Source organism: Eublepharis macularius, chromosome 11 (assembly GCF_028583425.1).
Source record: "Eublepharis macularius isolate TG4126 chromosome 11, MPM_Emac_v1.0, whole genome shotgun sequence".
Classification (NCBI taxonomy): Eukaryota; Metazoa; Chordata; class Lepidosauria; order Squamata; family Eublepharidae; genus Eublepharis; species Eublepharis macularius.
This window is the reverse complement of record NC_072800.1, coordinates 61,454,588-61,598,766: the sequence shown is the minus strand read 5'-3', so window position 1 is coordinate 61,598,766 and position 144,179 is coordinate 61,454,588. Positions and strand designations below refer to the sequence as shown.

The window sequence follows — 144,179 nt, the reverse complement described above, 5'->3', positions numbered from 1 at the left end:
GTCCTGGGATCACCATGAGTTGGTAGCAGGTTTATGGCATGCAGTGATCATTAATTAGTTAGTCTGTTTATCACAGCTTGCATTAATTATGGTTTGAGGGCTCAATTCACAAACCACAGTTTATTGGGTACCACTGCCCTTCACAGCCACATGACTACAGAGTCAGCAGAGTGGGGACTCTGGAAGACAGCGGAGAAACCAGAGTTTATGCACAAACCATTCTTTGTCATCTATTTGGTAGCTTGTTGCAAATACAACCATACTTTACTTTGAAATCTTAATGTAGCCATGACTAGGGTCAAATCCACATTACCCGTTCTAAGTCGCATGTTTCCCGCATTCCCCACGCAATCTCTAGCGCCGGTCACATCACCTCATCCAACAGACGCATTGCATCCGGTTTTCTCCCGAATATGAGGTCACGGGTTTTTAATGGGAGTTTCACGTTGGCCGTGAACGGCCCAATGCGCAATTTACGCGGTTGTTTTAAAAACCAACCCCTTCCTATCTCTCTGGACGTTCCGTGAGTTCCTATTGGCTGATTCAGCCGGCAATTGCTCCGCAGTCTGCAAAAGACTTTTTTCACTTCATAGCATTGTACTTATTGAATAAGCAGGTTATGAATCAAACTTGTTACTTTGAAGAATGATTTTGGGGAGAATCCATCATCAGAAGGGACTCGCTCAAGTTCCGTTTAAAATTTTTTTTTTGTTTAATATCACTGAAATATCGAAATTATGGTGAATCATACTTCCGAAATAAAGAAAACACAGCGCAGAACCTCCACCACTCTTCCACGTTTCCCCCCATTTGTAACCGGTCTCCAATGACATTGTACACTCCCTTGAGAAATGTCTGGGAAAATGTTCCGCAACCTCAGACTAGAAAATGGGGGGCTAGATACATGCAGCCACACAGTTGGTTCTCCTACAATGCATCGGGAAGAAAAGATTTTTTTATCGAGACATCAATTTTTCGTTATGACAAACCTTCATGTGAAAAAAAAAAAATCCCTAGGCTGAACTGTGAGAATCGAGCACCCGTTATATGGCAATAACTTTTACTGAACATTTATTCTCTATCTTTGTGTGACAGAGATTTCTGGTTTCGACACAGGTAGGGATGAAGAATGCAGCCTAGCCTCATGAAATCCCAAACTCTGAACATATAGTAGTTTGCTATGGCACCACTGATCTATATCCGTAATCGCGTCGGAGAGACACGCCTCCGCAAGCAATATATCTTGATATCGTTATTCCAAACATTCAGGTTAAAAAAAAAATTAAAACTAGAGATTCTTTCACTGTCTGTGATGAAATTTTTTTCTTGGTATACGGCGGGAGGGAGTTGACTGTGGTGGCTTTGGAAACCGATTTCTCACTCCTGGTACACCCCCTTTTAAAAACATACTGAACCATTGGCGGTATAATGCTGTGGATGAAATAATTGAATTTTATAGAATACTGTATATAGACCAAAGCCAAACCAAACCCCAGTGGTTAATCTTCAGAATCCTCCCAATCAAAAAAAAAACCCTCTATTACGCTAAGGACTGCTGCTTGGGTTTATTTTTGCACAAGCAATAAGTTCTTGGTCAGTGGTGGGGGCCGCAGCAAGGAAAAAAAAAAGGCTCATAAATGTGTTCCCGGAGAGAAACAATTCATCAAAAGGCTTGTCCTTCCTTCCATATTGTTGCTAAGTGGGGACACTCTCGATCAGTCTTCGCAATATTTTCTTGGGGTTTGAATTAAATAAGCAATCTGTTAGGTGAAGATGCATGCGTATTCTTTGTGAAAAAAAAATTGCTTTCGAAATCTTCCTTGACAGCCTACTCACGGATGTCACAAAATACCCATTGACTTTATTTTAAAGAAATGTAAATAAACAGTGCTATTTTTAAAAAAAAACACAATACATTTTGGAAGGTGAACAGCGAAGTATTTCAATTTAATCTTTGATGCAACATAACTACATTTTAATTACTGTTTTTATGATAACTTTGTTGGGAAAACCTTATCTTAAACTATATACAGTGAGGAGTCCCAGAAATAGCTCAATCATGACGCTGTGGGACGGGCGTCTTGGCGTTCTCTCCTTTCGACAGCGGTCACCCTTCTACCCAACCTTCTGACACGGCCCTCCACCGCGGTCATTCTCTCCTGCAATTGGTTTACTGTGGAGAAGAGGAAACTTTTTAAATTCTGTTCTATTGACAAAGTTGGTTCGCTTTCAGACTTTTACTTACTGGAGGCGCCCAGTCTTTGTTCAAGCCCCTCCACAGCTGAGAGCACGTCATCAAGGGTTTTTCTCCTCTGTCTTGCTGGGGGTGCTGGTGTGCCACTTGTGGAGGGAAGACCCTCCTCATCAGCTTCTTGCCCTGTCTGTTCACCTGCGTTAGGAGACCAGACCAAGACTCAGACATGGATGAACGAGAACGGAGGGACCTCTCTCGTGTTGTCACAGTGATTCTCTGATGAGAACTACATGCAACCGAATCTTTTGCAACACTTTTCTTTATAAATATTCAATTTTCTGGCCATCATTTGGCCGGTTCTGTGCATGTCCATTATGTTGCCGGTCAATGACAGAGCAGCAACAGGCAAGGTAAACGTTTGAGATTCATTAAACAATAAATTTCAAAAAAGAAAGATATGTCACAGAAATGATGGAGACCACATCCTAAATGTCTTTGACTAGACTTGGTACAGGAAAAAAAAAGTTTAATAGTGGAGAGATGATAATATGAATTAAAGATGAAAGTGACAGGAGCTCACAACAGACACTATGCTGTCCTTGGTTTCTGGGGGCATCCCCTGTGGAGACTTTGCCTCTAAATGCTCACCAGATGGTGTGTCTGCAGTTGGAGGGAGGGGATCCTCGGTGGAGATGTTTCCTGGGGTGATGTCCAGGGCCTCCTGCTGTTCACCCTCCGCTGCACGTTGGGTGGCCTCTCTTCCACGGAGAACAGCTGAGATGCGAAAAAATCAATGCATTGAGCCATCCATGCACCATCGGACACATAAAAAAATGTTTTGAACAATGTCTCTTAAAGAAATAGATATGGGGGGGGGGACAAAATAATCGGAAGGAATAACGGGCCTGTATTGATTTTTTTTCTAGACACTGTTACATAATATCACTTGTCCTTAAAAGAAGATCAACTCTACCTACAAGTCATTCGACCACCCTCTCAAAAAATCCACTGAAGATAGTCGTGTTGTTTGCTTTTTCACTTTGACACAATAATAGAAGCTGCCTGTTCAGGAGCAGTCCACCTCTACAGGAGCTATTCAATGATGCTCCTCATTTCAACCTGCAGTGGTGGGTCGTCGAAAAATAAGTGCTTTTGGGTGAAATTCTCAAATGGTAACATTTAAGAACTTAATTTGTCACTTCAGGATCTGGATGGTCCAGATTCAAATGCCAACTGTGCATCCAATGCTCAGTTGCTGCCCCAGGTCATTCACAAATCAAGGATCATTCCCACCTCACAATAATTTTTCTGAATGTAAACGGGGGGGGGGGGAAGCTTCTCTGGTGACATTCTTTGAGTCCTCAATTGGGAGAACATCAGGGTAAAGGTTAATGGTGACTAAATTAAGGAATCTGGATTTCGGGAGACACAGTCCGGGTGCAGCTTCTCTGTGAAAAATAACTTTTCCATAGAAATGGAGTTCTATGAGTACGTCAATGCTTCTAAAGCAAACCAACGGCACCGTGCAAAATTATAGATGTCCTGACAATGAACCACTAGCTCGATTCGTCAACGTTACAGCGTTTATTTGAAAAAACTGAAATTCGATAATGGCGTGGGCAAACATTATACTGGGGCACAAGCCTAAGGTTATATCCTCAAACAGCAACTAGGTCCATAAAACATAAGCCACTTAGCATTCTGACTGTAAAAAAAGAATTTTCACCTACCGGCATGACGTCTGGTTTGCCAGCTCGGCCTCCCGGCAAGATCCCAGAGGTTCATCATGTTTGAAAAGTATGGGGGCTTGCCGCTTTGGCGAGGGATTCCTTGCCAAGCCTCAAGCGCCCCATAGAAATCCCCCTTGACCCTCTTAAATTTGGATCGGCACTGCTCGGGGGTCCGAGGGTATCCACGAGCACTCATTTGCCTTGCCAGTTTGTGAAAAATCACTTTGGTGGGCAAATGAGTGCTCTTCATAACACGCTCGGACTTTCCCGAGCGTGCGATCAGTTCGAGGAGGGTCTCAACCTCTTCATCCCGCCAGAAGACTCCTTTCCCATGGCTTGCCATGCTGATTCCAAGACGAAATTGCGAAAATAAGTCATTGCATTAAGAAACATGGCCCAATAACGGTCCTGGAAAGGCGCGAAAATCGAGACTCCTGATTGGTCAAAGCACAGTAGCCTGTCCAATGGTGTTCCAGCGTTATCTATGGGCGGGAAAAGCGAACTGTGCTGCAGCCCTTTTTTCCCGCCTAAAAATAAATAGTATTTTTATAAAACTTATATTGTTTCCTGCCCATTCAATCCTTAATGTGACAAAACCCGTCTAATTGTATGGAAATTTTTTCATTGTAATAACGGGTTGGGAAAACGAAAAAATAAAGTTAAATCACCAATATCAAAGATCACAACGTGTAACAACTTGATTAATTTTTTTTTATGACACACTTGTACCTCTCGATCTCTCTCAGGGTAAATTGGAAGGGTTTGTTAGATTATATTCCAATTGATTCCCGGCCTTTTTTTTAATAATGTTTCATCAAAATAACGGCGTAACGATAATTTGTTATCGAAAAAAAAATTAAAATACATGCAATGTAAGAGGTGGTGATCGGTTGACGCTAACCGCGCATGCTCCTAGCTGAGGTTGCCGCTTCCTGCAGAAGAGAACATGCAAGCGGTGTGATTGTGAGCCCGGCTTTGATTGAAGCACCGGGAGCAAACGGACCACGCTAGAATGGCCAGCAACGCTGCAGTTGTTCCGAGATCGGCCACATGGAGGGAAAGGGAAGTACTTGACTTACTATCATTTTGGGGTGAGGAAAAAATCCAAGAGGCCCTTCGCAGTTGCCATAGGAATTTGGATAACTTTGAGAAAATTTCAAGACAGATGGCATCCCGCGGTCACCATAGAACCGCTATTGAGTGCAGAAATAAAACGAAAAACATGCGTTTGGAGTATAAACGTGTCATTGCTCATAATGGCACATCAGGAAACGCACCCATGACATGTCCCTATTTCAGAGAACTTGACAGCATCCTTAGGGGGGACGCAAGTGTCAAGCCAAAAAGGATAGCCAGGAGCATTAGTCTTGACTTTGGCCGGCCACAGATCACTATTCCTGATCAGGTGATGGAGGGTTCAGAGGAACTTTTTTCTCACGAGTTTGTCACCATCGACGCGGCACATCTAAGGAGCTCATCACCCACAGCAATGGGAGAGCGTGAGTGTTCTTCATGTTCTGCTGAATCAACACTATAAAATTTTAATGCTTTGCATGCATTTGCTGTTCATGCTATGTGCTAATAGACCAAAAAAATTTTTTTTGACTTTTCTCCAGATCATAACTCTTCATCGTCCACGGATGTGAATGACGAAGACCTAGATCGCACAGTGGATGGTCTCGAAGACAAGGGTAATGCCCGTTCTCTACTTTCATGTGGTCTGCAACCACTGAGCACTGCTGCCCTTAGTCGGTATGTTCAGAACAGAGCTTAAGGAAAAGTAAATTTGGAATCAGTGGAAAATGTTTGCTAAACCCCACACACAACCAGCAAAGAGGAAGAGACCATGACCATGCCGAGACATCCCATTCATGCGAGGCCAAACACGGCCTACGGGCCACAATTTAAAAAATTATGTCCTTCTAGGAAAAAATTTAAAACTTTTTCTCCAATAATGGGTGATTTTTCCTTTGTAGAGAACGATGCAACGCACGCAAATACGAGGGAAGAGGATGACAGCGACAGTGATCTGCCCTTGGCACATAGATCCACACGCAATCCCGGTGAAAATTTTATATTAAGTGACTATACTTTTCAGTTCAATCTTTAGAAATTCAAAAGTAATGGTCCCAAAGGAAAACAGTTTTTTCTGTGAAATCTATTGGTAAAATCCATGCTGGTCAGCCAAAGCCTAACTTTGGATGTTAACCAAAAACTGTTATTTAATCTCGTTGACGAAACAGATATGCGTTTGGACCCGGCACACACCCTGTTTGCTCGCCTTTAACGCAACCCCACACATCGAAGCAAGTGGTGAACTGATGCTGGGAAGTGGGGGGGCAATGCCAATCATCCCCTAACACAAACATGAGATTTTCATTATTTTTCCTTTGCTCGGGCAACCACTGTGAAAACATGAACAAAATTAGTGTGGCATGCACTTCCATGAATGGTTTGGTCCTGTTTTTAATGATGCGACCGGTGCTGTTTGCTGCATTTGCCTTGGCTGTGGGCAGCGGGGCAATTTGAGAATCAAGGGTACACATGTGTAATTGATGAAAAAAATGATGCTTTTCTGTCCGTCTTTGCAAAGTGGTCCACCATGATCTGTTGGTGATGGTTTGTATCCATCCTCAAAATCGTGTGAGAAATGATGTGTCTCCACTCTTCTGTGTCCTGTGTTGAGTCCCCCGTGGGGGCGTGTACGGTCTTCTTCCGATAACAGCAAGCCAAATCATGCATTGAGGAAAAGGTGATAATCCATTGCAATGCTTGACTCCTGTGTCTTTCTACACTTACAGGGGGAAGAGGAAGCTGCTTGGCCGAACTATCACCGGGGACAAGATTAAGCAACATAAGGAATAGAAAACGCAGGAACGCGGCACTGTATGGTGTGGCGGATAAAATGATGCTCCGTGCAAGGGAGGAGCACGAGGCTCAACTTGCGCAATGGGGTAGGGATTATGAGGTTATGTGCAGATGGAAGGAGGATGAAAAGCTCCTTCAAAAGGAATTTTTGGAGGAAACCAAGATAGAGAGGGAAAATTTCACAGAGGTTTGGAAGCAAAATATTGCTGTAATGAGTGATGCGGTTAGTACCTTAAAGGCTCTGGGAGAAATGCTCTCGAGTCAGCGGCAACAAAGCGTGTCTGGGATGACATCTGAACAGTGTTCACAATCCCCACATAATCTTCCAACCAAGATGGGCAATAGTAAACGTTCCTGTGTTGGCAAGGCCAGAGATCGATTGACGCTGTAAGCACTGAGTGAAGACAAGTAATCATGACTGTTCCGTAGGTTGACGAATCTAACCATGCTTACCACTGTTCTCTCATCAATAAAACATGAGGTATCCAAACAAAGGTTGGTTTGTGATCAAATTTAAAATCCAATGTATGTCATCAATTCGCCACCCACGTGGGCCTTGGGAAAAAAACCTTTCATTTTCAGTCACCGGGAGATTTTTCCTTTAGACAACCATGTGGTCCACTATAGATTTTTATGATTTATGGAGGTTTAGGACGACACAAGCACGCCCTCCAACTACAATTAAGCGACCCCCACTATGGCGAGACGTGATATGTTGGATGGCAACTTGACAAACCATTGGATTTGAAATTTCAATCACAAAACCACCCATTTTTAATAATCTGGTCACACACGGTTCAATTTTTTTTTCACTCTTTATCACACTCAACTTCACTGTAGCTGTGTGTGAGCTTGCCGTTGTGTGCCATCTTCTTTGACGGGGAACAGTACCTTAGACACCGCCAAAGCAGTGTAAATTGTATACCTGATTATTTCGATGTCAAGAATATGCTGGTCAAGTTATGTAAACAACCTAATATGTTGATCCCAATGTCATCAACGTTCGCTTGGTTGCTCAATACTTGTTTTGAGCCGTCTTTTCCCTCCACCCATAAGACAAATAATTCAATAAACCTTGCACTGAGTTTTGTGGAAGAGTTGGTTGTTATCAACTTATTTTTATTACTTCAATTTGATATATTGTGATGTATCCAATACTGGAATGGGGAAAAAAAAGTTCCTTCTATTGACGTCCGGATTGCTGCCTGTGATGTGTTCTGATCTGTTTTATGCCAGCACACACATTCTTTTTTTTTTCAATGTACCACTTGTCTTCTCACAGACCTTGGGAAAAGGAAAAATATTTTTCTAAAACTGTGTTCTATAGCATGCAATGGTTTGATTATGTTCTCTCTTCTATTTGCCAAAGTTTTTTTAAAAACAGTCCATTACAACCTTTTCAAACAACAATTTTCATTGTTGCTTGAGGTTGACTCCTGAAAGCTCACGCTATTATCCAGAGGTTTATTCTTAGATCATTAATGAAGGTGGTGCCAATGTGCTCTTTTTGATTATTCCACCACACACTTACACGGCTAACTCCCCGTCATCTCTAAGAGTATATTTTGGGGAACATTTTCTTTTTGACAAAAGAGAAATCAGAAGTCCCAAGTGACATCGTGGGGCGATGCATTGTTCAATGTGATGTTTACACTGATGTGAAGATGTGCTACAATGTATCTTCTCAATTTTCCCTGGATGATAATGATGCGTGAATCTTTTTTTAATGTGCTCCTCACGAAGCGCCCATGAGGAGTGGGTGGAACACACAACCCTTTCAAGGGATTGAGTGATCAGTTAGGAATGCTCCTCATGGCCACAAACCAACAACAGATGCGAAGTGCTGTTACTGTCATGGATGACATTTCCAAACATCTTATCAAGTTTTCGAGTGTCACGATTTTTTTAAAAAGCATTTAATTTCGAAAGAAATCAAAAACAGTAATTTAAGCATTGGAAATTTAAACGATTTATTGTGGTTTTTATTTTAAAATGGAAAATGTAATGGTTCTTTTGTCCTTTTTTGCCAAGCAGAGACAGCCAATATGAATTTCAGCACCCAAAGTTCTCAATGAATTTCGCAAGGGCGTCGCGCACCTTCTTCCCCTCAGCGAGGTGCCTATTGTTGGAGGTGTCCTCTGTTTCCTCAAAACTTGAAACCAGAATAGGTGCCGGAGGTCTGCCCCCGCCAATAATTGGATGTCCCTTGCTCTCACACAGGTTGTGTAGAACAACACAGGCAGTCACTATGGCCACAACATTATGCTCCCTCACTTGCAAACGATGTGCAAGACACCTCCATCTTGCCTTCAGCCTACCGAAAGCACATTCCACCCGGTTTCTTGCCCTGGCCAGACGTCTATCAAAGTTTTGGTGTGCAGCGGTTGTTGCTGCCCGCCCATACGGTTTCATCAGCCACCGCCTCATTGGGTAAGCTCCATCTGCGATGACCACAGGCGGTATTCTCACCCCATCCACCACCAGGTATCCATGGCCCTGTAGCAGTGTTCCAGCGTCCATGGCTGCGCAGAAGGCTGAGTGGGCAAACACAAAAGCATCGTGGTTTTTCCCACTCCAGCCCACCTCGGCATCCACGAATCTGCCTAGGTGATCCACAGTTCCTTGGAGAAGAATGGATGAAAAGTTCTTTCTGTTCCCATATTGATCTGGGCGTCCACCTGGTGCACAGATAGGGATATGTGTCCCATCGATTGCTCCCACGCAGTGTGGAAATCCAAGTTTCCGGAATCCATCCATAATCTAATAGCAATAAATGGAACATATATTAAAAGAAAAAATTAGATCAGCAGTAAATTGTAGCAGTGGGCAAATCTCAAACATAAAAATTCATCAATTTTCAAATGTTCTCAATCATTTTAGATATCTTTTGAAGTTAAAATTCACATTAAAAAAACAAATGTTAGAAGATTGTTTGCTTGGTGTGTTATTGAGGCCCAGGTTTGAAAAAGCCATGTAGGTTCACGCACACACAACGAAGAGACATGTCCAGGCCGACATTTATGTGCAGTTTGGGAAGCTTATCAATCTTTGAACAGCAGCAAAGCAGGGTAAGTTGATTTTTTGCTGAGGAGTCAGGATCTTGAGACGCGCCCGTGTGTAAACATCTCAATATATTATTTTTGTGGCTTCTCTCAAAGTTTATGTTTAAGACAGTTGTAGATTGGAAAAGTAGGTATGAATAGTGGCCTTCTTATTCCACACATCATGGAACTTGTGTTGATTCTCAAAAATGGGCCAAGGAAAAAGGCATTGAGAGGACATTGCGTCTAAGACTTGTTTTGTTGAAACCAAACTGATGATTGCTGTAATGGGACGTTGTAAAGTTTGAGAGCCACGTAATTGAAGTGTAATCAACTTTCCTCGGGCCATGGAAATTAAGTTCCTGCTTCTCAACAAGAGACAACTTCTTGCCAGGACAGCACGTCTTTTGGCAGCAAGAGATTTCAGCAAACCATTAGTATGTTGAGTCTGACCCCACCACTTGACAGCCTATGTCACTGTCACCCAAGAAAGGAGTCTGGTCTTTGCTGCAACAGAGTGCTTTCTGACTCGCAACATGGTTCAAAGGAAATATTTTTTAGGAAAATCTCTCCATGGCCCAACTTTCATGCAGGGGAACAGTCAACACTGTTTTGTGGAGATGCACGCTTATCTGGCTAGTGTTTACAGCAGAATCTGTATGCAGCACCCTCCCCCATGACTCAAAACTGTTCATCCACAACACAACTCATGAGCCGCTAACTTGGGAATTTTATTAAAAAAACTACAAAGATAACCCAATTGATGTTGTTCTCTCGGCACAAAGAGAAGAACTTCATTGGTTGTGCAGGGACAGAGATCTCATGGGTTGGGGAAGGTTATTTCAAGGTGAGAATGCACACCCTCTTAAATTAAAAAAGGGGGGAAAAATTAATGCTTGGCCAAAGCAGCAGAGATATACAATCGAGCAAGTGGGCACACGATCACACTAGCACAGTTTCTTTTCCTGTGGTTACTTTTAATGAAACAATAAACAGCTCAATATGTTTGATTCTCTCATCTGAGTGTAGATTATACAATGAACATTGAGTTTGCACCAAAAATCATTTTGTGAAGACATGCCATTCTGCAAGGTACATATGGGTCCATGGACAAAAATGTAGAAATGCCAACTAAAATTTGCACTCATGTGTTCGAAGGGAAAATGCAAGCGTTGTTTGATAGGTTTAATGTCATATCGAAAAAATGATATTTCAAGGTTACAATTACCTGTCCTATCGCGGCACCGAAGACGACAGTCTTGGAGAGAAGCTCTAACTCGACGGCGAGACAGAACTCCACCACCGCCGAGGCTACCGTCGACTTTCCGATGCCAAAGAGGTCGCTTGCAACCTGGTAACTAGTGCCGCTTGCCAGCCACCACACAGAAACTGCGACTTTTCGTTCGACCGATATTGGCACACGAAGGGATGTGGTCTGCCGGTGAAGCCGTGGTCTCAGAGCCTCCACCAGTTCTATGAATGTGCTCTTCGACATCCTGAAGCGCCGCATCCATTGCCGGTCGTCCCAATGCACCATTACAATGTTCTCCCACCAATCTGAGCTACGTGGGAATACCCAGTGCTGCCTTGGCTCTTCCATCTCGGCGAGCACGAGCCACTGGCAAAAGCGCTGGCACCGACGACGTCTTCTTGAACGTGCCCAGGCAACAGTGGCACAAGAATTTTTGAAAAACATCCGTGCTGCGGCACGACGCCGTCGCATGGCGTACCTTCGGTATGCCAGCAGCATCTGTGTCTGGCATGCCATCATGACCCAGATGACCTGAGCAACCACAGCAATCACTGGATCCATCACTGTAACCAGAAGCAACCAACACCTCCCAAACCCACCATCCACCAACAAACACCCACAAAGAAATCTCCACCAAATGCTTGCCTTTTTATATCATTTTCAAATCCCCCCGCCAGAAAATGTCAACCAATAACTTTAAAGCTGTTGTGATAAATTGCTTAATTGAAGTTTCCTTATATGGCAAGATCGAAATAACGGAAACGAAATTTAAAAAAGAGAATGGCGGTAGAGGGGTTTTTTTCCTCCCACAAAATCGGAATATGCTGGTGTAGGGTGGATGTGGATTCATCCTGTGACCATGGGTGACAGAATTACACTCGAGGGTCATGAAACAGCGGTAAAATTCAAGCGCTGAACTGTCCCTCATAGTGAACTTCCACGAAAGTTTCCCACAGGCTTCCGAGTTGGCAAACAAGAAACGGGAGAGAGCCGTCAGTGCAGTCAGTGGGGGGAAGAGAGGCATCATTATATTCAATGATGTTTCTCTGTGAGGCAAAATCGAATTAACGGAAAAGTGCGCTCCAAAAATTTTTTTTAAAATGGGGCGGGAAAAAAAGTCCCGCCCCAAAAAACGGTTTTTGAGCGGTTGTGTGACCGGAGGGCCGCGCGAGAAAAACGGATTGGAAGAAGGAATGTGAATGAAGACGTAAAAATCGCGGATTGGAGCAAAACGGAAGATATCCGATACACATGCGGGCGAAGGGTGAGTGTGGCTTCGACCTAGATGAGTCTCTGTGACATCAGGAAGAGGAAATACAATAACAAATAAAACCCAAAGGTCCAGCATTTCAAAATCCAAGAAGGATCTGGGAGTAGTTACTCACTCACAGGGTTCCAACTGCCTGAAGTAAAAAATGGTCTAAGAGAGGTTAAATGGGTGGTGTTATTTACCACCTTATTTATGGGTGGCGTTATTTACCTCCATCCCATAAAAAGCTTTGTTTGATCCAATATGCCTGTGGCTTATTAAGATATTTTATTTATTTAGATATTTATACTCTGATATTTGTCTCCAGTGGGTACCCAAAGTAGCTTGCAATGTTCTTCCCTCCTCCATTTTACCTCACAACAACCACCCTGTAAAGTAGTCAGGCCACAAAAAATCCCCCTTCTTCTGTTTGTACCCACATATATACTTCTGCTGACTGAATGTAACCTTTAATGTATGTGACAAAAAGTAAGATGTCTAATGAAAACTCTAACAATAAATTTGTCAGTCTTTAAGTGCTATAGGACACTTTCCTGTGAATAAGTCCCATTCAATAGACCTGAGATTCTGAGTAGACCTGCTTAGGAGTGCTCTTGTTGTTTTTTACGTCTGAGATATGCAGTTAGAACTATTTTAATCTTTTGATTTCTGTCTGAACTGTATATTTACCACTAAAAATACTACTATTTTTGTTGAAGTGCTCTAACTGGTATAGTTCTGTACACTCAATAATAAGATGTTCTTAAGTAACTTTACCGATCTGAAATGGGATTGGTGAGGCTGGAAAGACCTTCCACACACAGAGTGCAGGCACAGCAAGGAAACAGAGTTGCGAGTGACAATCCCTCCATGCCCGGAGAACCCACAGCTGAAGTTAGTGAACGAATCCTGTCTAAGGTTGAAACTTTTCTCCCCAACAGTTGCCTTTAACATCTGATTGTAATACTGAGGGAAGTGAACGTGTCAAACTTCTGCTTCTTATATAACATATCCATCTGATAAAAGGAGACGACTCTACCCAACAGCATGGAGAAAGTCAGGAATACTTTGGTGCTGGATTTAGTCTGAAAAACAAACTGGTCAAAAATGTGTTTTCTGAAAAGTTACTAAGGTTTCCAACTCTGGGTTGAGAAATGCCTGGAGATTTGAGGGCAGAGCCTGAGGGGGGGGGGGGAGTTTGGTAGGGGACAGAGCTTTGCAGAGACGTGATACCCACAGAGTCCACCCTCTGAAGTTGCCATTTTCTCCAGGGAAACCAATTGCTGTAGTCTGGAGATCAGTTGAATTCAAGGCACCACCCAGATGTTGGTAACCCTAAAAGGAGGTTGGCACCAGCCTAAAATTTCTGCATATGCAAGGAGTGATTTCCGCCCCTGCCCCCCATGGCAGGTCTCCAGCTTCTCCCAAGCTATTCCTGGAGGTCCCCATGTCTCAGGAAAATCATTTCAGGAGCCATTTTGAGCTGCAGCAAGAGGGAGGAGGCAGAGAAGCTGAGCTTCTGTGCATGGAAATCTTTCTGTCCATAAAATTTTAGGTGGGATTCAAACCAGAGCTAGCTTTCCCTTGCTCACCCTTAATTCTTCATTGTGAGAATATCTTCCTTAGATTAGAAGAGCTTTGACTCTAAAGCTCATACTCTGGAAATCTAGTTGGTCTTTAAGGTGCTAGTAGATGCAAATCTTGCTCTCCCATTACAGACCAACATGGCTACTCAAAACTTCCTTGGACTAATGACCACTACTTCTTTACAGTCCTCAGGGAAGATGAACAATAGTATAAAGTCTCTATTGATTGAGAGCAGATCTACAAGTGACAAAAGGCACAGGTTGGACACTTGTCAGCTTCCCTCAAGTTTTGATGGGAAATGTAGGCAGCTTGGCGGAATGTTGGACAAGTGACAGTTGAAAAGTCCGTTGGACAGCAGTCAGAGAGCCAAGCTGCAAGACTAGGATGCCTACATTTCCCATCAAAACTTGAGGGAAGCTGACAAGTGTCCAACCTGTGCCTTTTGTCACTTGTAGTTCCACTTGTAGAGTCATATAATTGTATATTTCATGAATAGTCTTGCACCCTAATCCTTTGCATGGCTGAATCCACACTTACCCAGCACAGCAATAAGCAGGTGGAGTGAGAGCGTCTTTCTGGCGCGTTCTATGACGTCATCGCGCCACGAGAGCAGCATCATGGTGCGATGACGTCATAAATCGCGCCAGAAAGACGCTCTCACTCCGCCTGCTTATCGCTGTGCCAGGTAAGTGTGGATTCAGCCCATGTTTCCTTAGTAATATAAGACCGTCTGAATTCAATGGATCTTATTCCCAAATAAACATACATTTCTTTGCTGTAAGTGCAAAAGAAAACCTGGTTTCTGGACCTTCACAGATAGGCCAAATTTGCAGTTTAGAATGCAGAGTACACAAAATCTGCACCCACTGACAGTCTCTTCAACCAAGCTGTTTAAAAATACAGGCTTCTGCCCTTCTTTCTGGTCTCCCTAGCTGCTTACTCAAGTTCTACACGCTTCAGTAGAATTGAATGCACATTAGTGAATTTAGGCTTATAGCCTCAGTGAATAATTTGCTCAATATCAATTGACAGTTAACTGAAATCTAGCTAAATGTTTCCCATGATGCAAGTTATGTCCTCCCATTTGACATGATTATCAATCATGTCTCCTTCTCATTCCCGCCCCCCCCCCCCAACAACATCATTGTAGGCTGGGAGCCAAGAACTTGTGTAAGACCACTCTGTGAGTTTTGTGGCCGAGTGAAGATTGAAACAGCATCAACCCTGTCCCAGACACCAGGCCCAGTATAGAGGGTATTATGCATTTGGAGAGTTTGCATTCTCTTCTATGAAAGGCAATGATTTGCATGCCATTTCCCTGAGAATAAGGAAAAACCTTTCATGTACATCAGAGCTGCTACATCTGGCTTTACCAAGAGATTTAAAAGTAAAACAAATCTCCAAGCTGCCAGTTTGTCAGTCCTAGAGGGGCTTTATAAGAAACTCTCCATATTGCCCTTGCCAAACTTTCTGGCACATTTCCCCCAACTGATCTTTTGCAGAGTTATTGTATTCTTTTATTTTATTTTCTATTCTACTTTTTCTCCCCAAGTGAGACTCAAAGCAGCTTACAATACAATACCTGCCCCCACAAAAGAGGGGAGACTTCTGCATGAAGAAAAGGTTCCCATCACCCAAAAGACTGACACCCTTAACCTCAAGCCTTCTGGCCATGCCCAGACATTAAATACCTCTGAGGAGAGGAGAAAGAAACTCAGTCCGATCTTGTTCATGCACTGCTAGCCAGCTAGTAGGGTCTTTTCAATGTACTGTCTCATCCAGAATGAAGATAATTATTCTTATTTGTATAGGGGAATAAAAAACGGTCCCTCTCCTGAGGGAACTTGCGGTAATGGGGAGCCTGGTCTCTGCATAACTCATTGTTATGCTTCCCGGTGCAATAGACATATGTGAAGGAGATGTATGTGGTAACCCCTGCTCTGAGAGAGTTCTCTCTCCTTTCTGTTAACATGGATTACACCAAATGTATGTTACAAGGTTGCCCACAGTCTGGAGACAACAACAGTCCTGTCCTTTTAACAGAGGATTAATGTGTGGAAATGATGCTTTTTGTGGCATGCAGGTAAATAAATGAGATGTTAAACAGTGTCCAGTTAAGTCTCTATTTAAGAAGTATGGCATTTTCTCTCTCCAGGCAGTTGGCAACTCTAGGAGTAGTGCATGGTTCTCTAGGAGTTCATGCTGCACTGGTGGGGCTGATATTAAAAAGAAAACTGGTAAACTGAGCTTGTTTGAAATGCAGATTTGCAAGGTGCAAGGGCTTGGATGTTGTATTCCATGGAGGTGAGGTTATTTCCATTTATTTCCTAAGAATTATAAATCCTTCAGAAAGGACTCTAGATGCAATTGAACATTGTTTGTGTATCTTCAATTAGATTACAGTGTGTATACATGTGACTAGTTTCAATTCAGTAAAACAAAGCATCATTAAAATTATTTAGCAGTTGCCAAACCGAACACTTAAATCATCCCTGTGTGGATAATGTGGCACTGGCTCTAATGCTGTAGGATTTATTGCACTGTCTTGAATACAAAATGACCATTATTCTACTTTTCTGGATGTTTAAGGAAAATAAATTGACCATTAGCCTACTGCTGGTTACAGTTAGACAATTTGGCAGATGATGACTATGCACTCAAACCTTAGGGGGCAAGTAATTATGTGTATATCTTCACTCTGTACAAGACAGTTCCCATGCTGTAGGTCATACAGCCCGTTTCAATTCAGTTGCAGTCATAGTCCTGGATATGCACAAAACCTTGCATTAAAAAACTTATTTATCCAAGTATGCTGGGAAGAGACAACATTCAATGTGCCCAGTGATCTGAAGCTTTAGCAATGCAGTGCTCAGTAAAGTTACATTGCTATGCCAATTGACTTCAATGGACTTAGAAGGGTGTAACACTACTTAGCAGGATTGCCAGCTCCAGTTTGGGAAAATCTTGGAAACTTGGAGGGGGGGAGCCTGGAGAGGGAGGAGTTTGGTGAGGGGAGGGGCCTCAGCTGGTTATAATGCCAGAGATTCCACCCTTCAATGCATCCATTTTCTCCAGGGGAACTGATCTCTGGAGATCAGTGAACTTCCAGGGCAAAGCAGGGATTCAAACTAAGTCTTCTAGATTATAGACTCTAACTTGGGGGGGGGGGGTCCCTAATCCTTTTTGGCACGCTTGGAATTCTGGCACAGTGAGATGGGTGCAGCCACAAAATGACTACCACAGCTTAGCCTCAGTCACATAGTGAAGATACTTGTGCTGTGGTGGCAGCTGCTGCCAAAGCAACATTTTTAAAAATCTGCACAGCTGATCAAACCTCCAATGGCCAATCAGAAACCTTGCTGGGCAAAAGCCTACTGTCGTGAGTCAGTCTTGCCTGGTGCTCAGTGAAGAGTTATCAGACGAAAAGCTGCCTGCAGTTCACCCCCACAGGGACCCAGCTGCAGCTGACCTGGAGTCTGATGAACAGCAATTGCCGGCTAATCAATCAGCACAACCTTCAGCTGTAACAGACTCGGCTTCAGGGAACGCTGAAGTAGATAACAAGGCTGCAGAAGCCCACTCCTCCCCGACACCCTTGTAGCGCCAACGCTGTCAGAGATGGCTAGAGCTACAAGGACGCAGAAGGAGTGCAAGGCTCATGAGCCAGTGGCAGCTGTCAAACAATCAGGATGAATGAGTTAGTTCAGGATGTCTGCCTTGTAAGTGGCTGACAGATTAGCTCATTAAGACTTTGCCATAAAAACGGCTGGAAAGAGCAGCAGTTTGTGGAAGCGACTAGTACACGTCATGGCTGCGCCACTGTCCTGGCTATTGCTCAAACTCTGGAACTCTGACCCTTGGACTGGACCTGACTTGTGGCTTCTCTGGAACACTGACCCTTGGACTGGAGTCTGTTTATTCTTTGCTCCCTGGTCATGACTGGCCCCTGCACTCTGGCCCTTGGCCCCTGGGGGACTATGCCAATATACCTATTTGGTCTCGCCCACTTTCTGTAAACACCTGACAGGTGCCAGGAAAGGTATCAGCAGGTGCTACATTTCACTGAATCTAACTTCCAGTCTTCCTGTGGCTCTATGCTTGCAGAATCTCAAGGTTCAAGTTGATGTAGTAGCATATCAGTCTTTGAAAATTACAATATGACCAAATTGATCCCAAAAAGAAATATGCAATTAGGAGCAGTTCTTAATGAAGCAAGCCACCAGAAGTAGGGAACACAACTAGTTTCAATATTGTGTTCCCCTATATAGCTCTTTTCCTTGCCCCCATATAAATGACTCCCACAGTACGATCCTATGCAGAAATTACTACTGTTTAAAGTCAATTAGCTGTGGGTCACACTGCATGTTATGATGTGTAGCATATAAAGTCCATGTTCTCCCAACGTGACTTTGACTGAAATAGTCAGACATGAGGTGTGGACTAATTTCTCAAGCATGCTCAGCATAGCAAATAGCATTGGGAAATGGAGTGGTGGGGGGAAGGCTGAAGTGCCTTCCTCCACTAGTGTGGTCCTAATACAAATTGGGGCCCCACATACTTGGGAAATGAGTTCTCTTGCTCCTGATGTCTGACCATTATAGTCAAAAACAGGTCAGGGAAAACCAGACATAGCCAGTTACAAATTTTGACCCCCAGTCTTGAGTAAATCTGCATAGGGTCATTAATTTCTGTAGGGAAATAATGATGTATTTAAGGATTATATTATTGTGAAGGCAAAATTTGTATACTTTCAAGGACCATTTTAACGTCCAGTCAATACAGACTGGGATACTATAAGGGGGTGTACAAAATGTCCCTTGTACATTTTATAAAGTTAGCTATATTTGTAGAGAAGAAGGCAATGCCTTCCTCTAAATTACTGTCTCCACTCCATCAAAAAAGAACTCTGAAGATACATTTAGAAGCAGTTTTCATCACAGGTCAATGGGCCATGGAATAACAGGGAAATGGCTGAATATTGCACTTCCAATAACAATGATTTCAGCATAGCATTGCAGGAAGGTTGCGGCTGGGTAAAAGAAAACCTTCCACCCCACTGCTCATCAAATCCATTGGAGTGGGCTGGACAAGGTAGAGGTAGAATGGTTGTAAGAAAGTTTGGGAAACAGACTGTCAAAACTTGGTGGTCCTTTAGCTACCATTCCTTTTCTGAGTCCAGTCAGAAATCTTTACTGTCAAGTGTTTCTTGTTTCTGTGACATACTCTGTAGTAAATGCCTCACATGCCAGTCTGACTTGAGGCTGAATAAATATTTTTTTCCTGTAATTCTACAGAATTCTGTATCAGATTTCAGCCTGCTGCTGCTACTTCTTTTTTTGGAGTGGGGGGGACACAGAAAAACAATAAACCATGATGGCCATCTATGGAGAAAATTTATGAGCCATGTTTTCAGGTCACGCAATACAAACTTCTTTGTAGACTTTGCTATGGCTAATCAAACCAGTGGTCCATGGAGTTCTTCAGTGCTGCGAAACAGATCCATATCTGCAAACATGAAACATTCAACACATGCTAATGATGAACAAAAGAATAGGGTCTGATGTCAGAAAAATGGGAGGCGGCATGTAACAGCTAGCAGCCACTGGTAGATGCATCCTTTGGTTTTGATCTAATCATTTAAAAAGAGCAAATTTAAAAGACTGCGTCACAGTAGCTTATGGTTAGGGCTCCTATGGAAAGAAAGGGAGCTGCATGAAGAAACACCTCCTCTTGCTTGTTACAAAGCAGTTTTTCATTAAGCTCTCCACTGCTTGGCCCTCTTTCTTTTTGACCCACTTGTCACGGTTGCTCTGTTACATTCTCTTCCTCCTCCTAGGCTTAGACTTATGACTATATATTCAGTAAGCTGAGGTAGTAGACTATACTGTATCTTTTAAAAACTGTGTGGGGAAGTATTATATTTAAAAATCTACATGCTCCCATTTTCAAAAGAAAACTCTCCCCATTTGTAGAGAATCAGCATAGCAGAGAGTGGTCTTTCCTCCTGATTTGCTAGTTTCCCCATTTTTAGAGGTTTTTCTTTTACATGGGAAAATATTACATATTTCATGGTGGTGGTGGTGGAAAGTGCCCTCAAGTCAGAGTTGACTTATGGTAACCTCTTGTGGAGTTTCATGGCAAGAGACTAACAGAGGTGGTTTGCCATTGCCTGCCTCTGCAACCCTGGTCTTTGTTAGAGGTCTCCCATCCAATGTAACTATGGCCAACCCTGCTTAGCTTCTGAGATCTGACCTGGGCTATCCAGGTGAGGGCATTACATATTTCATAAATACATATATATTCCACATTTTGAGGTGGTACAGTACATTCTACCACCTCTTTCTGTTTGTATGAAGATTTGGGCTTGGTCAGTGCAGTTGGAGCACAGTATCTTAGCACTGTAATGACATCCCTGATACATTTCTGAATGTTCAAAGGTAGAGCATATAGTTGAGATGAAAAAGATTACAAGTTCAAATGTAAGACTTCCACTACTTCTGCAACCACTCTTGCCTTATTGCAGTGGTGGACTTAAACGCTGCATCTAGCACCAAACATTCCATTCTATCCCCCATCTCCATCAGTAATAGTTTCCATGGAAGCCCATTACAGGGACGTGGCCACCTATAATGCTTGGCCTCCCAAATTCCAATGCAGGCATATGGACCTCCTTGAAATTATAGCAGTCTGGAACATGCTCATCTCTTTCCAGAGATAATGCAAGTGGCAACAGACAATGTTAAATATCTGATTCCATATCAACCAACAAGATGGAACTGCATCAAATATACTAGCACAATAGCCCAAAATTGCTGGGCTGGTGCAACGCGCCATTCAGTTTCTAGGCTAACACAACACTCAACTTGATGTACAAAACAGAGCTCCATCAGTTATTATACTGGGCATTAAAACCACACTAACCTATACCAGGTTGGGGCCATCCTGGAATAGATCTGTTTGCCTTCATGCAGAACAGAAGGTACCCACATTACTGCAACAGAGTGAGCATAAAAGCCATACCTTTGTTGATGCGTTTCTTCTTCAGTGGGGCTGCATACTCATATACACATTCCCAATTCTTCCTCTAATGGCACACATCCTGCACAAAGTCTCATTCAAGAATGCCAGCTGCATTCAGATAGCTCCATGGTGACCACTCCAGGCATCATTTCCTCTTCTCTTCTCCTTGACCAATACTCACCTTTTCCACCTACCACTCATTGCAGACCTCCTGCAACAGAATAAAGGTGAGTTACTGCATCATAATATGACAACCTTCAAGCTAACTATATGAAGAATTCGGTCCTCCTTCCTCAGGAGGTCTTCTCCAACTACTAAAAACCCACTGAAGAAATCTTGTGAGGCAAAGGAGAAGTCTTCTACTTCTCCTGTGACCTCATTCCTTCCTTGGCAGCAATTCCAGGTATCCTTTTTATGCCTCCAAAAATCTGGACTCAGCTTGTCATTCCTGAAGATAAATGTCCATGAAGGTGATTATTTCAGCTTTCCACAACCATACCCATCACTTTCCCATGTTCTTGCATCACATGGTCAAACATTTCCTAAAATTCCTGAATAGTTAATAACTGGGAGACTTTTAATGTTGGTAAGGCATATCTTCTTAAGACAGTTGGAGATGAAAAACAGAAAGAACTTTTGAGGACATATCAGATATATGGCAAAGCACATAAGGCATCTAGGACACGTTCTGCATTTATTAAGTTGAAGGAAGCTAAAATAAAGCTCCAGCTATTAGAAATCAACAAAGCACAAAGAGCACTAGAGTATAAAAATCAGCTTTATTATGAACATGCTAATAATTCTAATAAACTTTTGGGAAGCAAGATGAAGCATAAACTGCAAATTCTACTGTTTGCATATGGAAAAAAATGAGGTTCCACTAATGGCAACTTGATACATCAGATGTCATGCTTTCTTTGTGTTCTTTGAGGTACTCTGTAAAAGAAGTTATTAAAAAATAGCTAGGCAAGATAAATGCCCTAAAGCTTTTTGTTACTGTTTTTGATACCAGAGAAATTTTGGGAGCCCTAATTTCTGATGGTAGGAGCCACAAAGAAATATCTTTGTTACTTACTCAAATATTTATTCCCCACTTTTCTCCTCAAAGGAACCCAATAATAGAAAAATATATTTAAATAAAACAAACAAGCACAATTAAGCAGCTATATCATGGGCTGGCCATGAATCCAGTGAGCCAGCTCATCCAATGCCATAGGCTTGTACCCTTTGGCTTGTACCAAAATTTTCACACCTCTCTGTGTGTGTTATGTGCCGTCAAGTTGCCTCTGACCTATGGCAGCCCTATGAATGAAAGACCTAAAAAACACCCTATGCTTGCTAAGATCTTGCAAACTGGAGGACATTGCTTCTTTTATTGAGTCAAGCCATCTCATTTTAGGCCTTCTTCTTTTCCTACTGCCTTCTAATTTCCCTAGCATTATTGACTTTTCCAGAGAATCTTGTCCAGGGCTTTTTTTCTGGGAAAAGAGGTGGTGGAACTCAGTGGTGGAACTCAGGACCACGCAATGACGTCACTTTGGGTCAGCTGGAACAAGGGGGGATTTTTTTAAAGTTTAAATCACCCTCGTCAAAAATGGTCACATGGCCAGTGGCCCCACCCCCTGATCTCCACACATAGTGGAGTTTAGATTGCCCTCTTTGCTGAGCAGTGCAGAAAGAAATCTAAACTCCCCTCTGTCTGGAGATCAGGAGGTGGGGCCACCAGCCATGTGACCATTTTCAAGAGGTGCTGAAACTCCATTCCCCCGTGCTCCCCCTGAAAAAAAGCCCTGATCTTGTCTTCTCATAATTTGACCAAAGTACGATAGCCTCAGTTTTATCATTTTAACTTCTGGGGAGAATTCAAGTTTGATTTGATCTATTACCCACTTATTTGTCTTTTTGGCTGTCCATGGTATCTGCAAAACTCTCCTCCAGTACCACATTTCAAAAGAATCAACCTTCTTCCTGTCAGCTTTCTTCACTGTCCACCTCTAGCCAGGCTCAAAGTTTATACCTGGAAACAGAAAGAGACAACAAACATGAAGATGTTAAAACTGGCAGCAATGTTCTTCCGAAGCTTCCTCTTTATTTCTTCCCTTTTAAGAATAACAAAACTCCAGGACTAGATGGGTTTATTTTGGGGTTGCCAGTCCAGCACTGACAGGCAATGGAAGATTTTGGAGGACCTACTTGATCAGTGTCACACTGATACCACAACATCATTTCCTACATGAACCAGAAGTGATGTCATCAAATGGCTGGGGCCCAAATTGACCTGGTGTGAAGGCTGGGGGTGTTCTCAGATTCTACGCGATGACATCACTCCTCGAAGTAATGTCATCACACTGAACTGGGAGCATATGCATGCTTTGTCTGTATGCAGGGGAATCAATAAGGTAAGAGCCAGGTCTTCCCCTCCTGCTGGGAGGGTAAGGGGACTTGGCATTGGCAACCATAGCTAGACAACTACATTATTCAAGCCTTGGTTTCTGTCAGGAAAAGGTATGGGGAGGGGCCCTTTCCAGGGCTATTTTGGCCTTTGAGGGAAAATTCTGGGGCAGTAGCCACTGAGCTACTACCTGACTTTCATGACTCACCTAGGCCTAGCTGCTTACTACTGTTCAACAGCAGCCACCTCATGAAACCCAGTGTAGTAGTTAGACTGTCAGACTAGGATCTGGAAGACCAGATTAGAATCCTCATTATGCATTGGAAGCTCACTAGCTGATTCTGGGCCACACACTTTTAGCCTAGTCTACCTCAGAGGGTTGTTGTGAGGATAAAATGGAGGAGAGGAAAATAATGTAAGCTGTTCTGTGTCTCCATTGTGGAAAATGGTGGGATATAAATTATGTAATTAAATAATAAATAAAGTTAAAGATTGGGGGCAGATTGGTTGATGGAGAGAAGGAATGAAGGAAAACGGAGTATATGGGGGTGTCAGAAGGAGGGAAAGAGGAAACAGTATAGAAAGGGGTGTGGCAGGACAGCCCCACTGACTCATGAGCCCTGCCCTTTCTTGCTCTCTGGAGGGCCTAGGGGTAACCAGTAACAGTCCAAGTCTCCATCTGGCACAAGCCAACCATGTGGTATCCCACCAACCCTCCAAGGTGCTTTCACTCCTCTCTTACATCCGCTGCCACCACTTGGCCTTTGAGAGAATTGTCTATGGAGAGGGTGAAGACTCCCCATTCTTCTGGGTAGGCTTCCACTCTGGGCCCTGCCTTCTGCCCAGTCATCTGCTACCCAGCAATTGGCTACTGCAGGGACTGTCTACCGTGCTTGTGCGCCACTGGGGGCTCAGTCAATTGCCACTAGACCACCTCCTTCTCATGGCATGTTTTAGGTAGTGTAGTTAAGCAATGGGAATCTATGTGGTACAGAGGACCATCACCAGCACTGAAAATTTTTTAAAGCATTTATTAAAGAAAAAGAGAATGTTCATCCTCATACTTTTAAGCACAGCACCAGAACAAGCAAGGAAACTCAAAAAGAAATGGGTAAAAATGCAGTTCCTCAGTCCTCCTGCTATACATGCCTAACTTAGATTTCTCTTTAGGCAGGTTCTCTGTCTTAGAAAGTTCCAGCTTATCGAGAAGTCCTCATACCTTTCCTGGTTCAGGCCTCCAGCTTCCGCATGGCCACTGGCTACCTGCAAGAGGCTGGCTCTCAGTTCCCTCAGCTTCCAGCTCAAGTCAAACAAAGAGACCCTCCTTCCTGTGCCAGGAGGTTTTATTCCCTCTCCCTTCCCACCCCCTCTGCAGGTCAAAGTTGCAGGTCCAAGAGGCTTTTCTTGGAGGTTCCAGGAAGAAACCTTTCTGGCATGTTAGTGCTCCAAGTCTCCCCATAGACACACACCTGAGAAGGCAGGCCTCTAGCAGAAAGCCTTCTGGCCACATCTGCATAACTAAAGCCAAAGGCTGGGTGTGGCTTGGAAAGCATCTGACTCCCCCACCCCCCACCCCCGCCACTTGTTCTCGGCTAAGAGACACTTCTTGAAACTGGACATGAAAGTTTTGACACACTACAAATGTATGAATAAAACACATTACTCCACAAAGGGATACAAGGGAAAGGGGAAAGAGAAGTACCCCCTACAAGTAGCTGGTACCAGCTTAACCAGCACTGCACAGCTTCTCCAGAGTGTCCCTAAGGAGAGGTTGCCAGGAAGAAGAAAGATGGGCATGCGTGCTAAAGACTGGGCGATAGATAAAGGTAAGTTGGCCGATGGAAGTTTTATGGCAGAGAGCAGTGACAGAGGTAATCCATTTGACTTGTCTCTGGGTGGAGCCCTTTCTAGGACCACTATAGCACATGAAAGGATTGCCATCTTTTCGGAACTCCTTGATGTAAGTAAAAGGCTTGATGGAATCCATCATTTTGTTGAAGGAAGAAAATGATTAGCACTAAAAGTTGGGGACCCTCAAGGACTTTGGGGGAGGCAACTAATTTTCCCTTCCCCCACTATTTCCTCTTTCCCTTCCCTGAAAGCCTCTATAGGCTATATAGCCTTTCCTCTTTTCCTGCTCTTTCCCTCTCCTTACCACACACAATTATGGGTCATTTAGTCATTTTATTCCCAATGAATAAAATGTGGAAATAACAGGTCTTCCAAGTAGACCCTTTGAGGATTTTTTACACCTTTACAGTCAACAGAAAGTAGAGACCAAAATGATGACCCTCCTTGTGGTTATAAATGTTCACGTAAACTTTTCCTTTCATATTATGCATCTGAAAAACCAAGGTCTGACTCACAAAAAAGTATGCTGCAATAAATGTGGTTAATTTGAAAGGTGCCACTTGATTTCTCTTTTACTTTGCTACAACAGACTAACGCAGCTACTTTTTTGAAAAAGAGTAGATTAAGGCAGTGTACTTTTTGGAATCTGCTTTTTATTAATTTTGAATGCTGAACTCCGCTATGATTTAACGGCGTGACACGGATCGTGCTCCTCAACTCCTCCTCTTTGAAAGTTCAACTCGTGTTGAACGAATACATTCAGACGACAAACGTCCCTATACAGGATACAGTGGAAACAGGAACAATTGTGGTAAGAAGAAAGACTGTAAGTGAGCCTTTCTGATTAATGTGACAGTTAGCTATTGGCATCTCTGCAATGATTTAACCCACTTATGAAGTTTATCCTCTTTACAAATATCCCCTGCACTACTAGAACTGGAATGCTAACTATATTCCCCCACCCAAGGCTACAGCCTTATGAGTACTTGCACTGGTCCCAGTGGCCCTAAATAAAAATATATAGGATTGAGCTTTTTAAAAGGTAGACAAAGAAAGAATGGGTGCTTGATCGATTCAGGGTATTTCACATGAATAGCATTGTTTTACAGCAAATAACCAAAGCAAAACCCAACCTCAGAAACTGTCATACCTTGTACTACAACCAACCAAAATGACACAAAACATTGTGCATGGGTTTGAATTCGTTGGAACTCTTCATCAGGCTGGTAGTGTTAAAGGGGGTGGGGTGTCTCCCCCCCCACACACACCTCATTGTTCTTCCCAGCTTCCTTTCTTTTAAACTGAAGCTTCTGTTCCAGAGAACTGAATCTGCTTCATGCTAGAGGGCCCATTGGGAAAAGTGAAGCAGCCCCTGCCCTGTTAAATACTTCAGTGTGCTTTCCTAGTCTATGGTTCCCTCCCTCTTGAAGTTTATTTTCCCCAACAAACTCTCAAACTTGCCTGAACTCATGGATCATACAAGCCGAGCTGCTCTTCTCTGTTTCAGGCAAAAGCCCGCTGGTGTACAAAGACCTAGAAATCCAAGACAGGGATGGTCTGATCTCTTGAAATGTCAAATAGAAGGAAGAAGCAGAGAGTTCTTCATCAGTGTTCCCCTTGGGCAGCTGGCAATGCGCCTGCCTAGCCGAACTCTGACATCCTACTGAGCTTGAGCCCAAGTGTACCTGAGAGAGGATCCTGAAGCATGTACTGCCTCAGTTTCCCTGATTGTAAATGGGCTCTTTAGTATGATTGTAAAGGGTGTTCTGAAGTCTTGCACAAACATTGTGGAAGGACAACACCTCTCCTTCTTGTATGTCTTGCCATTCTGTCTTTAAAGATGCCTGGGGAATCAAGGAGGGGAGGAGAATCGGCTACTCCGGGCAGAAGGAAAAGTGGGGATGACAAGAGTCAGTGGGGGAGGCAGCTGCAGTGGTGGGGGGCAGACTCAGTCAGCACCTCTTTGGAGCTGTCAACCTGAATTATCTGTGGGGATCAAATATTGATTTTCCAATCTCCTGCTTTTCTATCCAGTGGAGATCAAAAGTGGCTTACAACATCATCCTTCTTGCCTCTTTTTTATCCTTACAACAACCACCCTGTGAGGTAGGTTAGGCTGAGAGTGAAGCTGGCTGACGGGGATTTTCTGAGACTACTCTACTACAGCGACATTTGGAGTGGGTGGGGGGGCACACTCAGAGAGGCAAAGTGGGGGAGAAGCCATATTAACAGTCAAGTCTGATAGATCTGCCCCCACCCTTGGTAGAAAACAAATCCCAGGGTATGGACTTGGGCAGTTCCCCATTTAAAAAGCAAGATGTATATCAGGGATGACGGGCTGAGGAAAGCAGTAGCACCTGCACCTTCAGCCGCGCCCTGGCCAACAGCACCTGGTGCTGCACCTTCTCACCAACAAGTCTTCCCTCTCATGAGCCACACTGGCCTCCATGGCCAGGGTATGTTCTATGCTGTGAGGCTGGCTAGGGAGAGGAGTCTCTGGACCAGCCAGCTGCACCCCTGCTCAACCTCTCTCAGGCTCTTTACACCTCTGTCTGCCCAGCAGTGGCATCTTGGTCTACCTGGCTAGCCTTGCTGTGATGCCATGGCCAAGCTGGACTCCATAGCTGGGGACCAGCCTTTGCCTGGTGGGGATGGTGGCCCCCTTGCTTTCCCAGCTGCCCCCCCCCCCTGCTAGCATAGCAGGAATGCTGTGGTGTGGCTTGCCAGGCACTGTGACCCCCTTCTACCAGGTAGTGGCTTGGACTACATGCCCTCATTACCCCACTGGGCAGGGGGGCTAAGGAGACGTGGTCCCCCAAGGACTAGGATCTTTCCAGGTGGCCATAGTGGCTAATCCATCCTGGTCCCAGAGAGAAAAGGCGAAGGGACAGACAGAAGAATGAACTTGGTTGAGAATGGTTTTACTGACTCAGCTCTAGAGCCTCTGACAGCTCCCCCCTTTCCTTCTTTAACATCCTAAACAAAAACTGCAGGCACATTTCCCCTTCTATCTCCACAAGGAAAAATGGATAGAGGCCTCTTTTTTTAAATAAAATGAAAGCTGGAAATGCAAATGGTCAACATAAATTCAAAGGGACAACCTATTTCTGAGAGGGCATTGCCTACACACACCCTGTTGCTGCAGGCCTATATTTTACCTGGGGATGGGGAGTGGAAACTCTCCCTCTCTAGAGGACTTCAAGCAGAGGCTGGGCTGCTGTCTGTTGGAGATGCTCTAGCTTAAGATTGCCTGCACTGAGTGGGAGATGGGACTACATGGCCTAAAAGGCCCTTTCCTATTTTATAATTCTAGTATTGAAAAAGCATTACTTTTCTCAGGCAGGCAGTGGTCCATACAGGAAAATTTAGTGGGAAATCGATTTTCATTTCCTTTACATCCTCCATAATAGAATTTCTCGCACGTCATTGTATTTATGTTAAAGAAATATCTTCTATATAGAGTTCCACATTTTCCTTCATTAGGTTTCAGTCGGCATTCTTTGGGTATTTCTAAAGTAAAAAGAATTGACATGTAAATCAGAAGGCCGATCTAAGGTCAGCTTATGAGCCATGTTGCCTGGCCATGCAAAGCATCCATCCCTGTAGGTTTCTGTATGGCTGGTCAGACCAGTGGTCCATGGAGTTCTTCAGTCCTTCTGTCATGAATCTGCAAGCAGTCACACTGGCATGCTCACAGACGTCGAACACTGACCACATGCTAATGATTTACAAAAAGGTTATGATAAGTACATAGTCTTTTTTAAAGGGAAGGTGTGGTTTTCAGCAATCACAGGGCATTTATTCCAACATTTTTACCCCACTTTTCTCCACAATGTGGACACAAAATATCTTACAACAGTGTACTCCCGTCCTCCATTTTAACCTCACAACAACCCTGTGAGGTAGGTTAGGCTGAGAGAGAGTGTGACTGGCTCAAGGTCACCCAGCAAGCTTTCATGGTGGAGCAGGGATTCGAAGCTGGGTCTCCCAGATCTTAGTCTGGCACTCTAGTCACTACACCAAGGCTGGAACATTTCTCCTTAATATGCTAGTGGTCTACTTCCAGCAATTTTTTTGTTGTATACATGGTGGGAGAGGTATAAAAGTCACAAACCCTCTATGGATTGAAGAGGTACAGTACAGTCTACCACCTGCGGTGTGTGCCGATGCGACTTCAGTTAAGCAGGTGGGCAACCCTAGTGATGCATCTCAAGCATTATGACCATAACACCAAAACAGGGACTCATTTCTATCTTCAGCTCTCTCTAGAATATGGCATACCGTTGGGGTACCCTAAGTTTATAAAGTTCAAAGAAATTTTTAAGGGATCACAGAATATAGATATGGAAACATTCACATGAGCTGTTGCAACAGAATTGTATTTTATGGGGTTGAAATGAGATAGTATGAACACTTCACAAACAGTGAGTATGCATACTTTAAAAAAAGAAATAGGTTTCAAAATCTAGATTTATAAGTACAATTACTGCAGAAACCGGTGGCTATATTAAAGCACGCAATGGGAACAGCAGTCTGTAGTCACACGAGGGTAGTAATACAGGTCTGCAGTGAAAATTTATGCGGACAAGAACCTACCATTAGGGATCAAAATTAGATGATTTGTCCACTTACTGTTGATCATCTGACAAATCTGCTCACACTCTTCTTTAGTACGGAAGTTATTGGCATTCCCTTGACATCCACCATAAGAAAACTTCTTGCAAGTCTGTGTGTTTTTGTCATAATGCCACCTAGGAAGTTTAGCCTTGCATAATCCTTCATTTACTGGAAGCTGGCAGATCCTTCCATTGTCTATAAGAAAAAGTAAAAAAATAGCAGGTACTTCAGCACAATAAGACTACAGCATGTGTGGAACTGCACATTGTAAACAGACTTTAACTAAAGAAGCCTCAACAGCAGAGTACGGAAAGTTAACCCCAAAGCAAGAGATAATTGCCACATGGAAATTCTGCTCAGTGTTCCGCTTACCCATCAACAGCCAACGTAGTGTGACGGGCAGAGTATTCAACTAAGACTGGGCACTGGGGATTCCAGTCCCCACTCTGCCATAAAATTCACTGGGGGAGCTTGAGATAAATCTCCATCTACCTAACCTCCCTCATAGGGCTGTGGTGATGATGAAATGGATAAGAGGAAGGAAGAGATAAGCAAAGCCTATGATAGAAAGATTCTCCAGGAAACAGATGTGAACATTTCAAGGAGAAGTTTGGAGAGAAGCCATTGATTGGTGGCAAAGCAGAAGCTCCCAGATTCAGTCCCCTATCCCTTAGATCTGTAGCTTAACAGATCCCATGGTTGGTAACGTGAAAGTCCTCTGCCTGAGACCAGAAGAGCCACGGCCAGTGTGGGGAGAGAATACCGACCTTGGTAGACTAATGGTCTGATGCAGAATAAGGCAACTTCATGTGTTCAAGGCTGATGTTAAGAGGAACAGACTTGACCATTTGTAACAGGTTAAACTAAAGTGCGTTGAGTGGAGAAAGGCAAGGGCGTTTCATATTCTGATTAATTTGGGGAATGTGGGCAAAGAAAAACTGGCATGCCTCTTCTCTTCCTCTGTTGCAGTTCTGGAGGCGTCGAACAAGTATATGCACTTCTGCAAGTCAAATGTATCCCAAACACGAAAACACGTTTCGAGTGTGGAGGGGCAAGGAAAGGGCAGAGACGAGGTTTCGGGAAAGGCGCGTCACCCATGCGCACGCGCCCACCGGTCGCCCAAGGAACAAAGCAGCGGGCGGGCAGCTCCGGAGGGCGGCAGCCAAGCCTCTCTCGGCGCGATTACCGTTCCTGGCCTTCTTGGGACTGCCGAGCCCCAGAAGCAGCAAGAGGCAGCCGGCCAGCAACGCCGCCCGCGGCATCCCAGAGAGCAGCTGTGCGGAGAGATTCTCTGCCGCGTCCAGCCGCCTTTAAATAGGCCGGAGCGCTCCTCCCGCCCCTGCCCTGGAGGAAGGGCCGCTTGCTGGCGGGCGAGCATCCTGGCTGCTGCCTGCTGGCTCCGCGCCTCATCACCTTTCCCACTCCGCTAGGGGAGGTCGAGGGTGGGCAGAGGAGGAAGGTGTTCAGACCTTTTCCACGCTCCGGTTTCTTCTCCGTTTCCGCAGTTCAGAGTGAGGCGAAAGGGACTAATGGGGTCGCCAATCTCCGGGGCGGGCGGGGGGGGGGGCTGAGATCTCCCTGAAGAACAATCCAGATGAAAGAGATCAGTTCCCGTCGAGCACATGGCTGCTTTCGAGGGTGGGCTCCATGGCATACCCAGCTGAAGTCCTCCCCACTCCACACCCCCAGCCTCCGAGGTTCCATCCCCAAATCTCCAGGAATTTCCTAACCAGGAGTAGGCAGCCCGACTATTGAGAGACATAACTCTTAAACCCACCAGTTTCAAGATACTGAAAAACGTGTCATGCTTTCGTGACATTTTAAGGATTAGTCATTACAGATCCAGATTGTCAGACATCAGAAATGAATCCAGCAACCCCAGATCTTTTGGAAAGCTGGCGGGAATGGGACGTCTCTTTTGTCCAGCAGACTTGGAGGGGCGGGTTTACAAATGCAGCTTGTTGTACCAGAAATTGATTCAGTACCCCCAAACTCCTTTTGAAAAAACTATATTGGTCAGCTTTTACTGGAAATACACAAGCTTTGCTGCAGAAGCCCCTTTTCCAGATTTCTCACATAATGAATTCAATGACAGTACTGTGGCAGCTCCAGCACTTCTGAGCTAATCCATGTCTTGGATGCTCCATGCAAAATGAAAATAGCGGTGGGGTGAATCCTTGGGCAACTTCATCCCATGCTTCAAAATCTGACCTTTTCTCCCTAACCTACACCAAGCTAGAGAGGCCTCATAGCATTAACCTCCCCCCCCCCAGGTAATTTTTTTAAAAAAATCAAAAAGTCCTTCATAATTCAAGGTTCTATAGTTTACTTGTGTGTATAAATTCAGGCCAAGTTCAAAGCAGACTTCATGCTGGAGACTGTACAGTTTATCACAATCCAATCCAGTTTTGTATAAGAAAAACTTATTTTAGCCAAGGGTTCAGGGAGTTCATTCAACATATGTGGGTAGCCTGATAGGATCTGGCTTAACAGCAAGGGAGGGAAGCTGCAAACATCTGTTTGCCAAATGAACATGATTTGAACTGAACTTCTCCTCCTCTGTTACAGGTAGTTAAACCTGGGTGTAACAAGAGGCATGAGTCTTTGGCATGAACCAAGCTTGTGGCCTTGAATGAGCCAAACAACTGAAATCAGCACCAGTGACAGAACATTTTGTCAGCTCCTTTGAGTTCCCAGATGAGGAGAAAAGTACAGTAGGAATCTCTAAATAATTAAAGTAAAATTTGTGCCCAAGATACCATTGGAAATGTTCTACCCTTATGTGTGAGGTTTGTGCTTCTTCTGTGCTTAAAAAAAAATCAAAACCAAACTATTATAACAGATACTGTTGGAAGATACAAATGTGTCGCCTCATATCTGACAATAAGGACCCCATAGAGGAAAGACTGGTTGATGTCTCCACTCTCTTATAGCACAGTACATTAAAGAGGAGAAGGACAGAACTTCTGTGGCAGAACATGTACTTCGCATACATCTTGAATTCCCAGTACCACATCAAGCTAAAGGGGGGTTTAAAATGACATGTCCATCGGTTTCAGATGGAATTATACACATTTTAAAGAGCTCAGGTGCTCTGACCTGGATAGCCCAGGTAAGCCAGGTCCTATCAGAGCTCAGAAACTAAGAATATCAAAAAAACACAGGAAAAATGGGAGGAAATCTGGTCATCTTCAATATTTACATCAAAAGTAATTTCTGTAAGACTCCAATCGTTTAAAATTATTCACCGGTGGCACTTGACGCCTAAAAGATTGTCTACAATGTCATCCTCTTGCTCTCCCCTGTGTTGGAAGGGTTGCAATGAGGTAGGATCCTTCTCTCATTGTTGGTGGGGTTGTTCACGGATAGCCACATTTTGGAAAGAAATATTGGAAGTAATAAAACAGATAACGAATTACGATATTCCATTATCACCTTCAATTATATTTCTAGACCAATGGAATATTCCACAGATCCCAAAAGCTATCAGGAATCTTATAGCAATATTTTTAGTTGCAGCGAAATCAGCGATAGCTTCAGTCTGGAATCTGAAGAAAGTGCCAGCTAAAGAGATGTGGCTCTAAGATATGGGACCATTTCATCCTGGATAGAATTAATGATAATATTCTCAATGCTGAACGCTTTCCCGCCAGTTCCAATTTCTATGAGAAATGGTTCCCTTTTCTTGAATTTATAGACATGCACGATTTACATCCCAAAATAAGAATTGCTCAGACGTTGACTCAGTTTTCTGATATTTGGTAATATTATGTATGCTTTGTTTAAAAGTTATTGTAATGTTCATATTCTTCAAAACTTGTAAACTATTATTAGTTGTTGTGTTACAGTTGATGTTCATTGTTGATTTCTATTTGTTGTATGTTATAAAGCTTAATTAAAAAGTAAATTAATTAAAAAAAAAACTAAGCAGGTCAGCCTTGGTTAGTAATTGGACAGGAGGCCTCCAACGAAGACCAGGGTTGCAGAGGTAGGCAATGGCAAACTATGTGTTAGTCTCTTGCCTTGAAAACCTCACCAGGGGTAGCCATAAGAAAGCTGACTTGACAGCATTCTCCACTACCAAAGAGATCAGGTAAGGTATGCAACCACTTTATGTAGTGGTTAGAGTGTCAGGCTGGGAGAGAGGTGGGATCAAATCTCCTTTGATCCCACAGGAAGACACTATAGTGAGGGGAGAACCAAGTACCGTCATGAGGTTTGTGGAGGAAGGACATGTGAAGGATGACTGAAAGTTAAATTTCTGAGGCCCGTTTAGAGTAATGTCTCAGAACTCTAAGAGAGTTTTAATATTGACATGTTACACATTCTTATTTGAGCAAGCAGGTGAACGTATATAGCTAACCCTAAATACCAGTACTTGAGGACCATAAACCAACTTGTTCTGCCACTTGAACAGAATGGAATAGGCTTTGCAAGTATGGGGCTCTAATGCATGAATTGTGGCACTTCGTGCAACTTTAGATCCTGAAGAGCGGGTTGGGGGGGGGGGCGCGCACTTCCGGAACCAAACTAGAAACCAACAGGGGAAACCCAGAAGAGTTTCCCCTGTTGGTTTCTAACTTTAGATCCTGGCCAAAGACTTCTTGGCACCTTAGAAACCAATGCCTGTTTCATCAATTCCACACAACTGCAAGTGCTTCCCCATTTATTATTTTAATGGAAGCAACTCTGCATGTGCAAGACTGACTTCTCCTGTGAAATTTCTTCTATGAAATTTTGCACACAGAGAAATTAGATTAGGAACTAACTTTGATGGCTAGCTGCCTATTTTGATCAGATGCATAAAGTGGAGGGGAGCCATCATGTTCATATGCTCACTCATATTACAAAGGGTAGAAACAAAGATAGCAGGAAAAGCACCAGTTACTGGAGCATAAATGTAGTTCTCTGACATTTAATATTAATAAACCATTTAATTTTTATTCTGCAGCTCATTTTATTAACAGATTTAGACATTTACAGCGGGAGTTAAGTTGTATATGCACTGAACCATTTAGCATATGATCCACACGGTCCTCAATAGCTAATATTTTTCCCAGCACAGATGTAAATATTCTTGGAACATGAGGACCTAGGGAATGGGATAGTGAGGTATGAGATAGGTGTCTGTTCTTTAGTTTAGAGCAAATACTATGATGAATATAAAGAGATTAACAAAGGCATGTATAAATGCACCTGTAAAAGAAAGAGAAATGTTCTATTTCCAAGCTTTAGAAAGCTTCAGGTGCTAAGCAGTTGCTTTCTATCTATCATCCTCCATTGTAGTGTCCATTGCTTATAATCAGTAAGAATAAATTTATGAGGCTGATAAATCCTATGGTTTTACAATCATATCAAATGATATTGAAAGATTACTTCACTCGCTGGTAGAAAACTTTAAATAGCTTATTGTCTTTATTTGCTAATAATAATCTTACAGTTATTTGTATATACCATGAAAACATGACTGTGTAATATTTATGAAACATTTCCCCCTTAAACTTGACACAAACACAAGCGCACACACACACACACACACACACACACCAGAATGAGATGGCTATTCCTTATCATCTTCATAACAAGTTCACAACTGAAATACAAACAGCAGCAATATTTATTTTTACAGTCCTGAAAAATGTTTGACTAAAAGGTCAGAATCTCCTACTTCAGCTGCACAATCCTTATGCCCTTCTCCTAATACAGCAGGGCAGTATAAATACACTTTACTAATGACTATGTACACAAATTTAATTTACATTGTTTTAAACTTATAAAAATACTTATATAAAAAGATCCTGGCATCTTCAGGTACAGCAAGATGCTCTAGAAAAGTTATCCTAAAACCTATAAATTTGTGACTCCTTCTCTGCATGCTGTAATCAAACACTGAAGAGGACAAGGGCATTCCCCATATAACAGTACACCGTTATATTCTGTATATACTGTAATATAGTTATATACTGCCATTCCCCATATAACAGTATACAGGTAATGGCCAACTCGGTCGGAAGACATAACCAGTCATTCAGAGGGTGGTAGAGAAAGGTACACATGCGTAGAGCATTGTTTTTGTGGAGTCCACTTTTGCCAACCGAGATCTCTGAATGAAGTTCAGCTACCCAAATGCTGGATTTAGCTTCTCCAGAAGAGCTCACATAGATCTAGTCCAGAACAGTGTGTTACATGTAGACTGTACTTCACGGTTGATTGTTGCAAACCAGAACAACTGATCACACAGGAACGTTATTTTATTACATATATATATTGTGAAATATATACAAATTATAGCGCCTCCATTATTTATCTGATTACTCTAACTATGTGCACACTTTCCAAGTAACTGGTCATGTTTAATTTTGTGCAAAAGTCATTCAATTGGCATTTCACTTGACTAGTTTTTATGTTTGGGAATACAACAATCTATTAGATTGCTGCATCAGAAATCGTTGGACATTGTGACACAAGTTTTGTATTCATTAGCAAATAGAACATGCTCTCCTATTGTTAATGGCATAGGGTCAGATTACGGGGTTTCAGCTGCTTACTTATAGCACCTTAAATCCCCACAAATCTGCAGAACTTTTAAATTTGCAAGGTTTAATGCTTTACTTAGCATTTCTTCATGGTAGATGCTTGAGAATTCCGTATCAGGAAAGACACTGCTCACGCAGGGCGGGAGTTCCTGAACATCCATCTCATATTTTGTTATATTGTACTTTTTATACTGAGTTGAGGAACCCTATAATTAGCTCTTTTACATAAATTTAAGGGTCACTCCGAGTGATTAGTTTTATATCTTTTATCTGACTGGAACCCTTACGTTAGCAATCAAGTTGCTAGCTGTTATGAGATTTTGTGAGGTAATTGTGAATAATCTTGAGATACCTTTTTCCTGTTCTTCTTAAAGCTTTTAAAAAATTATTTATTAGTGCCATTCTTGATGTTGTGCTACTTAGTTATGCAGTAATGGCCTTTTTATTAATGATTGTAACTAATGCCTGATAAACATTTTGCTTGCTTGCTATAAAAAGGATAAATTAAGTTAAAATAGAGTATTGGTTGACTTCTTCAAAGTAAAGAGAGTAGGTGGTATTCCTCCTGACTGCTGTTGAGAATGTTGATTTCTCATGTCATGGGTTTCGGCTTCTTCCCTGCTACAAAAAGAACAGAAACCAAATCACAATCACAAATATTCGAGCTTACTGTAGTAGCATTAGCTCCAAACAAGGGGTTGGGAGTTCCACTCTTTCTGGGAAAAGTCAAATCCCATCCACTGTTTTGCAGCTAAGTGAAAGTATATAGATGAACTTTTACCAAAGGATAAGTCATTAATGCAGAATAATTGCAGAAAACTGTCCAAATTGTGCAGTTTCATAATTAGATGCCTTAAACCCAAACTTTGCTTCTAGTGGATTTAATTTCCTGCATAAAATGAGCTTGATTTCAGTTGCTTTGAAGGGATAGTACATAGCCAGTTCCTTTTTTCTGTTCTCCTTTCCCATCCTAGTCTAATATATCTCTCCACCACATTCACTGCCTTCTTCCTAGAGCTGCCTTGAATAGGTTTGGAGAGGCAGCATACAAATTTTCTAAACCAAACAACAAACAGAGAGGCTGAGGGGCTAGGAGGAGGAATGGTTGCACTGCTTCAAAGGACAACAGGGTATGTACTCTTTCCCCCCAAAGCATTTAGTGGTGGAAAGTGTCATCAAGTTGCTGCCGACTTTGGATGATCCCACAGGATTTTCAAAGCAAGGGACTGTGTAGCAACCATGGACTTTTTGGGTGGTCCCCAATCCAAGTACAAATCAGGCTGATGCTGCTTGGCTTCTAAGACCTGATGAGACTGGGCCATCCCAGGCCATAGAGGTCAGAGCTCTATGCATTTAGGGTTGCATATATTCCTATAACTAGCTATCTAAGGCAAAGGAAAGAAACATACCTTTCTTACAGACTTTGATACAGTCTTTCATCTTCACAAAATTGTTTTCATTTCCACCACATCCCGTGTAGATGAATTTTTCACAGGTTTTTGTCTTTCTGTTGTAGTAAAAGCGAGTTACTGAACCTGAACATGTTCCTTCATCTTTAAGGCTATAGCAAAGTGATGGTCCATCTTTTTTAAAAAAGAAGTAGTAGTCAATTAGCATGGTCAATTCAGTTCAAAACCAGTAAAATCCTGACATCAAAATTAAAACTACTTTAATATATCTAGATATTCTCCATGCTAAACCCCCTCCCCTCAGGGACTTTCCCAATTTCTGTCTATCAAAAGCAAAGGCCTCTCTGTAGGTAGGCAAATGGTAGTATTCTTATTAATTCAGAGATTGTGTGCTGTAACTGTTATAGTCCTGTCTAAATTTCATCCAGAGTTATGACCTTTCAGTGGGGCTTGCACTAAGACTGTCAAACAATTACAAAATCTAATAAATTAAATCTTGCCTTTTTACCAGTTATGAGACTATCCATATGGCACTCTTTTAAGTACATCCATTTGGTTTCTTGCACAGAACAAATTAAAGAGTGGGTGACTTAAAGTCTGGAGTGTAATACACACACGGCCCACTAGAATGATGGACATTTTGCTAATATATGCATATACTATTATAAAGATAAATAGAAGTACTGAGGCTTCACGGACTGACTGGGGGGAAGCTATCAGAAGTAAAGATACTTCCTGAAGAGACAGAGATTTAACAATCAGTATATGTGCTGATTGCTAGAAAAAGTCTACCTTTCTTTCTTAGTGCATCCCAAAGTTATTAAAAAATAGAGTAAATGACATTTGCTAAAATTGTAAATATTTTCTGACATCTAACAATGGAAACTTAGGGCATGATGCTTGCCTGCTAATACAAGCCAACATTCTAACAAAGACATGGGAGAAAATACCTTCAAGTTTGGAGTTAGGAAAGCTACTTAAAACAGAGTCAGAAACATGGAGCAGAACCACAAGTGACAAAAGGCACAGATTGGACACTTGTCAGCTTCCCTCAAGTTTTGATGGGAAATGTAGGCATCCTAGTCTTGCAGCTTGGCTCTCTGACTGCTGTCCAATGGACTTTTCAACTGTCACTTGTCCAACATTCCGCCAAGCTGCCTACATTTCCCATCAAAACTTGAGGGAAGCTGACAAGTGTCCAATCTGTGCCTTTTGTCACTTGTGGTTCTGCTCTAGGATCTATGTTTGTACAATGCAATTTTCATGCCATAAATGTATCAGACTTTCCTAATATGCTAAACACAACAAAGCTACAGAATCTAAAAAGTGGTATGCAGACAAGAACAAGATTGATCCTTAATGGCTGAAGTCACCACAGTAGGAAGCATATTCAGCTCCCATCCCAATAGTATGCCCATAGGTAGTTCTTTCATTTAAATGTGGAGAGAAGCAAAGACTCCCATTCATTTCCCTCAGGAAAAGTAAAATACTGTATTCAGAGTCTTTGCTTCTCTCCACATTTAAATGAAAGAACTACCTACGGGAACACCACTGGGGTTGGAGCTGAATAATAACATAATTCCTGAATACAGTATGTTACTATAGAACCATGTCTTGTCTCTGAAGCTTGGTGGGTTGCACAGCCTAAAGGGTAGGGCACAAAGTATTCCTCATCTTCATGGAAAAGAGAAATTGGGGATTCAGGACAGAATTTTTTCTTCTCATCCCTCAGAAAAACAAAACAAACAAAAAACAAAAGTTGTATTTAGAAGAGGCAAGGCAGTTTCCACATCCGGGAGGGTGGAATTCCTTCTCAACCTCTTTCTCAGGGTCTGTAGGGGAAAGGATCAAGTTTGGAAGACAGGCCTGGCTCCAATAGGGGTCTGTAGGGGAAAGGATCAAGTTTGGAAGACAGGCCTGGCTCCAATTTTTATTCCCATATAATGGTCTCTAAGATGGAGGAGAGATGGGGGTGAGTGAAACAAACAAACAAACACCCTCCAGTATCTCCTCTTTGCTACCTTATCAATCATGGAGACCTCTGTAGAGGACAGAGCAAGGGGCAACAGCAGGGGGGCGTCTCCTTCTGTAGAGTGGGTACCTAGAGTGATGGTAAAGAGTTTCCATCTATTCCCCATCAATCAGTCTAGACAGGCCCTTATACTATTTAAAAAATCATTACTTTTCCAAGGCAGGCAGTAGTCCATACAGGAATCTTCACTGTCAAATCGGTTGTCATTCCCATAACATCCTCCATAGCCAAATTTCTCACAGGCCATTGAACTTAGGTTGAAGAAGTATCTTTGGAATAAACCTCTGCATGGTCCTTCATCAGATTCCAGCCGGCATATTTTGGGAACTTCTGAAGGAGAAAGAATTTAACCATACATCACAATGGTAATCTAAGTTAAAATTTACAACCCCAGTTGTTGGATCCTGCAATCCAACTGTCCCTGCATGGCTCAGTCCTTCTCCCGTGTCTGTTCAAACAGAGGCCTTGTCCAAGCACAGAACATTTTATCACATACTGATTACTACCAAGAATGTTGTCTGAAGTTCATGGTGTCGGAAAATGGAAGATTCTATAATCAGCTTTCAGAGACAGGGACGCAGAGTCGTCTCTATATTGTCATCTTGTTTTGTTTAAAATGGTTAATCTGATAGTTTTCCTCATCACAATGTACAGTAACGGACTCTATGGCTAGAAATACCACAGTCTGAAGCACCTCCTTTTGTTAGTTTAACAACGGCTCTTTCCCTGTTAACAGCCATCTACTGCTTCCCTCTCTTTCTGGCCCCGAAAGGTTTTTCACATTTCCCAAGGTCCTGCCACCTCAGGTCTGCTCTCAAGTAATATTCTTCCCCCCTTCCTAGATTTTGCCTGTGGCTGGATTTAACCATTCAACAAGATGGAAGAATCCTGAGGAGACAGAAACTACTGGTTGGGGAGTACTTTCATACTTGAAAAGACCTTTCATTATTTAACACTAACTGAATGTAGAAACCTAGCACTGTTGTGAGTTTGTGTGTACTGTGCTGAAACCTGCCTCCATGTGCACTGGATTTCCGCTTCTGACATTTTTTGGTTACAGGGAAATTATTATAAATGACTTGCTCTCATTCTCTCCCATAAAGTCACACAAAGGCCAATTTGAAGTAGTACATTTCAGTTTCCCACCTCATCAGTGTTTGTGCATAGATGCAGGACAGCTGAGACATGATCTCTCAAGCAATGCAGCTCAAGCACAGATTCAAAATGGGAACTTATTCCTTGTCCTCTCTTGAACCCTGTTCATGTACATGTACATGACACACTGTTGGGCTACCCTAGTTTATGAAGTTCATGGAAGTTTCAGGAGATCACAGAATGTAGATGTAGAAACCATTAAATGAAAAGCTGTAAAAGAATCATATTTCTTTAGGGCTGAAACGATGCAGCATAAAGCCCCTTGTATATGACAAACTTGCAAACATCAAACAAAAGTTTCAAATTAGATCTATGCTGATCATAAATCTACAAAAACCAGCAGTGATAATGAAGTAAGCAAAGGAAACAAGGCAGCAGTCCATGGCCTCAGTGGTAGCAGAACATGTCAGCAGTGGAAACGTATCAGGACAAGAACCCACAATTCACTTTTGGATCATCATTCTACACCAGGCTGACTTACTTCTGATCATCCAGCAAGTTTTCTCACAACCTTCCTTGCTTAGGAAGTTGTTGGAATTCCCCTCACAGCCGCCATATGTAAATTCCTTGCAAGTCTGTGTGTATCTGTCATAATACCATCTGTCGTGAAGAGCCCGGCAGGGTCCTTTCAGTGGTGGCTGCAGGCAGATCTCTCTGTTGTCTATAGGGAAAAGACCAGGTGCTTTAGTTATCAACCTCTTGTAACAAGTCTGTGTGTGGGGTGAGGAGGAAAGTCCCACAAGTAGATTCCACTTCAACCACAGCATTATTGGCAACAAAGTATATACAGATTGGTCAAATTTACTAAATGGCAAAGGAAAAAACATACTGTCTCTAATCCCACCATGAGAGAGAATGAGAGAGGGCTAAGTGAAACGTTTAAGATTCATGTCCAGTAGCACCTTAGAGACCAACTAGTTTCTCTAGGCATGAGCTTTGGCCAGTGTTACTGGACCCAAATCTTGCTCTTTTACTACAGACAAACATGGCTAGGCACCTGAAACTATATTTATGGGGTAGAAGGCGCAGGCTAGGCATCTTCTATTAGCCTGACCTTTCTTTTGAAAACTGGGCATTCCATATTTCTGAACTTGAGAACTAAATATGGGTTACAGTGGATGATGTCCCTCCATGATATAATACCGCAGCCCCCCCGCCCAAAATATATCCCTATAGTAAATCGGCGAAGCCCACGATCCCCCCCAAGCACGCAAGCACATTTCGCAGGTGGAAGTGGACAGGGTCGAAAGTTGCCTTCGAAGGTGCGTCGCGCTGTGCAAACGCCCAGCGGTGGGGACGCCATTCATCCTTAGCCAACGCGCAGAGCCCCGTGAGACGAGCCATGCGGGGCACAGACAAGGCCCTCCCGAAGCGCTTACCCTTCTTGACCGCCTGGGGACAGGCTTGCCCCAGAAGCAGCAAGAGGCAGCCGGCCAGCAACGCGTCCCGCGGTGTCCCAGAGGGCAGCTGCATCGCGAGCAGAGACGAGCCAGGCGCGAAGAAGGGGCCGCGGTGGCGTTTGCCGGCCTCTGGCCCTCTAGGCTCCTTTATGCGCGCGGAAGCGCTTTCCCCGCCTCCTGCCTCACGGAGGAGGACCTCTCGTCTGATTCACGCAGCTTTCTGGAAGGCGAGGCGTGGAACTCCTTGGCGGCTGCCTGCTGGCTCCACGCCTCATGAGCCTTCTTCCCACGAAAGACTATTCCCCAGGCAAGGATATTCCTAAGGGGAAAAAAATATTTCCTCCCCTGCTCTAATCCAGAGAATGGCATTTCGCAATGGACCTCCACAGTCTTGCTGACTTTTTCGCAACACCCCTGACACCTTCTAACTGGGATAGAAAGACAGGTCTCCATTACTACCCTTGTCTGAGGAAGGGAGCTTGATTCTTTAAACCCTGTACCTAAGAAACGGCCAGTCCTTAAGGTGTTACTGGCCTCGAACTTTGCTCCTCTACTGCAGGCCAACATGGCTACCCTCCTGAAACCTATCTTCTTCCCAAAGTAATGCTTCCCTAGGTAGCGTTAGGGGGAAGGGGAGACCGAGGGGCGAGAAGTGGAGGAAAAGGCAGAGGTGATGAAACCTGAACACCCCCTCCTCTGTTAAATAAATCAAACCTGGGGAGTTTGCAGGACGCAAAGTTTTACAAACTTCGTTTGTCTACAAGCCAGCAGAAATGTGGACAATGTGAGAAAGTTCTGTTAAAGAATGCTGCCAACACCTCAGAGCCAAAGCTAGTATTTTCTGCTCAAAAGTTATAAATATCAGAGGGTGTTCAAAGTATGCACTCTTAGCTGGAAGTAAGTCCCGTTGAACATGCTGGCGTAGCCTATAACATCTCAAAGATCATTTTTCCTCAGTGAGTGACTTGTAGACAGTCACTTTCTCTCAGACTAACCTACCTTCTTGTAAGGATGCCGGGCAACTCTCAAAAGACTTCAGTTCAGGAGTTAATGTTCTTTATTGATAAGATGCCGGTTTTATGCTCTCACACCATTCTTGCTAGGACTGGCAGCTACAGACCAGCTTGAAGCAGATAAAGGTTCCCCACACTGCTCCTAATCCCCCCTGCCTCTTCCTCCTGGCAGTCCTCGAACTCTTTAGGCAGAAAAACAGGCTGTGGGATTTGTAGACTTCTCAAGACCAGGTGGGCTCCCAGATTCAGGAGAGATTACAGCAGGAATCAACAACTACTTCATGTTCTCAGTTTCTCACCCCAATGACAGAATCACAGACAGAATCACTACGTCAGCATCAGTTTCAGCTGCAGGGGTATGGCAGGTGATCCTTAGCACCTGACCCTAATCAGGCTTTTTTGAGGATAAAATTGAGAAGGGAGAAGCTATAATAACAACAACAACAGCACTTGTATACCACTATTCTAGACAGATTAGTGACCCACTCAGAGAGGTGAACAAAGTCAGAGATTACTATCCCCATATTATTGCTGTGGAGCTGGGATCACCTACTGAGCTCATGGCAGTAGCAGAATGCTGATTCACAATCCAATATTATGTTGTAAGCTGTTTTCAGATCCCACCGAGGAGAAAAGCAGAACATAAATATTGACATAAAGAAATAAAAATAACATAAGAGGGAAAGATAAGTGTGCTATTCTATTCCTAGGCAATCAGGATCTAATTCAACGGCACTGTGTGTGTAACAGTAGGCTATGAACCTCTGATATCTTAGTGTGCATGCACTTTTATTTACATAGGTGCATGTTAAATGTAAGATACATCTGTTTGGAAAATTAATTTCTTGATAGCCTGGGAAGGTGGACAGTGAACCTTGAAGATGATTGCCAAAAAACAAAACTAAGATAAAATTGGATCAGAAATTTACCAAGGACAAAGACTACAAACTACACCAAACTGGCTCTCCAGTTTGGTGTAGTGGTTAAGAGTGTGGGACTCTAATCTGGAGAACCAGGTTTGATTTCCCACTCCTCCGCTTGAAACCAGTTGGGTGACCTTGGGTGAGTCACAGCTTCTAGGAGCTCTCTCAGCTCCACTCACAGGGTGTTTGTTGTGGGGATAATAATTACATACTTTGTAAACCGCTCTGAGTGGGTGTTAAGTTGTCCTGAAGGGCAGTATATAAATTGAATGTTATCATCATCATCATCATCAAAAGGCAGAGTGAGAACAGTGTTAGAACAGCTGGAGTTAGTATATGGAATTGGACTTACTTTTGAATAGGCCTGTGTAAGATTAGTATCATGGAAATTGTATTTCTTGTCACTCAATAGACTATTTTTGCGTAGAAGTTCTTGTGCTGAAAATCAGCTGTCTTTTCTTATCTGCAGATGTGTGTCTGTAACAGTCTGCTCACAAATTTCAGGAACTGAATGTTCTCTAGTATTTTAAGTAGTAGGCACAGGGCCATTAAGAAGCTATTTAAGGTTGCCACTTCCAGACTGGGAAATTCCTAGAGATTTGGGGTTTGGAGCCTGGAGAGGGCAGGGTTTGGGGAGGGGAGGGACCTCAGGTTGGTATAATTCCATACAGTCCACCCTCTAAATAGCCATTTTCTTCACGAGAACTGATCTCTGGGACCTGGAGGTTGGAAACCGTAGTGCCGTTGCCTGCTCTGCTGTTCTCACTAAGCCTCTGTGAAAAGGGGGTGGGGATTTCCCCTTGTCCAGATTGCCCCAAGGTAGTTACAGTACTGAAAGTTTTACTGAGAAAGCTATGGCTGACCATCATCAATTTGGAAAGTTAGAAAAGCCAAATGTTAAGGTAGGACCTCTCTTACTTTGTATTATCATCATATGACACACATGTCTGAGTCTGCATCAATAAAATGATTATCAATGATGAAAGAAATACCTTTTATCCATTATTGTTAAATTCATGCATCGTTCATATTATACCACTCACTTTTTGCAAGAATTCAGTATTACATCAAAAGAATTGCTTCAATATTAATTCAAAAGATGTAATGAAGTAGTCTTCATTCCTTCATTCCTAAGAAGTAGATGATCATTGAAGAATATTTGATTTGTTTTTCAGGAAATGCATTGAGACTCAAAATGTATAATAAGCAGTGATATGTGGCAAGTGTCCAATATAGATGGTGATCCTAGCCGCCCTCTACTCCTGTTCCAGTGCACAAGTGTAACATAAACAACCCACTCCCAGGTACAATAATAAGAGAGGGATTTGGGGGTTGTTATTTTATTTTGATTTTAACTGCAAATGTTTTTAATCTACTATTGTAAGCCACTTTGAAGCACAAGGAAAGATGGGGTAAATATGTTTTAATAAATAAATAAACAAGGACATAGTGATAAGAGAAATGAGTATTTAGAGAGAAAAACATACCACTGCTGCTTCTTTAATTCTTTAAGAATTAGATTTTTTCACTGTCAGCCTTAAAATTGTGTAATTCTTTGGCAGTCATTACTTTTGTCATCTGTAATCCTGCTTTGGCACTTTCTCCTTTAACCTAGGTTACCCTTCCTCAGTAGTAATTTCAAGTCTTCACTATTTTCTGCCAGTAATGTGAGGTCATCTGTATATCTCAAATTACTAATCATCCTTTCACCAATTTTCATTCCACATTCAACTAAATCTAATCCACTGAGATGGATTGACTCAATAAAGAAAGCCACAGCCTTCAGTTTGTGAGGCCCGAGCAAAACTATCAATGATAGGACATTTTGGAAGTTTATAGTGTTCCCGTAAGTTGGAAGTGACTTGATGGCACATAACACACACACTACCTTGAGCCTCACTGAGAAAGGCAGGCCTATAGATGAAGTAAAATAAATAAAATATAAATTGCCAATTTGATCTGGGAAAATTCTTAGGGGAGAGGTCCATCTATAGCGATGTACCTGCATATTCAAATTTGCTTCATTGTTTGACTTAGAAATCAGGAAGTGAACAATAAGGAAGAAACTGCTCAGTTTCTTTTTCTAGTACATTTCCATGAAGCATCTAATATATTGGCCATTGATGGAGACAGGAGATTGGACTTAACAAAATGTGACCCATATTATAGTTCTGCTATTTTTGGAGTTAGGTTATTGTTAGTCTTCCAGGAAGTGTCTCAAGCAAGCAGAAGGATGTTAGAAATCTACTAATGCTGGTTCAGTCCAAAGTCTATCTTGTCCAGCATCCTGTTTCTCACAATGGTTTACCAGATTCCTTCAGGAAGCCCACATGTAGGGCAAGAGCCCTTCCTTGCCATTACCTCTCCCAGCAGCTGATATTCAGGCTATACGAAGTGAAACAATATCTACTCTATATGCCCCTCCCCCTACAGATTTGTTTTATTGTGCCCAGTGTGTAGACTAACACAGGAATGAGAATGAATGTGGAATAAGTGATGCACAAGCGGCGCCTTAGTTATAAGTAATGTTAATATGGCAGAAGGTTAGAACCTCTGTACTCCTAATGGCTAATATAACAATAAGAAAAATGAATCCCCCAGGAGCTCAGGCTTCGCTCGATTCAGCATCTGATGTTATGCAATTGATGGTTTAAGTGCAAGTCTAAAGTGGATGAAGGAAACGTCGGAGTGTATATATACCATCTTTGAGAAAGGGATTCCAGAAACGGGATTCTTCACCGGTTTTCCCGTCAGATGGATATTGTTTTCTACATGATTCATGACCTATAGTGCTTCCCTGGCCATTCATATTGATGTATTGAATTGTATCAGATTGAATCATCCTGCTTACGGACTTATGATTGGAAGCTATGTGGCTGTGAACGATTAACTAGTTGTTTTACTAGCACTGAGCACTTTATGGGTCTTGCAACGAAGACTGTATAAATGTATTGATACAACATTGAATTATGAATGGATATTGAATATTGTATGAACTGCACATATATTGGCAATTTGTCATTACTGTATTGATTATATGAATGTTTACAATTGAAGTGGTTGTCGTTAGGTGGTCTTGAATTCCTTGTTTGCTAACCTTTGTCAGGACTCTCTTGCTTCTGTTATCAGTGCAATCAGAAGACAGATGGCAGAACATGACTAATTGGATCTGAAATGGAATTCCTAACATTAATTTCCCCAGCAACAGATGATGGCCTAAGTGAAAGAGAGGAAGGGGTTGCCCTCATTCAGGCAAGAGGAGTCTCCAAACACACTTTTTACAAGAGGATTCCCCTCCCCCTCTCACCTTGACTATGCTAACTGTTTACTGCTCTTTGACATGTTATCCTTTTGATTCTTATCTGCTCATTTTATCTTCATATCCTATTGCTCTGATAATTTACCACCTAGTTTTCCCTTGTTGTCTTACTGTTTCCTATCACCTATTTATTTACTTAATTTACAGTCCACCTTTCTCACTGAGACTCAAGGCAGATCATATGATCAAAACCATGAAGAACAATTATCACATTCAATGGACAGCAATTTTAAAAAATGCCTTACAAAATGGTTCTATGGCTCTCCAAGCTCTCCTTTCTCCTTATTTTGTTCCTTGGATTTCTTCTATGCTCTTTTACTCTATGTGTTTGTTAGATAGTTTTAATTCAGAATCCATATGCCCTGTGATTCCCTTTTTGTCTCTGTTCCACTTCCATATCTTCATTGTTATGTAATTGATAGTTTTTTTAGCTACTGAACTACAAACTGGAGCAGTTCTACTTTGCTAAGTGATTTTTGGCATTTCCCAAAAGAGGTACACGTAATGATAATATGTAAATGCCTTACTGGACCAGTTTCCATCCCACAGGGAATGGAGGAGTGCAAAGCATGGCGGCTACCATTATACAGGGCCCTGTGGCTCCCAGCAGCCTCCAGGTGGGGCAGTGTGACAGCCTGCAGTTCAAATGCCCAGCCAGCCCATTGGCAATGGGCTGGCTGAGCTTGCATCGGAGGGCTTTCCTGCTGGTGGAACACATTCTTCCTTCTGGTCTGCCAGCTGGGGACAAAAATTGCAGAGCCAGCTGAGCTTCCAGCTCCTGAACCAGCTTCCCACCCATCCCGCCCTCATTCTAAGGATTATTGGGTGTGTAATGGATCCTGGGTTTGAAACTCTCTACTTTATGTTCTCAGCTAATCTATTTCCATCACAGCTTTGGGAGAGGAAGTTTCAGCATTGGACAGGGATCCTTTTCGGGAGAAACAGGGCTCAGTTTTTCCATACTTGGGGCTCCTCTTTAAAGGATCTTGGAGGTAAGGCACTGAAGGGATAAGCCCAGCTCAGGGGCTGTCAGGGGCATGCTCACTCCCAGGTGGCAGGGGGATCCACGCAGAGGTTTCCACCCACGTGGAATCCCACGGCCTGTCATCCTGCAGTTTCCCTCTTCATCAGGCGGGCTGAAGGGGTGATGGGGTCATTGGTTGGCAGGTGGGTCAGCTGATACTTAGATGTGCATCCTACATAGATAGCACCGACTTCATAAGCTGTAACCAATAAAGTTGTGGCCTTTTACATTCCAACAAGTTGTCTGTCTTCTGTCATCATGCCCTCACCCTTTGCCCCGCTTGACACCGTGCCAGCAAACAAAATGAATAGCTTGAGCACACTGGTTAACTGGTTGGGCTGTGAATGAGCACTCTGCTGGTTCAAATCCCACTACTGCCATGAACTCAGCAGGTGGCCTTGGGTAAGCCACTCCTCTCAGCCTTCGCTCCAAAACTGTATTGTGGAGATAATATTAACACAGACTTCGTTTATCACTCTGAGTGGGGCACGAATCTGTCTAGAAGAGCAGTCTATAAATGCAGTTACTATTATTATAACCACATTAAAGAAGATCTAACTAGACAAGGATATGAGGAGATAACTAGGCAAGACCGGGCAAGCCATCTTTAGGGATTTATTTGGACTATAAATTAGCTTAACTGGAATCTGTCAATTACTATTATTGTTTACACTCCATTGTTCCCTAGAAAGTTCAGAGTAGCTTAAATAGGGCTTCCAGTGTTCAGCTTTCAAGTAACTGATCTGCAGTACATGGCAATCCTGAGCCCTTCTAACTGCAGTGAAGACTTAGAAGTGTTTTAACTCTGCTTAGGACTGCACTGCAAGTCCATATCCATTCAGCTAATAATTGTGGACGCTTATTATTGTTTTTGTGGTTGTTACTATTAATATTATCATTTAGAAAATATGTAAGCTCACAGCTAAAACAAGGTGGCTCACAACTAAAACAATTAAAATGAAACCAAATGAACAGTAATAAATACAATAAAATCATACCAATAAACCATAAATGCATAACCTATGTAAAATACATAAATAAAATCAGACTGCTCAATTTGAACATACCAACAATAAACAACCAATAAAAGCAGCCAGGGCACACAAGCACATAAAATGGAACAGTCTTAAATGATAGTGATAAAACAAGCTAGGAAAAGACTAAAAACCTGCTTAAAAAGTTAAAAGCTTGAGTCAAGTGAAGTATTTAAGACAGAGGCACAGAGAGCAAAGTTTGAGAAGAGTACCTCACCTGGCAGGATGGACATGATTAAGAACACTTAAGTGCAACAACATACAATGGAAAGTATTATGACTATTCAATATTATTTAATATGACTACTGTGTTGTTTTGTTATGACTTGCAGAAGTCAAAAGACACCTGATCAACTCCTGATCCCTACAAATCTATAAACATACATTGCAGGGGTGGTAGGGATACCATACCTCCAAGAATCTCATGATCTGTTATAAAACAAGTGGGTATGAATGAATGAATGAGGATCCTGAATCCAATTCCATTGGTATTCTGTTTAGAGAGGCGTTTTTTCACCAGATTTTACAGATGATGCGTCCTTATTTGCAGTGTTGTGGCTTGCACTTTAGCTGGGTGTGCAGCATCAAGTGCAATGCCAATCAATGTGTGGTTAGGTGCAATATCACGATTTCAAAAATTAAACTAGGCTGTATGAAACAATTTTCAGAGCTGCTGCTCATACTACAGAATGGGAATGGGCCATAGTTCTGCAGCTGAGCACAAGCTTTTCATATCAAAGTCCTTGCCAGGCAAAGAAGGTGATACTGAGTTGGGTAGCCAAAGGAAGTAAGATGCTGTGTATGAGCTGGGGGGCAAAAGCCCACACAGTTTGCAAATTATTTAAATACATCATTTCCTAAATGTAGTGCCAATCATCACCATAACCTTTTAAACACACAAAAGGGTTTCTTTAATTTGGTAAAAAGGTCAGTGGCTCAGTGGTAGAGTATCTGCATTACATACAGAAGGTCCTAGTTCCCGTTATCTCCAGGTCAAAGTAGCAAGGGATGTGAAAGAACTTTATCTGAGACCCTGGAGAGCTGCTGCCAGTCAGAGAAGACAAATCTGACCTCGCTAGACTGATGGTCTCACTGGCATGTGTTCATGTGTATGCGATCTCTCACTGGCATGTGTTCATGTGTATGCGATCATGTGTGGATTAAGCCACATCTATTTTAGTATCAACGTTGAAAGAACTAACACATAAATAAGCTGTTGCCAAGATGCTCTTTTTTTGCCTTTGGGAGAAAGACAGCTCTAAAAGTCTTTCTAGATGTTTTTTAAAAAATCTGACCCTCCTCTAAGCCCTCCTATTGTTTAGCCTCTCCAACCTGGCACAGAGAAGGGCCAGACGTTTCCTTAGCAAACCTGTTTCCTCTCAACCGCTCAGTGAGGCTGGCTTTCCCATTGTAGGGAATGTTAGAACCACACATCCTGTTTCTAATGGTTTTCCTCCATCCACCTCCCCCCCCCCCCCAGCCTACTCACTGCTAGCTGTATTCAGGATCGTTGTTAGTGAGTTTTTCCCTATAGGTATATTAATCCCAGATTAACTACTAGTGGATTGATGAATCAGTCTCCCTAGCATCTTGCTTGCGTCCATCCACTATTCTGTGTAGAATAACTCCCTAACTTTGTTTACTACGGATGTACATTGGGAAGGATTTAGAAGTTTTGGAGTGGTGTGGAGACAGAAGAGGTTGGTTTTCCATGCATGTGTAATGGCTCGCTTTGCTTGAGGCGGTGGAGAGAGAGAGGTCAAACTGTGTGGTTTAATCAGCTTAGGACAGATTCTGCTGATGAATTAAAATCCTGTAACTAGTTACAAGGAGTCTGGCAAGAGAGTTGGCCGGAGAGACAGCTACCACTTCAGGAAATCAGGAAGCACAACAAAAGTAAGGGTTTTTTTGGGTGGAGGGAAGGGAGGGGGGGGGCTTCTTATTACAGCCAACTGCATTCCTCAACCCAGTTTAATGCCTGTGTGTGTGAACCAGCAATGCCAGCGATTAATATAGAGGATCTGAGTGAGAAGGATAAACTGAAAATGGAAGTGGAACAGCTCCGGAAAGAAGCGAAGTTAAAAAGGCAACCGGTGAGTGTGTACCTGGCAACGCTTTCCCCTACTTGGAATACTTGGAATAGCTCCAGTTTCACTGTTATTTGTCTGGGTGGGGGGGGGAGAAAAGAGGTAGGGGTGTGTGTGTGTGTGTGTGTGTGTGTGTGAGAGAGAGAGAGAGAGAGAGAGAGAGAGAGAGAGAGAGAGAGAGAGAACAAAGCTGGTACCTTTGGCTTTGCCTGAAAGGAGAGAAAGGAGATTTGTTTTAGCATCTCCCTTCAACACAAGCCCACCCCAACCTCCCAAAGTACCATCAGGTTCTTGGGAAAGGTGCAGAAGTTACTTTCCAACTTCTAGAATGACACACGCACTCACAGAAAAAAACCCTCTGCTTGCTTTGGATCTGTAAGAAAAAAAGGATAAAAGACCTCAAGGGTATTCCATTGTGGAAAATGACCACAGCAGGGTTGCTTTCTAATGGTACTCACTGAAAATTAGATGCCAGAATCAGAGAGGGTTGGAAAAACACAGGAGTTAATTGTCACACACTAGGAAACTCTCCCTGCCCTCCTTTTACTTTTTCCTTCTGACTCCCTTCTTTCAATGTTAAAAGAAGAAAAAACTGCAATAGGAAAATGTAAGTAAATGAAATACCACAGGGAGAATGGGCAGACTTTTGGTTTTTTGTTTTTGCCAGGAGAACCAGTCTCTGCACTCCAAAGTCACAGCCCAGGTGCTTTCTCCTTACGGCAACCTAACTCTTCCTCCTGTTCCTAAATATCTTATAGTGCAGTCCTATGCAGAGATTCTCCAGCTTGAAATCTATGAGCTTAGACTGGAGTAACTCTGCATTGTCTTACCCTGCTGCTAGTAACTCTACCAAGCTCCACCATCCTCTCCATTAGGCACCCTATCTATTATTTAACTTATTATTATACTTTTATAGCTCTGAGTGGTGGTGGTGGTGAGAACCATTTGGATTGTCTTCCTCATGTACCAAAGAGTTTGCAGCTATCTCCGCCCTCCCCTCTTACATCCCCGCCCAACAGAACCAGGCAGCTTGGGAACCACTCCCAATAGGAAATGGCTATTGACATGGGCTGTAGACTAAATGGCACAGCCTGAGGAAAATTGGAAAACCTGCAATTACAAGGAAGGAGAGAAGCGTGAACAGGGTAATTGTGGGGTATGCAGAAAAGGGCTACATTTGGAACTTTTTATTGCTGTGGTACAGCTTAGAAGCAATAGACAGGCTGATGACAAGGGAGCGAAAATGGGTACTGGTCAGAGTTTTAAATGCTGTGATAAAATGTTTCCATACTGTACACAATATGGTGCATTCGTCGTCACTTGACTGTTGGATTGTTTTTTAGAAATCTGGACAGCATGTGTTTCCTAACAGATCTGGTACACAACCTTCAGAGAAGTAAAACAAGCTACAATTTTGTAAAAGTTCATCAGATGGCATTGTGTGAGCAGAAATGTCATGTCACCAATTTCAAACACTAAGATGTCTGTGTCACTTGAAGAGCCAAATGCCACAAAGCCATGACTACAGCAATCAATGTGGCATGGGGCGGGAGGGGGAAGTGGCTCTTTTCATTAGCTCTCCAACAAAAGAAAAATGTGAACATTTTGCACTGCAAAACTACAGATGTAGAAAGTACCTTCTGTTTAAAATGCACTCTCACATGTAAATAAATTTTGGTTATTTTATGGCTACATAGCAAGATGTCCATGTGTATTGCTTTTGGTATTTTCATAAAACATGACAGGCCAGTTTGGGTAAAGCCGATTTATGTTTTAATACTGGAGAATTCTAGTTTGCCTTTGCACAGTGGAAAATGTTATCCCTGTATATACAAACCAGATGTGTTTTCTTTCCCCTCTTAAGGTTTCTAAATGTTCTGAAGAAATTAAAAATTACATTGAAGAAAGATCTGGAGAAGACCCTCTCGTGAAAGGTATTCCTGAAGACAGGAATCCATTCAAAGAGAAAGGAGGATGTATTATTGCTTAGAAGAAGAAGACCATGTTGTAACTGGAACTAAATACTCAGCAAAAGTCTAGTCTGGGTTAAGTTCCAGGGATTCTGAACTGACTTTTTATGAGAACAGAAATGCCTGCTTATATTTTCATTCCCTGATATGTTACAGTTTTTTAATCTCCTGTACATGCTAGTTTGAATTTGAAGAAATATATTTGTATAACCAACTACAGTGTTATTTTGGTAATGCAAATTCAACATACATGATGAAAAACTTCCGTATTTGCAGAATATAGGACCTTACATTCAATAGGACGAAAATGTTACCCTGCACGTAAAAATAGGATTTCATTAATACAAATAATGAAACTCTGACAATATCATGTGATGGTTGTTATTTTTAAACCACTTCAAATTATTACTCTGTGTGTGTGTGTGTGTGTGTGTGTGTGAGAGAGAGAGAGAGAGAGAGAGAGAGAGAGAGAGAGCAATGGACTCGCTGTTGGAAGAGAACAGTTTAAGGTCAGGATCTCTCAAGTACACATACTGGGAAGAAATGAAATTAGCAAGACTGACTTCCAAGTCTAATATTTAGGTAAATGTGCTTAGTTTCAAGATACCAGTTAAATTTCACTAGAAGCACATTCATTATTATGACGAACCATGCATACAGTTTATTAAGCACTTTATTTTCCCTTACATTGCAGAAATTTATACAACAATGACAATTTTCTGTCCAAAGGTGTACAGTCTAAATAAAGGCGAGGCACAAGAAGAAAGAGGAGGGAGAACAGAGAAATATACAGTATCAATCTTTGTCTCTATAAAAGTCTATGAAATTGATAGAACATGCCTATGCAATCCTATCTTTGCATATCTAACAAGCATGAATGACCACTGAATCTACTGACATTTACTCCCCAAATTACCTCAGGACGGCAGCCTTAACAAAAGAAAGCACAAACACCAAGGAAAGAAGACATAGGTTGCAATCTTAACACTTTCCTGAGAGCAGGCGCCATTGAATAAAATGGAACTTATTTTTGATTAAACCTGCTTAAAGTTGCTTGCATAAATTTTTGACTGTATGTTTTCCAAGCCTGCTAGATAATTTAAAATTTTTTGCTGAGTTGTGTCTTAGCGAATTATGCAGGGGAACAGAATAGAGTGGTCAAGTAACAACCTAAAATATATATATTAGAAAGTATTTATTATAAATGTGCACAAATATAGATTAAAAACAAGTTATAAAAATAAGACCTGAATGACAGGCTATATGTATATGCTAAAACTTGCTAAAATATCTCATGGTACAAATGATGGTACAGTGCATTGACCAACACAAATAGACCAAGGTACAGTAAAAAAACCCGACCAGACGCATTTCGGCCCTCAGGCCTTCCTCAGTGGTCAATTTTAAACAATTTATAATCACACCCACCCACACATATAGAAACCAATCATAAAATGCTCCCAGTGTTTTATCTAGAGTGCTAGTATTGTGTAATAAAATACAAATATTGCAGTAGACCCAGGACTGCATTCACACAATACTCTTCATATACGGTTGTACTCTGAGGCTTGGTTTCCAGTGTATAAGGGTGTATAACCCTTATACCTTTGTATAACCCCTATACCAATGTATAACCTTTTGTAAAGGTTACAAAAATCTGCAGTAAAAATAGAATGGCCACCTTAAATCATATGCAACCTAAATAATATTTTTCTCTTTATTTTTCATAATTTTGCACATTTTTATTTTGCATATTTTGGCTTTACTAGTCATGAGGAGAAGTAAGAACTATACATGGCACTGAAACCCTACCTTTAGTCACTCAGAAACTTCAAAATCAACTCTTACACTGCTGTTAAGTCACAGGATCTTTGATAGGAAACAAACAAATATGCCAACCTTGCAGCCCTCAGAGCAACATGCTTCCATTTCTCCAGCAGAACCGTACAGTCAGTATTGTCAGACATGCTTCTTGGACTATAGTTCTAAAAACACTTTCTTGGGAGTAAGCCTCATTGAATAACATAGGACTTACTTCTGAGAAGACCTGCTGAGGTTTGCTCTCTTTGAGATTTAAGCTATCCTAGAGTAACGCTGACCTGGATGGCCTAGGCTAGCCCAATCTTGTCAGATCTCAGAAGCTATGGAGGGTCAGCTCTGGCTACTTCTTGGATGGGAGACCACCAAGGAAGTCCAGGGTCATCACACAAGGGCAGGCAATGGAAATCACCTCTATTCATCTCTTGCCTTTAAAACAGTACAGGATTGCCATAAGCCAGCTGCTACTTGATGGCACTTGACACACACAAACCTGACTAAGGGTGCAATCCTATGCACTTATCCAGGACTAAGCATGCTAAACTCTGGAAATTACTTAAGTACGCAAAAGATTGCTCTGTAGAACTCTTTGGCATGCTAGCTTTCTAGATGGTGGTGGTTTCTTTTCATATTTACATTATTTATAGTCCACCTTTCTCACTGAGACTTGAGGTGGATTACACAGTGTAAGTCAGGAGCCACATATTCAGGTATGCAACCTGCTGGTCTAAAATCCACAACAGAATGTATTTCATACTATTTCTGTATCCTGAATCACATACTATTGTTGGGAGCCTGCATGCACATATTAAAATGAAGAGCAAGAAAGAAAAACATAGAAGCATAGAAAGAGCTGGAAGGTTACCCAAGGGTCATCTAGTCCAACCCCCTGCACAATGCAGGAAATTCAAAGCTACCTTTCCCCGATCCCCAGTAACCTCTGCTCTGAGTACATCTGATAGATATAGATATATAGATATATAGATATAGATATAGATATAGATATAGATATAGATATAGATATACATATACATATACATATAGATGACGAGAAAGCAATGGCAAACAACTCTGTTACAGAAGTATGCCAAGAAAACGTCGTGATGTGATGTCGCTCCATGGGTCAGTAATGACTTGGTGCTTGCACAGTGTTAAAAATACAGAGTAGTAAAATTTTGCCTGATTAGAGGGGAGCACCTTTTCAATGGTTTAGAAGATTTTGATAATTTAATCTAAATCTGCTGAACATTAATTTCTAAGAGAGAAAGAGAAGTGCACAAATTGCCACATTTACAGCCCACACACTGAGGCCTGAAAATAGATTATGACAGGCTATGTGTTGTTAGAGAATACCAAGGCACATACTTAGAGACACTAATGAAGGGTACAGACTGTTGGTCAACAATAACACTTAGCCTTTTGTGCTGCAATGTTCAAAATGCTCAACACACATTATACTTATAACTACCCTATAAAGTAAGACCAATATTATTCCCATTCGGCATACACAAAATGGAAGAGTGTGGTTTGTCTAAACCCACTGTGAGTTCACATTTGAGACAAGATTTGAATTCACAACCACAGCTCAATGTTTCAGCATCCAATACAGGAAACTCTTGGAAATTTGGGGGCACTACCTAAGGAGGGCAGCATTTGAGGAGGGGAGGAAGCTCAGCAATGTGATGCCGTAACGTCCAACCTTGCAAGGTATTATTTCCTCCAGGACAACTGTAGTCTGGAAATCAGTTGTACCTAGGGCTGCCAGTCTCCAGAAGATGGCTGGAGATCTCCTGGAATTGCAACTGATCTCCAGGGCATAGAGCTCAGTTCCCCTGAAGAAAATGGCTGCTTTGGAAGGTGGACTCTGTGCCATTATTCCCTGCTGAGGTGCCTCCCCTCCCCAAACCCCACCCTCTCCAGGCTCTGCCCCCAAATCTCCAGGAATTTTCCAACCTGGAGCTGGCAACTCCATCTCTGCTCACCATGCCTTTCTTCTCTCTCACCGACCTGTGTACCTTCCCCTTGTCTGCTCACAAGCACTCCCACTGCCCATGCTCACAACTGCCTGCTTATCTTTCCCACTGGCATCAGGTGGTGCATGCAGCAAGGGAGCATGGGCGACAGAGTGCTAGCAAGTGAGTGGGCAGGGGATGCTGGCAGCACTGGGCCCTGCACAAACCTTGGGTCTGGCAGCTGCCCCACCTCAGGGTATGCTGAAGTCAGACCTGGTGTTATTTATTTATTTATAGTCCGCCTTTCTCACTGAGGGCGGATTACACAGTATGAGGTTAGTACAATCTGTACCAAGGACATTTCCATACAGTATCAAAAACATTTCCATAAACAATGCCATAGGGTAAATAGATACAAGTTTTAAAAGACATAGCGTTGTCAAGAATCCAATACAAAGTAGAAGAAAATACTGAAACAGAACATAATCACTTCTAGGACTGACATTAGACAACATAAAGCACAGGTAGTACATAGGAGTACATATTTAAAGAAGCAGATAATGGTCCCTAACTCATTAGCGAAGCATCTGAGACCCCATCCCTACAATACAGACCTCCCATTTGTGTAAAAAAGCCTTTTTGAATAATTTAGTTTTGCATCGTTTGTGGAAAGCCAGGAGAGTGGGGGCTCCTCAGGCAGGTCGTTCCACAGGGTAGGGGCCACCACAGAGAAAGCCCATGTACGGACTGTTGTTGATTTTGCCTGTGTGGAGCCTGGCACCTGCAGGAGACCCTGTTCAGATGAGTGAAGCTTCCGTAGAGGAACAGTATGAACCTCCAGGTGGTTGCTGGAGATCTCCCGGAATTACAATATCTCTAGGCCATAAAGTTCAGTTCCCCTGGAGAAAACGGCTGCTTTGGAGGGTGGACTGTGTGGCATTCTATCCAGCTGAGGTCCCTACCCTTTCCAAAACCCACCCTCTCCAGGCTCTGCCCCAAAATCTCCAGGAATTTTCCAACCTGGAGCTGGGAACTCAAGTTGTACTAGAACTCCAGGTTCCACCTGGAGATTGATAGCCCCCCAAGCCCATACCACCAAGAAAAGTGATACCAAATTGCCCGAGAGAATGAATGTCATAATACAACATAAATCTCTGAACTATTGGACAATGTGCTTCTAAGCTCCACACGGCAATCCTCTGGAACAAATTTGGCTCCCTTTAATTCAACACTAGTTCCTAACAGCAAGCCTAGTTCCAAGTAGGTAGCCATGTTGGTCTGCAGTTGAACAGCAGGCGTTGAGTCCAGTGGCACCTCGGAGACCAACAAGATTGTCAGGGTATGAGCTTTCCATTGCATAGAGAGGAGTGGAGATCCCTGAGCCTTTATATCCCAATCAAGAGGTGGGAGGGCTGAAGTAAAGAACTGTGTCGGGATGTAATTAGAGCATCTGCCGTGAGATAAGAAGCTTATGTCTCTATTCAGCCCTGGGGGTTCCATTGTTCTAAACTTTTAAATGCACTCAAATCCAGCACTCATGTTGTAATCTGCCCTCTAAATTTCATTGAGGACAGCTGAATCCCCAGGGGCTGAACAGAGACATAGGACTCTTGCCTCACTTCAAATGCTAATTTCTGCTCTAATTAAGCTTCATTTTAACACTAAGCCTACATTGTAACGCAACACTAACTCCCTTCTTTGCTTCACCCCGCCCACCTCCTGCATGGGATATAAAGGCTCAGTGATCTCCACGCCTCCCTGTATCTGAAGAAGGGTTCTGTCACTCTTGAAAGAGTATACCCTGAAAAATCTTGTTGGCCGAGAAGGCGCCGCTGGACTAAAATCCACACTTTCACGAGTCTCAGCTTCGAACCTGCTACAGACTCCAGGGCGAGCCCTGCCGCAGCCTCCTGCCTTCGCCCTTCCTTTCCATTGCGAGCAAAAGTGGTTCTGCGATGGGGATTAACTTCTTGCCCTTCAGCAATCAGTTAAAACCAAGCTGGCACGGTGTGGCGCCTAACGACTTGATCTGCAAATCAACTTCTCCACATTGTTAAAAATCTTCATTCTCCCCCGCTCCTTGTTGGGAGAGGCTTTTTCTAGGCGCATAACAGAGCAGGCAGAAGTTGCTCTCGGGGGAGCGCGCATGCTCAACGCACTCAGTAGCAGGCCCAGCCATGGCCCCGCTTTGGTTTGCTCTCCTCGCGCGCAAAGGGCAGCCGAAGTGGCTCCTCCGTAGCGGCGGCTCTGGGCGGCTGCGTAGCAGCGCGGCGGAAGCCAGCGGCGACAGACACCACCTAATATACACCCCGGAGCATTTCGCCCTGAGAGCGTCTCTGAGAAAGGTACCGGCCGTGGCCTGTTAGGAATCGAAAACTGAGCTGACTCGAGGGTTTTGCACGTCTGCGCGCATTCGCCTTTTGAGCTCTGAATTGCGCGCTGGAGCGAGCGAGCTCTTTGGTGACTCTCGAGCTGTCGAGAGCAAAAGGCGCTCTGGGGGGCCTGGCAACGGCGAGGCCTGTCTAGCCACTCCCTCTCTCTAATTTTTCACATACACATAAAGAGCGTGTGCGCATTTTTCAGGGAGATTCGGGTTTGTTGGTTCTTTTTATCGACTCCAGCGATTCAGAAAGAAAAGCAGACATCTGATTGCGACTTCTCAGCTTTTATTCCATGGAGCTCCTAGTCTTTGGCTCGGGCATATTGTCAAAGTTCTTCACTATTTAACTGGTATACTCCCTTCGTTTACTCCGCCATTGCTTATTGAACAATGATTTAGAAGCCAAGTTAGAGACCTACTATGTTATGTATCTTATCAGTGCTGGAAAATGTGCCTCAGCAGTCGGAGTGTACGGGCCTTAGTGTTAAAGCTGCAACCCTCAATACACTTTCTTGGGAGTAACCCCATCTGAGTAGATCTTCGTAGGATTGATCTCGTTGTTAGTCTTCAAGGTGCCTCTAGGCTCCTGTTTCATTGTAATGCCAACCATTGACACTAATAGCCTTCTCACAAGACCTTTCAAAACCTGCAAAAACAGGGCCAGTGGTTTACCAGAGACAGAAACCAGAAAAATGGGGACAGTTGAAAAGGAAATGCGTTTTCAGGATAATTCAGAAATCTTTACTGACGTAACAGTGATGTTTGGTAGAGAATTCTGGCTTGAAAAGATAGTCCCTGCAGTACTCAGGAAAATAAAATAGGCCCTAACAAAAAAGGGGGTACTAGTCAACTGGTTTAACATTTCATGGATTTGGCACAACAGTGCTATAGGACAGGAGTAAGCATCACTGTATTTAGTGAAAGTCAGTTCTAAACATGCACAGGATTGGAGTGCACAAACTGTGTAGTTGAGTTGTGGATGCATTTCCATACTGACAAGTTACTTATTGTCTTTGTGTATGTGTAACTTTTCCAGCTCAGTTCATTCTATAGACATGGGATGCTTTTAAAAACCTAGTACGAGAGCCAGTGTGGTGCAGGGGTTCGAGTGTAGGACTAGGATCTGGGAGATCCAGGTTAGAATTCCCACTCAGCCACAGAAGTATGCAGGGTGGCCTTGGACACACACAGCGTAACCTACCTCCCAGGGTTGTTGTGAAGATAAAATGGAGAAGAAGAGAATGATGTAAGCCACTTTGAATCCTTATTGGGGAGAAAGGTGGGGTACAAATGAAGAAAATAAATAAAATCACTCTAGTGCAGAATTCAGAACTCTAGGAATCAGTGTGAATCAAAACCCATGCTACACTCTCTTTTCCACATGGGGGGGGCGGGGACAATGCTGAGTGTAGCTAGTGGCTTTGAAACATCCACATGGCCAGGGCTTTTTTTCTGGGAAAAGAGGTGGTGGAACTCAGTGGGTTGCCCTCGGAGAAAATGGTCACATGGCTGGTGGCCCCGCCCCCTGATCTCCAGACAGAGGGGAGTTGAGATTGCCCTCCGCACCGCTTGGTGGCACGGAGGGCAATCTCAACTCCCCTCTGTCTGGAGATCAGGGGGCGGGGCCACCAGCCATGTGACCATTTTCAAGATGTTGCGGAACTCCATTCCACCGCGTTCCTGCTGGAAAAAAAGCCCTGCACATGGCTGTTTTCCCTGCTCTTTTTCTTGTTTTAGTCCCACCATATTGCCATCTCCTCTTGACCACTTTTAAAAATAAATCAGTAGTTGCTAGATCGTTATAGCGCACTAATGCTATAGAAGTCAGTTGTCATGATCTAATAGTTCCTGTGAATTCCTAGCTTTTTTTTTTTCAAATAGTCTCTATCCTTTTTGTGGCAAAGAAAAGGCTAGTGACTTGGTTTGTTTTTAATCAGGGAATTTCATGAAACTAGTGGATTGTGTTGGTTGATTATGGAACACACACTTACGTATACTGAGTCAGGCCAATGGGCTTTCACAGTCAGTATTGGTGCTCTGACTGGCAGTGTGACTCTTTAAGGTTTCAGGTGGGGGATTTTTCACATCGCTTACTCTCTAATCTTTTTAGTTCCACGTGCCAGGGGTTGAACCCGCAACCTTCTGCTTGTAGAATAGGTAGACCACTGAGCCATGACCTCTCCCTATAATGTTGTAGTGTCACTGTACTATGGCAAACTATCAGTTGCAATTAAACAAACAAAAGTTGTCCAATATTGAAGGCAGGAACAACTGTGCTTATATATGGCTCTTCTAGACAGATTAGTGCTTCACCCAGAGCCAGGAACAAGTTAGTGTTATTATTATCCCACACAATACAGTTGGGGAGCTGGGGCTCAAGATGAGTGGCTTACTCAAGGCCACCTACTGAGTTCATGGCAGTAGTGGGATTTGAACCAGCAGAGTACTGCTTCTCAGCCAAACCACTCAACTGCTGTTACAGCAGCCATGGGGCAAGGAAATGGTGCAGAAGTGAACACAAAAATGCATGCCTTCCCATGGTGAGCAAAGGCGTTTTGTCTTCAGTCTTTTCCAAAAGATGATATCGAACCAGGTTAGGGGAAGTAGGGCCAAACCCAGAAAAAAGATGTTTAAGGGACGATGTCGAGTGGCTGCTTAACCCCCCCCCCCAAGTGCTATAGTTTGGATGCCCAAGGGGAGCAAAGCCTTTGTGTAGAAGCAACCAGTGTTGGCGAATCAAGACTTTCATGCTGGCAGAAGCTGTAGCTAGGATGAGAAAGAATTTAAATGAAACACATTCCCATAAATGCTTGAAGGAGAAACCGCATCACCCCAATTATCAAGCACAGTGCGTGCTTTTGTTATGTGGAAACTGGCTTTCATTTAAAATGTACAAGAACATTATATTATTTAATCAGTTTTAGTGAATGTGTTAAGCAATTATTTTTGTAATTTTGTCATAAGTTTAGGAAATAGTATTTAACTTAGTAACATGTTTCTGTAGGATGGAATTCCAAACTCGGCAGCATTTGTTACATTGAAAGGAAACAGCTGCATATCTTCTTGCTGTCTGCATAAGTGCCTGGGAACACTTCATCATAATAGTACTCACATTATTGCTACCTGTGACCATGCAAATTGAATAGATTTTATAGCATCCAGCTCCTGGAAGACTCTGATCCAATTCCTGTACAGTTCAAAGAACTCATGTGGCATGCACACAGTGGGATACATCATTCCCTCTCCCAGCCCTTAAACAGCACGTTACATGACACGTTTATTTATTTATTTATTTACTTAAATTTATAGTCCGCCCTCCCCAACCAAGTGGGCTCAGGGCGGATCACAACAATTTAAAACACACTACACAATTCACCAGCAGTAAGCCATTAAAAATATAAATAATACATATCATTCATTTAAAACATACATTAGCACCATGTAAATACAGCTATCAAAAATAAAAACATAGCAGCACGTTATACATTCACCTATCACCATCGATAGAGCAGATTACAGCGATCATATAAAGATGTGAGATGACTTTGGGCGGGAGGGCACAGAATCTCTCCCCCCCTACTAGGGGGGAGGGGCACCGCCCAGCATCACCCATATGCCTGGCAGAACAGCTCCATCTTGCAGGCCCGGCGAAATGATAACAAGTCCTGCCGGGCCCTGGTCTCGCAAGACAGAGTGTTCCACCAGGCTGGGGCCAGGGCCGAAAATGCCCTGGCCCTGGTCGATGCTAGGCGGGCCTCCCTAGGGCCAGGGATCTTTAACAGATGTTTGTTGCTTGAGCGAAGAGTTCTCTGGGGCTCATATGGGGAGAGGCGGTCCCGCAGGTACGATGGTCCCAGTCCACTTAGGGCTTTATAGGTTAGTACCAAAACCTTGAACCTGATTCGGTACTCCACTGGTAGCCAATGCAGCTGGTGCAGTACCGGTGTTATATGTTTCCATATTGGTGTTCTGGTAATAACTCGCGCCACTGCATTCTGCACCAGTTGTAACAGCCGGATCAGGCTCAAGGGAAGCCCAGCGTAGAGTGCGTTACAGTAGTCCAGTCTAGAGGTGACCATTGCTTGGACCACTGTAGTCAAGTCACGAGATGACAGATAGGGGGCAAGCTGCGTGGCCTGACAAAGATAGTAAAAAGAGGACCTGTCAACTGCCGAGACCTGATCCTCCATTGTTAAGGAGGAATCAAGAATCACCCCCAGGCTCCTAACTCTCAGAGCCAGTGAAAGCACTGCCCCATCGAGCACAGGAAGCCGGGGTCCCGAATCCACATTTCCATGACTCAAGTACATGTTCTCTGTCTTTGTAGGGTTCAGTTTCAGCTGACTTTGTCTCAACCATCCAGCCACAGCTTCAAAAACACGCTCCAGGACATCCGGGGCCGATCTGGGTCGGCCGTCCATCAACAGATAAAGTTGGGGGTCATCTGCATATTGGTGACACCCAAGCCTGAAACTCCGCACCAGATGGGCTAGGGGGCGCATATAGATATTGAACAATAACGGGGAGAGTATCGCTCCTTGTGCACACCGCGTTCTAGTGGCCTACGAGACGATAACCTCTCCCCTAGCGCCACCCTCTGTCCCTGATCGTGGAGAAAGGAGACTAGCCACTGCAGTGCTGTCTCCCGTATCCCCACATCGGTGAGGTGGTGGGTCAGAAGGTCATGGTCGACTGTATCGAACGCTGCTGACAGATCCAATAAAATCAGCAGCGCCGATCCGCCCCAATCCAGCTGCCTGTGGAGATCTTCTGTGAGGGCGACCAACAGCGTCTCCACCCCATGTTCTGGGCAGAAACTGGACTGGAAGGGGTCTAGGGCCGAGCTCTCCTTCAGGAAATTCTGCAGTTGTCTCTCCGCCACCCGCTCAACCACCTTACCCAGAAATGGCAAATTCGAGACTGGGTGGTAGCTGAGCAGATCGGCAGAATCCAAAGATGATTTCTTCAGGAGAGGCCATACCACAGCTTCCTTTAACGCCCTAGGAAAAACTCCAGAGCTTAAGGATAAGTTAACAGCCGCCTCCAAGGAATCCCATATTCCGTCGGCACTGGCTTTTACCAGCCATGACGGACACAGGTCCAAGGGGCATGTGGTAGGTCGCACCACCTGCAGAACCCTGTCCACCTCCTCCCCGAAAAGTGGGCTGAAACGATCAAATGTCTGCCCCGAGGACGGCCAAGGGGCCTCTAGTTCACATACTGTATCAACTGTGGCTGGTAAGTCGCGGCGGAGAGACAGGATCTTGTCAGCAAAAAAACTCGCAAAGTGCTCACAGCTTAACTCCAAATCCAAATTTTGATGGTCTTGGCCTGATGGGGCGACCAATGAACATGGCTTTTGAGATCTTGTATATCATTTTACCATGTGGCATGAAGGGCTGCTGCATGCGTCGGTGACTGTGAGTTAAAACAGAATACTTGATCTGAGGCTGGGACCCACAATGACTGTTGGTGCTCAGGCACAGAAGGAAATAAGAGCATGTAACACTGACCCATGATAGCCCAGCAGTGTAACGTTTCTGAACTGGATAGGTTTAATGTAACTATTGGAAATCTGACCTTTCCTTGCCTGGTTATGAAAGCAGTACACAGTCAGGATTGTGTAGTGGTTACCGTATCCAGGTTCAAATCCTCATGCTGCCATGGAAGCTTGTCGGGTAACCTTGGACTAGTCACTCTCTCTGATCCTAACCTACCTTACAGGGCTGTTGTGATGATAAAATGGAGGAGGGGAGAATGCTGTAAACTGCAGTGGTTTCCCACTGGAGAGAAATGCAAGGAATGAATATCTTCTGCTTTTTCTTCTGACGTAAGACTGTGTTCCAAATAATCTCAAATGATTTTTCCTCATTGCAAACAGCTATCCCCCAGTATGATGGCTATAAACACCTAAGCAGACACATGGAAAGGTGATAATGTACCTGTAGTTTTATTTCAAGTCTGGCTTTAGGGCATTAATTTTAATACGAATTATATGATTGGATAAATTTTGGATTAACTTGGTTTCCATACAGACCTTTTTGTTTGCAGTGACTAAGTTTGTGGTCTAAAGAACACTTTCCTCACAGTAAACCCTGATGAATAAAATTGAACTTACTGCTGAATAGACTTGCTTTGCCTTGCTTTCTAAGTAACCAGGCAGGTGATAACTTTACTAAAGTCAGATTTGATTAGACAATGTAGCCCCCCTACCAAAAAACCCCACCAGAGAACTGTAGGTAATAGATTTGTGCTAGCTGATAGGAATGTAATAATGTAAAAAATTTAATTGTGCCAAGTGGAGGTCAGAGAACAGATGCCTGAACTTCAAGTAATCCTTTTAGCTAAACTCTTGTCTTGCCATGAAAAATACTTTTTTGGCCTCTTTTTTAGTATCTTCCTTTAGGCGGCACAGGAAGTTCATTAGCTGTTGGGTGAAACCTTTGTCATATTTCTTATGTTCCTTTTATCTGGTTGCCTTTGGCCTCGCAAAATGACAAAATGAGAAGCAGAATACCTTGACTGGTGCTACGAATGTTAGATTTGTGTGCAGGGCAGATATCCTAGTTAATGGGAATATGACTGGGTTCCTAACTAATAGTAGGCAATAGATAGTAGTCTGAAATGGTCAGGTGGTTAAAATCAGAGATTTGTGCTGTGATACGAGCTTCCCTAAGTCAAATAAAACAGTATTTGAGATTCCCCAAGAAGTAAAGAAGCAAGACCAGACACAGCTATATATATAAAGACAAGTGTCCTGACTGACTCATCAACACCCAGCCCAAACCCCTGGACCTAGAAACATGAAATTTGGGGAGAACTTTCCTTCATGATGTAAACACCCACTAAGAAGGGATTTTAAGAAATTCTCCCCGTAAGGGGCTAAAATGTGTTTCCCCAAAGGGATACAGCTTCCCTGTGTTGCAGGCAGGCTTCTATCTGCTTGCTCCCCTACCCACTGCCAGCTTGGTCACTCTTCCCTGATTGGGCCAGCCTTTCAAGGTCATTTGCATATGTGGGCTGATTGGGGCTCACAACATTCCACACTTCACCCCCCTCGCCCGAGACAGTCAGAACACAGAGGTCATTTGCGTATGCGGCCTGATTGGTCCTTACCCCCAACATTCTAAACAGTCTGCAGTTGCTATTGGGAGTCATTAAATGTGTCCCAAGGTAAAATGCACCTCCCAGTCTTCTCCTAAAAGTTCACTAGGTTGCCAAGTCAAAAAAAAACAACAGAAAAAATGTTACATACCCATAAGCATTATAACTTGATTTAAAGTAGTTAAATACCGTAGCAAAGCACAGGTATCAAGCTAGTTGACATATATGGAAGCATGCAGTTTCTGCAGTGGAACAGCCTTTCTGGTTAGGGGTCGTGGTGGAGATTTCTGTTCATTTCCCCCTCCCACAGCAGAAACCCACTTTGCTGCTATGTTATACCTGATTGTCTGTTGATCCCCAAGAACAAAATTTCATGTGGACAATAGGAGCTACAGCAGGAGGGAAAAGCAGTATAGTTCTATTCTGTGAAGTGGTGTGATACATGCCAGTGTTTGCTGTGGCTTTAGGGCCAGGACAGCATACATGGGTCTGACATAGACACTGCCATCACATTATGAGATGATTTTAAAATGCTGCAGGATGAGGTGTTCTTGTTCCCCTTCCATGCCTTTTCAAGTGCCAAAACAGCCATGGGGTAGGAAGTACAACCAGTTCAGCACTTGAAAAGACACAGGGTAGGACAAGAATGCTTTATCCAATCATGCTGCAGGCATTTTAAAATTGGCTCATTTATGCTTTAAAATGGCTGCAGTGTCCACAGGCTGGACCCATGGATGCTATCACACAGTCTGGCCCTGAGATGTTCTCTTTCTTGGGAGAGAGAGGGTCTGCTTGCCTGAAGGATATGTAAGGATTTCAAGCAAAAAGCTTATTGGTAGTGGAGGCTGTGTGTGGCAAGGGTGTTTTCACTCCAATGTGTCCGTGGATGAAAGAGGATGTGGGGGAAGGGAAACAGTTGACATGCTGGTTCATTGGCCAGGTCTGATATTGTTAACTGACCAGCTGTTCTTTGGTCATACGTTGTCAAACCTCCCATGAGAAAACAGCTTGCCTTTTTGTGTCATTATGATGTCATTTGGTAGAAAAGGCAGAAGTGAGAGCTGGTTACTTGCAGTCCTTTGGACATACCTACAGTGCATTGAAGTCTAGTCGCATAGTGTAACTTCTCCTGCTGATTACCAGGTAGATTTTTGAGATAAAAATATGGAATTTTAGAACAATTATTAAAATATGAGACGTTTATATAGTGAATCTTTCTGTTTTGCGTGAAAACAGCAGACTTCAGCACTCCATCATGGACCAAATGCATGGCACAGAATGTGTGTGTAAAGTACTGTTAAGTCACAGCTGATTTATGGCAACGTCTGCCCAGGTTTTCAAGGCAAGAGACATTCATAGGTGGTTTTGCAATTGTCTGCCTCTGCTTAGCAGTCCTGGACTTCCTTGGCAGTTTCCCATCCAAGTACTAACCAAGACTGATCCTGCTTAGTTTCTGAGATCTTACAAGATCAGGATAGCTTGAGCCATCCAGGACAGGGCAGGGCAGAGCATAGGTACTGTATTTATTATGTTAAAATGCCATTTCCACCCCCCCCAAAGGATACAACCTGTAGGTTGAATCTATCTAGCTTTTTCATTCAGTGTTGCCAGTTCCCCTACTTATGACAGCCTGTCACACATGGCTTTTACCCATGGAGACCTCTTGATGCCCGGCACAATCCTTATTTTGCTGGTCAAAGGGGACATCAGCTTCCTTTTTCATCAGCAGAAAAAGTAGTTAACTCCAATCTTGTGATTTGTTCTGCTCACTTTTTCTGCTGTTCCTGTTATCTTCACTATCATTAATTAAAATGCAGACGTTAATTCTTTTGTCACAAGGTTATCTTTAATTATCTTTATTATTGCTTTTTTTCTTGCTGAAGTTATAGGTAATGCTTGAACATAATGGATATCGTAACTCAAATGTGCTATATTTATTGGATCCCAGAATGCAATTATGTCTCTCACTGGTACAAAATCTTTTATTTTCACTAGCTCCCTTTGACTCTTACAAGCGCTCAAGCAGTATTCTCAGGTATGAATAGCACTTGAGGAATTCTTTAATTAGATTTCCCCAAATGTGCAAGAGCACCCCTGCAAACAATATTTTGCATGCCAGGTTACTGCTGAAAATAAATTTAAGATTTGATTCACTGGCATAAATACCCTGTATAGTTAATAGTGTCTAATTACAGATAAACATCTGTACTTGTTGTAAAAAAATGTTCTGGTGTTTAAAATTCTTACTTCAGTTGCAGTTTAAAAACTGACCTCTCTCATCAGTGACTAGTCTCTTCAGGACTTTTCAGAATGTGCTTTTTATAATGTTCATAGATGATTACCCTTTTTATATAATGTAAAGGGAATTTAATTAAGATTCTTTTACATAACTGTAACAGAGATTTAAGTAATTAATACTCAACATTCTTATCATTTTAACCACTATCCAAAATGTGCATCCAAAATTAGATATTAAACATGGCAGCTTTTCATTCTACAAATAAAGGCAATATATAATTTATTCTGGAAGCAGGTGAAATATTTTTATTTATACTCTGCTTTTGTTCACAGTGTGGACTCAAAGCAGCTTACAATATCATCCTCACCTCATCCATTTTATCCTCACAACAATAATCCAGTGAGGTACTCTCAAGGCCCCCTAGACTCAAGGCCACCCAGTGAACTTCCATGGAAGAGCAGGGATTCATACCTGAGTTTTCCAGATCCTAGACCAACACTCTAACCCAGGGGTCCCCAACCTTTTGAACCTGTGGGTACCTTTGGAATTCTGTCACTGTGTAATGAGCGTAGCCACAAAATGGCTGCCACAGCTTAGCTTCAGTCACACAGTGACGATCCTTGTGCTGTGGTGTCAGTTGCTACCAAAGCAACGTTCTCAAAAATCTGCACAGGCAATCAAATCTTGAGTGGCCAGTCAGAAGCCTTGCTGGGCAAAAGTCCCATCAGGCCCCATGCATTCTCTAAAAGCTCTTAGGGGTACCAGGGAAGGTGTTGGTAAGCACCATGGTGCCCATGGGCACCACGTTGGGGATCCCTGCAATGCTGACATATTTTGTGTTCTTCAGGTAAAACTATCTGCCATTAAAGTATCTTTTAAAATGTAATCCTTAGAGCAAATAATTCTATCATATCTTGATCTAGGTGCCCTTGTGTGTGGCGGGAAGGCATGAAAGATGGGTCTGCTTGTTTTTCTGTAATATTGGTGTATCCTTGTGTGTAGAAATGTTTATACTTGTGTGTAGAAATGTTTATGGAGTATTTCTTGAGACTAGGGAAGATACGGAAACACTGCAAGATGCCCTGTCCTTAAACAAAATAGAAAACAAAATGATTTTCAGAATTTGGTCATTTTACATCATACCCTATAGTACAATCATGTCTCATGAAAAGTAAAGTGATTCTTCTATCTTAAAAATATTTTATCTTATCAGAAGTTGTCTCATAGTACTCAACTCTAGGTAAGCAACCAAAAAGTAAACAAATGCAAAACATTTTTTGCAGACCAGGCTATCTACGATTTGTAGTCCAGACACACTGCAGTTCGAATATAATGCATTTCCTGAAGGTTGGATGGATATCTGATCTGCAGGGCTTTGATGCATATTACAGGCCTTCATATCAACTTTGAACTTAGTGGACCCTTTTGCTTGTTGCCATCAAATGAGACCGGTTAAACTCTAGCTATTGGTAGCATTCTCCTACTTCATAGACAACTCAATACTTTTGGCTATTGGTGCTGTGTACGTTCATAGTGAAAGCCTGCAAGTGGGAGTGTAATATATTTATTTGTTGGGATTGCTAGGTAAAAACTCTGCAAAAATATTAAAAGTGCAATTCTACACCAAATTACTCCAGTCTAAGCTCATTCATTTCACTGAACTTAGAATGAAGTATCTCTGCATAGAATTGCATTGTAAGAATCCTGTTTGATCATTTTGCAGAATGTCGTATTGGAGAAACAAACCAAAGGGGTATTGATTGATTCTGCTTGATGTGAGGAGTTTTGCCACCCAGCTGAGAAATATGAATGTTTCCTAAGAAATACGTTTATATGTTAGAGTGTTTTATGTGTTCTATGTGTATGGATTGTAATGGCCTTTGGCCACAAACAATAAACAGTAAACTTACCTACCTAAGAACCTGCAGTAACTCACTGTCTCCATGGAAGCTCCACATGGTTTTACCACCATCAGGCAAGGGAATATAGCTGTGTTTAACATCCAGGTTTGTATACTTGTTGCTGTAGAAAAATTTATTTTCTTGGTAAAGAGGAAAAAATTATAAACAGCAGCACACATCTAAATTTTTGTTGCAATGGTTTCATGTGTGTCTGTTATCCTTCTAGGATTTTGCTTTTATGTTGCAAAGCAAAATCATTTATAGTCATGGAAGTTTTCAGGACAAATTGGCACCTACTGCTTTTCAAAAGTAACATCATGATCAAACATTTGGCTTTTGTATCCCTTAGGTTATATTATTTTGAAGGAATGCTCCTCTCTTTTGTGATGCTATTAGCTTCTATAGCCTAATAACATCTGTATTGAAAGAAACTGCCAGGTGCTTGAAGTTAAAGACATATATGTTGCTTGTTAATTTGAGTTTGAGAGTACAGTATGAAAGCAGAATAATCTCTTAAATGATTGTGCTAACATCCCTGGAACTGTCTCATTAGTTCCCCAAATCTAGCTTCAGTATTTACAATTGATTGGACTGGTGAATGTTATGTTGTAGTGCAATATTCAAAATCTTTCACTAAAGTGGAATATGCTGATCACAGTGGCTTGCAAGAATTGACCAATATTGGAGACCTCTAGTCCACAAATTTGGCCACCCATTTTAATAGAGTGAGTTTTCAACTTATTTTCTACTTACTTTTTATTTCATTCCAACAACAGCACACAGTTTGTCCTCTTCCTAGGCCCCATATAAGATTTCTTTCCCAATAAGAGTTGCTAAACTCCAGGTACGACCTGGAGACCTCCTAGAATTATGACTAATCTCCAGACTATGAAGAACGTTTCCCCTAGAGAAAATAACTTCTTTGGAGGGTGAAGTCTATGGCATTATACTCCACAGAGGTCCCTCCCCAGGTTCTAGTCCCCCAAATCTCCAGGAGCTTCCCAGCCTGGAGTTAGCAACCCTACTCCCAGGCCAGTTCTTTCTTTTTTTGGACTTACTGCTTCTTCTATCTGAGTACTTATCTTAGGTCCACAAATTTCCAGTGGGTTCCTGGATGGAAACTATTCTTACAAGCAAGCAGACATAAAATGGAGTATGGGGACATCCAGTTGCTACTACCTTCTGGACTCTGCTTCATTTCAGGAATATTCAGGACCCTAATCTGGAGAACTGGATTTGATTCCCTACTCTTCCACTTGAAGCCAGGTTTGTGACCTTGGGTCAGTCATAGAGCTCTCTCAGCCCCACCCACCTCTCAGGGTGATTGTTGTGGGGATAATAATAACAACACACTTTGTAAACTGCTCTGAGTGTAGCATTAAGTTGTCCTGAAGGACGGTATATAAATCGAATGTTGTTGTTGTTGTTATTAACTGAACTGTGAACATCTATGAGGATGTTGCTTCATGTGACCGGAAGATGAGGAGCCAGGGTCTCTGAAACTGCTTGTTCTGACAAGGAACCCTCTCTACTAGAGATGGGCACAACCAAAATATGAACCAAAATTTATAACAAACCAGGCTGATTCATGGTTCACGAATCAGCAGTTTGTCAGATCCCATTTCTGACAAACCGCCACGAACTTTAGGCTAGTTCATTTGGTTTGTCACTGCAGGCAGTCTGGTGCTGATAAATCAGTTTCCTAGGCAACAGGGGATGGACTTCCTGCAGACCTTCTGCTGACCCAGAAGTGGCCTTCTGCTGGCCTGGAAGTGACGATATTCTGACCTGGATGTGACATTTTCATGAACCAAACGAACCGGTTCATGAACCGGGGCAGGTTCATGAAATTTTGTGGTTCATGAAATTTGATGAACCACAAATCATATAGTTCATTTTTTTCCCCGATTTGTGCCCATCTCTACTCTCTACCAATCACTTCAATGCCTTTTTACTCCTCTTGGAGTGTGTGCAGAGAAAGGAGGCAAAGCACCCTTTTTCTGCATATGTGCTAGCAGCAGGTCCTTCCAAAAAGCAGGGTGGAAATGGCCATTTTATAGGGGCTTATAACCCAGCAGTTGAGGTTATGCAACCCTTGGATTAGAGGCCACTATTCTAATTGGTAGGGACAGAAACAGAAGGGTCTGGTTTATATTTGCTGGGTTTATATTGTGTAGGAAAATGCCCTGAAGTCACAGACAACTTATGGCAAACCCATAGAGTTTTCAAGGGAAGAGATAAAACAGAGAGAGTTTGCCATTGCCTGCCTTTGCATAGTGTCCTTGGAGGTCTCCCATTCAAGTAGTAAGCAGGATCAACCCTGATTAGCTTCCAAGATCTGATGAGATCAGGCTAGCCTGGACCATTAAGGTCACAGCAATGCATCTTATTACCCAATCTAATAGTAAACTGGCAGCTCCCATTTGGGTGATGAGGGCAGAAAAGAGAGAGCTCTGCTTAGTTATGGAACTCCCCAGAAAAATATGACATTGTAAATTGATCAGAATGTACCCCCTCCCCATTAAAAATTGCCCAGTGAGGACTGAAAATGCTCCAGAAGAGATGGAATATTGACAGAAGCTAAGAGGCCTTGGTTAGTAATTGGATTGGAGACAGGTTCCAGAGCAGGTTCCAGAGAGCAAAGAGCAGGTTCCAGAGGCAGGCAATGGCAAACCACCTCTATTAGTCTCTTGCCGTGAAAACCCTACCAGGGTCACCATAAGTCCACTATGACTTGAGGGAACTCTCCACTACCACCAAGAGTTTCTTAAGAAAAAGGGGGCAAGAGGAGATCATTCTGCTCAAGCCTCTGAGAGGTTAGAGAATCCTAGATTTTGAGGGGTAGGGTGAGAATTCCTTGTGGACTTGCAGGATGTATCCATATCACTATAATATATTCCAATGATTAGCTAATCTGGATCTAGAAGCTTCCCAAATTTCGGAAAAGGCTTACAGAATGTTTAATTTAGAGTTTTTCAAGTGCAAAAAATCTGTCAAAGTTGATTTTAGCTGGAGATACTGTTTGCTGAAGAAATTATTATAGCTGATCTTGTAGATACTGGTATGAAGAAAAGTGAATGCTTTCCTTTTCCTGCCCTGATTGAAAGTACATTTGATGAAAGACAATAGGATACTTTTAACTGGATCAAAAGTGGAGGATTTGGTAGTTCCAGCACATACTGAAGTTAATATGCAAAGGGGCTGGTCAGCAGAAGGAATTCTGCAAGAAAACAACCTGTTAGATAGGATTCCCAGGTCTCTGTATCCTCCCAGTGGTGGTGGTGGGTGGGAGGACTTACTGGGAATTGATTCCTCAGAGTTGATTCCAGACAAGGCATGATGATACCACTTCCAGAAAGTGACATCATCACATCTGAGTAATTCAGGCCATTTGGGGCCAAAATTGGCCCCAGCAAAGCACGGGAGCACACCCATGGCTGGTGCCATGATGTCACTTGAGGAAGTGATGTCATCGCTCCTCACTGGGAGTGTGCCTGGTGCGCACTTTCCCGGGTTGCCCGCTGCTGGTGATTGTTGGAGGTTTGCCTGCCACTGGCAGGCAACTGGGAACCCTACTGCTAGAGGATATTGGAATTAGATTAAAAGTTGGTTTTGAGCTTTGACAAAATGGTTCATTTTCTTCCTATGGTCATTCTTGTATATAATTCTAAGACGTAACCCCAAAACTGACCTGTGTGATTTTGTGAGATACATGTCTATAAGAGGTGGTTAATATTTACTTCCTCTTCTCTGGGTTGATCCTTGAATAAGCTAGCCAGGTGTTTTGCCCCATCTCTACCCATGTCTTTCACAAGGCCATCCTTTGGTTAGGCATTTCTTAGGCCAGGGCTCCCCAATGTAGTGCCCGTGTTCACCATCATGCCTTCTAGCACCTTTCCTGGTGTCCGCCAAGTATTTATAGAAAGGGGCTGGGGCCAAGTGGGGCTTTTGCCAAGCATGGCTTCTGATTGGTCATGGGAGATTTGATTGGCTTTGCAGATTTAAAAAAAGCATTACTTTGGCAGAAGCTGCTTCCACAGCACTAGGCTCTTCACTTTGTGACTGAAAGTAAGCTGGTGCAGCCATTTTGTGTCTGGTTGTGCCTCTTGTGGCAGCAATTTTGAGGCTATTTTGTGGCTACGCTCTCCACAGAATACAGTGTCAGAATACTAAATGTGACTGCAGACTAAAAAAGGTTGGGGACTCCTGTTTTAACTAACAGAGTGTGCCTTTTTCTGTTTGACAGATTTCCCCCCCTTCAGTCCCTTCTGCCATCTTTTCCCAAATCAGGAAAAAAAACCCACTCTGATGAACACGTATATATGTATTAAATGCCTTAGAAAAAGTAAGAGGGGAAATCTCCTGAAATCTAAAGAATCAAGCTTTTAAAAATTGTTGTATGCTCAGTTTGTGATGAGAGGCCTAATCCTCAAACAGTTTAAGCTAAAATGTTTCGTAATAGTTTCATATTGCTTTTATTTAAAGTGGATTTAGGTCTGTTGAAGATAAAAAGGATTGAACTTTATACATTTTTTTAAAATTAGAGACCCAACACCCATATCAGATTTGATATAGGTGAGCACCTGTTGTTCCACAAAACAGCCTTTTAAACTTCCACCTTTTTTATTATTCCAAATACAGATTATTGACAAAGAAATTAACCCATTTGTGGACCAATGGGAAAAAGAGGGCCAGTTTCCAGCACATCAAGTGTTCAAATCTCTGGGGAAAGCTGGATTCCTTGGAGTGAATAAGCCAACTGGTAAGAAAAGAGACTGCTTAATCTTTCCTTCAAATGTAATGGTCTGATTACCTTTATTTGCATTTGGTATCTTAGCAACAGTTATGTCTGAGCCCCCCACCCCACCCCAGGTCAGTGCTTTGAACTCTACTTACCTGACCTGCCTTGCTGTGTGTGCCCAGGATTCTCCCTGGATGTAGATTTTTCAAGATCACTGTTTCCATGCTGAAGTGATGCTAAAACTCACTCATCCAATCATAATAGATGGGTGTGTATGTGACAGGGTACTTAAAATGGGTAAGTGATAGCTTAGAGGGCTTTGAAAATTATTTATCTTTTATTCTTTTTTGTATTTGTAGTGGCAATATACTTGATACACAGCCCTCTTTGAAACAAGAGCTGGGCAGTGAAAGATGGACTCGCGCAGGACAGGATGAATGCTCTGCTACTTTAGCTAAACTAGTTAAAATCATTTTATGTAGCATCACTGCAGTCGGTACCTTCTGGTAGTACTGCTGTAACTATAATCTCTCTGTAAAGTATGTGCCTCTGATAATATGAATTAAATTGAACTGTACTAAGAATTAAACTATTTGCTTAGTTCATCAAATGCTCCGCTATGAATTGTTCTATTACGAATTGCTGCTGTTTTAAACAGTAGTTTTGGCAAAAAACATGCAAATATGGGTGGATAGATAAATCCCCAATGATGCTTAATTTGAATCTCATTAACTCCTGATGGAGCAAGCCAATCCTAAAACTGTTTACTTGCATGTAAGTTCTCCTGAATTCAATGGGACTGCCTTTCTAGTGAGTAAGCTTTACATTGTAGCTGGAATTATGGAAACAAGGGCTTAATTGCATGGCTCAGGCTTAAATTTTGAGTAGTCAGCTGTGAGAATTTGGGTATTTATGTTTAAGAAATGCATTTTTCTCTACAAAATTATAGAGTAAAATGGAACAAAGGCTTAGAAATAACGTAATGCTTATCTCTTTTCCTGCTGCCACTAGCTCAGCTTTTAGCATAATTTAAATGTTAGCAGCACAATATGCTGCATATTTAAATTATAGAAAATTAGAATTCTATCATTATCCTGCACCTTGGGTTACATTCTAGCTGCATGAGGAATGACATGTCTCCACAAGACTAGCAGTATTATAAGGTGAACACTTTGAAGATATTTTCAGAAATTATCAAGCTATGAGCTATTTGTATGTTGTTCACATAACAGTTTAGTTTTTTTGTAGTTTAATTACAGTAGCATCTTCACGCTTTAGAGTGTAGCCCTAAACAGAAGTATACCATTCCAAACCCATTGAACTCAATGGGTTTAGAAGGGTGTAACTCTGCCAAGGATTCCATTGTTCATCTTGCAAGCAAATCATGAGCACTTTTATTTTTAAATGCCCCCAAATTGGGCATTTGTGGCTTTCCTATTTTCTGCTTCCTTGTAAGAATGCACTGTGTTAGTAACTTTTAAACTGTAGCTTCTTTGACTTCATAAACTTGATTTGACGAATTTTGTATCTTCTGCATGTTTATGAGGTTTCACAGATTCACTAGGTTTATATGCTGTACATGTTACACTGACAAAGCATCATGTATTTGTTAAATATTTGCAGGGCTTTTTTTCTGGGAAAGGAGGTGGTGGAACTCAGTGGGTTGCCCTCGGAGAAAATGGTCACATGGCTGGTGGCCCCACCCCCTGATCTCCAGACAGAGGGGAGTCTAGATTGCCCTCCACACAGTCAATCTAAACTCCCCTCTGTCTGGAGATCAGGGGGCGGGGCCACCAGCCATGTGACCATTTTCAAGAGGTTCCCGAACATTCCCCTGCGTTCCCCCTGAAAAAAAGCCCCGAATGTTTGTATTCTCTTTTAACCTACAAAAGACAAAAAAAAAAAAAATTAAACAAGTTCTTCCCCACTGCGAACATTTTATAATTCTACAACTCACTTTAGAATATTTTCATAAAATTTTTCTAATGGCAAATACTTTATTTTGGTTTGTATTTCTTCTCATTTTATTTCTTCTTTGGTTTTGCACTTTTACACCCTGCACCATGAAAGACTGAAGCCAGTTTTCTATTTTGAATGAACAAAATTGGGTCAGTTCATTGGTCCATCTAGCTCAGCATTATCTGCTCTGATTGGCAGCTGTTCTCCAGGATCTCGAGCTGGAAGACTTTCCTTAACCTCTCTTCCTGAAATTCTGTAACTGAACACTAACCTTGTGTATGTGCTTTGCTGTTAGCTACAGCCTCTCCCCAAGAATGTTCATATTCTTTATTCTGGAATAAACAAATTTAATACCAGGACATACTTTACTGCTGCTTCTGGCCTTAGGAAATTAAGGTGCAGTTGCAAAGCACTGTGTCCCTGTGCTTCTGTCTTCCCTTTCCTTTCCTTACGTTTATTTGGATTATAAACCAGTGGACCCTGGGATCGTTTTCAAAAAAATTATACAGCTCCTTGGTTCAAGGCACTTAGTGATGATAATTAAGATTATGCTCAGAAACTGTGTTCAGTTTTGATTCTTGTTGCCTGTATTCATGATATATTTAATTCTATAATAGCCTTGCCCTTAACACATGTGGATGCTTAAGTCCGAGAACTGGGACCGCTTCAGTATGGACCAGATGCTTCTGCAAATGTGGGGTGGCCCCCAGATATGTGGAAAAATCTGAAAACCTGGGGAGAAATATTGAGGGATTTAACACCCCCCCTCCCAAATACATAACTGCACTCTACTCTACTCATTTGCCGCTGCTGTTCAGGAATGAAGTTCAATGTGAAGTTGGGTGGCTGCTCAGGGACCTGAGGAGGTGTCCGAGGACAAAGCTTCATTTCCATTGCTCCCACTGACCATGTTGGAGCTGCTGCTGCCTAAGGAAAGAATGGACAGGCTTTTGGGGCTGCTGATGGGAATGACGATAGTGAGGAAGATGCCAAGGATGCCAGTAGCACCAGCTCCTCCAGCAGCTGCTGCATCAATGAGATACACTCAGTCAGCCCTGGTAGTAGTGAGGCTGATGCCACTGGTGGTGGAGGAGGTGACCATGGCCTGCAGAGAACCTAACACTCAGTGAATGGGTTGGGGGGAGTGATAAGATAGTCAGTGAAAGGATGGGCAGGGGAAGTTTACGAGGAACCAGAGAGGTGCGGCGCGGTGGGGAGAACTAAAGGTAGCAGTGGCCTAGGCCAGGAAAACAGGCGCTGATGGTGAGTACAGCAAATCTCCCTGCAATCCCACCCCACGCAAGCCAAACGCAATGACTGTATATAGTGTGTTGATTATTCCTACTGATGCATAGAATTGCCCAATAGAGAGTACCTGGATGTATACCTAACCAAGGCAGTTTTTACTTGCTATTTGTACATTGTTTAACAAAAATCAACAGATTTTTTTTTATAACTGTAAAAGCGCAAATGGTATTGGGCTGTAAGTGATCACTTCAAGGATATGAAGAGTAAACAGGATGAAAGTTAAAAATATTCCCAAAGTTGTGGCTCTTCTCTCCTGGGATACAATGCATTGTGCCTGTTGCACAATATGAATTATGTTCCAAAAAAGCTGTTGTTTGTGCATGTGTTTACATAGGTAGGCATATTTTCATGCAGCAGAAAGCTTTCTCACTTTGCTTGACCAAACTGAAAGCCTTTGTGTATGTGTGTAAGCGTGGGGTGAAAGCTGTATTTGAGAGTGAAGAAGAGTTTGAAATAATAGAGAACAGATTTTTACGAATTTATCTTGCATCTTGATATATCAAGAGGGAATAAACACATTCCTGAATGTATTGTCGAAGGCTTTCACGGCCGGAGAACGATGGTTGTTGGGGGTTTTCCGGGCTGTATTGCCGTGGTCTTGGCATTGTAGTTCCTGACGTTTCACCAGCAGCTGTGGCTGGCATCTTCAGAGGTGTAGCACCAAAAGACAGAGATCTCTCAGTGAGATCTCTGTCTTTTGGTGCTACACCTCTGAAGATGCCAGCCACAGCTGCTGGTGAAACGTCAGGAACTACAATGCCAAGACCACGGCAATACAGCCCGGAAAACCCCCAACAACCAACATTCCTGAATCTTTTGAGAAAAATGATAAACGTAAGACTGCTCATATGCTGTGCCAAAGGGTATGGATTTGGGTCCAAATTGCACACATTTTTGAAAGGCTTGCTCTGGTGCCAATTCCAGGTTGGGAAATTTTTGGAGATTGGAGGGTGAAGCCTGGAACAATATAGTTTGAGGAGGGGAGGGACCTAAGTTGGGTATAATGCCATAGAGCACCCAGGGGAACAGATATATGCAATCTGGAGATCAGTTATAATCCCAGAAGATCTCCAGGCCTCACCTGTAGGGTGGCAACCGTGCTGATGACAGTATTTCAGATTTTGTAAATTCAAAGTACTGTGAGGGGATAATAATAATAACAATCACCCTGTAAGGTGGGTGGGGCTGAGAGAGCTCTGGGAGAGCCAGCTGGATGACCTTGGCCAAGCAGAGGAGTGGGGAATCAAACCTGGTTCTCCAGATTAGAGTCCTGCCGCTCTAAATCAGTACATCAAACTGTTATAAATAAATGAATGTATTTTTTTATACAAGAATCTAGGAGGCTGTATTCAATGAAAAAAAAACCCAAATATTTCCCCTTAAATCAATTGTGTAATTATGTTTCTAAGTTAACACCCCCACCCCACCCCCCGTTTTTTGTACTAACTTATCTAACTAGACTCAGCTGTTAGTCAGTTGTGGTGTGTTACTAGCTTGAAAGGAAAAAAAAGTCATCCTCTGTATGTTTACTTGGAAGTAAGCCCCAATGAATTCAGTGGGACTTACTCCCCAACTATGCGTGTGTAGGATGGAGGCCATAGTTAACTGGAGGCTATTCTTCCCATGTGAATATCTAATTTCAAGGCTGCATTCAGTGAAACAGATTATACTTCAGAGATCTGTTTTGTTCCAATCTAGGAAACTTTTGCTTAACCATTTCTTCCTTTTGCAGAGAATGTAGTATTGGACTAGAGCTATACACAATACAATTAGTAGCATCTAGCAGTTTGCGTGTGAAAGGGGAGAGCCAGTTTCAAATTCCACTCATTGGTTGATTTTCATTTGTGTATATCAGAATTGTCACGCTCGTGCCTTTGTAGGATAAAGACTTTTCTGGGATCAAGCACAGTGCAAGCCAGGCTCAGTCACATGGTTATTCTAGACGGATATAAATGGATCTTTTGGGAGATTGATCATAATATTATAGCTAGTGAGTTCATCAAGAGAACATAAATGAGAAGAAATACAGTGTTAGGTAATCCTAGCAATATAAATACAGACAGCACTTGTTTATATTTCAGGTAAACTCTGATACTTTTACTGCTAATTTGTATATAATAAATATATGTTTTACATAATTTATTTTTGAACTGCCTTTTTAATCTCGGCCGTTGGCCCCACCTACTAACCTCTAGATAAGATCTACCAACCTCTAGATAAGATCTGGAGTTCTGATCTCCATACTACAGAGATCAACTCCCCTTTGCTCCTGACACCCCCCTCCTGATAATTAAGAAGCCTCTGCCCCTCCTTCTTAGCATGCATAATCACCATTTTGTCTGAGAGGTGCAACACATGGATATAGCATGACTCTAATTCTTTCCGGGGGGCGGTGGGGTGGTCTACAGTCTTGTTGGTCTCTTAACCATTGGACTATGGTTGTTTCTTGCCTGTTGTGACTAGAATGGCAGCTCTCCTTTCTCCATCTTTCCCTGGCTTTTTCTCCTCCAAAAAAGCCATCTGATGCTGGTCGAGTTTAAGCCATCAGGCAATTTGAACCAGAGTTTGAGGAAGCCAGCCTCTGACTGTAGTTGCTGCCCTCTTGATGACAGGGATATAAAGGCCTGTGCTGAAGGAAGCGCTGTGAGTTCCTTCTGGCCCTTGCACATTTTGCATGTCACAATGGGAATTACATGGTTTCTATAACATTGTTATTAATGTTACCACTGGTACATTATATGCATGGCAGTGTTGCAGTCAGGTAACATGATGGGTGGATGGCAGTGAAGTTGTGAGGGTTGGAGCAAAGAGGTGTTATCTCTATTGTTTCAAAATCGTGCTAAGGCAAACAGTGGATCTCAAATGGTCCCAACAATATAGGCGTGGCCATCTTACCCTACTACAGAACTGACTTGTAAGTTTTTGCAGACTTAAAAAAAAATCTGGACCTTTGTTTATTATTATTTGTCTCTTGAATATTTTACAGGAATGATGCAAATATTTTAAGAGGCAAATTAAATCAAGTGCTGGTGCAGTCTCTAAAGTATACGATAAGCTAGAAAAGGCTGTGCTCGTTAAAATCCCTTAATGCCAACATGGTATGAAACCACACAAACTTCTAATTAGGGGAGTGATGTAAGCAGAACACTCCAGGCTGGATGGAAGTGCAGTTTATTCTAAAATGGGAAAGACTTCTCTGCTGGGTAATCATACATGCCATTGACCCAAATGTGCAATAGCACTGGCAGGACCCTCATGAGAATTTCAGAAAGAAAAATTCATTGTTGAAACATGCAGGAGAGATGACGACGAGAGCACCCGAGAGAGTATGAGCTGCAGTTTTCATGAGCCTCTAGCCCTCAAAGCTATTGTCAGATATTGAAAATGTAAACTCAACATCTGATTTAACAGCATCACTTTAAAAAATCAAAATGACACAGATGTTTTTAGCAGCTTGGGAAACAAAGCTCAAATAATTGGGTTTTATGATTTTGGAATTGGCTGTAGCCCATACAGCTATATCCAATTGGCTATAGCTTCATGCAACAATTTGAAGTTTTCACTCTCTGTTCAATAGATGTTTGGGTACCAAACGGTATTCTTTGCTCGAATAGGAAATCATGTATGTTTACATACATAGATAAAATAAAATGGGATCTTCTTTGTGATCAGTGTGCTGCAACACACATGGGTTTTGTATTTACACAGTGAATTTAAATGTCTGAACTATCCAGATGGGCTAGTATAACTCTTTCCTTTCTTCTTTCTTCTGCTCTGTACCCAATCACATCAAAAGTAGTAGTGGTGCAATTAGACCTGAACTCTGGGGCAAACGTCTGGGGGTTCCAGCTACCTGGCTCTCAGGGTGGAGGCACAATGCTTAGGGTTGGGAGGGAGTTCTAAAGTTTTGCTTCCACAAACAAAAAGGCCCTTTCTCGAATTACTACCCATATAGCCTCAGATGGGCACCCAAAGCCAGGCTCTAATGGTTACTAGTGAGATGGGAAGTTCATATGGAAGTAAGCAGTCGTCTTAGGATTCTCTGTACAGTAACAGCTAGGTCATGGGTTTTCCTGGTGATATGTCCCCTGGAATGGCCTAACAGAATGGCTGTGGGCAGTTTTTAGAGGGCATTTGATGGATGCTAAACTGCATTGGCAGGTGTCACTGTGGTTTTAATTTGTGTGTTTGTTTTTAAATGTTTTAAATGTTTATGGGCTTTTAATTTTGGGGTTTTTTTTAGCTTGTGTGTTTGTTTAGCTTGCTATTGGGTTTATATTTTTGTGTACTTGCAACTTCTGTTTGCATTGTTAGCTCTCTATGCAAACAGAATGCTATGCTGCAACTGCTTCCTCCTCAAAACCATTACCTGACAAAGGACATCTACTTACAGAAGAAACAAATCTGTTAGGGATGTTAAGTTATGTTCTAATCATGGTAGAAGAACACACATGGACTTTAGATTTGTTGCTGTGTTCAGCTGTAAGTACATCTGGACTGGTGTGAAATAGCCATCATTCAGGTTAGATTTCCTATAGGCATATATACCCCCCTCTTGATTCTGGAATCAGTAGATCTGTAAAAAGAGTAACTGATCTTGAGTATATAACCTTTGGGTAGACTTGCATTTTTCAGGCGGTATGTGTGGTGCTACTTTATATTGTTTACCAGTGTTGTGTCAGCCTTAGAATTTTGTTTGCCAGTTCTTTGCAACTCTAATTTCCAAAGCAAATGTTAACTCTGAGGATTGAATATGAACCAACACGAATTCAGAAGATCTCTCTCTGGACCCAAACAGAGATAACAGAAATTAAGGAAGGTTCAAGTCTTTAAGGTGCTACTAGACTCAAACCTTGCTCATCTACTGAAGACCAACACAGTTACTGACCTGAGACTATCTTAATAGAAACTGAGTGTGAGGTATAAAACAACCCACAACATCCTAATGGCAGGGATGGTGATAATCAGAACCCATTTGTTATTTTCACCTCTACTGGAACTCCAGCTGCACTCTGCTGAACACTGAACATGACTGTACTAGGAGAACCTGTCACTTCAAGAGTTGTACAACACAAGTGACAGGAAATCAATATTTTCAACTTTTAATTATCCTTATGGGAATCTTAGCAAGTTTCTAGAAGTACTTCCCGGCAACAACTAAGCCTGAGGCTTTTGTTTATACATTTTACTTTGGATCAGCATGGTTACCTGTAACCTGTCTGTTTTGCAAATACCTGAATTTATCTGACAAAGAGAAGAATTCTTCAACTGGAGGAAAATGACCTGGGACAAGGCTGTGCTTACAGGATTTCTTGCCCACCATTTGTAGATAATATTACCAAATTTCATTTGGGTAGCTGTGTCAGTCTGCAATAGAACAGCAAGATTCGAGTCCATCTTAAAAACCAACATGGTAAAAGTTGAGAGTCAAAGCTCTGATGAAGGAAGTTTTAACTCTCTAAAGCTTATACCCTGAAAATCTTGTTGGCCTTTATTATTGCTGTTCTTATGTATAGTCCACCTTTCTCATATCTATGGGGCTGTCTTTCTCAGTATGCTCTGCCGTGGCAGCTTCGCTCATCTGAACGGGATCTTCTGCAGGTTCCACTCTGCAAATGGGTGAAATCAACAACTGTCTGAAAATGTGTATTTTCCGTGGTGGCCTGCACCTTGTGGACTGGCCTGCCTGAAAAAGTCAGGAAAGCTCCCATTCTCCTGATGTTCAGCAAACGGCAAAACCAAATTATTCAGGTGGCTTTTTTTTTACACAGATAATTAGTTTGTGCTGTAAGGAAATGGTTCAGTGAGATGCTTTGATAAAGAGATAGAGACTGTAGACTATGCTACTATTATCTGTGTGTTCCTGTTGAGTAGTTTCTGTGCATATTAGATTGCTTATGTTTTGTTTCAGCATTGTGTCCACTTTGTATCAATTTTTTTTGCTCGTTTTCATTTTCTGAAATCTATACTCTATTGTATTGTCTATTAGAATGATCCAGCCATTTATCATATTGATTTTGATTTTGTAAAGATCTAGGAGGAGAACAAAGAAGCAAGGCCTTTGTCTAAATTCAAATGAAGATAATCCACTAAAGTCACTAGATCTGGTCCAGAGCACCAGAGTTATCCGTGAGTTATCCGTGAGTTATCACTTTACCTAGAAAGGGCAGATTAGAAACTGGATGATAATTGGTCACATCATTTTTGTCTAGCAATGGTTTTTTAAGTAGCAGGCATGTAGCTGCTTCCTTGAGTGGCCAAGGAAAAGCACCTTGAGTTAGTGATTGATTTATGATAGACATCAAGGGCTCAGTTATGTGGTCTTTACATAATTTTAGCAGCCAAGTTGGGCAAGGATCCAGTGCATAAGTATGGCCATCACAGATGACAGGATCCTTTCAGTATTCATCAGTGTAACTTGGTCAAAATGGTCCCTAAGTGGAATTTATTATGTTCCTGGACTCAAATATTTTCAGATTTTATTTCCATTGACTCTTTACTTAGTGCTTCATCAGTTTTGTTAATTCCCCTCTGTTCTTGGCCTTTCAAGGAACTTGTGTGTTCTTGGCACTTTTCATTTCCATTAATAGGCACTTTTCATTTCCATTAATTTATTAATGCTCATAGACTAATTAGTCATGAGCATACAAAACCCATTAAATACAAAATATATGGTAATATTTACATTATAAAATATAATTACTTAAATGCCACAGAAATTTTTTTTATCTCTGCAAGAGTCACATGAGGATCAGTGTTGGCAAACGGTTTACAGCCTGGAAAATCTACAACTAACTATAGCTACAGTTTCCAGCTCTGAAGCTGGGATCCATTTTTGAATGTAGGCCATTCAGTAGTACTGTAGTTGTAACCATCGATGAGAAAATGCCAAATAGAATCAACTTTTCCAGTTTTACATTCACATAACCGCTCAGAGAACGGAATCCCTGCAGACCTACCCAATAATTCTTCTAATGGCAACATGTTTAATTATAATTTGGTAATTTATTTAATGATATTTTGGAAAATAAACTTTGATATTTAGGAACTGTTAGCCGATTACAATAAGCAGATGGAGTCTTTTGAATTGGAAAATCTAAGTAGTACAAGGAGCACACTCTCCAAGCTCCATTTATCAAGACCTAGCATGCTGGATTTAATCAATTTATACACAGAGATGTATTTCATTTGCTTAAAAAACTCAAAAGAAAAACCCAGTTTCTGTCATTTATCATCAACCAATTTTGCCCGTGTACTTTGGAAACCATCATTACCAAGCTGATATGAATAACCCCCTTCTGGAGAATGGAAGATTTTTAATCTAAGAGAAAGTTTTCTATTCAATCCTTAGCCTCCAAAGATGGTTCAGCAAATTCCAGTTGAATTGCAGGACCAGAAATACACATTAGTAAATTGAACATTAATGTAGAAAAGACACTAAGGGGGACTCATAATTTTCATTAACATTGGCCAGGGGTATGGCATGTCATCATAATAGCACATTTGAATGGCTACTGGCTTTTTTATTCCTGTTGGGGCATCCCATTCTTCTTTCTCAGGAAGTCAGTGGTTCATCCTGATATCTGCTCCACTCAGCATCATTTTATCTATTCAAAATAAGCCTTAAGATGAGGTCCTGAAATATCTGCTTCCCATTTCCTTTAAAAACATGCAGCCCGATGAAGAACTCTGGAGAATTTGAAAGCTTGCACACTGTTTTGTGTTATTTTGACTGGCCCTGGGTTTTTTAAACTCTGCCTGCTGCTATTATTGCAAGCAAAGTGTACAAAAATTGTGGGCTCCATAATTAAATTCATGTTAATGGTGGGAGAGTAAACTGCTATAAACTTGTATGTGATGCCTAGGATTACACATAATTGCTAGCCATACTACACATTTGCTGGGAAATTCAGTTTCTTGAAAGCTTGATTTACCTATAGAATATTTATGGTGGAAGGTGCAAAGTTTAAATATTTTACATACTGGGCTTTGTACTACAGGCCCAAATCATATAGTCAATGGTAATTAATCTGTGTTAAGTCAAGCATTCCTTTCCCTGTGCGCTTTGGCAACTGGGAGCAACAAACCACCTGCAGCTTAAATTTTTAATGAACATGGCCTTGCTGTCATGTTCATTAGTCATTTTTAATATGCTTTGATTTCAAATTAATTACAACAACATGTTTGCAATTAATCACCCATGGCTACTCAAACCAATGACAGGGTGTTAACTGCAGGAATGATTTTGACAGTATTCCGTTCATGAGCAAATGCCAGCATAAAGCAGACTTCAGAATTGCTGCTACTATCGCTGCATGTTTTGTAATGGCCGTAAATTCTTTGAGGCCAAAGTTTAATCACTGAGATGATCAACAGTTTAAAACTAAACAGAGTTAGAAGGGTAAAACTCTGTTGATGATCGCTTAGTAATTCTTCTTTTATGATTCCAAACCTTTCATACTGACAACTACTGTTAAGTTATTTCCAGAAAGACTAATAATGTGCGTCAGCTAAAAAGTGTGCCTTGGTTCCATTTTGATTTTTTAAATGCTTAAACTTTTAATGTAAGACTGCATAATGCCCTTGCTGAGCATGTCTTTGCAAGTACATATGAACAGTATGTACTGGCCAGTTTGGTGTAATGGTTAAGAGTGTGGTACTCTAATCTAGAGAGCCGGGTTTTATTCCCCACTCCTCCACTTGAACCCAGCTGGGTGACCGTGGGTCAGTCACAGCTTCTAGGAGCTCTCTCAGCCCCACCCACCTCACAGGGTGTTTTTTGTTGTGAGGATAATAATAACATACGTTGTAAACCACTCTGAGTGGGTGTTAAGTCATCCTGAAGGATGGTATATAAATCAAATATTATTATTAATATGGCTGGTGTGAAGTTGCTCTTTATTTTTAATTTCTTCCAGTCCAGGGCTGGCAGCATAACCTGGATGTTGCCAGCTGTAGCCAGCCATCACCCTCAACCCAGGCTCCCAGCAGCACCTACCTGGCATCCAGGTGGCATGACGGCCAGGCCAATGCCAGGGATCACCAGATCGGTGCAAGGAGGGTCTGCAGCTGGGAACGGATCAGCGGCCAAGGCAGAAGTAGAGCATGGCAGTGCAGCAGTCAGAAAGGCTGGCCTGCAGCCACTGGAGCTGACAGCCTGCCGAGGCCCATGGCCAGAGCAGGGGTGCTGACACCCAGCAGTGCAAACAGCCACCCCCACTGGCCAAGTATAGCCACAACACGCGGTCAGCTGGTGGTAGCAGCAGCAGCCGACACAGCAGCTAGAAGCCCTCTCTCAGAGACAGGACTGAGTCCCAGCAGCAGCAAGCCAACTACAGCGGCCTCTGACCCAGAGCAGGCCTTTCCCAATGAGAGCAAGCACCTGGGTGGGGCAAAAGTGCCAGCCCAGGTGATGAGCCTCAGTAAAAGGCAGGGGCAGGGCTGGGGCAAGACCATGTCGCCTCATCCTGGTGGTGAGGACCTGGAGAACAGGGCAGAGCCTCCATTGTGGGAGGGAGTATAAAAAGGTCTCAGAACCCCCCTGGCCAGGGAGGAGAGCGGAAGACTAAGCCTGCTTACTAAGGGCAGCCTCTAAGGCAGGAAGGAGCTCTGCAGGGGTGGTGCAACCCTGGCCCCTCCCCCCACCATTTCTGAAGCCCAAAGGGGGGAGTCGTTGACTGGGTAAAAGCCACAAGGGCCGCATCCGGTAGGTGGCCAGAGGCAGGCACAACCCCAGGACGCTGGCAGTTGCAGCAGCACCATGGCAGAAAGCCAGGTGACGGACCATGCCATCAAGGAGCCTCACCCTTACTTTAATTATGAGAAAATGTTCTTCCTTTTTCTGCCTTGATTTTAATATTTATGAAATGACTTGCATTCTAGGTATATTATTTATTTATTTCTATGCTGGCTCCTCCCAGTCCTGGCAATTGCCCCCAAACAATTTTTCCCCTTTTTCTTGACAGGTATAGTACTTTTACAGTGCTGAGCTATTGATTATATTCACAGTCTGAGGCTTTAAAGCAGGTGTTCTTATTGTGCTGTGCCATGGTCTGTTTGTGAGGTGTTTGTTAAGAAAATAGCAACTAATATATTTTTGAAAATGCGCAATAATTTAATATAGACCCTTTCAATAGTTTCATATAGAACACTAAAAATAAAAAAATATCCATTAACCTTCTGTTATGTTCTATAAAAGAGCATACTACAATTAAATAAGTGGGAAAGATTTTTGTTTGAGTGAAATTTCCCAGATGGCAAGAGTTTCATTTCCAACTCAAATCGCCTTTTTGTTTGTTACTTGGCTTGGCACTTAAAAATAGAGTGTATTTGACAGATTCTTTTTCTTAACAACAGCTTTAGTAAGCTGAAGCAGAACGTGTTTAACATGTACTGTGTGATATCTAGTATGATATATTTGAACAAAGGCTTTTAAAAAACAAATCAACTGAGTTCCATAGCTAGTTTTCTAGAGATTATTTCATCAGAATTTGTCAGAAATACTGACCATATCTGAATGCCTGTGGCAGTCTTTTTAATTGATAAATGGGGTCAACTTGCATCTAATTCCTGGGTTCTTCTACTGCTATTATGGGAATGAAAGGGTAATTTATGGTTTCTGTGTAAGTGGATAATACTGCTAAAGTCAGGGGAGGTAGAGGAAGGAATAGCAAGGTAAGGTTGGGTTGAGTTGTATTCCATACCAAACGCTCTTCATTTGGGATGGCCCTGCTTGAAAGTGAAGAATTTCAAAGTTATCTGTGCAGTCATTTGGAGCTCTTTTCAGTCTAGCTTCTGAGAGAGGCTCAAATGGCATCCTTCCCAGCTGGTCTTCAGGAGACAAGTTTCCTTGTTTTGGCAAGATTTTTGCTGTCTCTAAAAGAAATGGTTGGTCAGATTGGATTTTAAAGAAACTTAATTCATTGGTTTAGTTTTTCAGGGCTAGATTTTTAGTATTGTTTGGACACTCTTTATAGCAAATCTTGTGTGAAGTTTGGGATTCTTCAAGATTTTATTTCTGAGAGAGATAGAGAGAACACAGACACTAGGAGTCACACCGGGCCAATACTGATGTAAATATCCCTGACCTTTTCATCATAGTAAAAGAATGTAGTAAAATAAATCCCTCCTTGATCTGATACACATCCTCCCCCTGCAGTTTGAAGGCTTATCCTTCAAGGGTCCATCCCCAAATGTCCAGGAATCTCTCCGCTTGGAGTTGGCAAGCCTATGCGAAAGACTGTTCTCTACCAGAGGTGCTGGAGAGTCACCACAGACATTATTGAGCTAGATGGGACCAATGCTCTGATTCGGTGTAGGGCAACCGTTTGTGGGAGAGGGAGGAACGAGAAGTATGTGCAATATAGATTGCCCTGATGAAGACAATATGTTTTCCGACCTCTTTCCTGATGAATTAAAATCTTGCATAGAAGTAACTGTGCCCTGCGCTACAATCAATCAGCACTCCCTCTGAATTTGTTTACCTCATGAGTTCCACCCAGGAACGCGCAAACATGAATTTAAAACCATGCTGCCAAGCCATCACCATAGAAACCTTAACGGAAATGTAGAAAGACCAAATCCATCAAAATCAGAAACTTGTTCCATGATTATACCATCCTGCTTCAGTTTCATGTATACATGTGTTATCCTCACACACATACCTTTTAAACTTTACATGTCCTTAAGCATGCCCATTGTTCCTGTTTAGCAGAGACAGCCCTAATTTTCTGGTCCTCTCTGCCTGATAAATCACTGTTGCTGGTTTTGCTTTTGGGGGAGGGCTTGTGTGACATTCCTCAATTTCTTAAAGTGCTTGGTTTTGCAAAGTATTCCACAAAATGCCAAGCAATTAGGAGCATTAATGCTTTATCTCTAAGATTACACAGAGCATATGAAATGCATTTGTAATTGTTATCTTGTGTTGTTTTAAATTGAAATTTTCCATATGTCCCCTTTCAAATAATATATGAAGCCACATGAGAGATATTAAATACAGAACTAGAAATATTGCTATATGTATATTGTAGTGTTAAAGGGGGAATAGAATGGAGTCTTTGGCTTTCAAAGGGGAACATTAAAAACCAAAGAACATACATACATTGAATGTTGAAGGGCGTAATCCAAACTTTCTGTGCACATGAGGGCACAGAAGTTTGCCCTCTACCCGGGTTGTTGCAGCCAAAGGCAAGGCAGTCTCGGGTGTTAAAGTCCCTCATTGATGGTAGGGGTGCCATCTTCTCTACAGGTATGCATCTAGCAGGGCTGTGATAACACAGGGATTCTTGAAACTCTTTCAGCTTGTTGAGAAATCACAACTTGTGATTTGATTAATATCAGCTGCTAGAAGAGACACCAACACTGTTGAAATTTAAATCAAGTATGAAATAGGTAGAACGTTATTAACAGTTTTTGGCTCATAATAGGATAGCCATGGGCCCACCGGAGATCTTGTGCTCCTGGAGATCTTGTGGCATTCCAACAGCTGATGATATAAAGCATTTTTTTAAAAAATGTCTGTCAGTATCAGTGTGGGATTTGGTGATTTCTAGAAAGGCATGAGGTCACTTATGAGGAAAATGCAGAAGAGACCAGTCTTCTCCAGGAATTGCCCAAACCCCTATGGTGTTACCACTTGTTCTTTAGAAAAAGATGAAGTCAGTATTCAAAGTGCTAAACTTTTTGTATTCCAGATTAACAGTCGGGCTGTTTTCCCAAATGTCTGTTAATGGCACGCTGTCCATTTCATACTGAATTTCAAAAATGTATTCTTGGCTTATTTTACACAGTCAAAGAATGTTCTCTAATGTGATAACAACGGAAAGCCTGATAGTCTGTTGAAGTCTTCACTGAGTGGCTTTGCATGCTGTGGCCAAGAGCAGGTTTTTGTTTTGTTTTTTTGTGATTTTTTTTTGTGCTGGTAGATGAAGGGCATTGACAACACTCACTGTTGATGCACTTACTTCACTGTAATTTTCCTGGAAAAAGAATTGATGCTGTATGTTTGAAAACTGTGAGTTGGATCCAAAAAGTCCTTTCTTCTAAATGACAGAGGAGGACTTCTTTTCTGAGATTCTTCGTCCACTTTGAGTCCTTTTATTGTAGAAAGGCTGACTAAAACATTTTAAATAAAGAAAAGGAATCATTGGATTCACTTCTATGAGTTTAAATAACAAGTTTATTATTTTAAACATATACTGATTTTTCTCATATCCAGAATATGGTGGCCTGGGCTTGGACTTTTCCTACAGCATAGCAGTGGCAGAAGAGCTGGGAAATATTCACTGTGGAGGTGTCCCCATGGCCATTGGGGTGCAAAGTGACATGGCTACTCCAGCCCTCGCAAGGTAACTGTTTCCAGTGGGAATCCCCAATTCCCCTCGGTTTACCTCCAGTTAAGAATATTTTTCTTCAGGGAGTACAGGATTTCAAATTCCTTGTTAAAGGGGGATAATTATAGCTATACAATTGTATGCCTAATAACTATTACACACTTGACGAAATTCAGCAAGGAAGACCTGAAAGTTCCTGGTGCATCTCATTCGTTGTGTGACTCTAAGCAGGCCACTCTTATTTATTCCAAACAATTTACAAAGTGTCATATGGATTATTGCAATAATGCATCTAAAGCACTTTAAGCATGCAGGAAAAGCATTAAACATTAAGCATTATGACTGTATCTCCAGTACAGTCCCTACCTGCAGTTGGATGGGGGAGTTCCTTCCTGTCCATCTTCCAGTGCAACCACGTTTACATAATCCATCTAAAGAGATTCTAAACTGGCAGCTCTTCTTAAGACCCAGACAACATGTTGGCTATAGGGATCAGCACATGCATGGAAAAGCTCCCCATCCCTATTCTTAATATCAAGCATCACTCACAGTGTGATTCACGGTCATTATGCAGATAATTTTTTTTCATCCCTGCTATTAGCCTCCATGGCATATCAGATGCAAATATTTGATGGATAGCCTTATTAAGTCTGTTGTGGTAGAACAACAAAATAAAAGATCAACAAAATTTTCCGGAGTATATGGTTTTGTGATCTAAAGCTCGCTTCATGAGAATGAGGATCCGCCAGTCATTATATCTAATTCAGAGGACGCGGGGAGGGGTTGCAAAGAAGGCAGTTGGAGTCAGGATGCAAATGCACAGTGCAAAATGTAATCAGCCTGATTGTGTGATCTCTTTGCCTTATTTTCCATGTAAGGATTTATTTAACAGGGTTGTTGTGAAGGCGGAAATGCAATAAAGATCAAAGAGCATTTTGCAAATTAGGCAACGCTAACAATAGTATTCGCAACCATTCTAATATCTGAGTTTCCTGATTACACTGTTTTCAGAGTAGCAAGAATCACTCTAGTTTATCCAAGCTTCTGCATATAATAGTTGGATGTCACAGGCGGTTGAGATAAAAGTAGTCATGGTATGTGCAATTTACTACAGTACTCTCAGTGAGATGACCCAGCAAGTTAAAAATGAGCTCTTCTGCATATTATGTTACCGACTTAACTAAATGGAGGCAAGAACAAGATTGGATACTTGATTGCAAAAGATGAGTGGAAAAAATTCAATGAGAGAGAATAATTCAACAAGAAAGAATAAGATGCAAGTATCAGCAATTTAACATCTAGTCACTAAAATTGAAAAGACCATAAAGGAAAATCTCAACAGGATTTTTAGCATGCAATTTAGAAATTGTTTACATAAGAATTTGTCTGAGAGAAAATAAAGATCTCTTCTGTTTCAGTATAAATAGAACCAAACCACATATTTACATGGGAATTTTGTGACTGGAATTCCTGATGAGTAGTTTGGCACCAACAAGCAGATGTGGAGGAGGGAATTCCCCCATACCTCTGTGTCACTGTCCCAAAACAGATTGGTAGGACGTTGGCTCCTTTGGTGGCAGTGGTGGTGATCAGGAAAGGACGACCACAGAAATTGAGCAGAATGTGTAGTTTGTCTCAGTATTGATGTACATCCAATTTAGGACTTGCCTGTATGGAACTTAAGCACTTCTGGCTTGTGGCTCTGGGGCCAAACTGGGATTGAGGGAACCAGAACATTAATAAGAATTAACCATGTTACACAATGTTTTTACAGTATTTCCCTGAGTAGACCAGGGTTCCCCTGGTCTTTTGTAGGAATCAGCATCACAGAGGTGGGGGCTTGCTTTTAAGACTCAACGAATGCTAGAATTTCATATCACTTCGATATTCTGTGGCGATAGGGAGTCCCCTCAAGTCATAACTGACTTATGGTTACCCCCCGATCGGGTTTTCATGGCATGAGACTAACAGGGGTGGTTTGCCGTTGGTCTTGCGTCATCTACAAGAAAAGAATCTTTGTGACTGAGTCATTGAACCTAGGGTCTCCCAAGTTAAAGTCCTGTCTTCTGATCAGCACAATCATGTTGGATCTTGGAAGTCCAGTATTATGAAGGAAACAGATAACTGTTGACTGTAACACAGTTGGGCTAACAGCTATGCATAAGATGTTTTGTCTCCTTCCCTACTCTCATTCCGTTCTGAATTAAAACAGCAGTGCTTCTGTGTACCTCGGCAAAGGTGGAAATGTAGATATTCTTCCATGATTTATTATGTACTGACTCTTTGCTCAGGTAGTCATAAACTGGAAGGCTTCCTCCTGAAAAATCTTTCCAAAGAACATTTTTTCTGTGCTTTAAACATGCGTGGTATAAACCTACTGGCTGCATTCAAGTACCATAGTTCCGCATTTAATCACTTCCTCCAGAATTGTAGGTTGCTTATTGCACTGCAGAGGATAAAATGGCAGCTTTATGCAATAGACTGTAGAGGGTAGTCCCCAAGACGGACTTTAGTATTTTTAATTCTTCCCTATGGCTTTAAACTAAATCAATAAATAGCTGAAGCATGTCTTAATTCCCCCCAGTGTTTTGGCTTACATTTGTGGTGTTTTTCAACAATGTGGCAAAGAAACCTCCTGTAGCAATTCACGAGCTACAGAAAACACCCACAAAAATGGTAGCATTTGCTGCATGCAGTGTAGTTGAGGTGAGAGAAAGGGACATAGACCTTGTTAACTACACATGAACCATGTTCACCACATTTATAGGGACCTGGATCCAGTGTAAGGGGCTGTGACTCAGTGGAAGAGTACATTCTATGTGCACAGGAGATCCCAAGTTCAATTCCGGCATCTCTGTTTAAAGAACATCCGGTATCTGGGCCACAAAAGACTTCTGTCTGAGAATACCCATCACAATAAACAATATTGAGCTAATTTCAGGTGGGTAGCCATGTTGGTCTGCAGTAGATAAGCAAGGTTAGAGCCCAGTAGCATCATAAAGACCAACAGTTTCCAGATAGGGTTGCCAAGGCCCCCAGTGGCCAAACTGGGGGAGATTAGACCGGGGGGGTGGAGGGCAGTGGGGCACTTACCTCCCATGTGCGCGCTCTTGCATTCCCCCATCATGCTGAAAAATGACATCATTTTCTGGCATGACAGGAGCTGCAGGTCACACTGAAGATTAATTCATTAAAAATAACCTCCAAATGGGTAATTTTTAATCTGTCTTCAGTGTAACTTGCAGTTCCCCTGTCACAGTGTGGGAGCGTACATGCGTGTCTTCCCACTCCCCGTGCTTTCCTGCCTCCCATTACACCCCCCTGAGCTCCACAAATTGCTGCTCCTGTGGGCTGGGGGTGGGTGGGAACTGGTGAATGTCATGATGGGAGTCTGTAGCAGAAAGGGAGAATCAGTGGAAATTGCCAGTTTAGTTTGGATCTGACCCGCTATTAATTATTATTATCATTATTAGGATTATTTCTCTCGGGGAAACTGCTTGATGTAGCTTGCATTTTATTAAAAGCAATCAATCAAAACGCAGCATCAAATCATCAAAACCCTTAAAACCAGTCTAAAATAATGCAACCAACCCCGCCCCCGCCCCCCCCCCCCCCAGATCAGCAACAATGATCAAGGCAGCAAAAATAAAAGAACCTGTAAAAAAACCAGCACATTCAGATGAAACTGTGTCAGGTAAAATCCAGAGCAGTGAAAGGTGATAAAACAGCCATGAGAAGCTCAAACAAAAGTACAACAGATCTGATAGTCCAGAAGTGACGCATTCTCTATACCCAACTCTTATCAGGAACCTGGCTGCAGCATCTTGCACTAATTGAACTTGTACAGTCTCCAGGGGCAGCACCACGCAGAAAATAGCATTCTAACCTGGAGCAGATCAAAGCATGGCTCCAATTCTAACCAAATTACGAGGTTGGTGGTGTTTCTGATGAGTCTTAGTTATATATTATCTGACAAGAAATTCTACCTGATTTGTTTGTCAAACACAGAGCATGTCCTGAAAAACTTGTCATCTACTTTGAAGTGGGTTGTGTGACCAGGAGGGCAGGTAGAAAGGGAAGGGCTGAAAAGGGACATGCATAGTGTGTCTTAACTTACCTGCTGTTCATACTCGAAGCGACAATTTTAGCAATATGTTATATAAAGTATCCTAATTAGAAAGTTCCTCCATTTATAATTAATTTATTTGGTTGCACGACATGCCTCACAGCTGCTTTCCCCCATGAGGTGCCAACGAAGGAGAGCTATCAACTTCCCACCCTCCTCCCATACTAAGAGAATGGAGCCGTTGGCCCTGTTCAATCAGAATGAAGTGCATGCATTAGACATGTTTTTATTCTGTTCAGGAAGAATCCCATCTGTCAGAAAGCAAATTGATTGCTCTTTAAGAGGAATTAAGGAAGCATTTTCCTTGGATATGAGGACATTTATATGCAGACACTAAGAGTATATCTAGTCAGTGTAATAATGGTGTTTGGATTCTCCCCCCTCCCAATCATTTAAGAATTGCTTTAAAGTTTTGTTGAGTTTTGAGGCTACTTCTATCTACTATACAAAGAATAATAACTTCCTTATAACAGAGGACGAATGGGCATGGAGAAGGTCTCGTGTTTAGTCCCAGAAGGATCAAGAGGTGGGTGATGTGAAAGACCTCTGCCTGAGACCCTAGAGAGCTGCTGCCAGTCTGAGTTGACAATACTGACCTTAATGGACCAATGGTCTGATTTAATATATGGCAGCTTCATGTGTTCACTAGGCAAGCTTCCTTGGGCGGATGCAGTCTGACATTCCTTCCTGTACATAAGTCAGTGGACACAATAGAAATAATATGAATAGATCCTGCAGGAGTATTTGATACAGGAGGAAGCAAAGAATAAACCTGCTTCTTTCCATGTCTTTACAGTCGTATTTTATTTGGCTAAGAATTTTGCAACCAGATATGAGCAGGGGGCACTTTCACTGTCCCTTTTAAAAAGCGTTTGATCATCTGTTTCTTCTTTGCAGCCCAGAATATCTCTATTCAATTTCTCAGAAGCAGCTGATGAAGGGGAGACGGTTATATTACGGTCATCATGTCTTTTATACTACAAAGTCTTCAGCATAAATAGGGCATTCTCCAGATGACTCTTCCTGTTTAAAGCCTTTAGGAGCAATCCAGGATTAATAGTTTGTGTGCTGCAATCTTATGATTACTTGAGCATACATTAGCAAATGAGAGAGTACAAAGGCTATGTGAGTAATTTGTTTGTACCAATGAGGTTATAAGCTCTAGTATGAGTAGTTTCTAAGAACTGATCTCCAGACTCTTAGTTTAGAACAGGGGTTGCCGTCCTTTTCTTTAAAGAGAGCTACTTCTGAGTAATGAAAAATACCCTGACCTACTCCCCACTGCTACCCTGGCATGTTACCAAGTTTTGTTCTGTCCTGGAAACAGCACCAGAAATAAAGCAGCAGCATGAAAAATCTCTTAAACAATGCAATAGGTTACAGCAACACACAGTAGTATAATCTGCAATCCTTATTCCTTTTCCAAAGCATCTCTCTGAACCATTTTGAAACAGCACAGTCCTACCAGCATAAAAAAGCTCTCCTGAATAATTCAGTTTAGCATAGTTTGCGGAAAGCCAGGAGAATGGGATTAAATAAAAAACTCTGCCTTCTTGCCCTACAAAACTGCATATTTGCCCCACAAAAGCCTAGAAAAGATGTTTTGTGATCTTTACCTGTGACTTGTAGGACATGTACAAGCTACTCTTCAGCAGATGCCTAGCTACTTTTAGACCCCATGTTTTAGAATATATTTTGGAGAAGTCCCTCCCTAATTCTCCCCTCTCCCTAATTCTTGGGCAAAAGTGGAACCTTTGGGTCTGAAATAGACAGTCAAACATAAGAGACTTAGAACAGACCTGTATAACTTATAGCACATCAAGCTTAATATAGCTCACCAACCCAGTAGACTGGCTCATTATGGGCTTAATAAAACTATTTTTGCTTTCTGTCTGGGACTGCAAAACCAGCAGATTTTCTGTTTGCAGGTCACAGTCCATGGGCTGTATTTGGCTTGGAAACAATTGCAAAGCAGCCCTTGACTGCATTCAGATATCCATTCCCAGTTTATTCAAGAAATGTAAAAAAAAAGCCTGAAATCCTCAGGATCACAACCCCCCCCCCCATCTTTCCTCATGCATAGTTTCAGAAGTCTTCAGTATAAGCAGTTTGTTGTGATGTTCAAACATGGGGGTATGTTAATGGATTGGAATTTGTTTCTTGACAACAAACTGTGATTCCAGCTACAGTGTGCGGACAAGAAAAAAAACCCATTTCTTGAAGCACCCAGGTTCAGACATTGCAAGAAATTGTGGTCAGTCTGAAAACTTCCTAAACCAAGAATGCACAAACCCAAGAATAAACTGTGCTTGAGCTCTGAATATAGCCCTTGACTGATGTTTTTTAGAATCCAACTGTAAATGTGTCCGTGATTTCTTTTGTTTCTCTTCAATTTGAAGTAGTAGTTTTATATATTACTTTTACTGTATGTTTCTTCTGCATTTGTATTTAGAAAAGACCTATGCAAACAAAACCATCACCATCCTGCCATCCTTTTCTGTATGAGAAGCGGTCCTATCAAACAACTCTTGTTCATATATCTTTTTTTTAAAAACTTAGCAGATAAAATATCTGAATATTTTACATTGCAGATTTGGATCTGATGAGCTGAAACAACAGTTTCTTGCCCCAACTATTGCAGGAGATGTGGTGGCTTGTTTAGGGGTCAGTGAGCCTGAGGCAGGCTCAGATGTTGCTGGTAAGTGACTGGACAGTGCTCAGGATGTCTAAAATATATACCTTAATCATGGTGGACAACCTACAGAATTGCCTGCAGTTCCATTTATTTTAGTACCGAACTGAAGAGGAGTTCTGTGCAGGCCCCAGTTAAAGGAATGGAAGTTGAGTTTGCTAGCCAGAATGCCATTAGTAAATTCTCCCTAGTCCTACTACTGCCATTGTTTTTTTTTTTTTTTGAAAAAATTTTTATTGGGTTAGAATCCGTTATTTTTACATTACATTCAATTTTCCCCAAATTTTTCATTTCTAACCCCCTCCCTTTCCCCCCCTTTTGTTGACTTCCAACAGCTTTCCCACCCTTTGTCCCTTTTCCCTTGCTTCTATTAAATTCCTCTGTCTAAAACAGATATACATTCTCCATTATATTAAGCAGTACATCCTTAACTACTTTTCTTGTTATACACCCAAACTGTAAATCTTTGTTTCCATCTTGGATAAACAATTTATCCCATTTTCCAGTTTTAAATATTTCTATATATCATACACCTATATATCATAAACCATAAAAATCTTACATTTAAATCAAACAATTTGACTTGTTCTCTATATATTACTCATTCTATCTTTTTATGGTAATTCTATATAGCTCATCACATAGTCAATCAATTTGACTCTTCTGTACATTCAGTTTGGTGCATATAAATCTTATCAAAGAAAGAAAATATTGTTGGTTACTCAATCCTCGTATTTAAACCTTATCATTAATTATTTTCTATCAATATCCTATCTGTTAACCTATATATATCTATATATATATCAATCTGTTAATCTAACTGCTTATAAATTCACATTTATCTCTTCCTCCCCCGGTAAAGTCACCCCTCTCTTTTATACTTTTATTATACTTCAGTAGTTCTCAAACTGCCACAGTTTTCCTCCCACCTCCCATTTCTTCTCCAGATATTGTTTCAGCTTCTCCCAGTCTGTGTTAAACTGCCCTGAGTCCAGATTTCTCAGTTTTCTTGTCATCTTGTCCATTTCTGCCATGTACAGCAATTTGTAGATCCAATCTTCAATAGTTGGCACTTCTTGTACTTTCCATTTTTGCGCATACAAAAGTCTAGCTGCTGCTGTCATATAAAATATCAACGTCCTATGATGGGCTGGAATTCCCTCCATTCCCAAGTTTAGTAGCAGGAGTTCTGGGTTCTTATTTATTTGAAACTGTAAAATTTCACTCATTTCTCTTATTATTTCCCCCCAGTACTGCCTAGCTACCTCACACGACCACCACATGTGATAGAGGGAGCCCTCATGTTTCTTACATTTCCAGCATTTATTAGAAGTATTCAAGTTCCCTAGCGCAATCTTCTTTGGTGTCATGTACCAACGATAAATCATTTTGTAAATGTTCTCTTTAATATTAGTACATGTCGTTATCTTCATTGTAGTTTTCCACAAGTATTCCCATGCCTCCATTGTTATTTCTTTATTGAAATTTATAGCCCATTTCACCATCTGTGTTTTAACTATCTCGTCCTCAGTATACCATTTCAACAGTACTTGGTATACCTTGGATATTCTTTTCTTGTCTTCTTTAAGAAGGGTCTGCTCTAGTTCCGAGTTCTCTGTTCGTATGCCCCCCTTTGCAGAGTCCGAATTGTATAAGTCTCTAATCTGTCTATACTGGAACCAATCATAGTTAGGTGATAGTTCCTCTTGCGTCTTTATTCTAAGTTTAGATACTTCAGTTTTAGTTATTTCTTTGTACGTTAAACATTGTTGTTCATTATCAACAGCTCTCGGATCTATCACCTCGTATGGAACCACCCACAAGGGGGTTCCTTCTTGTAGGTAAATTCTATACTTCTTCCAGATTGTATATAAACTTCTCCTTACAAAATGGTGCAGGAACATCGAGTTGACCTTTACTTTGTCATGCCATAGGTATGCGTGCCATCCGAAATTTTTTTTATATCCCTCTAGGGCTAATAGTTTCTTGTTCTTTAATGTCATCCACTCTTTCAACCAAACTAGGCAGATTGCATCATGATAAAGTCTCAGGTTGGGCAGTTGCATTCCGCCTCTTTCCTTTGCATCTTGTAAACTACTACTGCCATTGTTAAATTCCCTCTGTGAAAAAGAAAGTCAGGGCTCCAGAAAAATGATTCCGCACACCTCGGATAATGCACTTTAGCAATAATTTTGAAGTGGATTTTTTGTTTCACACACGAAAAATTCAGTTCCAAATTATCTCTAAAGAGGATTGGAAGTGCATTATCCAATGTGTGCGGAATCAACACAGCTCAACACTCCAATCAGAACGGCACTCTTTTCTGATGAGATCGATGAAAGGTTAGGATCCTGCTGCATAGGTGCAAAAGCCCCACCTCAGGCAGCCAAATTCTAGGCATGCCTGGGAGTTTGGGTACTCTGTGACCATTCAGCCCTGTGACACCTACATACTGTGCTTTAATCCTTTGAAGCAGTTGCCCACCTGTTGTTGGAGAAGCAGGGCTACAGGCTCCCAGCTCTTGCAGCTGTTCTCACCAGTTATAGCAGTAGCTTTTATGGAGACACTAGGCCAAGGGGTATCCAGAGCTCAGCAATGCTTAGGGTTTGCCTCGACAATTTAGATGGAAAGGGGTAATATGAGGACAGTTCAGCAGGTTGTGGGTCACAGCCAGAACTTGCAGGGTTTGGACATACCGTATGCTATCATTATATAGCAATATGCGCGCACTTGCTATTACAATGCAAATAATATCAAATACTCAGTTCTGAAGATAGTCAGTTAGGTGAAAACAGCTCTGCGTGCCATAAGACATCGCTTCATTTCCTGCTTAAATCACAAACACCAGCTAACCATTTTTTAAATTTATAGATGTTAGACTTTTTCTTGTGTCACGTTTGTCTTTGAATCCTCCTGGCAATAGAGCAAATTTATGAACCTTTAATTGTTTTTGCAGTACTTCACTATGAACTGCAGTTAAGTAGGGTGATATCCTGACGTGAGTCTTTCTGGCAGAGTCTTCTAGGCACATTATTCGGAAAAGTCAACTAATGAAGAAGATAAAGCCATGTATTTTTAATTCCCCTGTGCTGATATAAGACCTAGAAGTCTAATGAAAAAGACTCTACGAAGTCCAAATGCACCAAAGCAACTGGGCACGGAAGAGACTGTGGGTATGAGTCACAAGCTCATGTGCTCAAGTGAGGACAGTCTGGCCATTTAACTTGCAGGTAAATTTCCTGGTGGGCCACTGCTCTAGAGGGCCACTGGTGGCCAGGAGCAAGCAGAGCCTAACCCCTGCCAGCACCTCCAGGGCCTCTTGGTTTAGACCCTTCATCAGCTGTGTTAATTGGTATCAGCTCATCAATTGTGTTTTCCTGCTGTCAGTTTCCAGGAGGAAGCAGTGGGTGAGCTAACGTCCATTGCTCGTGCCAGTGTGCTGAATGGCCCCTGCTGACCTGTAGCATGACAGGGGCTTCTAAGCTTGGCTTGCCACAGAACCATTTTCACTTCCAAATCTGTTCCTGTTGTCAAGACTCTCTGACATTACATCCATTGCATGATTGGTGAACTCCTGGCACATGTGGTTTAACATCTGAAAGGGATTTTTGCACTGCCCTTGCATGAAAGTAAGCAAGAATTGCTCATTATAACACTTTATTAGCCACACTTTATTGGAACACTTTATTAGAGAGCAGGGAAACCCCAAGTGCAAGAGTATGGCTTTTGCATCTCTTCCATACCACTGAAGGACCATCAGAATTTTCAGATTCCTATCCCGAGTCTGGAAGGAAGCACTTACCTGCCTCTTTACTTTTAAACAGGTATCAAGACCAAAGCTGTAAGGAAAGGGGATGATTATGTTGTAAACGGTGGGAAAATGTGGATTACTTCTGGTTGTCAAGCTGATTGGATGTGCCTGTTGGCAAACACGAGTGATGGACCACCCCACAGAAATAAATCTCTTCTGTGTCTGCCAATGAAGTTACCAGGTAACAAAGCAAGTGTTTTTCTGAATGATCTATTAAAACAACTCTGTAAACTAGCACATATTGCATATGGGGTATATTTCTACCCCATGTGTGTGGGGTATGTATGTATCTTGTGGCAGAAACATTCCCACAAAAACATTTGCAGTGGTAAATATCATTGTGTTTCACAGTACCAAAACATTTAGAGCTTGGATGGAAACACACTTTGATATGAGGCAGATCCACCTGTTCCCTTTTGTATATGGTTCCTTTACAAAACTATAATTCAAAACATTGTAACACATGACAAGAATTTCCTAATTCTTCAAATGACGATAGACTTATCTTGAAATTGATGTTCTCTTAAAGTACTCAAACAAATAGGCTTGGGAAATAAAAGAGATTGTAACAAAGGAAGGAAACTAAATATTTTAAAGACCACCGTCTTGATAAAAATATTTCCAGCAGATATCTCTTGTATCTGTTGGTTTGTATCCCAATGTGAGAACAGATGAATTAAGGTTCAGCCAAAGATAAATATGAATACTTGTAAAAACATCATTTGAAACAGCCAAATAAAACTGAACAATAGCATTATCAATCTAGGCTGTCTTAGTCTTGGAAGGAGTCCACCAAAGCTGTAGCCAGGTTGTTTCTTTTGAAATATACACTGTTACATCTTGTAAAGTGCATGATGTTGTTATCTTCATATATGACCTGGAATTCTAATGAAAATAACCATGATGTATCTTTCCAGAATACAGTTAAACAGGGTTGTTTTCAGAAGATCACCAATATATATATACGTATAAAATTGGGCAGGAACTGCACAAGTTGTTTAGGTTGTGAGTGGGAAGTGTAAAGCTTGCAGGCTGAATCTGACTTGCAAAGGTCCCCCCAGAAATATTTAACTAAAGATCTTCACAAAATTCTGTGCTGCAGTAATTCTCTACCAAATTTTATGATACAGAATTTGATGGGCATGATGCATCATACTGGATCTGTCTGTCTTCATTTCCCCAGCTATGAAATGATTATTTAATATATGTTTGTTCATATATTTATTCATGTATCTTTTGATGTGATGTCAGAGGGCAGAGAAGACTGTCGTTTGGGTATTCTGGGGAGAAGCAGTTGGTCTCAGAAGTTAGTGATTCATGTACTGCAGCTGCTTAAACTAAGTGTCTTTCAGCCTTAGTATTCCCCCAGGGTGGATAAGATTAAAACATTGAATCCAAAATTACAAATGATGAGATTCAGTTAAAAGCCAACATCGCATTCAGCCAAACCAGCTGTTTTACAGCTCTTACTTAAACCAGTAGGCAACGCGCAACTAGCAGGTGCTGTCCTCAAGATATCTCAAAGGCTTTGTGGAGTGAAAAGGTCTTCAGCTTGTTCTGGAAGGCCTAGAGGATGGCACCACTCACACTTCCTAATGGGGGCAGCAGCTAAAACTCTCTCCTGTGCGTTCTAACCAGTTTCATCCCAAATGAGTCTTGGTCCTGCAAAAGCACCCATGAGATAGGTATTGGAACTCAGGCAGGTTGATGTGGGTGGACACAATCCTTCAAGAACTCGGGACCCAAGTTGTTTAGAGCTGTAAAGGTCAATACCAGCAGTTTGAGCTCAGAGACAGATCTGTAACCAGTGCAGCTGGTATATCGCTGGCTTTGTATACTCACTCTGGAGAGTATCAGTCAGCAGAGGCTGCTTTGGTGCTTTGTATCAGTTGAAGTTTCCAAACAATCTTCAAGGGCAGTTACAGTAATTTAACCCACTCTATCCCACTCTACTGAAGCATGTATGACTGTGGCAAAGTCTGCTTTTTCCAGGAATGGCCACAGCAGTCTTACCAGCCTAAACTGGTAAAAGTTACATTGTGACAGTGACAATGAGACATCTGGAGGTATCAGGTATATACTTGGCCTTTTAGGAAGTGTAATCCCATTCCAAACTGGCTGAAAACCTGTTCTTTCTGACACAAATCAGTTATGTTTTTTGTCTGAATTAAAATTCAGTTTGTTCACAGGCACCCAGTCCTTCATTGTCTACGTAAAGATACCATAGTTGATGCTGTCAAGGGCTATGAACACATCTCTACTCCAAACACACTTATACACACATACAGTCTCAGGGGACAATATAGTGCTTTGGTGTAAATTCAGCCACACATATATGAAATATCACACTGAACAGGAAAGAAAAATGTGTATTGTAATACATATTCAGCTACATACTTTCACACAAAACCCAATCCCTCTTCTGACTGAGGTCAAAGAAACAGACTCCCTGTGTGCAGATAAATTATGATGGACAGAACCAGGCCAATTCAGTCATCCCTATGCGTAAGACCCCTTGTTCTTGGAACATCTTGCTCACAAGATAGTCACCATGTAGTGGGCCTATAAGGGTGTTTGGGCTGCGGGAGGGAAAGAGGGTGGTGGAATTCTTGGTGAGCCAGATGTAGCCTCTGAACCTTCTTTGCCTTTCTGCTGTCTGTGTTGCCTTAGACATGATGGAAAGTCCCCCAAGTCTTTTAAAATCGAGCATCCGCAGGCAAACTACCCTGGTAGATACTCAGTTTAAAATGTGCATTGATAGAAGTTTTACAGGCTTTTGTACATAGTTCTAGTGCAGTCTTTGTCTATTTGGTGTCCACAATCTACATGTTTTGCGATATATTTTCTGCCTGGGAAAAATGCAGTTCTTCCTCAGATTGTGAATCCATTGCTATTGCAGCGATTTTGGTAATGGATATGCCCTCCAAGACAGACTGGCAAAAGTATGTGGAGACAGAATGGTTAAGCCTACCCCCTCTGCCGCATCCTCAGCAACCCTCAACCTCATATATGTTTTTCTTTTTAGTGCTATTGAGAGCATAGGGGAATCAGTTTCAACTGGCAAAACTAGGCAAGGATGAACAGTAGGCCCCCATGCTTCTATTGCTTTTGCAAAATTTGCAAAACTGGAATTGTTCAGGAGGGCATTCTTGTAGATGGAATAGAGCTGTGGTATAATTGATCAGCATGAGAAGGCAACCTCTGTAAGGAATAATGTGTTCTTTTTCCTTACAGTTCTACAATCTCAGCCCTACTGCATTATGTTGTTTTGTCAAGTGTCTTTGCTGTTGGATTCAAATGTTATCATAGTTTATTATCTGCTTGCTGATTGATCTAATAGCATTGTTTTACCAGGAATCTATGTTTTTATTGTCCAGTTGTTATATTTTGTAATTGGCTCACTCATTAACTTAATAATTCTGTTAATATTTGTAATCCGCCTTGACTCCCAGTGAGAAAGGCAGACTGTAAATGTGGTTTGCCCTGATTTACAAGGTGGGCCCCATTGCTGCTGGATGGTGAGGTGTGGCAGAAGGCCTCTCTTTTGGCAGCACAATGGCTGCCAATGGTGTGGGTAGAGCTGAGGGTTCCCGTACTCTGCCAGGGTGCCCAATCCTGGCATACAGACAAGGGATGAGGTGGAGCCTGGCTGCGAGCGGCCTCACCACCATTCTCTGTGTGGCTGGTGGCAAAATGGTTACCCACACTCCCACCCCGTGTTTGCCAGCTCTAGCTGGGGTTGGTATCATAACGTTCTTGGCAGTTTGTGGCATTGGGCCAGATCTACTGGGGTGAGGTCACACCGGCTGGTTGGCTCACCTCCCCCCCTTTAAAGGATTTGGGGGGGAAGCCAGAGGACCAATGCAGGCTTCACCCTGCATCGCAGGGAAGCACCAGACCTGTGAAGGGTGCTACACCTCCTGCCATCCCTACTTTTGGTGCCCAGCTAGGGGGGCATGCCATTGTACAGCAGGCAGATGTCATGGATCTGTGCCCTGTGCTGCACTAATGCTCCAGTTTGGTGTAAAGACTCTAATCTGGTTTGATTCCTCGTTCCTCCACTTGAAGCCAGCTGGGTGACCTTGGATCAGTCACAGCTCTCTTGGAGCTCTCTCAGCCCCACCCACCTCACAAGGTGATTGTTGTGGGGATAATAAATGACATACTTTGCAAATGGGTCTGAGTGGGCATTAAGTTGTCCTGAAAGGTGGTATATAAATTGAATATTATTACAATGGCTGTGATCAATAAAGTTGTGGCCAGTTTTCTCCCGGAACACATGCGTCTTATTTGCCCACAGTACTAGTCTCAAGCATGCCACTACTGCAGGAAATTAAAATAAATGGATAAATAAGGCATCAGCGGGAGGAAGGGCAAAAGGTACTGGGAGAGATTACCAGGCAGTGTACTCTTGATGTCTGCCTGTCTTCACCCTTGAATATTGACTCATTGGAGTTAATAGTGATTGATTGCCATTAGAATCATATTCTTGAGTGAATATTTTTGAACTTTGCTATTCAAGTATTTGAATGAGAAGCTGAAAGGGTGAAAAAGTTTGAGTGTTTTTTTAAAAAAAATCTTTGTCTCTATTGCATTATTGTTTGTTAAGAAAAGTGTTTTTGTCATTCAGTAGTTACATGCAACCCTGACGGTTGCAACTTTTAAAAGTCAATTTTACATTGTGAGAAATAATTAATTTTTCAGGATTATGAGAAGCAAGACCTTTTGAAACTTAAAATTTAAATTTGCTAATTAACAACAACAGGGGCATTTTTATAGATTAAATGGAAATGTAAGGTTAACCTTACCCTGGGAATTTTAAGACATTAGCACACTTCCTTAAACTTAACCTATTATTATGCTAAATGTAGAAAGGAGTTCATTACAGTTATTTTTGAAGAAAATAGGCTTCCCGTTGAGACTAATCTTTGTTTCTGGTAACTTTCTTGATGAATATTTAATTCTTAGGTGTTCATGTTGCTAAGAAAATAGACAAGATTGGCATGAGGTCATCAGACACAGCCCAGATATTTTTTGAAGACGTCAGAGTTCCCAGTGGATACCTCATTGGGGAAGAAGGAATGGGTTTTACGTACCAGATGTTGCAATTCCAAGAGGAGCGTCTGTGGGCTGCCGCCAACAGTAAGCCTTTACTTGCATCTTTGGCAGTGATACAAGCCTGCCTCTTACATAACTACTTGCAAAGTTGATTTGGATATAGAATACAGCCATATAATCGTGATAGCAATTTTAAGAACCAGTTGCTTGCTGAATACAAACCACTTGTCTGTGTATACAACCCATGTTTTTTTCCCTTGTGTGTTTCTGAGGTCGTGTGTGTAAAAAACACACCACTGAATAATCAACACGTGGAAATCACAGATGGAACAAAAACAATCACAGTATTAACTGAGCAGAGCAGAGCATAGATTTTCCAGTAGGGTATCTGAACTTGCCAGTAATAAAAAATAGCTGTATACTTTGCACATAAAATGGTATCATTTTCTCTCACTTAATCTTAGCCTGTTTTGGTTTCAACACTAATGTGTGTGTGTTATGTGCCATCGTTTCCGACCTATGGCGACCCTATGAATGAAAGTCCTCCAAAACGTTCTATCTCTAACAGACCCACACAGATCCTGCAAGCTGGAGGACGTGGCTTCTTTTACTGAGTCAAGCCATCTCGTTTGAGATCTTTCTCTTTTCCTACTGCCTTCCACTTTTCCTAACATTATTGACTTTTCCAGAGAATCTTGTCTTCTCATGATGTGACCAAAGTACGATAGCTTTAGTCTTGTCATTTTAGCTTCTAAGGAGAATTCCAGCTTGATTTGATCTAGTACCCACTTATTTGTCTTTTTGGCTGTCCATGGTATCTGCAAAACTCTCCTCTAGCACCGCATTTCAAATGAATCATTTTTTTCCCTGTCATATTCTTATAATTAGAATGCTAAAACAGTACTTGGTTTCTGCCTTTGCTGTGCTCGTTTAAGCTTAAAGCACAACTATTTCTCTACTGACTAAAAAGGGAAAGGGGCAAAACCAAGGAATTGTTCCATTTACTAGAATAGCTGTTTGCCCTTTAAAAATCTAGTAGAGGGGTCCTTGAGAAGGTAAAGTAAAAATTATGAAGTGGGCTATAGAGTAGCATGGAAAAAGGCAGAGGATACTTTCCAATGAGCACCTAGAAGAAATATTTTTAGCAATTGATTTGCTGTGTGGAAATAGCAGGGAGTGGGAAATGACAGAGGTCAACTCTTCACACAATCCTCCTAGAAAGCAAAAGGACAGCAAAATCCATTTGTTTTAAATATTGTGTTGAAAATCCATTTGTGACATAAAAATAATATCTCAGCAAAAGACCTTTTCCAACTGTTTAGGGACTAATGGAGTGCTAAAGAATAATAGTGAAAGTTAACCAGAATTGTTTAAGTCCCTAAAGTAATGTTTGCAGTGTCATGACGACTAGGAGTTTGATAATTCATGGGAAAGTCTGGAGTAATAATAGTAATGCTGTATTTGACCATGAGTTAGAGTCCCACAAGATTTTACTTCCCACATCTTTCTTTCTACATGGCAGTGCTTGAATTATACAGCAGGGCCGGGGTGTGTGTGTATGTGCCTGGTCCTCTTGCCTCTAGTGATGGTCACCCTTAGCTATTGTTTTGGAAGGCTCCAGAGAGGCATGATTTGGCCCCTGCCTCTATTCACGAGTCTTCCTGTGACACCACTCCCTGGATCTTTCCACCACGTGTTTCTTTGACTGTGTACCTGGTGGAGGAGGGCAGTGTAGTCTCCAGCTCTGCACTGCTTCGTTTATCCATATCCACCCATGTTATGATCCAAGGCAGGATCTCTCTTTAGCCAGCTTCCTGCTGCTCAGAGTTTGGGCAGATATTTTTTTCTGTCAATCTTGCCATTTCCACAAGAGTCCTAGCTGCTTCAGACTTGACTGTAAACACTGGCTGAGTTAGTTTTCCAGTCAAATGGAAAATGCCTCCTCCCTTTAACTTTCCCTTATATTCCTTGTCGGGAGCCAAAAGAATCCTGGCCAGTGCTAAAGTGAGCAGTGCACATTCTCAAATTTCAGCAGACAAGAGGTCCTATTCAAATGGACACCAGGATCTACGCAGAGGATTGGATCCTGGCTGTGTAAGCTAGAAGCGCTGCTAGTTCTGGAGGGCCAGAACTTCTGCCATAGAAAAAAATGCTTCAGCATGATGGAGGGTGGCTGGCTGCTCCTCATCTTCCTTCTACTGACCTCATTGAAGGCCATTGGAAGCAAGAAGTATAAGGCATATTAAACTAATACTACCCCAAACCAAAGCCTATTATATCAGCAAATATGACTGGTGATACCAGTATGTGGTAATGATATTATGCCAGAATTTCAAGCAAAAACATTAGCACTGTGTTGGGTTTTAAATCCTTTCCTAATTCACATAAACAACATAGTCTCCTGTCCTCTCATAGGCTAATGAATTTACTGTGGTAGAAGCTGTCATGAGCAGAACTTCCTTCATTTGGTCAACTCTTCATGCCTCTGACAAACTGGGCTCTAGCTCAAGAGAGCCAGTTTGGTGCAGTGGTTAAGAGCGCAGGACTCTAATCTGGAGAGCCAGGTGTGATTCCCCACTCCTCCGCTTGAAGCCAGCTGGGTGACTTTGGGCTAGTCACGGCTCTCTGGCGCTCTCTCAGCCCCACTCACCTCACAGGGTGTTTGTTGTGGAGATAATAATGACATTCTTTGTAAACTGCTCTGAGTGGGCATTAAGTTGTCCTGAAGGGCACTATATAAATCGAATATTATTATTATAAGGAAAACTTCTACCACAATAAATTCATCAGCTGTTCAGGTGCTACAAGATTCTGTTTTGGCAAACATGACTGTGCGTTGGGAATCTACATTCAGTGAATTCCTACTTCCATCATTAGGATAATCACTTAGAAAGGTCTTTCAGTCCATGTCTGCCATTTTAACATAATGGAGTCTTACACTGTGTATAGTTCTTAATTATACTCAGAGCCAGACAGCATACAAAAAGAGTGATAATTCCTGGTGAAGACTTATAAAGAATAGAAGAAAAAGATGGCCAGAAAAGAAATTTGTGCACGTTCTTCATTTCTAAAAAACGTGTTTTCTTAGTGTGTGACAGAGAAATATATTTATTGAAGCACTGTAAATGCCAAAGCAAGAAAATGGAGAAATTCATATCTGTTCACATGATCTGACAGTGGGCTAGAATTTGAATTACGCTTATGTGCCTAAAGAGGTGGCATACATCTGCCTGTTTGTCACTTAATAGAACTACAAAAGGAACTAATTTTGCTGCTCAACACATCCTACTAGTTACTTTTCAGTGGAGTCGTTCACACATCTGCTGACAATCAAGTGTTGAGTAGAAATCAAGGGGTTTACCAGCATGTATGAATCATGCCTAGGGAATCAGCTATCACATGATCATTAACCACAGATCCTTGGTCTAGTTTTTCAGGACTCATAGCTATTTTAATGTTGCCACTCTGGACCAGTTTTCAGAAGATTTGTAGCAGTTTATGTATGTGTTGAAAAATCACAACTTGAGCGCACACTGAAGCAACACATATTCAAGCACATCTTACATACCCCAATCCATTCTGGCCTGCCTTTAAGACTGAATGTATAACCCTTTTAACCCTTTTGTGAGTTATACAAAAACAGAAATATTGTTAACGTTTTTAAAAAGGTCTGAAATAAACTCATCTCTATTTCTCCCTTATTCCTATAGTTCTGGCACCACTTGAAAATGTGATACAGGAAACCATTGATTATACTCGCCAGCGTAAGACGTTCAACCAGCCAATACTTTCTAACCAAACAGTGCACTTTCGTCTGGCTGAATTAGCCACTGAGTTGGAGCTCCTTCGTTCCTTGGTGTACCAAGCTGTTGGTCAGTGTACTAGTTTTTTTTCCCCCAGATGCTGGTTGATTGTAAAAATATATACTTATTAGAACTGACTATCTTGATCAGCAACTTAACATATGACTTGTACTTTTATTATAGTTCTTTATGTACAAGGCAATGATGTGACCAGATTGGCATCCATGGCTAAACTAAAGGCAGGACGTCTCGCTCGGGAACTAACAGACAGTTGTCTTCAGTTCTGGGGAGGAATGGGATTCACTAATGAGGTGTTAGTGAGCAGATTGTACAGGTGAGCGAATGCTTAGTGACCAAGTACAGACAAGACATCCTCCCTGCATGCAATTTATCATACATATATATACACAAACTGAAATAAGATTTCAAGGTTTACTGAAAGGTGTTGAAATAGAACAAACCTTTTCTACGGTCCAAAGTTGTACTGCTAGCTCCACATGTGTAACAGGGTTCTTAATGTTTATTTTTTCTAATAGTCCCTATTATAATATGACACTTGGCAAGAACGGCCCCTTGGATACTCACCGTGAAGGGTCCTTCTCCTCTGAGGTAAGGAGGACATCCTGGGTGTTTCCCACCGTCCAATCGGGGAGGCAGGAAAGTTGATCTTTCTTCCTCTTCCTGTGGATGTATGTGGGAACACCCCCTTTGCCTTCAGTTCCGGAGGTCTCCCCACAGCAGTCCATACAGCAAATAACTCTACTAACTTTAATACTGAAACGATAAGAACTTGTAAGTAAAGAACAGTGTCAACTGTTACTAACTATGAACCCTGTCATCACTTTACATTACTAGACAAGGTAGAGAAACAGACAAACTGTAGCCGTTAATTAATTAGTGCAGAGGTAGAAGAGAGTGAGAATGATCATATTAGTAAACACTCAGACAGAGGACGAAGAGCTCGGGAGGGCAGGATGTCCTCCTTACCTCAGAGGAGAAGGACCCTTCACGGTGAGTATCCAAGGGGCCGTTCTCCCTCTGAGTCGGAGGACATCCTGGGTGCTCCCAGAGCAGTCCCTTCATGATTCAGGTGGGAGATGATCTTCGTCCTCTACGACGTGTTGCAGAACTCTTCTACCAAATGCTGCGTCCGCCGACGAGTATGTATGTAATTGGTAATGTTTGTCGAACGTTGACACTGAGGACCACGTAGCCGCTTTGCAGACCTCTTCTATGGAGGCATTCCTCCTGAAGGCCGCGTTCGTAGCTGCGCTCCTAGTAGAATGCGCCGTGATGCCAGCTGGAACTTCCAACCTGAGAGCCTTGTATGCCTCGCTGATGCAGGTCTTGATACTATAGGCAATGGAAGAAGAAGACATCCTCTGTCCTAACTTAGGAGTGGAAATATTGACGAACAGCGACTGTGTTTGGCGGAATGCTTCTGTCCTGATAATATATGCCTTGAGCGCCCTGCGCACGTCAAGGGTGTGCCAGTCTCGTTCTCTGGGATGCTTAGGGTCCGGACAGAACGATGGAAGGACAATCTCCTGTGCTCGATGAAAAGTCGAATAGGCTTTGGGGAGGAAGGAAGGATCCATCCGGAGCACCACCTTCTCTTTGTGAAAAATGCATAGATCTGACCTGATGGACAGTGCGCTCAGTTCAGATATCCGACGTGCTGATGTAATCGCGACTAAGAATATTGTCTTTAATTTTAGCCATCTGAGAGAGATGTCACGCAAGGGCTCAAAAGGAGATTTAGTGAGAGCCTTGAGCACAATATGTAGCCTCCAGGTCGGGAAGCGATGCACTACCGAGGGTTTCAATAGGGAGGCTCCCCGCAGAAACCTTTTAATATGAGGATGTGTAGACAATGAAGATGTTCCTATTCTAGGAATTATTGAGCCGATAGCCGCCATTTGCTTCTTCAAGGTAGGAGGTTTTAGGCCTCTGTCCAACCCCTCTTGTAGGAAACCCAGGATGTCTCGAATTGTTGGGGACATTGGGTCTATTTTCTTACGTTTGCTCCAGCGAACAAAGGCTTTCCACGTTGAATTGTAGATCCTATTCGTAGATCTTTTCCTTGAAGCTAGCATGGTGTCCACGACCTTTGTCGGATAACCTACTTGAAGTAGCGATCTCCGCTCAATCTCCAGCCGGTCAAAGACCACCACTCCGGGTGAGGATGCCAGAACGGTCCCTGAAGAAGTAGATCCGGGCGTATTGGCAGGCGGAATGGGGGATGGGTCGACAGCGATAGCAGAGTCGAGAACCAAGGCCTTCTGGGCCAGTATGGGGTTACGAGAATCAGTGTTGCTGCCTGGTCCTGGATTCGTCTCAGTAGTCTGGGCAGCACTGGAAGCGGAGGGAAGGCGTACAGCAGGCCTCTGGGCCACAGCGATGTCATGGCGTCCGTGCCCTCTGCTGCTGGGTGGAAGTATCTGGTGAAGAACCTCCGTACTTGGTGATTCCGTGGAGAGGCGAACAGATCCACCGTTGGAGTGCCGAAGTGTTCTGTGAGGAGGTTGAAGGTCTCCCTGTTGAGAGACCATTCCCCTGGGTGAAGAGACTCCCGGCTCAGCCAGTCTGCTTCCACATTGAGTACTCCCTTGATGTGTTCTGCTTGTAGCTAAAGAAGGTTGTCCTCCGCCCAGCTGATGATCTTGTGTGCCTCCTTCTGAAGACGTGATGACCTGGACCCTCCTTGCCTGTTGATATAGGCTTTCGCCGCTACATTGTCCGTGCGGATGAGAACGTGGTGTGAGTCTAGTTGATCCTGGAACTGAATGAGAGCTAGATAGATCGCTCTCAGTTCCAGCACATTGATCGGTAACTTTTGTTCGATCGGAGACCATCGACCCTGTCCGATTCGTCTGTCCATCGATGCTCCCCAACCCGAGAGGCTCGCATCCGTGAACACCTGGATGGGCTGTGGAGTCAGGAATCCCTTGCCTTGTCGGAGGTTGGAGTCGATGGTCCACCAACGAAGGCTGCTTTTGACTGATAGAGGAACGTATTCTGATAGATCTCTTTTGAGCAATGTGGTGCTGATAAGGTCGTAGAAGAGCTTGAAGAGATCGAGTGTGAAAACGTCCCCAGAAAATAGCTTCTGAATTGGCTACGAGGAGGCCCAGCAATTTTGTCAGTTCCATGATGCAGGACTTGCGTTGTTTGATGATGACGGCTGTCCTCTGTTTGGTCTTCTTGATCTTTTCCTCTGGAAGGAAGAAGGAACATAATCGCGTGTTGACTAACAGTCCCAGGTGTTCCAGGACTTGCGATGGTTGCAATGAGCATTTGGTTCTGTTGATCAGGAAGCCATGCTGCTCCAGCACCTGTATTACTAAGTCTGTGTCCTCGATCGACGCTTCCTGAGAACTTGACCGTATCAAAATGTCGTCGAGGTATGGATGTAGGTGCAGACCCATCTCCCGTAGTTTGACAACCGGGACGACCAACAGTTTCGTGAATACCCTTGGAGCAGTGGCAAGGCCGAAAGGCATGGCGCAAAACTGGAAGTGCTTGCCGTTGACACAGAATCTTAGAAAACGTCGATGAGGAGGGGCCACTGGCACGTGGAGATAGGCTTCCGTCAGGTCCACTGATGTCAAGTACTCTCCCTGGCGCAGGGCCTCCGCGATGGAGCGCAGGGTCTCCATCCTGAAGTGTCTCAGTTTTATGAAGCGGTTGACAAACTTCAGATCCAGGATGGATCTCCAGTCCCCGTTCCTTTTGGGCACGGTGAAGAAGATGGAGTACACTCCTATGCCCTTCTCATGCTGAGGACCGGTTCCACGGCTCTGATATCCAACAGATGACGCACGGCCTTGATTGTAATAGCATTTCTGGTTGGGTCTTTCTTGAGTGGGGATGATAGAAAACGCTCCGGTGGGAGAGAGAAGAATTCTATTGAGTAGCCAAACGATACTACTTCCATGGCCCAGGCGTCCGCCTGGGAATCCGCCCAGCTCTGACGAAACAGAAGTAGTCTCCCTCCTACCGGGGCTTCCCTCGAGTCAGGGCTTCTGACCCTTGTCCTCTGCGTCAGGCCTGAAGCCACGGGCTCCCATGGACTTGTGAGGTCTGGACGAGAAGTTACCTCTTCGTGACTGTGATCTCGGGAAAGACCAGTTTCTCTTGTTCTCCTGTCGCTGTCTGGGCAAGGTGTGGTTTGTCCTGAAGGGCTGGAAGCGAAATGTGCGTCTTTCGTTCCCTCTAAGCGATCGAGGTAGAGCTTTCTTCTTGTCTTTCGTCTCCACTAGTATCTTGTCCAGTTGTTCACCAAACATCTTTCTACCTTGGAACGGGTAAGATGACAATATGACTTTAGATTGAATGTCTGCTTGCCAGGCTCTAAGCCACAACATGCGTCTGGTGACCGTAGTAGATGACATGGCCCTGGCACAGAAGGACATCGCGTCTAGTGTGGTGTCGGCCGTGAAGGTACTTGCTTTCAGCATCCTATTTGCCCCTTCCAAGAGACGTTTGTTGTTGTCGGGCAATAACTCTATAAGACGTCTGGCCCAGACCACCGAGGCACGGGAGACCGTCGATGCGATGGCTGAAGCTTTAATTGCCATAGCGAGGGCTTCATGCGTTCTCTTCAGGGCTATGTCTCCCTTTTTGTCCAGACTGTCCTTAATAGCCCCTTGGCCGTCCTCAGACAGAAGCCCATGGGATTGCAGGGCTATCACTGGCGCATCCACGGCGGGAACTGGCAAGAGCTCAGTGGCAAATTTGGGAAGAGAATATAACTTTTTAACATTATTAGAGAAATGCTTGCAAGAGGCTGGAGTGGCCCACTCAGCCATCAATTGTTTTTCATAGTATTCAGGAAAGGGAAAAACCTTAGATTTCTCTTCTGATCTAGGGAAAAACTCTTTATTCCCCTTAGGTCTGGACTTAGGGTCCCCAGTAGATGACTCTTCCTCCCCCTTCGATGTTTCCTGAAGCTCAAGAGCGGAAAGGGTTTTAGCTAAAAGATATTGATAATCATCAGCCTGGAACAGTCTGTTAGAGTGTTCATGGCTAGAGGATTCTTCCTCCTGATCTTCCTCAGAGAGGAAGTCCCCACCATCTAAATCTTCACTGGGGGAGGGAGCCTCTGCCAGTCTCTACCAACCCCCCTGGGGTAAGCATTGGATTTTCTTGCTGCCTTGGTGGGCCAAGGCATGGCAGAACTCTCCTGGGCATCCCGATGTCCCTTAGGGCAGGAAGGTTGAGAGGGTTGAAGTTGCTTAGACTTATGAAGAGCCAGGATCTCCTCCCTCATGGTCTGTCGCAGAAAACCCATCACTTCTGGGGGCATAGTAAGGTAAGCAGCACTAACTTGATTCTCCTGAACGTTTGGATCCTGATTAAGTCCCATTTCTCCCGCCGGGAGGTTGGGAAGCGCATCATTTGGCCTTGGCGGGAAAACGCTAGCCGCGCTGTTGTTTGCCGCCAAAACGAAGCTCCCTCCGTTGCTGCAGCTAAAGGCCTCCTGATTCAGACTTCTCGAGCTCTGGGGCTCCCTCTGCTGGAGACGAGGCCTTTTCTTAGAGGGCTGATCTTCTCCCAAAGGAATCTTCTCGCCGGGGAGCCGCTCAGCCTCGCAAGGAGAGCCGGCGCCGGCTGAGCACATCCCCGCCATCGGTAAGACAGCTCCTGGGGGATGGCTCGCCCTCTCCAAAAAACTCTCTTCGGAATCCGATGAGGCCGCCGAGGCCATTCTCAGTCTTCAATCTTCTCCTTGACACGTTCCAAACAGGAAGGTATAGGAGAAGAAGGCAGTGGAAGATAGGAAATTAAGGTGAAAGAAAGAGGAAGAAAGAGGAAGAAATAGGAAGGGAAGATTATAGCAGATAGATTTAATTAGGAAGGCAGTGAAGAGCTAGCCTAAGGTGAACTGCTCTCCCCTGAGGCAGGAAAGGAACTGAAGGCAAAGGGGGTGTTCCCACATACATCCACAGGAAGAGGAAGAAAGATCAACTTTCCTGCCTCCCCGATTGGACGGTGGGAAACACCCAGGATGTCCTCCGACTCAGAGGGAGAATCCAAGTACCAACAAGGACAACCATTTTTTGTCTTTGTTCTGCCAGGATCACAACAGAGATTGAGAACTCCTAGTAAGGCATATTGGCAAATTCATACTGTTTCTTGAGGGTAGGCAGATGTTTTTGCCATCCAGCAGAGAAGAGGCCATTCTTCCTCAAATCAAATCACAGCTTTGGCTTCAATTCTGTTAAGAATTTATTATTTTTATTTACTTGATTTAAAACATTTCTATGTTGTCTTTCCACCCAATAGGATCCCCAAAGCAGTGAACAGTAAAACATTTCAACATTAAAACAATATTTATACAATAATTTGATAACAACATATAAACATACAACACTAAAGCCAGAGAGGAGGGCCAGTAACAATTATTGGGAGTATGCCAGACAAAACAAGGCCTTGAGTACCATTAAGAACACTCAAAGGAAATGCCAGCAAAAAGCATCTCTAAAACATCCCCTACTGCTGTAGCATAGTGGTTGGACTGCAAATCAGCATTCTTCTGGTTTGAATCCCACTACTGCCTTGAGGTCAGTAGGTGGTTTTGAGTAAGCCATTCCTCTCAGCCATAGCTCCCAGCTGTATTGTGGGGATAGTAATTACACTGATCTTGTCCAGTGCTCTGAGTGGGTCACTAATCTGTCTAGAAGAGTGGTATATAATAAGTGCAGTTATTATTATTACTTTTGGTAAGGCTTCATTGCAATATATTGACTTAGCAGTGATGTTCATTTGATAGAAGCGTCATTTCCTATAACTGCAAGACACATCTGTTCTGTTACATCCTGAAGCTGACCCAGCTACGTATCTTTTAGTAAGCTTCCGGAGAAGTATTAGTATTCAATGATACATAGGTCAGTTTGCTGTTCCTTCAACAGGAGTCACACACCATAGCATCTGTTTAAGACATTCAGCCTTTGCTTCATAGAAAAGGATTTTAGTCAGACACTGTGCAAATTTTTCAGCCAGTTTATACTTAGATGAACCTTCCCCAAATTACTTTGATTACAAAAGTTATTTTTCCCCCAAGTGTAGTGGAGAAAAGAATGTACAAAAGGCAACTTCCTTCCAGTCTCCCACGCTCTGCAGAGTTTTATTATATAACAACTACTCTCAGAGTATCACTTTTTACCCTATAATTTTCACTAGCTAAATGACTTACAGGTTTTTTTTCTCTATAGAAAAACAATTTAACTCATTCACTGTGATTCAGATATTTGCATTTTGTTTCCCATTTACAAGTTCATATATTAACTTTTTCACACATGAATTTAGATCTTTTAATTATATTTAGATCTTTTCTACATATTTGTATTCAGACATAACTTTTCATCATAATAAATGCACATACCTAGTGTGCTTAAATGTAAACATCAAGGGCTTTGAATCAGGGGGTAAGATCTTTCCCTGCATATAGTTTTGGATCTAATTGACTTCAAAAAGCAAGGTATAAAAACTATCAGTCTGTTCCATTTTTATGTATCTTCCTAGTTTTGCTACTGCATTAAAGGCCTTCATGAGTAGTGGATAATACAGGCTGTTTGCCGTGTAAAAACTGACTGGTTTTGTTAAGCATAAAACAAGTAATTTAGCTACTATCTGTAAGTAGTAAGAGAACTATGCAGCTCCTTTGTTCCGCATACTAAAGGAGTATGTTGTTACTTTCCATTGTTCTAGTTCTTTCTGCTGTCACTCTGGATTCTAATAACAACAACAACATTCAATTTATACTCAGGATAACTTAACACCCACTCAGAGCGGTTTACAAACTGTCATTATTATCCCCACAACAAAACACCCTGTGAGGTGGGTGGGGCTGAGAGAGCTAGAAGCTGTGACTGACCCAAGGTCCTGCCTTATCATAACTCACAAAAGCACTGTTTGAAGATGGCTTTAAAATACCACTCAGGTACAGAGTTTTCTTGGTGACCACCAGCAAATGGTCAGAGAGTTCTTCACAAAAAGGGCTGCTACCAAACTATAAAAGTCTCTCTCTCAAGCCCCAAGATAAGAGAAATCTTCATGTGAGCACACCAACTTGTTCTAACCCTCTTAGGTGTTACCAGTAAAATTCATAGGGAATTTGATACTGGCATCATTTTTTATCCCCCAGTTTAAAAAATTAAAACAAAAGTATGTAAGCATTAGTCTGATTCAACTTAATGCTTTGGGGCAATGAAAATATATAGTGTCTTCCGTTGTTTTTTTAATTCTGTACATTCTACTCTTAACTAGACAAGCCAGAAAAGAGTTAAAGTCCCACTTATTATTTCAATCACAATGTTTAGTCAGATCCAGTGCATACCATACATTCTGTATCTACTGCACGTAATACCTCATTCCAACTACCCCTCCTTACCTGACCACCCCCCTGCCCTGGCAAAAAGATACTAAACTGGTGCAACAGCAAAACATATCCCATAGCATCTGCACCTCATTTAAAGGATGCTGTGCAACCAGACCTCATAATAGTCTATTTCGTATTTGTGAATGCTAACATTATTGAGATTGGTTCAATTACAATTAACTTAAAAAGCAAAAGTACGTGGTAGAAGAGAGGCAGTCATTTCCCCCCAGCTTTTTTCATTTTTAAAAATTATTTCAGTCATTTTGTCTGATTTTTGCCTTGTTTTTCTATCTTGGCAGGGATTCAAGATTGTTATCAATAGGAGCTGGTTCTGATGAAGTCATGCTTTCCATTATATGCAAGTATATGCAGATCTTACCCAAAAAGTAGCACCTATGAATCACAGGTTTGCTCATATTTTAATAAGCTACACCAAGTGAATTGTCTTCTTGGGGAAATGATATACAATACAGCAATTCTGAAAGTCAATAAACTTGAATTTGATTAATGTTCATGTTGCAGGACTCTTGCCTTACTTACAGACAAACAGCACGATCAGATGGTTTCTCTTTCCACAAGCACACCATGGCCCATTGCTGACTCTAGCAGACGAGGATGTGGCCTATTTGTAACTAGCTTATTCTTACAAAGATAAATTGGTAGTCTGTTACATCTCGCACAGAAGTACCTCATCTTTTGTACTCTGCTTATAAGACATACTGGTCCAAGCTATATTAACCCACAAGCCCTAGACTATTGCATTGTAGTCTATGAGGAGCTGCCCTTGAAGACAACTTGGAAACTGCAATTAGTCCTAAATGCAGAAACACAATTACTGACTAGAGCTAATTGCCTTGTACTCTTTACACCTATTTTGAAGTTCTTTTATCATTAGCTTGTTTCCTAGTTCAGTTCAAGGTGCCAGGTCTAACCTTTAAAGCTCTTCACAGCCTAGGCCCCTCATTCTGTCTTGTCTTTAACTTTGAGATCTGTTAAAACTGCTATCACTCTATCTCAAGTCTTTTACTATGGCTGTTCTCACATTCTAGAACAGCCTCTCTGTGGTTGGGAAGGTGCTTACACTCACAATTTTTAAAAAGAGATGCAAAATGGGAACTGTGGAAGAGCATTTAAGGGCAGTTAAATGAAACTGAGGCTCAGTTTATCCTGTTATGGTTCTATTTATTGTTTCAGTAATTTATACTAATTTTCTTGTTTATAAGCTGCTCTGGGTCCTTTTTAGGCTATGAGTGTATTTTACATAAATAAAACATCTAGAAGTTGTGTGGTGTGTTGTTAATTGATATAAAAGTGGTTCATCACAATTTATTTCTGACATTCACATTATGAGCAGAACCAGAGTAAACATTACACAATTTTAACAGCTAGCCTTCAGTACAGAAGAACATAATACACCAGATGAGCCTGTCTCTCCAAGAATCCCATCATGCTAGGACTTGGAAGCCAACAGTGAGGCCTGCACATTTAGGAGTGCACATGTTTAGGCTGATCAAGAGTCACTGGTTAGGTTTATTGTTGGTGCAGCAGTGTTCAGCATGGAAGTAATTAGGAAAGGTAAGTTACAGAATATGTTGTAGAACCGGCTAAAGTTCCAAACGGTTGGATAGATTAGTGTAATTTATTATTGACATTGCAGGAGTAGTAATTTACTAGGAATAGGCTGCAAACATTGGCTTTCTGATAGACCCTGTCATTTTTAAGAACTGGTTTACACTATTTACTATTTACACAAAGAGCAAGAACAAAGCCTTCCCGTCTCTAGGAAATAAAGAGTATAAGCCATGGAATTTCTGTAAATGGAAAAGAGCGTTATTAGCATTTTTCCATTCGTGAACTATTGAATCCAGCCAACTTTTTCACTCAATTTCACAGTTCTCCAAATTGCAGCCCCATCATAAATGGATTTTGTCCATGCAGGTCCCATGAGCCCCAGCAGAGCCTTTTTGGTGGGAAGTGGGGATCTCCTTCACCAGTGGTGGATCCAACTGTATGTCTTAAACCTGTTTTTAATTACCTTTGTGGAATCTTTAAGAAGAGAGGTGAGCGGTATTTAAATATACTTCCCAGATTCTATGCAATTTTTTAAAAAATTGTTTACCTTTAATCTCAGAGCTGTGGATTACATAATTCTTACCTAAAATTGTAACTATATTACAAGTTCATTTGTTTCCTTTCATAATAATATAAGAAGAGCCTTGCTGGATCAAAGGTCCTTTTAGCTCAGCATCTTGTTTCACAGTGGCCAACTCGCTGCCCTGAAGAGCCAACAAACACATTATAGAGGTCAAGGCCCTCCCCTGATGTTGCCTCCTAGCACTGGATTTCAGAGGTTTATTGCCTCTGAATACAGTCTACCCCCCCCCTTTTAAAGCCATCTATGCTAATTTTATGCTGTTCCTAGACAAACATCATTCACAGCCTGGTCTATAAAGGGGCAAACTATGGGTCTACAACAGCTTAGTACAAATTTCTACATGCTGACTTTTGAATGGCAGCTTAATGCCCAGTTTGTACACAACTGGAAGTTAATACTTCCATGCTTTCACTGATGATGAAACTGCAATCTCTGCTAAAATCAGCTGCATTTGTAACTTTCTGCTGCACTCATTGCTGGATTGGGAGTGCAAGTAATTCTAGGCCAGTACTATATTATTACACAAGATGATGGAACCAGGCTGCCAGTGACTATGTAGTAGAAACAGCTGAATGGATAGGTTGTTACTGAAGCTTCTACCACCCATCCAGAACCACCCAGGAAATGAGGAAAGTAGGGAGTGTGATAACATGATTAAAAGCTATATGCTACTACTCCACATAATTACAAGCACCGCAGGGCAATTTTAAAATGTCTACTTCATGATTATCAGTTCTGTTTCTACTCCATACTTTTTAAAGTGTTAATAATGTCCATATTAAGGTTAACATGAGCGAGTTAACCAGGATTTGAAAACTCGTTTCAAACTGTGGTTTAAAGTTTATTATTATTCTACACTTCTGTATTTATCTCCTGATTTTCTGTATGAAATTTCCAACATGGCTCACAAGACAATGCTATCAATATAAAAGGTTCAAATATAAAAATAAGACTAATGTTTTAAATAATGAACAGATTTCACACCGACATAAATCAGCAACAAAAATTAACCACTGAAACCCCTAAATAAAAAGGTTTTAACCTAGCACCTAAATGCATACAGCAAAGGTATCTCAGAAATGGCTCTGGGAACAACATACCATGAACAGGCTGACACCCATCTAAGTCCTGAGGACGGGAACATTCAGTGAAGGATCTCTGATGCAGATTGCAAAGCTTGGGCAGGCTTGTGTTTAACTGGGGTGCAGATATAATTCTTGATTATTACAAAAGAGGGAAAGGAAGGGAAGCCTTCAGGGTCATCCATTTATTTTAGCTATGGTTACATTACAGCTGTGTCCTGACTGAACCTTCATAGTAACTAGTACAAGTGTTAAGGATATTCTTGATAATGCAGTATCATATCAATCAGATATATAGATTTTCATAATACATTCCCGTTAGCATTTCCAAAAGCTTCAGGAATGGAAAGTACCATATTCAGTAATAAACTCATAGCAGCTAAAAGGGTTAATAATACATGTTTTTATTCTATAAAGGATAAGAACTACAAATCCTGGCATGTTCCACTGAACAATATCTTTAAAAGTTGGCCAAGCGTGACAATAACTCTTCATGGTTTTATACTATAACAGCAGTGTAATAGTTTCATTACCTGCAGCATAAGACAGGCAGTGTGGCGTAATAGGATATAAATGGCCAACACAGTACAGTAGGGCTTCTCAATAAAAGGCATTTTGGTTTTTTTCTGCCATCACAAAATATTCTTTAGTATGAAATTTGTAACATTATAGGTCCCTGTTTTCAAAAATGCTTTCAGTTATATTAACCAATAATTCAATGTAAAGTCACCATGATCCAGCAATCCCAATGAAATAAAAATAGTAATGTATGTCAGAATTGGCAGCTATTTCCAACCTATAAATATTCATGGATAGCCAGATTACCTGTTAGTGCCATCAAAACAGTAACCAGCTTCTCTGTGCTGACACTGAGCACATCATCTCAAGAAGAACCACTGACAAAAGCCCATTTCCATGACAATCTTTGCTAAACTTGGCTGAGTGCGTGTTGTGTCTCCCCCCGCCCCCCCCCCCGACACACGCAATATAAGAAATCATGTATTAGTAGTTCTACCTCTTAACCGTTTTTGTCCATTCTAGGTTAATATAAATCCTAGCTGCAACAATGAACAAGCCGCTGTGGGCACAAGCCAACCAAACTGCAGTAACAGCAGAAGTCTCACTGATTTCCCTGGGAATGTTAAAAGCACATGTTTAAGTTTCCCATTGAGGATCAACAGTAATTTGGCTGACCTCAGATTTAATCTTTTAAAAATTAAAAATAATGTAAATGTAGCATAATAAAAATGAGATTTTTTTTTTTACTGTGCCTGTAACTTTGATAGAAAAAAAGCATCTATAGCTGCAAAGTGGAAATTTTTATCTTGGACAGGAAACCCTCCCCACCCTCCCCCCTGCAATGTTAAAATATAGTATGACATCGCCTCCCACCCCACCCTAGTAGCTATTTTTGTGTTTAGAATACTCAAACCTGAGCAGAATTCAATTTCATAACCCTAAAAAACAAGGGTTTCTTTAAACGGAAAGTTTTCTAGCCTCATAAATACTGAAAAATCCACAGAACAGTCCCAGATGTGCTAATAATGTTTATACAGAAAACAGTTTCCTGTTCTTCGGGAAGACTTTTCTCCAAGTCTGGTACTGCTAATTATAATGTCATAATAGATAATCTGTATCACCTCAATTTAATAATCCAGTAAATTACAAAAAAGACAAACAACGAAAAAAGAATCATGTAGCACAAAAGTTTTGTTTGGCTTCCTCTGGAAAGAGTTTTTAGTCTACCCATTGTTGCACCAAGAAATCCACCCGCTGAATCAAAATCATCATCCTAGAGTTAAAAAAGAGAGAGAGAATTATTTGCATTACGAAAAGTCTAAATTCTCAACAGGAGGATAAAATTGAGAATACCCCTGAATTGCTTTGCCCTGATGCAAAGAATCATCTTCATAGCAGAGCATAACAGCCCTGCTGGATCAGGCCAGTGGTCCCTCTAGGCTACCAGCCTATTTCACATAGTTGCCAACCAGGCAGTCTCAGAAGCCATACAAACAGGGTACAGAGGAGCTATGTACACATGTGAAAGAAGTCTTTCAAAAAAGTTAAACATCATCTGTTTGGCGGATGAAAGCGAAATGGGAGGGTGAGAGTGAATCCAGCTCCCAGTACCCTACTAAACAGCTGAGGGTTAGAAATGTTATCATTTAGAAAAAGCCATGTCTACAGCCCCATCTGTTGGACTTGAGAAGGGAACCACATGTGCTGCAGCTATCTGCACAGATACATCCAACTGGGGATACATAAAAGAATACATACATAAAAACAAATTGTCCCTAGCTGGATTAAGTTACTTGTGCTTAAAAAGGAATCAATCCATCTCACATAACTTAAGTATACGAACATGTTTGTACTGTAGTATCTTCTAAACAGACATTTCTAAATGATTTTCAGGTGGAGACAGATGAAAAGTTTACAGTTGAAACTGTTAAAGTATACTAGAAACAAAAACTCATCTTTCTGTATGAAAACCGATAATCCTTAGTAAGGCCACATTTTAACAAACAGAAATGCATTGAGGGGAAAACACGTGCTAAGATCATATGAAACAAAGTGAAAATGTGGACTGTATACATACCATTTCAGCTAGCATTTTATTTTGCTGTTTAACTTCTGTTCCAATTTCAATAGAAAGCTGTAAGGGAGCAGAGGAAGAGAGAACATGATCCATTTTAATTCTGACTAATAAATGGAATATATTATGCAAGTAAAATTGGAGAGAACCAAATATAGCTTAGAAACCTCCCCCCAAAAACCCCATCTCCCACCTTAAAGATTCAGGTCATAGAAAAGCACCCACAGAAGTATGCTGTAAGAGAATAATCAATGGCAGCCTGTGTTTTAGCTGTTTTCAAACACAAATTATCTTTAAAATTACAGATTTTCCTAATTTTATTTAATCTATTTATTCACCGTATTTACAGCTTGCCTTTCTCACTCAATGTGGATTACCAAGTGTAAAACAATGCAATCAAATAGCATAAGACATCCAATGAACAATGCATAGGACTGAGATTACAAAAATTATAAACAATGCAAAAAATATCAGACCTATGTCATAAACAATACAAAAATGGAACTACAAAAGTAAAAACAATACTGCAAGACGGGGATAATACATGCAAGAAACAGTGGAATAGTCTATAGCAATAGCACTGTTCATTTTCTAGTTACTTCAGCATTTCATTCACATTTTCCTTTTCAGTTTCTTTTTACTTTTTAAGCCATATCCATGGATATTGGTGAAAAGCTATGTAGTAAAACCCTTGTTGAGATTCTTAGCACTGCCAGAATTTTGACAAGAGACAGTGGCATTACCACAAAATGGCTGCCATAGGAGGCTGGGTCCAGTCACCAAATGTTGGGAAGTTCCAAGCTAAGTGTCCTCTGATGAATTCAGAAAAATCCTATGTAAATGTAAGCGTGAACTACTGTGGTCCTCCCATCTCCTCCAGTGTGAGTACCTTTTCGGCAGTGCATGTCATATCTATTTACGGTGCACTGCAGTATGAACTGTCTAGGCTGACTTATGTCCAGCTGTGCAATGGATGGTTAGGCTATCCACCTGTACTCTTCGACAAAGCCTACTGAAAGATTTGATTAGACTTCAGCTATGATTATTTCCTTGGCACTTAAAGAGTCTAGTTTGATGATCACAACTTTTATTAGCAGGGTTTGCTACTGACCCAACTGACTTATATAACTCACTTGGGAATGCAATGCCTCATCTAGGAAATGCCAACTCACAGTGTGCCAAAGAAGCAGAGCTTCTGCTGTGTCCCAACATGCATCCTGAATTTTGATTAGCCAAAAGGGCAGCTGGACTTCAAATCCAATTAGAGGAAGAATTCATTCCATGAATGAGCAAGCTATGGTTTTTGATGGGCAGTATTCTGCCTGAATTCAATTAAGCAGTCTGAATTTTTACTATATTGCTGCTACACTGATTGAGCAAGTATTATGTACACCAATAAATTTTAATGCTGCTGCTATTATGATATACTTACTGATTTTATGGCAGTGACTTTTGAACGCAAACTTTCAGCTAACTTTTCATTTTCTTCCTCATATACACTGTACCCACTATTGGCATAGCCATAATTGCCAGTAGCCGTTCCTTCACCTGAAACATAACCAGAAAATAGGGTATCTGAAGGGGAAATATCAATTTTCTTTCATTTTTATTATGCCACCAGCCATTTTTGAAAGATCAAGGGAAGTACAGTCTTATGCAATATAAAATCCTAGATACACACTGCTAAGCAAATGTACGTAACCCGCTAAGTTTCCGCTTCAAGACTTGCAATCTCATAATCTGGACCCCATTTCTTTACTTATACACAGAGTTTAAAAACAGCTGAACAACCTGAATCCTTGCTCCCACTGCCCTGCCTTTCACAATGCCAAGCATTCGAGGAGGAAAAGAGAAGGATATAACTGCTGTTCCTAAAACCATTCTTCTCTTGACTTGAACATGACTGCATGATCAGATTCTCCCTATCACCAAGAATACTCTTTCTTTGTCCATGTATTTTAGTACTATAATCTTCAAAAGATCTCATCCATTCTGCAAATGCTATCACATAATTTGAAATACACGTCTTGCAGCGACTGTGCAGACAAGCGTTCAGAGCCACATAAATGTGTAAAACGTATGCACAGAGCATGGTTTCTGTGTTTCCTTAAAACACATGTAACACATCCCTCATGTCACATCACAGTATTGTACCAAAGCATCTCTTCCAAATGGTAAATATAAAGTCTTTAGGGATTTCTGCTCTGGGGTTAGCGTGCTAGTACTACCGTTAAAACTAGCCCTAATAGTACATTTCAGTTTTATCAGCGGTGCAGGTGGTAATCCACCCCGCTCAGGACACAGTTGGAAACACTGCAAAGAGACTGATTAACAATGTGTAAGTTCCTGCTTCACCACAAATTAGAATACTGCGCCACAGGCAAACCTGCTAAAACAGAATGGGATAAGAGATCAAGAGTGCAATCCATCCAAAGTTAGTCATGACTAATTACTGGAGAAATCACTGGACTTTGTTACCTCTAGCATACTGTCACTTGGTCTTATTAACAACCTACTTTTAATGGACTGTTCCCTACTATTTGCATCAAAAGGCAAAGAATCACAAAGGACTTCAAGTGCCAGACTGATTTTCTACCCCAAGAAAAATCTGTTGGGAATTATCATGTTACTTAGCTAACACTGGGACCTCATCCCTAAACAATTCCTAATGGTCCAGTGTCACAAGTGAGAGAGTGGTGATGTCAAAAAGTGTCTTAGGTACACTTTGTGTCAGGCTATGGATGACAGGCTATGGCAGACAGATCCCTGTACGATTGCAACAGGAAGTCCAGGCTCTTGGTTAAATGATTTTATTCAGAAATTAAATCATTTCCATATTTATGTCCATAGGATTACTCAGAAGCAAGGTAAGCATCTAAGCAGTAAGAGCAAAATTGACAGGAATAGTAACATGGGGAAAAATCCCTCCTTTTAACTCACACGTTTGCTCCTTCCCCCTCCCAACAATAAACAAGACTTTTGGCGCGCACTTTGGGTGAGAACATTTCACATTTTTATACTATCAAGTATAGTCACTGAGAAAGCAAAAGATCAAAGTCGAGACATAGCAATGCCTGGGAGTGAGTAGTCTACAAGGTCATGAACACTGAAAGTTTCTACAGTCCGTTAGATAAGCACCTGCACAAAGTCTGTGAAAGACAATATGGCATTGACAATATGTCATTAAGTTACAGTATGAAACATTGGTTCAGTGTTAGCATTGGCACGGATGGGGTTCAGACATAACATTTTGCATTAGACTACAAGGACTGTACACTTTCAGGTCAGTGTCTGTCTTTTGTTTTTTAGTAACTAGTCTTTAAGGTGTTATGAATCCCCAGATGGCAATCTGCAGAGTGCTACCTGTAGAACTACTTTCTGCCAGGGTAGATTTGATTTAAATCAAACTGATTTAAATCACGATTTAAATCACTAGTCAGTAAGGCTTGATTTAAATCATAGTTTTCTACATAAAGACTAATTCTTGCTGGTATAACTTTAATATGCAAGTAGATGAAGATTTTTAGAATAACAACTTTTCATATTAGTTTTACAGTTGTGTAAAATATTGATTTTAATACTATTAGAAACACATTATAGTTAATTTATTGTGAGATGAATTATCCCCAGTTTAGGTTAATCATTCATATTTGGACAAGTTTTCTGTTGTACTTTATTGGAAGGAGAAAAATAATCATTACCTTAATAATAACAATTTAAATAGTTTTATTTATTCAACTGAAACAATAACATTACAGCATTTGTTATTTGCTTAAACAAACATCCATGTTTGTTAACTAATTTGGCTAAACAAAGTATATATATTTTAAGAAACTTAGACTGTCAGCCCAGCCTACACATGAAAAACTTAAATACTGTCCTCTGTAGCTCACTCGTCATCTTCATCTTCTTCTTTGTTCATAATCTGGAAAAGAAAAACAAGCTTTCCTGCTTTATCGGGTCCCAAACGATTTCTCAATTTAGAATGAATGAGTCCAAAGGAAGAGAATATTCTTTCAACACCTGCAGAAGAAGCTACTGCTGTTAAAAGTGAAATCATTACTTGAACAGTCTCTAAATCCAAGTGCTTAAGTGACTTCCACCAGTTCACTGGTGTGACTTTCTTTAAAATATCTTCAGCAAACATATTTCTTGAATGGTTCCCCCTTAGCTCTGAAGTTTATTATAATTGGTATTACAGATGGATGATTGCTGGATACGCATGTCATAGCTAACTCCTCTTCCTCAGCACTTAAGTTTTGACCCTGGTACTGGATATTGACAATATTTGCCAAAAAATGAGCTGGAGACAGTGCTTGTCCCATTCGTTTTTTTAATGCTTGTAATTTAATTCTGTCCATGTGTAGTTCTGTTTTTAAGTGTTCACTCAGTTCCTTCCAAATTTCAACAGCATCAGCAATAAATCAGCTATTTTTCTGTATTTTGTTTAAAGCTTCAGAGATGGGTTTCAGGATGCTCAGCATATGTTCAACATTTCTCTTAAGCCCAATGTTGAGGATTTTGGCCGTGACAGTGCCATCTATTTTATCTCGATTTTGTTCACAAACTGTCATCAGAATAGGCCAGTTCTTGATATACTGCTCAAAACAGTCCACCACAGAGTTCCATCTAACATCTTGTGGGAGCGTTAGCTTGGTTCCACCCATCCTTTTCCGAGCTGCTGCAGCAAAATGATTGTTACGGAAGTATTTAGCAATTTCAACAACATTAGTCTTTATTTCTGGAACACTTAAGTCTTTGCTAAGAGGTGCAGCAAATAAGCACTGCAACCATATGTTATTAGCTTTGTATTCCCTTCCTGCTCTTCTAAATTTCTTCTCATCTTGGATACATTTGCAGCATTGTCTGTGACCAAACTGCGTACTAGACATTTGAATTTTTGTTCACGTTATTACAGCTTTTACTGCCACTTCTTGTAAGTATTCTGCTGTGTGTGCATTTCCTGACGTATCAATTGTTTGTGCAAGGAAGACTTTCCCTTCTTCTGTTGTTATACAAGCACATACAACAGGATCATTGTGGACATTACTCCACCCATCAATACTTAGGTTAACAATTCTACCCTCCAGAGCTGTTGCACATTGCTCCATTTCTCTGTCATACACTTTATCCAGCAGTTTCCCTGCAACATCTGCTCTGCAGGGTGGACTGTATCCTGGTCTCAGTGACTGAACCATATTAATGAAATGTGGGTTCTCAGTCAGATGGAAAGAAGAGTTCGTTGCATAAACAAACTGGGAAATTTTTTCATCAATTAACTCTTTTTCTAATCTGCTAGTTTTTATCACAAACTTATCTATGGTGGTTCCAGGAGGGAAGGGTTTTTTCTTTCTTTTAGGTGATATACTGTGGGTGTCTGATGATGATGCAAATGAAGCACTATCCGGGATGGATAACTCTGAAACTGTAGAACAGGAGGATGGTGATCTTGAAGGTGGATAGTTTCCAGAATCCTTAACGTTGACGATGAATTCCCTTAAACAAAAAAGTCAATGCTGTTATTTTATTGTTTATACAATTTCTGCTTATTGTACAGCACTGCCCCAAAAGGAATATTTGCTTTTCTTCATAACTGTACCAAATGACAGTAACATGCAGTAATAATAAGAAATATAATTTTGCTCAAACATGAGGCAGTCTTTAGAAATATGATTCAATAAAAATGTTTACCAACCTGAAGATCCTGCCTGTTCAAATGTGTTTCTTTGGTCATCTTCATCACAGCACTTCTCATGATGTTGCCTCATTCGGGCCACCAGGCCTTGCATTTCTTTGCTGCAGTGTTTGCATTTTGCATGGATGCCTGCCTTACCGATAGGTAAAGGAACTTCATTAAAGTATTCCCAAACTGAGTCTCTTTTACGGCCTGCTGCCATTATAGGTTTTTTCCTCCAAGGAAAGAATGTGATAAACCTCAGGTCATACACACAAAAGATCCAAAGACTTGTGCAGTATTGTGCTCAAAAAGTTTCACTTTCATTTTGTACAGCTTGTCCCTCCCTCCTCACACTTAGTTTCTTCTTGTGCAGATCTATTCCACTCCAAACAATCAGAAAAATATTGTTTCTATTCACTGAACTTCTTGAAACTTAGCACTGAAGGGGTTGATTCTCTCTTCATAGGTTTGTAGAACAATAGGATTAAGGTCTTTCTCTCAACTCTGTTCATGTTATAACATTTTTGCTGTGAAGAAGAGGCATGTGATCTCTGCTGAGCTGACACAAATTCAGTTTTGAGAACTGCAAAACCAAGCATCTGTGATAATATCTTGTAGGCAGAGAAACTGCCCAATAATCTTACAAAAACCTCTGGAAGAGCATGACATTGTGAATGGATTAATGGAATTTATTTACCAAAAAAATTAAACATATACAGCCTTATTCTACATAATTAAAAACTAATCTTTATTTCATGATAGAATAACTTTTGGATGGTAATATATTTTCCTCAAAAAGCATTTTATTTAAAAAAAATCCAATTTAAATTTAAAAAATCCAATTTAAATTTTAAAAATCCGATTTAAATAAAAAAATCTGATTTTTTTTGATTTTTTTAAAAAAATCATTGATTTTAATCCACCCTGCTTTCTGCTGTACTATTCTGACAGTTAAGAGCTTCATCTCAAGCCCTGTCCTGTGTGCCCCCACTGAGGAAAACTGAGATGAGTTTGCGGGTCAACCCCAGGCAGGGTTTTTTAGTTTTTAAAGCAGGTATGGGATTGTTTTTATGGTTTTGTACTATTGTTTGGTTATTTTAAATACTGACTGCTTTACTGGCAAACTGTTTTAATTTTCTGGAAGCTGCTTCAGGGTTTTTTCTGGAATAGTGTCTAAGCCATAACTTAAATAAATACCTTCCCTGACTCCCCTTTCCTGTAGCCATCTCCTGAAAAGCTGCTCCCATGGATCAGGGGCAATCAGAAGTAGTGTGAGATACCCAGGCGTAGCACTGTTTGCGGTTTACTGGCAGTGTTCTGCAACACCGTCTTTAGTATTTCTGTCAGCTCATTCTGGCACCCAAACTCTGTCCTGAACCAAAAAAGCCTTCTATTCCTTTGGAACTACTCATGCCTCCCACCCCACTTGTAGTCACAATACGGCAGAAAGCTTTGATGCAGCACCAGCTTAAGCAGTCTTCCTAAACCATAGCAGAATGCAATGTGGTAGGAGACTGTCCATGGATCCATCAGAGCTTATTCAGCTAGGCTCCTTCTACTCAATGGGAAACAGTTTGGGGGACAACCTCGAAAGGATGCAGTCTTGGGTGTTCCATGGGTCTGGCCTCAGCAAAAAGTCTCAGTACCTTAATCATCTTCCTTAAAGCACAGTCCTTACACTAATATTAACCTCAAATGTTTCTCAAAACCTGGTATCTTTCCAATTCAAAGAACCCTAATTTCACAAAGCAACAAAAACAAAAGTTATGCATGACGCATTGTCTTTCAATGTGAAATTTATCACCTGTACATTTATAAAGTGGAAATAGTAATTCATTAGAAATTCTTTACACTTTACTAGATATGGGGAACAGGCAGGTTCTCTCATTGAAAGCTCAATCTGAAAAGCCATTTAACTCTTGATAACAACAGAGGGAGAGGGAATGTTGCTTTTAAAAAATATGCATAGGAGATCAGAAACAGAAGTTTACTAGAAGAATTTTCACATGCAAGTGGTCACAATAACAGTGCCATGATATTAGTCATGCTACCTGTACACCAGACCACTGATTTAGTCAGCAGCCCAAATAACAAATAACTACCTGGCACGGTCAAAGTCCAAAAAACTAGGTATATCTAACATAGCGTCAGCAGTTGCCACTTTGAAGAAATATGCAAATGACAGCCCGGTTCTCTCCAAAGTACTAGTTTCCACGTTAAAAAAAATGAAGTTTCTCAACTCTCTCATTCAAAATGGAAATTAAGCAGGCGAATCCTGGTCTATAGACAATGACTCAAATCTCTGATACTTAACTGAAAGTTCATGATTGTTTCCTAGAGCACACTTATGACATTTGTTGTGTAATATTAGCTACTGAACAGCTGCAAGGAAATCAACTCGCCAGCTCTTTCCGACAAACAAGAGCCCAAACCTGGAAAATAGCATCTTATATAGACAGCTGACTAAGTTAAAGTACAGACAACCCTTCTTTCTAGAAATTCTTAATTATTCTACAGGGAAGAAAGACCTGCAAGAATATTTCAGTTTTCTACTCCAAACCACTGTCCCGAAGTTAGCCAGTCTCTCCACATACCTCATAATATTACCATAGTCATAATGTATCATCTGCATTATCCATAAAAATTAACACTTGGTAAAGGAAGAGGTCAACATCACATAATGGGAGTTTCACAATGTACTCAATACACATTTAGTGGGCGAAAGGATTCAACTGAGTTCAGTGGAACTTAATCCTAAGTAGAGGAGGGCATGGATCAGAAAAGACCAAAATTTTACACAGACCAGGCCAGTTCAGCGTTCGCGAGCAGGTGGGTCGTAGGACGCGCCTTTTTTCATGGACACAACGAACTTTGGCCAGTACGCTGGCTCATGAAACCAGACATCCTGGCGCCAAGCAGACCTTCTGCTGCCCTTGAAACACACCAATCTTAGCCCTGAAAACCATGATAGGCAGCTCTGGCTGCCAATCAGAGAGCTCTCATTATTCTCTCTGTGACAGAATGGACTATAACAAAGCTCTTATGTAAGGATCCTCATGAGTTTTACACAGGGCCACAAAAAACTAAGGATCTATTTTCATCTTCAGCATGTCTTTGCAGCGTGCCAGTGCCAGGATGTGCTGGAAAACTGGTTTCTATGGTACAACCTGTGGGCATAGCTGCAGTGTGTGACTTCAGCGTGCAAATGCCATGATATGCTGGAAAACTGGTTTCTATGGTACAACCTGTGGGCATAGCTGCAACGTGTGACTTTAACTTAGATTCTGCTGGGTTTCATGTAAACTCACAAAATCTGTGAATGTAAATGTATTTTTTGTGCCATGCCATCACTACAAAGCTCAGAATCTATGTTTTTTTTAAAAAAAGATGGTGCTGTCCATGCTGTGTGTTTTGATAGTGAATTTCAGAAGGCTCCATGTTAAATATCTGCACCATGAAGCCATGCTTTTACAACACAAAGCACAAGATCCATGATTCTGTGGTGGTGAGAGTTGCAATATGATGGTATTATTTTTTTGTTCAATGTTGTTAGTCTTCAGGGTGCCTCTAGACTTTTGTTTTATTCAGTGGAGAAAATCAAACCAATACCCAAGGACCCAAACTTTTACCCAGTCCCATCCCAACAGCAGCTTGCAACACTAAAAGAGTAAATTATTTATACTACCCTAGTTGTTTACTACAGCTTCCAATATAAGGAAGAAAAATGTTGTCTCAACACTCAGCCTTCCCCCAGCTTGATACCTCCCCTGTTTGACTCCAACTGTAGGATTGCAGCTCCAGGTAGGGCAATTCATGGAAATTTGGAGGGTGGAAAGGTCAGAATTTCGGGGGGGAGGGGGTCCTCATTGGGGTATAATGCCACAGAGCCTACCCTCCAAAGCAGCCAATTTCTCATGGAGAACTGATATGTGGTCAGTTTAATTCCGGATCTCCAGCCACCACCTGGAGGTTGGCAAACCCAGCTAACACAATGTTCAGCCCTTCTTTTTCCAAGGCTTCGTTTGCCTCAGTCAAGTTTTTATGTACATGCCCTGCCTTAGTCGGCGAAGGATAAACTTAGCGGGGAGTGGAGGGGATGTGGACCCTAGCAACCAAGTGCGGCGGCCCTGACAACAGGCCTCAGGGGCTACCCGGTCCAGTTTCTCGCATCCCTGTTCGCCCCACTTACTCAGCCCGGCCCGCCTCATCCTTGCGGCCCGTGAGCTCCCCCACTGGGAGGGGCGTCGGATGAAGCCTCTTCCTTCGACACTCGACCAGAGGCTGAGACCGTCGAAAATCTCCCCGGGCGCCTCTCACCCCACAAACGCCACGACATCACTCGACCGGCGCAACGCCTCCTGGGCGATACGGTTCTGGTTTCGGTTTCGCAAGGTTTTCTGGGTAACGTAGTTTCTAAGGGAAACCGTCTCCGTGGAAGAGGATGGTCGAAGGGCCTTCTGGGTAATGTAGTTTCAAGGGTGTGCCGAGCAGCCTCCTACGATCGAAATATAAATTCCTTGGAGTTCCATCTGGGGATGTTTAATTGCGGGGTGGAGACGCGATCCCATGTCTAAAGTTAAAAACTGATACTTTTAAAAAGCTATTTATTTTCATCTTTCCCCCTTTCTAAGCATTTAAATGCGATTTCTTTTTCCAACTGAATAGGAAGTGCAGTCCAAAGTTGCCCAGCCATTTTCTTGTTTATGAATAGAAAACAAAGCGAGGCTCTGAATTGGTTCATAGCCCACAACCTCCACCACAACTTTGAACGAAATAGCTTATTATATTTTCTGTCCTGAGTCTAATGACTTGCCCAGACGTTATTCCATGTTATTTCCTACAGGCTTTTAAAAGGCTTCCTTTGTCTCTGGCTTTTTTGTTTGTTTTTTTAAGGCTTGCCTACGAGAGTTGAAAATACGGTTCCCAACTACCTGGAGAAAATAATACCCTGTCCCTTGAATTAACGCTTAGTGGAATGTTACTTACCTGGTGATATTATTTACCTCAATGCCCTGAAAAGCTTTAGGTGCTGATTTACAGCACATTAAGCCTCTGTTAAAGGGACAGACCATTTTCATCCAGGGACCAGGACTGTTGGCAACCCTGATTGAAAACGGGGACATTCCCTCTCTCATTGCTTGAATGCCACCTCACATGCGACTGAACATTCTGCTATTTAGCTGGGGCACTGCTGTTTTGCAAGACAAGTTACTGCTTGTTGTCTTTGCTAGGATAATAGGATAAAAGTTGTTTATAAAGGTACGCTGCGAAAAAAAAAATTGTTGTACAAGCTGTTATAAAAAGTTCAAAACATAAGCAGAGAAAGCTGACCACTATGTGCCACCTGAATGTTGATGTATCCATTTTGGTGCGGCCACCCCTTCCCTTTTCTGAGATCTACTTTCTACGGATCCTGAGGAAGGTCTTGAACCTAAAACTGAAATGTAAGTATGAAATGTAAATAAAACATAAATAATGGCACAAATGCAGATGAAGTCTGAACAGTGTTTATCAGGCTCAAATACCAGAAAATAAGGGTTGTCCTTGATAAAAAGGAATTATTGGATGGTAGTTTCCAGAAAACATGCATAAGGAGGCCTTCACACCACTTCCAATTTTTGCCTCTTGGTGAGAAGGCAGATTATGATATTATAGCATTAATACACTTACACCATGGACGCATCTGACGAAGAGAACTGTGATTCTCAAAAGCTTATGCTACAGTAAAGTTGATTAGTCTTAAAGGTGCTACTGGACTCGTTTCGATTTCGCTACTACAGACTAACACGGCTAACTCCTCTGGATCTATGACCATATACTTGCCGGCCTTGAAAGATTGTTGTACATATTACTGAGATTATGTAGATGTCCACTCTAAGAAAGTAATATGTGCACCCACTTGGGGTAAACCCGCTGAATAACAGCCTTGAGGAGGGCTCAAGTGGCCAATAAAGTAAATTATAAGTATTTTATTAAATGAATAAAAATAAACTCAATGGGAATTACTTTTGAGTAACCACATATAGCATCATAATGCAAACTCCTATACAAATGCTTGTGATTATTATAACCAGGTCCCTCCTGAAACATACTAAAGGCAATGTTGTTGCAAGTAGTGCTGTAACACTTTAGATCGCTGTGTTATTAAATTCACACAGAACTTGGAATGCACTAAAATTAATTTGCAATGCTAACACATCTACAACTTTCCTCCATGAGAAAGTTTGATAAGAAACTGAGGTTTATCATCATCTTATGTTAAGGATGTGACTCATTCCACATGCAACAGGATTATAGATTTATTTCCCTAGGTGATAATCTTAAAAGAAAAATGCTGTATTTGGAAGTTGTGGATCACTTTCTCCTTTTTTATGATTTTGCACAAACTCTTTTACAAACTGTTCCTATCAGTTTCTGTATCGTTCAGTCACTTAACTCTGTTTAGAACAATTACAACAGAAGGATACTAGCTATCATAATACAGAAGAAGTAAGCATACAGTAGGAAATATATTTTTAAAACCTGCAACCTTACTATAACATGCATATTTCTATCTCCAGTGGAATCCTAAGTCATGATCCTCAGGTTTTTCCCCCCTTCAGAATAAGGTTTAAAAAAAAAGCATTTCTCATTTGTTTCCATATTTTTCCCATTTAGGTTCCGTTTAGCCATCATGGCTAACAGCCATTGGTAGACCTATCCATGAATTTGTCTGATCTCCTTTGAAAGCCATCAGATTCAGAATCAGTACCTATTACATCTTGTGGCAGTGAATTCCATTAGTTGACTACATGTTGTGTGAAGACAGAAATATATCTGTGTGTCCTCAATCTACTGCCCATCAATTTAATTGGATACCACACAAATTCTGTTTCTGTAGGATATTATTATTATACTTTTTATTTATACGAAGCTGGCCCATACAATCATAATTGCTGAATGAATTCACAATTTCACAAAACATTACAGTGGTACCAAAAATATGAGGCAACAATGTAATATTCCTGTTTTTGTAGCCTAATCTACAATTTAGTTAAGCTGAAAAAGATATTTTTTTAAAAAAATGTTGTCTTCCCCTACAGCTGTTAAAACGTCTTTGACGAAGGAATGACATGCCAGTCGATTATATTGTCCATAAAATCCCCAGAATACTGTGGGCTCTAAAGAAGTGAACAGGTTTTTTGCCAGATAGACAAATAAGAGACAATTTAAGGACAGTGATTGATGCTATTGAATATTATGGTAAGCGTTGTGATAAAGAGGTTGGTTTCTTCTTTGTTGACGCTGAAAAGGCATTTGACAATTTAAACTGGGACTTTATGTTTGCCACTATGGAAAAGCTACAATTGGGAGAAAGATTCATCAGAGCAATTAGGGAAATCTACAGAGACCAGACTGCAGCAATTGTGGTGAACGATGAATTGACTAAGAAATTGACTATAAGTAAAGGAACAAGACAAGGTTGCCCGTTGTCTCCACTGTTGTTCATTTTAGTATTGGAGATCCTGATGATACAAATACGACAAGACGAGGTAATTCGAGGAATAAAAATAAAGGACTATTCATACAAGGTCAGAGCATTTGCGGATGATATAATGTTAATCGTAGAGGACCCATTGGAGAACATGCCAAAAGTGATAGATAAGATCAAGGAGTTTGGAGACTTGGCAGGTTTTTGTATTAATAAAAAGAAGTCAAAGATACTATGTAAAAATATGACTAAGCGGAAACAACAATTGTTAATGGAAACAACGGACTGTGAAGTAACAAGCAAGGTGAAATATTTGGGAATTGAACTGACTGCAAAGAATATAGATTTATTTAAGAACAATTATGAAAAATTATGGACTCAGATAGAGAGAGACTTGATTAAATGGAATAGGCTCAATCTGTCATGGTTGGGTAGGATTGCAGCAGTTAAAATGAATGTGTTACCAAGAGTGATGTTTTTGCTACAGACAATACCAATCATCAGAGACTCTAAACAATTCGAAAAATGGCAGAGGAAAATATCAGACTTTGTATGGGCAGGCAAGAAGCCTCGAGTGAAAATGAAAGTTTTACAAGATGCAAAGGAAAGAGGCGGAATGCAACTGCCCAATCTGAGACTATACCATGATGCAATCTGCCTAGTCTGGTTGAAAGAGTGGATGACATTAAAGAACAAGAAATTATTAGCCCTAGAGGGATATAAAAAAATATTTGGATGGCACGCATACCTATGGCACGACAAAGTAAAGGTCAACTCGATGTTCCTGCACCACTTTGTACGGAGAAGTCTATACATAATCTGGAAGAAGTACAGAACTTATTTACAAGAAGGAACTCCCTTGTGGGTGGTTCCACATGAGGTGATAGACCCGAGAGCTGTTGATAATGAACAACAATGTTTAACTTATAAAGAAATAACTAAAACTGAAGCATCCAAACTTAGAATAAAGACGCAAGAGGAACTATCACCTAATTACGACTGGTTCCAGTATAGACAGATCAGAGACTTATATAACTCGGACTCTGTAAAGGGAGGTATACGAATAGAGAATTCGGAACTAGAGCAGACCCTTCTTAAAGAGGACAAGAAAAGAATATCCAAGGTATACCAAGTACTGTTGAAATGGTATACCGAGGATGAGACAGTTAAAACACAAATGGTGAAATGGGCTATAAATTTTAACAAAGAAATAACAATGGAGGCATGGGAATACTTGTGGAAAACTACAATGAAGACAACGACATGTACTAATATTAAAGAGAACATTTACAAAATGATCTATCGTTGGTACATGACACCAAAGAAGATTGCGCTAGGGAATTTGAACACTTCTAATAAATGCTGGAAATGCAAGAAGCATGAGGGCTCCCTCTATCATATGTGGTGGTCGTGTGAGGTAGCCAGGCAGTACTGGGGGGAAATAATAAGAGAAATGAGTGAAATTTTGCAATTTCAAATCAATAAGAACCCAGAACTCCTGCTACTGAACTTGGGAATGGAGGGAATTCCAGCCCAACACAGGACGTTGATATTTTATATGACAGCAGCAGCTAGACTTTTGTATGCGCAAAAATGGAAAGTACAAGAAGTGCCAACTATTGAAGATTGGATCTACAAATTGCTGTACATGGCTGAAATGGATAAGATGACAAGAAAACTGAGAGATCTGGACTCAGGGCAGTTTAACACAGACTGGGAGAAGCTGAAACAATACCTGGAGAAGAAATGGGAGGTGGGAGGAAAACTGTGGCAGTTTGAGAACTACTGAAGTACTGAAGTAGAGGGGGGTGACTTTACCGGGGGGAGAAGAGATAAATGTGAATTAATAAGCAGTGAGATTAATAGATTGACATATATATAGATATATATAGGTTAATAAACAGAATATCGATAGAAAATAATTAACTATAAGGATTAAATATAAGGATTGATTAACCAACAATATTTTCTTTCTTTGGTAAGATTTGTACAATGCACCAAACTGAATGTCTGAAGATATAGATGAGTCAAATTGATTGACTATGTGATGAGAGTTATACAGAATTATTATAAAAAGACAGAATGGGCAATATATAGAGAATAAGTCAAATTGTTTGATTTAAATGAATGTATGATTTACATGGTTTATGATATATAGAAATATTTGAAATTGGAAAATGGAATAAATTGTTTATCTAAGATGGAAACAAAGACTTACAGTTTGGGTATACAATGTTAAAAATAGTTAAGGATGTACTGCTTAGAATAATGGAGAATATATATTTGTTTTAGATAGAGGAATCTAATAGAAGTAAGGGAAAGGGGACAAAGGGTTGGAAAGCTGTTGGAAGTCAACAAAAGGGGGGAAAGGGAGGGGGTTAGAAATGGAAAATTGGGGAAAATTGAATGTAAATGTAAAAATAATGGATTCTAACCCAATAAAAATTTTTTCAAAAAAAAAAAAAGAAAAAGAAGTGAACAGTGTAAAACATATGCCATTTTCTTGTTTCTTCTGATTTTTCACATTGTTGTATAAAATGTTCTCTTTAACAACCCATTCCCTCAGTCTGTTTCTCCCCAATATATTACAGCTGTTGGCTGACATCATTAGTGAATTACCAAGCTGTTGTTGTAGGCAATTATGTGGAGGAATCTAAATTTTCACCCTGTTTGTTCTTTGCAAGAGAAATTTCTCTTCCCCCCCCCCACCATTCCCCCCAAGACTTGCCTGTAAATGGGTGATGTATCAATGTAATTATATAATGGCTGGCTGAGATTTTTACAAGCACAATCTACGACATCAGCCACATAAAAACCAGGGCACATCCCTTTCAAACAAGCTTTTCTGTTTCCAGCCGGGAATAATGAACATTTTACTTCTCCGAATTTAACATTGTATAGCTGTTACTAATAGAACCTGGTAATTGCAAACACATAAATCACTTGCCAGGTTCAACAGAATAAATTAATCAGCTTTAAAATGCTGGCTTCTGTGCTTTTTGCTCAGGCATGATATCCATTGACTTTGCAGCATTCAATAGCCATTCCAGTGACATTGGCTGCAGTCCTAATCTAAATGGCATTGGAGGAGCCTGGAATGGAATTTCCCTGCTGCAGACACTGTAGAACTGTGTGTGGTCTGAGTGCTCTTGCTATCAAAACGTCTAGCAAATGGTGGCAATGTTTATGGAAACTAACTCTACTGCTCAGTTTGCCTTCTTCAGAAAGCTGGGCCTTTTCCTAAACCTCTTGGCTTTTCATTTCTTTCCCGGTAACATCTTTTGCAGATGGTGGAACAGCATGGTAGAGTCCAATCTCATTGGATCTCAGAAGCTAAACAGAGTTGGTACTTGGATAGGGACCAGCAAGGAAAACTTGCAGAGGAAGGTGATGGCAAACCACCTCTGTTCCTCATTTGTCTTGCTGGGTTTACCATCAGTTGCAACTTGATGGCACATATGTACATATAATATCTTTTGCATCATCCACATGAACCTCTCATTCCCTTGCTTCTTGCTCTCATTGGGATGGAAGTGAAGTATGAACCTGGCATGTGTTTCGGCTACCAGAGCTATCTCATCTTTTTTTCAAGGAGCTCACATCGGTGTGCATGGTCCTTCCCATCTTTCTTGGGTCCCCCAGTCCTTGTCCTCTGTTTCAACCAGTGCACTAAACTAGTTGTATTCTTTCTAGACATCCTTCACTTAGACGTGCTTCTGAACTTGATTCTTTTGAGCTCCATTGCAAACCATCGCTTTGTTTTATTTATTTACAAAATCCAGACCCTGGGTTTTTTGCCTCATGAGGGCCACTAAAGTGGCTAACAGTTAAAACCAGCATTATAAAAACACATTATAAAAAAATTAAACCAGAATTAAAATACACATGGCTGGTATCAGCACATGGCAAGGTTGGGCAGCTGCTAGGTTGGGGAACGTGAACACAACACAGCAAAAGGCGTAGCCTCACAGGGGGGGGGGAACTAAGTGAAAATTACAAGATTTTTATGAATGCTTTATATGGAAAGATTTTTTCTTAAAGTGCTATGTGGTGGGGGGACATGGGCAGGAGGGCAAGAAGCAGAACCTAGTTGTGGTCACATGGGGTCCTGAACACTCTTTGCCCACCCACGCCCCACACACACCTGGAACCGTCTCTGAAAATACATCTATAAAAGCACAGAAAAACACTAAGTAAAACATAGGGCAAGAAGGCAGAGTCATAGAGAGAACACCAGGCAAAACCCTCAGTGGAAAAAGTGACACAATGGGACAGATGAAAATCCATGGGAAGAGAATTTCATAGTTTTGGTGCCATCACCAAGAAGGCCCTCCCTCAGATTGTCACCTGCCTATTGAAAGAAGGTAGGAGCACCCAAAGCACATCCTTGGAAGATGACCAATAGCAGTTGAGTAGGTTTGTATGGGTGATCCTTCAGGTATGCTGGTCCCAATCTGTATATGGTTTTCAAGGTCAACACCAGCACCTTGGATTGGATGCCAGTGTACATGAGCCAGTGCTGGAGTGATATGATCCCTGTTACCCATACTCCCTAATAGATGCAAGTAGCTTAGGTCGTGAGAAGCTGTCACTTGCTTTGATAGAGCAGCATGGAGTGCATGGCAGATGGTACCTGCTTGCCAGCTAGAGATTTCTGATCGTGCTTATGGAGTTGGAGAACAGGAGGTTGCAAATGGGTCTCGGAAGGAACTGATGGAGTAACCTACTGGCTGCTACTGTTACTGACGTGCTGAACTCTGCATAGTGTTATCTTTTTATCCCATCGTTCCTCCAGGGAGCTCAAGGCAGCAAAATTGTTTAGATCCTTTCCAATCTGGTTTAGGCCTGGTTTGGGGACTGAAACAGCCTTTGGTCACCCTGGTGGAACCATC

At 41.7% G+C, this 144,179-nt stretch overlaps 5 protein-coding genes across 6 annotated transcripts; 2 read left to right on the top strand and 3 right to left on the bottom strand.

Annotated features, from left to right (window-relative positions):
* Positions 1-26,650: 26,650 nt before the first annotated feature.
* Positions 26,651-31,067, bottom strand: LOC129337856 (tissue factor pathway inhibitor 2-like). Its single transcript, XM_054991812.1, has 4 exons — positions 30,988-31,067; positions 29,817-29,996; positions 28,515-28,694; positions 26,651-26,717 (listed from the first exon to the last, which is right to left on the bottom strand). Exons 1-4 carry the CDS (start codon positions 31,061-31,063, stop codon positions 26,659-26,661), a joined length of 495 nt encoding a protein of 164 aa, XP_054847787.1. The 5' UTR covers positions 31,064-31,067; the 3' UTR covers positions 26,651-26,658.
* A 4,124-nt stretch (positions 31,068-35,191) lies between these two features.
* Positions 35,192-42,492, bottom strand: TFPI2 (tissue factor pathway inhibitor 2). The gene is made up of 5 exons (XM_054991425.1): positions 42,313-42,492; positions 41,415-41,594; positions 39,929-40,108; positions 37,747-37,920; positions 35,192-36,958 (listed from the first exon to the last, which is right to left on the bottom strand). Exons 1-5 carry the CDS (start codon positions 42,404-42,406, stop codon positions 36,930-36,932), a joined length of 657 nt encoding a protein of 218 aa, XP_054847400.1. The 5' UTR covers positions 42,407-42,492; the 3' UTR covers positions 35,192-36,929.
* An 8,659-nt stretch (positions 42,493-51,151) lies between these two features.
* On the top strand, positions 51,152-54,070 carry LOC129337807 (guanine nucleotide-binding protein G(I)/G(S)/G(O) subunit gamma-11). 2 transcript variants are annotated; one of them, XM_054991756.1, is made up of 3 exons: positions 51,152-51,542; positions 51,642-51,739; positions 53,598-54,070. In XM_054991756.1, the coding sequence occupies exons 2-3, from the start codon at positions 51,644-51,646 to the stop codon at positions 53,721-53,723; spliced, it is 222 nt and encodes a 73-aa protein (XP_054847731.1). In that variant the 5' UTR covers positions 51,152-51,542; positions 51,642-51,643; the 3' UTR covers positions 53,724-54,070. The 2 variants fall into 2 exon arrangements, with proteins under 2 accessions (XP_054847731.1, XP_054847732.1); XM_054991757.1 differs by having other exon boundaries at positions 51,617-51,739.
* A 5,533-nt stretch (positions 54,071-59,603) lies between these two features.
* On the top strand, positions 59,604-121,593 carry LOC129337545 (probable acyl-CoA dehydrogenase 6). Its single transcript, XM_054991331.1, has 9 exons — positions 59,604-59,818; positions 75,739-75,859; positions 92,322-92,451; positions 99,154-99,260; positions 103,079-103,246; positions 108,034-108,207; positions 111,834-111,995; positions 112,110-112,260; positions 120,609-121,593. Exons 1-9 carry the CDS (start codon positions 59,651-59,653, stop codon positions 120,697-120,699), a joined length of 1,272 nt encoding a protein of 423 aa, XP_054847306.1. The 5' UTR covers positions 59,604-59,650; the 3' UTR covers positions 120,700-121,593.
* A 2,341-nt stretch (positions 121,594-123,934) lies between these two features.
* Positions 123,935-136,173, bottom strand: BET1 (Bet1 golgi vesicular membrane trafficking protein). Its single transcript, XM_054991332.1, has 4 exons — positions 136,006-136,173; positions 127,572-127,687; positions 126,143-126,199; positions 123,935-125,338 (listed from the first exon to the last, which is right to left on the bottom strand). Exons 1-4 carry the CDS (start codon positions 136,022-136,024, stop codon positions 125,183-125,185), a joined length of 348 nt encoding a protein of 115 aa, XP_054847307.1. The 5' UTR covers positions 136,025-136,173; the 3' UTR covers positions 123,935-125,182.
* Between the last annotated feature and the right edge of the window lie 8,006 nt (positions 136,174-144,179).

Excerpts from the sequence above, each read along its gene's own strand:
- LOC129337856 (XM_054991812.1), bottom strand. The coding sequence starts at position 31,063 with ATGCCGCGGGCGGCGTTGCTGGCCGGCTGCCTCTTGCTGCTTCTGGGG. Across the intron at positions 29,997-30,987 it reads TCCCAAGAAGGCCAGGAACG|ACAATGGAAGGATCTGCCAG; the intron begins GTAATCGCGCCG and ends TTTTTCTTATAG. Across the intron at positions 26,718-28,514 it reads CCACTGCCTGCCTGAGAAAA|GTCTTTGTACACCAGCGGGC; the intron begins GTAATGCTTTTT and ends TTGGATTTCTAG.
- TFPI2 (XM_054991425.1), bottom strand. The coding sequence starts at position 42,406 with ATGCAGCTGCCCTCTGGGACACCGCGGGACGCGTTGCTGGCCGGCTGC. Across the intron at positions 41,595-42,312 it reads TCCCCAGGCGGTCAAGAAGG|ACAACAGAGAGATCTGCCTG; the intron begins GTAAGCGCTTCG and ends TTTTCCCTATAG. Across the intron at positions 40,109-41,414 it reads AACTTGCTGGATGATCAGAA|AAGTTCCCAAAATATGCCGG; the intron begins GTAAGTCAGCCT and ends TTTCTCCTTCAG.
- LOC129337807 (XM_054991756.1), top strand. The coding sequence starts at position 51,644 with ATGCCAGCGATTAATATAGAGGATCTGAGTGAGAAGGATAAACTGAAA. Across the intron at positions 51,740-53,597 it reads CGAAGTTAAAAAGGCAACCG|GTTTCTAAATGTTCTGAAGA; the intron begins GTGAGTGTGTAC and ends TCCCCTCTTAAG.
- LOC129337545 (XM_054991331.1), top strand. The coding sequence starts at position 59,651 with ATGGCCCCGCTTTGGTTTGCTCTCCTCGCGCGCAAAGGGCAGCCGAAG. Across the intron at positions 99,261-103,078 it reads GGCAGGCTCAGATGTTGCTG|GTATCAAGACCAAAGCTGTA; the intron begins GTAAGTGACTGG and ends ACTTTTAAACAG. Across the intron at positions 103,247-108,033 it reads TCTGCCAATGAAGTTACCAG|GTGTTCATGTTGCTAAGAAA; the intron begins GTAACAAAGCAA and ends TTTAATTCTTAG.
- BET1 (XM_054991332.1), bottom strand. Across the intron at positions 126,200-127,571 it reads AAGTCACTGCCATAAAATCA|CTTTCTATTGAAATTGGAAC; the intron begins GTAAGTATATCA and ends GCTCCCTTACAG. Across the intron at positions 125,339-126,142 it reads ATAAAATGCTAGCTGAAATG|GATGATGATTTTGATTCAGC; the intron begins GTATGTATACAG and ends TTTTAACTCTAG.